The 144,179-nt window shown below is 38.0% G+C and overlaps 1 long non-coding RNA gene across 1 annotated transcript; it reads right to left on the bottom strand.

Moving 5' to 3' along the window:
• Positions 1-32,402: 32,402 nt before the first annotated feature.
• LOC111767959 (uncharacterized) lies at positions 32,403-80,940 on the bottom strand. The gene is made up of 5 exons (XR_011425757.1): positions 80,820-80,940; positions 58,802-58,875; positions 33,881-34,051; positions 32,791-33,126; positions 32,403-32,526 (listed from the first exon to the last, which is right to left on the bottom strand). It is a non-coding gene; the product is annotated as an uncharacterized lncRNA (long non-coding RNA).
• Between the last annotated feature and the right edge of the window lie 63,239 nt (positions 80,941-144,179).

Genomic DNA, 144,179 nt, shown 5'->3' with positions numbered 1-144,179 from the left:
ACAGACTATACTTTTTTTTAATTTTTGCTTTCCAGCTGTCTTCCCTTCTTCTAGGACAATATGAGTTCTATGAGAATCAGGATTTTTTTTTCTGTTTACTTCTCTCTGTCTAGCACCAGAAGCAGTGTCTGGTACCTACTAGGCATTCCATAAATGTCTGTTGAATAAATGACAATGTCTCAAGACCACGGGGTCCCACTGACCCAATCTGGCTGGAAGAGACACATGACTGAGCTAAGGCCCTCAGCATTATGGGAACACAGACTCTCAAAGCCAAAAAGCATCTTCAGAATGATCTAATTCTCCAAGTGGGACCAATGTGGAGACACTAAAGAGACACACAGAGATTTTCTCATAGTGGCTTCAAAAATGTAACAGAGCTATGTGAAGTGAAATGGATTCCACAACCACGTGGGGAAATTAATGTGGGGGTAGGGGAGGTGGTACATTCCTAAAGTTAAAAGACCTTCCCAAGCTTAGAATTCTGTGATTCTCAGACTTGTTCCACATTGGGCTGGGCTCAGGTCCTGAAACCATAGTGTCTTCTCGAGCTGGATGCTCTGAGCTGTGCTCTAGCAGATATAGTGTGCAGCACCATCCATTTATACATAAAAGACACTGAGCATATTCCCCTAGTGTCAGACTAAAGGTTGGAGAAGGAGAGAATAAATACCCCATTATACCCTAGTCCTAGGGAATAAGGAAAGTCAGGAGCTAGAGTGAGTCTTCGGGAGAGTCATAAGCCAGGCACCTGGGACAGTGAGATTGCCTTTTGTAGCAGACGTCATTGCATTGTCTTGTCTCTGCAGTAGGGTGAGCAGACCTTCCTAGGAGCGACTTAGGGCCTATGCAATCCCTGGAAGTCTCTGGAAGATTTTATAACTAATTCCTCCCCATATCTAGTACCTTGCAAATGATCTCAAGTTACCTGTACAAATATAATATAATCAGTAAAATGATGCTTTCATTTACAATATATTGTTTTTTAACCCAAGTTTAGAAAATATTGAAACTTCCACTTCTTTTAATGAAAGAACAGGAAACTAGGGAGATCACAACCTTTGCCCAAGACACCTCATACAACTTCAACTCTCAATTAAACTTTCTCATTTTTAACAGTCATGGCTATCTAAATCCAAAGACTTATGCCAATGCAGAGAATATTAAGTACAATTGCCTCTGGTTCTGAAATGAAACAGAATTAAAATTCTTAAAATTGCATTTCATCCCACACTACAGAAGTTTCTGTTTGAAGTCGAAATAACTCACACATCAAAACCTCCAACGAAAGACTTCATTGGCTGTAAGATACAGCTAATTGATTTCAGAAGGCTTATGAGGGATGGCATTTTTAGTTTTATATTTTCATAGACCAGAGAAAAATTGTTCCTAAAACAACTGCAGGGCTCTTGGAATTACCAATGTAATTGCAATGCTTATTGTAACCAAAGGATCCACAAAGGTGCAAAGTGTCTTCCATTTTCTTTTTCTTTTGTCTTTAAACAGAAGATAAATCATCTCAAAGACAAATTTAAACCTTGGATGAAAGATAATATACACATGGAACTTATCAAGGAACTACATGAATCCCTGGATTATTATGATGCAATTACTCAATATCATAAGCTCTTTGTTATAAATAAGCAAGCATTAAAGACTGAATGAAACAAACATTCAAAAAGCCTATATAACTGGTAATAGGCTGAGACTTAGAAGTATTTTGGATCCTGTGTGTCTTATTGTTTGAATGTGAGGAAGGTTGAATTGAAGACCCTACCTACAAGGACAAAAACATTTTTCCATTTTTAGTTCTACACTTAATCTGTGACTGAAATGATTAGTAGAAAATAGATACCGTATTTGATTGTTTAAGAGAGCTATTCCCTCATGATGTGTAGTAAATATGCAGTAAGTGTTTCTGAAATAATGTTATCTTTACTATTCTTCCACAAGGTACCATTTTCTGTTAACTTTGACACACTGACAACTTTCCACACAAGGTGTGTCCAGAAAGTTCAACTTGGAGAATTCTTAGGATGTTTCTTTTGCACATGTTTCTGGAAAACTAGTAACTCATGCCAGAACTAGAGAATCGATGTGAGACTATTAGCAGAGATGAAAGATGTCAGCTTGGCTTGGGTTTAATGTCAGTCCAGCAGGAGAAGTGCAGGGGCACAGGTTCTAGGAAAGGTGTGTATGATCCAAACTAATAGCATTTGCTGTTAAAAGCTCACCCAGTCCAGAGCTCTACATGGCTTTCCAGAGAACAGTGCCTGGCCCTCCAGCAAAAGGGGAAGGGGAAAGGGAGGATCCTATGTGTTACATCACCAAATCCACCATAGTAACTTTCTTCAAACAATCAGAGCACAGAAATCAAAGACATTTCAAATCCCTTTGGCTGACACTTGTACAAAAGGAAGTAGTGACAACATCCAAGAGAGATGATTCTAAAACGTCTGCCGGAAGTTCAACGACTTGGACCTACACAGTTAAAACCTTTGACTGTGACTATCACCAGCAACTTTACCAAAATAATTTGGCACTTACTTTTACTTCAACCCAAGGTAACAGGAAATGCTTTCTAATTCTGCAGTACTATGTTTTGGGGGTGGTTTTTTTTTAAAGTAAACTCCAAGATACAGAAAAAATGCTGAAGACTTCCATACAAATCACCCCCCTTATGTTTACGTTTAACTGCCTTGCTACATTCATCTAATGACTTTAGTCTGTTTTCCCTTTGCAAGCTCAGCATAGTTATAAATATTATAAAGAACAGCATTTCTCCCATCATCATCATTCCCTAAATAGGCTCAAACCAAACACATTGCAAAGATTACATTCCCCTTAAACCTTTCTTATTATCTTTTTCTTTTTTAGTTACTATTTCTATTATTTCCTATTTCTATTATTTCCCAATCCGCATTGGCTTTATTAAGCCATGTTGGAATGAATACCTCTCAAAGCAGATGGTGTGTGTCTTCTCTCTTGACCACACTTCACTGGTTGGGTGTGTCTTCCTTGAATGCTTTACCCAGAAATGGCTAACAAGAAAATCTGAGGCCTTGAGTTTTCTTGGCAGTGTGGTCACCTGTTTCCTGTCATAATGAGTTGTCCTTTTGGGCTTCAGCTCATTGCTTCTTGACAGCTTACTCCTGTCATGGGAACAAATTTTCAGAATAATAGTAGGTAACTGAACCACGTTTCATCTGTGAAAATCAATGTGTCCTTAGTGATACTTATACAGAGAAAGCTAGAATATTTGACTTGTTAAAATTTGAAACATCTAATTAAACCAATTACTTACTTTGAAAATTGCTAAGTTATGGTAAAGATTGAGTTTTTCAGTAGAAAATACATCTTAAGGTGATTAAATAGCCTCAGTTGTAAGCAAAAGCTCTAATTTTAAAAGGAGCACCAGCTAATATACATAGACATGATAGAATTAATAAACCATTACTTGATAAACTTTAATGAAATTATTGACTTGAGCAAGAATTATCAACTAGTATTAAAACCATAAGGTAAAAATGTGTGGAGGGATCAGATATTTGGGTAGCATCAAAGTAACAGCAAACAGATTACCTTCTGGTAGCAAGGAGAAAATGGGATCTCATGGATGATCAGGAAGTCATTAGCATATGCAGTCAAAACAATGCAAATGGTGGGAAATCCAGATATTATATGTCCCCTGATGTAATGCAGTATGGAGCACATGACATCAGCTACCAGGTACTCCTACCAAAGTACTTCGATATCTCTAATCAAGACTTTCCATGAGGATGTGAGACAAATCCAGAAAAATGAGATAGTCTACAGGATAAATGATCCTCTGTTTTTGGTAAATCAGTGTCATGAAACAACTATTCTAAACTAAAAGAAATTTAAATGATAGAAGACCCAAATGCAATATGTTATCCTGGATTAGATCCTGATAAGGACAGAACAGCTGAAAAGGACATTTTAGGGACAATTTTAAGAAATTTGAATACGGAATAAGTATTAGATGATGACAAGTAGTTACTGTTAATTTTCTTAGGTATTATAATACTATTTTGATTATAGAGGCAAATGTTCTCATTTTTTATAGATAGATACTAAACTATTTAGGAGGTAGAAGGTCACAATGTCTATAATATTCCTTAAAATACATCAGTGTAGTAAAAATGAGTTGAAAAGAAGAAAAAACTTAAAACATTTTCATCACAATGAGTAAACACAAGCAGCAGATGATATCTTCAAATGAAATAGTTCTGGCCTATGACTTCCCACCAAAGCTTCAGTGTCTCCTCTGCACTGTTAATACTGCCTTAAAAGAATGATAAATTCTTTTCACAAATTGGACATTTTGCCCTCTTCTTGATTCACTGCTTTTCAGAAAGAAGGCAGGAGAACACTCCAGCCTGGAAGCATTATTTCCAGTTTGTTCCTTCCTGTATTCTAAGACGGTAGTTCTCAAAGGGTGGTCCCTGGAGAAAAAGCATCTGCAACACCCGGACACTTGTTAGAAATGCAAATTATGGGCCCTGACTCTAAGCTGAGAGCATCAGAAACGCTGGAGGCAGGGCCCAGAGAACTGAGTATAAAGCCCCCAGGCGATGCTGACACACACTGAGGTTCAACAGCCCTTCTTCCTGAGCTCCCATTTCTCCCGTGTGAGTCACTTGGTCACTGCCAAGCTGACCTGCGTGCTAGATAAAGGAATGGATGTGTGGTTTTTATTCTCCTCTACTAATGCCTTTAGCCATGAAGTGAGAAACTGAGAAAACAGTACATGTCATATCGGAAGTTCCATTATGTTTACAACATGATATTTTGGAGCATTATTGAAAATAACGAACTTGTTCTGTGCAATCGTTAATATACTTTCCAGACTCCCAGAGAGCCCTCACCTGTAAGATAAAATAAGACCAATTTTATGGGTTAGACTTTGTGACAACGATGTAAATTATCCCTGCCCTCAAACCCTTCAGAGGATTCCAGCTAATGGGAACTTCCAGCATACCTGTTTGCAGTGTCCCAATTCTCTAGTGGTCTGCCTGTCTCCCCACTAAACGTTACACTTGGAAGACTAGAGACCATGTCTAAATACTGTAAAACCCATTGTATCCCATATGTGACTTCTGGGTACTCAGCAAATAGGAGATGCCCTGACACTGATGATTTCCTATTTTCGGTGGAAAGCTGGAGCAATTCCCCAACACCACCATTTACTAGTGCGCCAAGCTGGAGGCCTAGAGCAATGTGCCCAGTGTTCCATGCAGTGTTCTGGCCCCTGGACTTACCGCCTACTGGAGAGAATATGGAGTATAGAATTATAGTCCCATCCTTACATCAGAAGTTTAGGGTCACGTTTAGCTATTTGATGTTCATATAAGAGGCGTCTGAGACTAACTAAAGGCAGACACTATTCATGGTACCAAATGGTGTTGTACGAGGTTTGTGTTAAAGCATGACTGGGCTGATTTCCTATTCTGCCCTTTTAGGAATGGGAGTCTCTTAGGCTGCCCATAAACCACAGGCACCAGTCTTCAGTGCCTGGGAATTCTGTGATACTCTGCACAAACCCTTCTACGAGACCGTTTGTGAAACAACGTTCACTTTCCTGCACACATCCTTCTGTTTGATCACATCCATTGATAGCCAGTCACAGTAGTTAATGAGGACATTCAACACTGAAGGCAGATGTCAAAAGGGGCAAAAAGAGAAAGGAAATTAAATAATCCTGAAGCAAGAAAATTCAATTCAAGCATGAATCAATGAAAAGGAAAATAATACACTCACAGGAAACAATCAGATGAAACTGAGACAGAAGGCACCAGGGAAAGGACAGAGCAGGTAGCGATGAACTGTACACCTGCCAGCGTCCACTGTGAGGCTGACTCACCTTCACTCTTTAATCCTCCAGTCTCCAAACACACAGTTATGTGATCAGTTGTACTATGACCATCTATCCCATAACACAAACCCTTGAAGAACGCTGTCCCCACCTCCTAATCATCATCTCCCTATCTGAAATCACAAACTGCCTATGGAGGCAATTATCTTGTACATCTGTATGTGTGTAAACATGCATACATGGGTTATACACACATATTTATCAGAAAGTTTAAAGCACAGCGCTAGATTAGGTAGAGCTCTGCAATATACAAGCCGTGTGATAGACAATAGACAGTTATTTAATCCATATAAACCTCTGATCCTCCCTCTATAAATGGGGATAACAATACCTCTATCAGTATTGATCCAAGGGTTAAATTAGATAATGTAGGCTTAAAGCTTTTTGCAGTTTCTAGCAGAAAGTCAGTACTCAATAAATGGTAGCTATTATAGTTAATATTAATATTAATATTTTATAACCTTCTCTGCCCATCAAAATTTCTCCACTTGCTTTTCTTGTTTCCCACATTACAAACATTAAATCCTTAATTTACTTTACTAGCACCAAGCTTTTGTTTAGCACAAGAGTACAGAAACCAAATTCTTGATTATAATGAACATCTTTTTTTCAAGGCATCACTAAATATTAAACCATAAAAAATACATCATTATAAATCCCATATTTGCCCTTCTTGCCATATCTCTCAGTTTCATTTGTAATTTGACACTATTCTTCAGACAACAATGTGCCTATGAATGAAAGATTAGATCTGGCTGGGAGATCATTTGCCTGTGATCAACAGTGCAAAATGAATTGGGTGCATTGGTTAGCTTCAAATGTAAACCAGAGGAGAATTGTGTGTGTATGTGTGCGTGTGTGTGGGGTGTGTGTGTGTGTGTGTGTAGGGGGAGGGGAATAGGAGGAAAGGGGAGACAGACAGACAGAGAAACAGAAAGAGAGACTAAAAAAGAATCAATGTCATAAATAGCGTATACTTTGGTAGATTCAACAAATATGTCAATTATTAGGATAGGTAAATATAAATTCTATTTGCTTTATTTCTGCAAAGATACTTGAAATAATTTTGCCTTATACGTGTCTTCAAAGTATTTCAAATGTGCAGCACAAAACAAGAAAAGAAAGAATTAGTATTTGAATGTTCCTGGCCTTTCTTCCCTCCCGATCTCCAAGAGGGTCCTCATTTTGCCTGTACAGTTTCTTACCCTCTTTTGTCCTCTGAGAGCTGGAGGTGATGGAGATGATTGATAGCAATGTATAATCTACATGATGGGTATAAAGAGACAAAAAAATAGAGGTTACAGAGAAGGGGGAGGAAAAGGGGACATAAAGGGCCAGGGAGAAGGCTGAGAGGGGAGTTTTTATCGAGAGCAAACATCTGTAACAGGTTAAGTAAGCAGGGATAAGAAATAATGATTCTCGAAGAAATATCGCTAAGGAGTACATGTCCTCCTCATGGTACTTTGAGAAACAAATTCTTTTTAAGAATTGTTTTATTTTTAAATCTGCCTGTTGTTGCATTGTGTTTCTTTGACCAAAATTTCCCTCTAAACTAGGCTTCAGCGTGCTTCAATGTGGTTGCAAAGTTTTAATAACTTCTTTTATTTTCATTTGACTGACAGGCTTCTCTCCCTAATTAGCTATCCCTGTTCACTGAATTTCGTTGTATGTTCTCTGTATTTGTCGTCACGCCACATCCATCAAGTGAATGAACAATTCTTTTTTGCTGTTTTCCTAAAATCTAGGATATTATCAGATAATTTGTAATTAGTTTCTCACTAAAGTGAACAATAAGTTTGACACACACATGTGTGTGCCCACTTGTGCACTCATGCTTGTGAATGTGTATCCTTGGATGGAAAGTAATTGGCACATAGCCCAAAAAGAAGCCCAATCAAACAAGAAGAACTGGTAAGGATCATTCATAGTCCAGAGAAGTCTGAGCACTTTTCAAAGTAACACAATTGCAAATATGATTACTAGATGAGTAAAACAAGGAAAAACAATGAGCCCAGTAAAAGGTAGGTTTTGGGGTTCTGGGACTTCGTGAACCCAACCTTGACAAAAGGAGGAGAAAGGCAGCAGAATTAGTAAACAGCATTCCCTATTAAATGGGCTTCCTTATATAGATTTAGTTAGGCTCCTGGGAGAACATGTCCCTCAAAAACCATTCTCATCCTGGGAGATAACATGTTGATTAAAAGCATTGGGCTTGAATCTTGGCTTTATTCACTAGGCAAATTGAATAACCTTATTAAATACGTTAATAAAATTAACTTCAGATGACCATCATGAAGATTAAATGTGTTATTTGTAACAATCTTCACACATTAACCACACATAGAAAGCAAAGAAAAAAATAACAACAGGCTGTTATATAGCATAGATTATGTGTCACACACTGGTTGATGAACTTCGTACACATTTACATGTTAAATCCTTACAAGAAACACACGAGATGAGTACCATTACCAACTTATTTAACAGGTGGGGACAGAGGCATGGAGAGGTTAAGCAACTCCTCCAAAGCTATCCAGTTACAATATGCAAGAGCTAGGAGTAAAACCCAGATTCAGTGGTTCCAAAATCTGTGCACGAGATGATCTAGATTGACGAGCTGCATCTTGCACCAAATTGCCCATAAACAGCCTCACCTAGTTTTCTTTATGATGGACCCACAAACTACTAGTGTAGGGTGCTGAAGAAAATGCAGATTTGAAGCAGTAAAGTGCAAGGCAAACAAAAATGAAAGACCTGGCCAAAGTTTTAAAATTTTTCTTGAGACACATAGACAACTGTAGTTTTTTGGTTATCTCGAAAGCAATCTAAGTAGGTCTTATCATACACACACGAAACCGTCTCATTTTTAAGTTGTAGGTAATGGTATTTGAGCCACTGACACCCAAACTATCTTTTGTTAAAATAATGCCAGAGAGTGGGGTTGCTAGATTTCAAAGATAAAAATCTAATATTTAGGACATACTTATACTAAAAATTATTCATTATTTATCTAAAATTCAAATTTAACTGAATGTTCTGTATTTTAGCTGACAACTCTAGAGTCAGAATACAAGTAATTTAAGCTTTAGAGATTGGTATATACAGCATTTATGAACTCTAACTGTTATTAGAAGTTTGAGTTTATGAATCGACCTGTTCTAAAAAATTGCTTATATCAAATGTCTCTTAAAAGAGGACATACTCTCCATATGTTTAAGGTAGAAATCAAAAATTATGAGCAAAATTAGTATGATAAATAAAGCTTTACACTTTTTTAATGCTTCTTCAAAAAGGAGCTCAATGCACTGGATTACAAGATACGTTTTGAAACTCCTATCCATGAAATTGTCTCAACTTGACGAGGTCTTTCTGGACATTAAATTAAATCCTCTCAATTCCATGAGAGCAAATTTATCATCTCAAGATAGTCAAAATAAAACTTTGCATATGTAGAAAATATCTCTGTGAAGCAGTACTGTAGACCATGTAGCAATATAAATCACCGAGAAAGGAAACAAATTTATCCTTGGAAGGAAAAAGGGAGGAGAGAGAAGAACAGGATGGAAAATCTCAATTTGGTCAATAAAAACAGAACTGCCTTGAGTGTCATGTTTTCCATTGAAGCTGAAATGAGAACTTGGCAGGATATCAGCCTACATATCTCAAAAGCAGTTTTCTGAGTTTGTGATACAGAGCAGGTTGTGTAGATCCATTTTTCACGAGTGAAGATCTGTCATTCAGCCAGAGCAACTGCAAGCCAAAACTCCCATTATTACATGCCTGTCCTTTCAGTGGAGACACCCTCTTTTTCAAAACACAAGGCAGCCACATTTTGGGCTGCATGTCAGGCAGCTGTTCTGTGAAGAGAGGGTCTCCCGCGGATAAACAACACAAAGCTTTTGCCATGCCCTTGCAGGTGCTTCTTTGAAGGCAGAAAGAACTTTCTAATCTTTAATGTGTGTAATAATGGGCTTAATGTTCATCTGGTGAAGCACCACAAAGTTTTACACGTTGACTATAAAAGGAAAGAATCGTGTCTTCACAACTCAATTAGTTTTGCATTTTCACCATTATTAATGACATTCATAATATATAGTTTACTCTGAAATTGTTTCCAGGCTTTTTCCTTTTTGGAATCTTAATGGAACATGTCTAACAGCATAATCAAACATAAATTACGATAAGCATTTTGTGCAGTAATAGGTATTGGCCAAATATACATGATGCTGTACTGGAAAAACTCTCATTTATCCAAGTAATCGGAAAACTTATCAAGTTCTCTTCCACAAGGGCAAGTGTAATGAAGGAAACATTTGAAATTTAGCTTTTTCTTATTTCCCCACAATTAATGACACTAAAAGTAGCAGCAACAAAAGAATAAATAAGTGGGACTAATCAAGCTAAAAAACTTCTGTACAGCAAAAGAAGCCATCACCAAAATGAAAAGGCAGCCTCCCAAATAGGAGAAAATATTTGTAAATAATATATCTGATAAGGGCTTAATATCCAAAATATATAAAGAAATCATGCGACTCAATAGCAAAAACCAAACAATTTGATTAAAAAACAGGCAGGGAAACTGAATGGAAATTTTTCCACAGAAGACATGCACACGGCCAACAAGTATATGAAAAGGTGTTCAGTATCACTAATCAACAGGGAAATGCAAGTCAAAACCTCAGTGAGATAGCACCTCATGCCTGTTAGAATGGCTATCACCAAAAAGTCAAGAGATAACAAGTGTTGGAGAGCATACGGAGAAAAAGGAACACTTGTGATCTGTTGGTGGAAATGTAAATTGGTGCAGCCACTATGGAAAACAATATGGAGGCTTGTCAAAAAATTAAAATAGAGCTGCCATATGATCCAACAATTCCACTTCTGAGTATATTGCCAAAGGAAATAAAAACAGAATCTCAAAGAGTTTTCTGTAGTCCCATGTTCATTGCAGCATTTTTCAAAATAGCCAAGATGTGGAAATAACGTGTGTTCACCAACAAATGAATGGATAAAGAAGATGTGGTAGATATATTCTGTGGAATATTATTCAACCATGAGAAAGAAGAAAATTCTACCGTTTGTGACAAGTTAGATGAAACTTGAGAGAATTATGCTAAGTGAAATCAATCAGACAGAGAAAAACAAATACCGGATGATATCACTTATATGGGGAATCTAAAAAAGCCTAATTCATAGAAACAGAGTAGAGTAGTGGTTACCAAAGGCTTGGGGTGGGGGAAATGGGGGAGATGTTGGTCAAAGAGTACAAACTTCCAGGCATAAGATGAGTAAGTTCTGGGGATCCATTGTAGAGCTTAGTGATTATAGCTAATAATACTGTATTATATACTTGAAAGTTGTTAAGTGAGTATACCTTAAATGGTCTCACCACAAAAGGAAAATGGTAATTATGTGACATGATAGAGGTGTTAGCTAACACTATGGTGGTAATTATTTTGCACTATATAAGTGTAGCAAATCAACACATTGCTCACCTTACACTTACACCATGTTATTTGTCAGTTATATCTCTATAAAGCTCGAAAAAATTCTATAATATACAATATTACAGTATTGCAATGTTAGGCAAATGATATCACACTCCTGTAAAACCATAATATATATCATTTATGGAACATAGAGATATAGAGCAAAAATATAAAATTTGCAAGAGAATGATGAGCATAAAATACATGGTGGTGGTTAACTGCGGGCAGAGAGGGAGGAAAAGGGGTTTGGGGAGGGTTATACTGGAGCCTCAAATGTATCTGCAATTTTTAACCCGATAAACCAAGATAAGCAAATAAATTAAATTAAAAAAACAATAAACAGCTGAAATAATTTAACATGGTTGCCCAGGAATTGTGGGGTGGGAGAGGAAAGGGTAGGTGGGGGAATTTTTTGGTAATAAACTATATACAACTATTCATCTTTAAACTATGCGTATATAAAACTATGAGAAAACAAAACACAGTTTTTAAAAAGAGCAATTAGCTACTTAAAGGCTACTTAATTGCCAATGGCTCAAGTCCACCATTTACTAGGAATCCTTCCAGAAATCCTACTACACTGTTCATAGTAAAGGGCCTTTATTGCTTTGATTTTGTGAACTCACAAATATATTAACAGACAGCACAACAGTTCTCGCCCATAAGAGAGGACACAGAGCTGAGGGTTCAGGTATAACATCTGCTTGCTAAACAAAATTTCCATTTCTCAATGTATATTATAAATTGCTTGTGTCTCTGTCAGACTGGATTGTGACTTTTATGAGGATTAGGGCTGTGTCTACCTTATTCCTTATTGTATCTCCAGCGTCCAATACAGCAGGGCATATAAAAGGCATCTGAATTAATTAATTAATTGACACATATTTGTTTAACACAGGATAGAAGACAGGAAGTGAAATAGTCCTTTTTCCTAGACAAAGGGTGAAAACATGATTACAGCTGTATTAATGATTCAGGTCACTATTTGGCATTACCAAATAGATGTGGACATCATTATTCAGCCTAAGCAATGCTGTTTAAGAACATATGTTTAAGAATATGCTGCTGGGGCCAGCCCAGTGGTGCAGCAGTTAAGTGAGCACGTTCCACTTTGGTAGCCCGGGGTTCACTGGTTCAGATCCCGGGTGGGGACATGGCGCCACTTGTCAAGCCATGCTATGGTAGGCGTCCCACATATAAAGTAGAGGAAGATGGGCACAGATGTTAGCTCAGGGCCAGTCTTCCTCAGCAAAAAAGAGGAGGATTGGCAGCAGATGTTAGCTCAGGGCTAATCTTCCTCAGAAAAAAGAACATGTTGCTAATGTCAAATAAAAGTTAATTTTAAAATTTTAGTGGAATTATGAAACAGAAACAGGAGATAACGGAGTGACAACTTTAAGTTGCTGAAAGAAAAAACAAACAAAACTTCTAACGTAGGATTCTATCCCACGGAAAATACCACACAGATTTTATTCATTTTTCTCTTCATCCTTAGGTGTAGTTGAGCCAATCAATGGAAATAGATCTAATACACGTGGTTGATTTCCTACAGTTTGAAAAAAGGAGATTCCTAAACAGATTGGGAGGTAGTCTTTATGATCACCTCCAGCTTTACAATTCTATGACACACGCCAGCTCTGAAGGCCAGTGCAATTAACACCTTCTATGAGATGTGCTTTGCAGAAGGACTTTCTGTTCCAAATAGCTTTCTTCTACTCCAAAATTTCGTTCTCCCCAGACTTGGCCTACATTGTGCAAGCCTTCTAATATTTAGTAGTTCACAAAACCAAAGTTGAGAAGTAGAAGATTAAGAGAATTAAGATCCCTGTTAAATGAATGTCTGTGATTTAGAAAGATAATGCCCGTTACCAATTTAGCAGTCTCATTTATTAACCTTAACTCAAGTCACACCCTCAGAGAGCTCTATGAGATGTTTCCTGACTCCGCCGATTTCGGTACCTTCAATGAACCACTGACAAGCCCAAAGCAATAGATCGTAAGTACCCACTCATCACTTCTAACAAGTTGAAACATCTTAAAAATCTGATTAAACAATTCAATATAAACGAATATCTTGATGAAGCTATTAAAAATGTTTAGCATGCATTCCCATATGAATCTGCACCAAAGTTAGTAATAGCCTCAATACAATTTGACTCTTCATATCTGTGTCATATACTATATTCAATTTTGTGCATCACATTTTTTTTTTTTTAAAGATTTTATTTTTCTCCTTTTTCTCCCCAAAGCCCCCCACTACATAGTTGTGTAGCCTTCGTTGTGGGTCCTTCTAGTTGTGGCATGTGGGATGCCCACTACATAGTTGTGTAGCCTTCGTTGTGGGTCCTTCTAGTTGTGGCATGTGGGATGCTGCCTCAGCGTGGTTTGATGAGCAGTGCCATGTCCGCGCCCAGGATTCGAACCAACGAAACACTGGGCTGCCTGCAGCGGAGCGCGCGAACTTAACCACTCGGCCACGGGGCCAGCCCCGTGTGCATCACATTTTAATGGGGTTATCATAAACTAAAATGTAAACTGAGGAAAGTGATGAGGAGAGTGAGCAAACAAAAAAATGTGTCTAAAAATATGGAAAAGATTGGGAATGGCAAAGATGAAACATTTGCGAAAATAATTGCTGTCAGCAATAGTGAAAGGATGATCTTTTAGAAGAGGAAATTTATTTCTTCTCTGCAGTTCCACAAACAAATGAAAGAATGAAGATGAATAAGTAAAAATAAAAGACATATCCATTTCGTATCAATTTTTAAAACATTTTTTAACCATCTACAATATTCTAACAATAGAATGGGTTGCTTTATGAAGCTATGCCCTTTTTGTCATTGAAAGTATTCAAGCAGAGCCCGAATTATCATCCATTCCATGATTCAATCATTTAATAAATATTCATGGAGGACTTATTATGCTCAAGTCACTATGCTGAGACTGTGGGAGAGGCAAAGATGAATCAGACTGAATTTTTCCCAGAGAGTGGAGCTCACATTTGAATTGAATAATCAGAATACAAGGTAAGAAAGGAAAAATGCCCTAGGAGGTGTACAGACAACATTGTGTAAGAAGGCAAAGGAGGGAGGCATGACTCCCAGTCCGTGGATGTTGGAGGAGTGTTCTTTTCTTCTGCTCCACAATCCGTTCTCAACAGAGCAGCAGAATATCAGTGCATATTACACTTCTGATCAAAACCCTTCAACAGTTTTTCATTGCACATAGAATAAATCTGGAGTCATGATGTTGCATTCCAAGGTCACATGTGATCTGGCTCCTGCCTACATCCCCAGCCTCATGCTCCCAGTGCACCAGCCACAGTAATCTTTCTGTTTCTGGAACACACCAAGCTCACCCATCCTCAGGCCTTTCTATTTGTCCATTCATCTGCTGGCCAGACGTTAGTTTGGTTGACAATTTATTTATTTATCTGTTATTTTTTGAGGAAGATTAGCCCTGAGCTAACTGCTGCCAATCCTCCTCTTTTTTGCTGAGGAAGACTGGCCCTGAGCTAACATCTGTGCCCATCTTCCTCTACTTTATATGTGGGACGCCTACCAGAGCATGGCGTGCCAAGCGGTGCCGTGTCCGCACCCGGAATCCAAACCAGTGAACCCTGGGCCGCCGAAGCAGAACGTGCGAACTTAACCCCTGAGCCATCAGGCCGGCCCCGACAATTTAATTTTTAATTTTCACTCCTGTGTCATTTCCTCCATGAGGCCATCCTTGAGTACTCCATCTAAACTAGCTGAAGGCGCCTCCCTTTATTCTCCAGCTCTCTACACCTATTACCATTTTATTTTCTTCCTAGTACTATGGAAATCTGAAATTGTCCTTTCCCTTGTCCATTTATTTATAAATGGTCTATTATCTATCTCTCTTAACTAGAATGTCACAAGAGTAAGGATTGTCTGGCTTGTTTGCTGTGGTGTCTTTAGCATCTAGATTAGAACAATGCCCAACACACCATAGGCATGCAATAAATACTTATTGAAGGTTGACTGAATAAGAGCTTTTGCACAGGGTGCAGGTTTAGACAGGAATCTGTAACTCTCGCTGACTCTTATGTCTTATGATATCAATTCTCAATGCGAATTCCTCTCAGTGAGGTCTGCCTTTTTATCGTGCCCGAGATTTGGTCATTGCTTTTCTGCTCTCCACACTCCCTCTCCAACTCTCAGGCTCAAATGAAGACATGTCGTTAGGTGATTGTTTTCTCCTTTTGAATCATGATTAACTTTTCTTTTTATAAGTTCCTAAAATCTCTACCAACCAGTCACACCTTTTTTTTACATGTTATTTTGACACTTATTTGTACTTGCCTTTTATTTGATGTATGCAGGATTGCTTATTCCAGCACTAGCTGATTGAAATATAACGCAAGCATGTATGTAACTTTTTAGTAGCCACATCAAAAAGAGGTAAAAAGAAATAGGTGAAATTAATTTTACTAATATATTTTAATTTAACCTAATATATCTAAAATATTATCATTTCAACATGTAATCAATATGAAAAATTATTAATGAGATATTATACATACAATAAAATTGTGCTTAGTGGGAAATTATTTGACACTGCTTTTGTATTAAAATTTAAATTTAAAGTAGCAAAAATTAAGCAAATTTAAAAGTTCAGTTCCTCGGTGATACCAGCCACATTTCACGTGCTCACTTAACCACATATGACTAGTGGCTGCATTTAGGTCAGAGCAGAACCACACAACTAAATGGTAGAGGCACTGGGGCGGGAATTGTCCCTTCAATAAAGCTTTCAGTCCTTAGTTTGTTGAATAGGTAAATTAATGTATAGGGTACTTTAATTTTTAATAAACAGATGAGGAAATATAAATGAATTGTTTGCATTGATTTGCCAAATATGTGTTTAATTACTGGTGTTTCCCAGAAAAGGCATTAACAGCAAGACAGCACTAGAAAGTAAAAACACTAGTGTAATTAATGAATATCATGAGGCTAGGCTGCTGGGGTAAAAATAAGTGTTCTGTATGCATGAAGCAAATCTCAATACTGGGGAGCCTTAACTCAGGGCTTTCCTAAGCCCCTCAAGATTTTGCTTCCTTCCTTCCACGTGCTAAGAGCTCTGTTGAACATAGTCAGAGGAGCAGCTGGAGTAAAGGCTGCCGCCAACCCTTTATGATAAGAGCAAACCACAGCTCTCCTGCTGCCTTGCTTTCAGGCGAGACTGTTATACAAACCAAATCATAAAATCAATGAATTTGTGCACACATACACGTGTATGTAAATAGAAGAGGAAACACAAATGAAAGTAGAATAATAAATGGAAAACAAATTTTAGAGGAAATTAATCAAATATTTTAAAACGGGGGCTGGCCCGGTGGCACAGCGGTAAAGTTCACACGTTCCGCTTTGGCTGCCCAGGGTTCACAGGTTTGGATCCTGGGTGCGGACATGGCACTGCTTGGCAAGCCATACTGTAGCAGGTGTCCCACGTATAAAGTAGAGGAAGATGGGCACGGATGTTAGCTCAGGGCCAGTCTTCCTCAGCAAAAAGAGGAAGATTGACAGCAGATGTTAGCTCAGGGCTAGTCTTCCTCAAAAAAAAAAAACTAAAAACAATTAAATAACCACAAGAAGTAAACACAAAAAGAGCTTAAGTATGTTTGATTTTTTAAAAAAGACATAGGGGCCAGCCCCATGGCTGAGTGGTTAAATTCGAGCACACTACTTCAGTGGCCCAGGGTTCAGGTCCCAGGTGCAGACATGGCTCCACTCATCAGGCCATGCTGAGGCAGCATCCCACATAGCACAACCAGAGGCACTCACAACTAGAATATACAACTATGTACTCGGGGGGTGGGGCTTGGGGAGACGGAAAAAAAAAAGAAAGACACAAAGAAGTTGAATCACCAATATAAAAAGGTCGAAGCTTTCTAAAAACTTGAGAGAAATGTAGACTAAAACCTAAGACCATGGAAAAAACTGAAAAAGTTAACCAATGAAAATAGAATGTTTCTATCATCATAGTAATAGTTACTGATCAGGCTCCTGGCACCGTGCTGGATGGATAAGACTCCTTAACTCCTCCTTTCATAGCAAACCCTGGGTAACGTCGTCCTCATTTCAGAGATGAGGTAATTAGGACTCAGAAATTACCAGCAATTCACAGTGTGGGAGGTGGAAGAGCTAAAAGTGGAAGGTGAAAATATTCAGTATGATTTCTATTTTAAATGTTTTGTTGAAAGGTGGCTGGACTCTTAAAGAAGTAGAAACAACAATTTATCTTATGAGAAAATCAATTCCACCCTCACAGCCCCTTCCACAAAAAGGGAGTGTGCTGGGCTGGTAGCGTCCCTGGGGAAGAGGGAAGCCCTGGTCAGAAGGAGATTCTTGCTCTTCTCTGAGGCTCCCCAGGAACACAGAGATGTGTGAGTGCAGAATTCACGTGCGGTTGTTCATGGAGGAGAGAGGAGGTGAGACATCTACCTAAAGACATCAGTTCAGTGGCCCTGAATGCAGGTAACCCGAATTCGGTGGAGCGGCAATACCATGTTTCTGCCAAAATCATCCGGACAGAATATACCCAGTACCATTATGCAACACAAGCTGATTCTCTCTGAGGGAAATTTTTTGCTATTTCAAGTGAAAAAAAAAAAAAAGGCAGATTAATCAAGATGTGCAAGCCGCAGCTTGACAGGAAAGGAAGAGAGCAACATGTTAGCTATCCCTAGAGAAAAGGGGTTAAAATGACAAAATTTACCTCAGACGCAAAATGCACACCAAAAAATCTTTTCAAATGACCATGATAGTATTTACTCAAAGTAAAATTTGGCCACAAATGACCACTTATGGTAGATTTACTTTTTCAAGGAATGTTTTCCTCATTTTATAACCTGCTTAACAGTGGTCTCCAAGGCTCTTATTTTTAAAAAATCTTAGTTCTTTTCCATGTCATTTCATAGCATAACGTTTCTTTTTCCTCAGCGAGATTTTTTTTTTTCTGAATATTTTTTGGGGATCTTTTCCTCCAACTCACCCGCCCACATACACTTATTTAAGTTGTGTCACGTTTTCTAAACATCAAATTAATCTTGAAATCTCTGTTTCTAGAAACGGCAAGAGTAGAGATCCAGACTACTGTATCGGAGACGGGCCTGGCTTTCACCAGCTCAGATACCACCAGAAAAGGCTTCACACGTAAAGGCGGTTCTGACGCCCTGGTTGGGAATGTGCCTGCTTAGTCTCCCTCCAATGGTTCTACTATTCTTACAATTCTGTCAAAGCACACAGGAAATGTAGCATAAAATTTGCACCTTATTTTGCATTGCTTTCTCTGTCTCCCAAATAAATAAAAATCTGTGGCTTAGCGTAACGAACGCTGTGTTAGGGGAGGAGGGGTGAATTTTAGCCTCAATTCACTTAAGAATGTTGCCAATTAGACAGAAGTCCATCAAGTCATATCAGGGAAGCTTAGGGTTTTTTCCCTCAACCCTCACTAAAAAGACAATTTGAAATATAGCTCTTAAACTGTTTTTGGAAACAGGCAGGATATAATTACAAATGAATTCAAAATAAGTAACTCGTGAAAAGTAAGCTGAACTCTTAGAAATTGTCAAATGAGATTCTAGAGTACTGACAGAGCCTTTGTTGATGGGTAAGGAAAACTGAAAAAACAGTGGACTAGTCAACTTTCTACGCAATCTTTGGTTATATGCAGAAAAAAAAAAGCTTTAATGTGTCAATGTAAATATTCTGGGTCAGCTTGGAAGATAGACTTTGGTAGCTATGGTTACATTAGCCTATCACAGATTGATTAGACAGCTCCTCAGAATGATCCAGTTCCTTTTACTCAACCGAGGGGTTTCTCACACTTTCCTGATCACAGCGATTACATACATACTTTGGCTTCTCTGGAGATTCTGTTTGGGTGGGTCTGGCCTGAGACACAGAGATTCAGATTTTTCAGAAGCACTCCTGGAAAACACAGTATCAGGCTCATCTGAGGGCCCCTGCTTTATAGCAAGAACCGGGAAATCTTCTAATGTTGATCTGATTCCTGAGATTCTTTCCTACTAAAAAGAACAATGACTCTTTGGCTGTCACAAGAATTCTGGTCTGTTTGATAATCACATTTCAGTGGGAAAAAAAATCTTGGTAAATTATTTCTAGCCTCATTTTTAGCACCACCGCACACCCACCCCACCCTCCTCCAGCTAACTACCCCTGTGTACACTGAGAAAAGTGTGCCTAACACCAGAACTGCATCAGAGTAGAGGTGACTCTCCCAGGAGAATCACTTTTAAGGCTTTAACTGAAATTGCCTACTGGCTTCTACCTTTGCACTTAAACAGCTGAAATTTTTGATATAAAAAGTGAACAACAATTAGCAAGTACTTAGCTGTAAACACGTTCTCTATGAGCAGTCTCCATAGACCAGAAGGAAAAAAAGGTGGATAGTGTAGGAGGTCTCTGTGAGGTCCCTTTCTCACCCCCCTGCCTCATCCGCAAACACAGTAAGACAGCACTATCCTTCTCTGCATCCTCTGTTACCCTCTCTTCTAGTTTTCTGCAAAAGATTCTGTTGCTATTCTCCAGCTTCCTCTTCTCTCTAAGCTTCCTCCACCTATTTACAAGCAGGTATTTTTTCAGGGTGTTTTAGCCCTATGTCCTCCAGACAAGTCGTCCCTTGACAATGTTGTTCTGTTCCTTTCTGACATTGGCCCCACTCCATGCTCTGCCATATTAAAGTAACTCCTAACAAGTATTGTAAGCAGTCGATAAGAACCAAATATTATCAGAGGGAGTATTATCATACTTTGTATTTGAAATCATAAAATCTTATCTTTGCTTTCTCACAAGAGTGCCATTATCTCCATTTTCCACATGGGGAAACGGATCCAGAAAGATCAAGTGGCTGGCCTCCTTCAAATCAGTAGCAAGCCTGGAACTGGTGCTTACATGCTTCTACTGCACTGTTTGCCAGTTAGCCCATGTGCCTGTCATTAAAATATTATTTCATTCAAGAATTATTTACTCTTTCTTCCAGATCTTTAATAAAGACATTAAACAAAACCAGACCTCATGCTGACCCTATAGTCAACACATTGCCCTGAGACATTAGGACTTGTCCTCCAGCCAGTTCTCAGTCTATGTGACAGAGCACACAGCAAAGCCAATGCTAATTAGGTTGGCAAATAAGATTTATTGAGATACTGTATCAAATGCACTACAAAAATATAAATATCTGTGTGTTAAGGCACATTCATTGTGCTCACTAAGTTTCTAATTCTATTGAAAATGCTATCAAGACTGTCTGGCACTATTTGGTTGTATAAATCTATTCTTTTATAGCCGAGCTCTTTTAGCTCTTTTGGTTCCATTATCCTCTCAGTGTTTCAAACTTAGCAGTGGTTCTGTTAGTTTTTAAAAGGACTGATTTCACAATGGGAATTCAAGTACAGATTCCTTGTTCCAAGCTGATTATTAGTAAAATTAATGCGAATTAACCCCATGGAAGAACACTGGGCCAAAGAGAATTGTGGGCATCTTAGTAAAGTGTCTTGGGACCAGAATGAGGATTTCTCTTTTCCAGATCTCCTCCCTAGCACTAACGAGCATGGTTTCAGGGCCAATATTCTGATGCCTGAGAAAGAGCTCAGAGAACTGTTCTGGTAATTGTGTCCTCCAAATGGAGCAACTCCCATTCACACGTCTGATTTTTGGACTTGTTTTTCTGCGGCTTCCACTTCATTCTGTTTATTTTCTCGTCCTAGAATTCCAATACTTGACTGCTACATATGAACCTTTGTTGATATACTGTAAAACTTTACCTACACATTTTTCCACCTGTTAAGGCCATTTGTTTTATAGAATTCTTCTATCTCTTAGTGAAAATTTGAAATGTCATAAAAGGCAAGGAAATTCCATTTAAACCAAGTCAAAGTGGTCTCCTGATGACTGCCCCAAAGCATATTTTATATGAATGGAAATTGGGTCAGCTAGGAATTAAGTTAACAACCACCATATTTCCCTAACCACAATTGCATAACCTTATGTCCAAGATACTCGCAGCTGAGGATTTTACCATTGACTTGCCAAAAAAATGCTATGCACATACAGTTTTTGGCCTGCCTTAAAAAAAGGTCCCTTCTGGGAGGGATTTTTATTTTTACTATTGCTCTTAGCCATTTCACCAGGACCTTACACTCTACCTACGTTCCAAGTAACAAGAGCTTTAAAATTGCAATATCCACTAACGATGCAGTCATCCTGGAAAACAATAGCTAATTTAAAAGGTGGATATCACACATAAAGCTCTCTGCTAATTAATGGCACTTTTCATTGGAGTGAGTGCAATGATGTATATAGTATTTTGATTTTTTAAAAATATAATATATTTCAAAGGATTTGAAGTTTGCATGGGATGGAAACAAACTACACTTTAGCGTTGAGTGAGGAGACCTTACCTGTAAAGAGATTCCACAACTTTAACTTTATTTTTTGAAATATGTTACCCAGGGATCATTTTAAATGTGACATACTATGAGCTCATTTCTTTATACTTGCATTTCTAATTGCAAGTATAGTAGCAATTATGAGGGGATGTTTAATAGTATCAATTAATGTGAAATGATATTTACATGCAAGACAAATGCATGATTCAGATTTGAAAAGTTGCCTGTGGGGTCCTGTTCCATCTGTTAAGTTTGCTTTTATGCCTCAAGGACATTCTGCACAGGCAAGTTTACAGTTGTCTTCGACTGAAAAAGACCAGGGTGTTTTATTATTAGCAACAAACATGTGTGTGTGCTTTCCTTTAAGGATGTCAGCTGCTACAAGAACAAGCTTGCAAACTTTCTTCTGCGTTTATTACTGTGTGGCAATAGAATGGCTTTCTCGAAACGGATTCTTTTGAGTGGATATTATGTCATCATTTTTATTAACTGTTTAAATATGTAAATTCAATATCCATATAATTATTCTAAATGCAAACATGAAAGTAATTTCATAGAAATCGATAATATTAAGACCTGATTCAGAATATAATATGCATTCTTAAGGAACATGGTTTTGCTATTGATTAATATTTGTTTACAAGTTTCATAGGGTATGATATGGAGAGCGGCTCACATTTCCTGTGTTGTGAGTAGAACCATCTTATGAAAGAGTAAGTGTTAATAGTTTTGAGCATTTCTTAGGTTTTGCTCTGTGCTAAGCACGTCACGTACATATCTGTATCATTTCATCCCCATAACAAATCTCTGAGGCAAAGTCTATTATTATCCCCATTTCACAGATGGGGTCTATAAGGCACAGAGAGGTTAAGTAATTTATGCAAAGTACACAGCCAGAAAGCAGGGTCTGAACACAAGCAGTCCTACACAGAACTCTTGCCCTTGAATTCACGCTACCAGAAGATAATGTAGGTTAGTGGTTCTCAGACTTGTGGGGGAGTCAGAGTCACCTGGAGGGCTCATTAAAACATGGACTGCTGAGCCTCACCACCAGAGTTCCTGAGACAGTATGTCTGGTCTGAGACCTGAGAATTTACATTTCTAATAAGTTCCCACCTGATGTGATGCTGCTGACATGAGGACCACACTTTGTGAACCATGGATATAGATGACCCTGGAGGTGAGGACAGTTAAGATGAATACTGTGGAGATTTTAGGAACTAAAGGTGCTACCATGTGACTGGAGAGAGAATAGTGAGCAGTGGGACGCTAAGGCAGAAAGCAAAGCAAGAAGCTCCGGAAGAGGCAGTCTGAGGAAGAGGAAAGCAAGAGCTAGGAACTTGGGTGGATGTGCACATCTGTGGTCCAGAGGAGAGGGCAGCTGGGAAATCCTGCTAGGAAAATAAAGGTCAAACCAAGGAGGGAGTTTTAAAAAGGACCACTGAAAGCACCACAGTAATTTCTACATAAACCTCAACAGCAGAGAGTAGTGGCAGAGGTGACAATCTGCGAAACAGGAAATGACACTCAGTCCTAAGCTGCTGGATCCTAGGGTAGCCACTCTACCCCTCTGGGCCTCTGGGCCTCAGTCTCCGAAATCTTCATCTTACCTATTCTGGTTCGTCTCTAGAATCCTGTGTTGTTTTAGTGGTCGAAGTTTCAATGAGTGGGAATAGTGGGTTATGACTCTCCAGTATATTTGCTTTACAAATCTGCTTCTCTCTTTCATCTACATTGCTTACACACTGATCATCCCATTGCCCAGCCTGAGTTAGAATGGAGACATACGAACTTATTAATGAGTTTTTATTAGAACAGGTGACGTTTATATTTGTCTCTGGTTTTGGTTTGAGTCTTTAAGAAGCACTGCGGTTAATCATGATTTATTTTTAGTAACCGGAAAAGAGAGGATCACCTAATGTTTGCTGCTTCTTAGGGCTGCCTTCCATGTGGAAAGCCATCGAAGCAGTCAATGGGAGAAGTGAGGTATGCCAAGCTTGTTTTCTTGGTTCTAATGGATGGAGGCCACTCAGGGGCATGTTCCATTTACTATCAAATTAAGAGGACATGCAGTGTCTCCTGGTTTCCCAATTCTGTGTATTAAAGTGTAGAGGCGCTTTTTTAAATCAATAGGAGAGGGAGTTGGGTTTGTTTCCACATCTGAGTCTCAGGAGAATTTAAGAGGGGGGATGTGCCAGGCCAAGGGACCAGCAGAGGAGCATCAGGGCACTTGCGTTCCTCTTGACATCACTTCTGTAGATGTCCTCTTCTCACCCAGGGTGGGGCCAGTAAACTTTCAGTCTCCACTCTTGTGCTATTTTAATCATAACACAGAAAGGGTGTGACGGGGGGCTAGTGCCTGCCTTTGAGGTTCTCAACCGCGGCCTCCTGCTTCTAGCTGTGTGTTCAACTTCTAATAGAGTTAGGCAGACTGAGTAGAATCATGATGGTGACTTTGCAGTACTTTTTGTGGTACAAGGAGTTTGTAGTACTTTCAATATACTCATTTTTCAAATATGAAAACTGTGATCTAAGAGATAGAAGGTAGCTTGCTCTAGGTCACCCAGCGAGGTGGTGGCAAAAGCAGAGCTAGAACTTGGGTCACCTGTCTTTCAGCCAAGACATCCTCAGGTACACCACTTCTCTCTGACTGTGCTACTGGCAAAAATTTTTCTGTTGTATTTATTTCCCACTTGCACACACACTCATGCGCTCACACATGCATTCACACAATTTCACTCTTACACTCGTAGTCATTCACTCTTACACACTCTCACACTCAAATAACTTCAGGAGCATCAGAACATCAGCTTCCCAGTGTGGCCTCCTGCTGGAGGCCCAACTCATCTGCTCAGATTCGTTTTGTTGCATCAAAGTGACTCACGCAGGTCTTGAGACTGATGTCAACACCCAGCAAAGGGTTCACACCAGAGCTTGGCCTACATGGGAGTTCCTTGGGGAGGCTCTGACTCCAGTTTTTCTAGTGCTAGATTGAGTGGCAGGCAGTGAGGAATGGAACTTTCAAGAGAAAGTGATCAGAAAAGAATCCAATGGTAGGATTCTAAGATGAAATGGTCAGAAGGAAGTTGATGCCAGGGAATCAATGACTATAAGAGTGAATTTTAATGACAAGAATCCAGGAATTGAACAGGAGCAGATTCCAGAAGCAAACTCTGGGTACCTAAGAGTGAGGTGAGCAAGGGGAAGTGGATGGTATTGAGGTTTCTATGGTATCAGAGCATAACTGGGACAGGAGTGCTGTCCCACAGCTTGACACTAACCACGAGGGAAGATGGTTTGGTTGTTGCTAGGTTTTACCGGCCTTTTTACCAGATGAGCCTCTTTGCTCTATTCTGTGGCAGCTTCTGACATTTAAGGTTTTCACCTCTTCCTTAACAAAAGAGGCAAAGGTGACTATAAGTCACAGTGGCAAAATTTAAGGAACACTTAGATTTTATAATTAATTCCTTTGGGGCAGTAACTATAGATCTGTCCCCTTCGCCCCCAGTTGGTAGTCTGACAAATGTCACCCAGGCGAGATGGGGTTTTCTGAAGGTGCCCTGAATTCTGCCAGGCCAACAATGAAACCTGTCAGGAAATTACCTAACATCTGGTGTGAGAACAATCTAGAACTTGTTCTCACAACCTCCCAGAAGCTGAATATCAAGTTTACCCAGACTTGGATCACAACAATCACTGTACACAGTTTTTAATTAATCAGCAAATTAGTCAACAATATGCAGATAGGTAAGATAGTTACTTGGCATACCTATCACCCTCTTTCTTTATGTAGCCTGTTTTATGTCTAGGCAAAGTGGGTGGCCACAGGCCAGGTGAGATTTAAGCATGTAGGACGAGAAAGGACACTGCCTCAACTATAAACTCCCCCTCTTGCTGGGGCACAGACAAAATCTGCTATATCCGAGGATGCAACTACTCCTTTATGGATAATAAAGCCAGAAGTTTTTCACCCTACAAAGAACATATTTACATTTTATCTTGCAATATACTCTCCTAAAAAACGTTTTTACCAAGAGGCCCCATAAAGACAAACAGAACTACCAAGTTTCAGGCCGGCCCATAGGCAAACAGTGAGTTTGCAAATACAGAGGTGTCACATTTTTTCAAGAGAAGGTGTAGACCTCTTAAATATTAACAATAAGGACCATTCCCTAATGGAAGCTGGCTTTTATCTCAAGCCAATATCTAGACTAATTTGCCAATGAAAGCTCTATATTTTAAACCTTGAAAGGGAGAAATAGACTAAATAAATTGCATCTTAGAATTGACCTGATATTCGAATTTTTATCTCCACACAAACCTTCACTTAAGGTTAAATCATGCTGCAGCTCTTCTTTGATCTTTCCACATCAGTTGGATGGTGAGTCAGCTCTCAGTGTTTACTTTGTGGTATCATGATAATAAAAATATTGTAGCAGTTTTATTTTACTATTCAGACTTTCTCAAAGAAGTAATCCTAAAGCCAAATCAGTAATTAAAAACACCAAAGTGTTTTATCAGTTGTTAACATATCAATCACAAAAAAAAAATCTATCCAAAGAGAATCACCTCTCTACAAGGGAATAAAACAGCAATCCATTGTGGAATGGTTTCTTGAAATTGCCATGTTAAATCTGTATATCAAAAATATAAATATCATGCTTCTACATAGTGTTCACTGAATATAATTCTTTTCTACAGCTCCTGATAAGTTTTTGTTGCAACTCATATTCGCTGTCTTTGTTTTGTTTTTTTATATTGCCAAGACATATGCTATTGACCAAATAAGGCAAAATGGCCCTATGTGTAGATACCACATGGTGAATGCTTGCTTTTCAATTAAAACCAGATCTCTTGACATCTTTATGCATCTGAGCCCCAGCCACATGAGGGTGACTCTGTCAGCCTCCCACACTCTTGATCAGTGTAAGCACATCTATTCTTAGACTATGAAATATGTGCCTTAGGTGTCGAGGGAAGAATTGCTGGCTTGTCAGAGCTGCAGCCTGGTGGGGAGTACTTTGTGTGGTCTGTAAGCAGAACTTTTCTGCCCTCCCTCCCAGCTGTGCATCTCTGAGTGGGAGAAGGTGTACCCCAGGCTCATCACTCCTCTTTGTGCTCTCACCCTAAACTGAGAGGGCTAAAAAGAGGCAGGCTGGGCTGAGAGGTGCAGAGGCCACTTTGTTCCCAGTGAGCAAAAGAATAGCATAGAAAAGAGACCAAACAATTGTTCCTCTTAGGTTGCCTGGAAAGAAGACAGAGGCCGTTAAATGAATGAATCTCTTTGGGAGCTTCTGTACTAGGCTGATAACTGCATTTCAGTTAAAACTGAATAACTTTAGGGGGGAAAAGAATCTGAAAAATGTTAGGTAGAAGATATCAGGGGGAAAAGCTCAAAATGGCAGTTCATTTTTATTCACTGGTGATTAACGTGGAATATAGTCATTTGATGACTTCCTGTGTTGTTTAAATGGTGCAAAGACATTTTTCCAGTATTTTCAAACCAACAAAACATAGGTTTTATATTTCTACACTAGATTGTGGTTTAATGTAAATGTTTTAACTAAAAAAAATATTTTTTATTAAAGTCCATTGCTGCCAGAATCAATCAGAAGTAATAAAAGAATAGATGTAAAGTGAAACATGAGAATTTTCATTTGGGTTAAAAGTAAAAGAATAAACTGAATTCTTTGCTGTAGGACCCACTGCTAACATGTTCTGTAGCATCTGAAGCCTGAAATTACACTGCTACTTACCCTAACTCGGGCTCCCAGTACCTCTTAAAGATCATCATGAAAAACCCCAGAGGCTCCTGTTTCTAGTTTCTTCGAGGATACAGCCATTATAATTTTGTTCATTAAAGAGCCTAAAATACAGTTTCTGCAAAATCGAAAAAGGCAAAAATGCCTTCGGATTTTTCTTACTTTTTCCTACAGTTTATGTTTGGGTAAACATTATTCAAACCAGTTTACCTGCCACTAGTACAGAGGAATCAAAATATAACACAGAACACTGCATTGATAATAAAAGTGTCCTTAGACTTAGATAACAATATTTGAAGAAAAATTATTCTAACTCAATTAGTTGGTTGAGTTTTCCCCAGAAGCTGTAAGCTAAGTTTGTTTTTGTTGGAATATACACAACTTTTAGAAATAGAAAGTTTCATTTGCTTTTATGATTAGATGGAATAACATAGTGTAGTTCCAGCTGTTCATTTGACCACTTTTGTCTTCCTTTCAGGGTAAAGTTTTTTCCAAATACCCCACACCTGTTTTCATAACCATGACATAGTCAGAAAATTTTCTTCTGCTTAACATCCGTTGCTAAGCAGAATACATTTCAGTATGCCAGCTGTAAAATAGTCAATCAAGTAAACATTGCAAGTGTTTGGTAATCTAACAACTTAAATTAACAGCCTTTCTCTGATATCCAGCATTCGATGCTAGGATATTTAACCTGAACAGAATCGTGCTTTTTATTGCGTGAGATCAGAGCTGTGATGAAAAAGGTCTGAAATCTCAATATTTCCCACTGTTTCACTGGGGGATTTTTTGACTCTCTTAATCTCTTTATTGGAAGCACTCTGTCATGATGGGCCATGCTCACAAAAGTAGAAAAGATTTTATTAACAGTAGCAAAGGATTCCTCTCAAGTACCAATAGAATAGAAATTGTTTTGTGAAAACCCATTTTCACTTCATTTTACACAAGAAAATGTGAGGTCCAACCCAAGACTCTTAACGTTATCTGATGACTTTTGTTATTCAGTGAGTTGATTTAATTGATTATTCTTGCCAAATCTCAGGCAACATGCTGAGGATGCCTGCCATCTGTAAACTCTGGTTTCAAGGGCTGCCTGGTAAGTGTGGGAGATGGAGACTTGTCAGACATCATTCGTCCTCCCAGCCAGAATGGGAGACATGCAAGGCTTTTGTGTGCAAGTGTTTCTTTGGATACTTACTTCAAATGTGTCTTAAGCCATTTCTGTGCCATAAAACACAAAGTGGACGGTAAGAAGCTGTTCTTCTTACACTGAATCTAAAGAGATACCAACATAGGGATTATTCACTGGGGCAATGCTTATAATAGTGCAGTTTGGGGCTGTGTTTGTTATTGCCTCTATATTTTCCAATGGATTTCACGTGACTGTGATAAAGAAACAGTCTATGATAGCTAAACAAAGGGGTAGTCATTTCAGTTTATATTTGAACTTCCACTCTTCTGGACAAATCAAACAAAGTGGTATCCAGCTGCTTACTTACTCCAACCATAAAACACTGTTTTATGATAGACTTCTGTGCGTATCTATAAATAAATTATATAAACTATTGTAATGTGAGAAAGATGAGGTTTCAGTTGCGTCAGAATCAGGAAATACAGGGTTAGGATTGCCAAAGCAGTTTAAACTTAGCCCCCTCCCCCCCATTATCAGCAATATAATAGTGCCTTTCATTTCATGAACTCATAGTTGGTTAACGTTTGTGTAATAGTAAGAGCATCTGGTTATGGGTGACAGACAAAATGGCAAACCTGGGGAGAAGCATGCTTCCTTAGGATTGTAGCACATTTTAATTCATCATTTTCCACTCACAGTCCCCAAATAGTGCAAGCCTGAGACAGCTGTGAGGGTCCTTCCTTTGAAAGACCTGTCCTGGGACCCACAGTATATCATGCGGGGACAGCCTCTCAGTTTAACCAAATCACTGGACTCAGAGAAAGAAAGCCCTTTGAATAGTAACAAGCCTTTTTTTTAGTAGCATTTATGGGATTATATTTAATCATATAAGAAAAAAACTTGGAAAATAGAAAAAAAAGCATGAAAAGAAAAATAATGTGTTGCATTTTGCTGAATGTCACTCCTACCCTTATGGATGCTTCTGCATTTCTAGTTTACAAAATAGACATGCTATTCAAACAGCTTGTAGGCCGCTTCTTTCAGCTGTTAATATTTTATGACCATTTTTTTTACCACAATAAATATTTTTTTACAATGATGGTTTAAGGCTACATATTTCATTGTATGGATGTAAAATCACTTGCTTAACTACTCTCTTATTTTTGGACTTTTTAAAAGACATGCACTATTATAATAAATAAGGCTACATTGTACCAACTTCAATTTTTTTTAGAATAATTTTTTAGAAATAAACTCTTGTGCCTGGGACAAGCAAATTTTTACGGTTTTTGATAGCTATTGTCATATTGTCTTTCAGAAAGTCTATCCTGTACCAATTGAAATTCCCAGCACAATATTCCTTTAAATGGAACTGTTTATGGAAATATGTATGCTCAAATTGTACCAAGAAACTTTTTCAATAAATTGAACAGTTGTGCCTAGTCTTACATTACAAATATAGACAATAAAAATGATGAAAACAACATCTAGATGTAGCCTTTTATTCTTATACTGAACGAGGGCAAACTGTTAAAGTTACAGTTTAAGAAGGCACTTAGTTCCTCCACGTTGATGTGATTTTACTCTTCGCCTTAATACCCTGATTCTTACGCACTGATAAAAAGGCCCATAACTTGTAAATGTTTCATTGCTGCTGTCAGTGTCATTTCTCGTTTTCTGCACCGAAGGTAGCATATGAAGGAGGTCTCTTCCTTCTTCAAGCTTCCTAAGGCAGTAGAATTGAGGCAAAAGTATGCAATTTGACAAAACTATCCAATGCTCAGTTGGCACGTGGTTGCAGACACAGATGTGAGGCAGGCAGGTGAGTTCTGGCTTCCGTTGTAGAGGGTGCCTTCTCCACCTCATGTAAGTGCTGGTGTGAGGTGGCTGTGGTCTTAATGATGGCCCTCTTTCCCACCCCCCCTTTTCCTCTCTCATTACTTTTCTTCTTCTCTCTTTCTCTTTTATGAGGAAAGAGTGAAAAAACAAAAAAAGGAATGCAATCAATGAGAAAACACTCCAGTGAAGGTAGATGACAAGCAGCTGCTGCCTGGTACCCAAAAATGCACGGATCAGGCCCAGCCTTGTTTTGCTTGTGAGCTCAGATGGAGCACAGCCTTTGGCATAATCACTTTGGGATAATGTTTCTTTTTTTAAACCTTTGAATTTCTGACAAGTGAACAGATAAGGAGGGAAATTCGGTCATATAGTGGCTCAGGGAGGCTGAGTGTGTGTACTCACCAACACGTGCATGCCTCTGTGCATGTTTGTGGAGCTATCTTAAACCTATCAAACATGAAATACAATGATAGGTAGCTAAAATTTCAAAAATATAGAACATAGAAAAAAAGCGCAAAATCTGAGAGATTTTTATGACTGTGATCTCATTATCCCGTTGAAGGTACACGCTGTATTTGCTTCATCTCTTTGGTGGAGAGTACCCGAGACACACAGATTTATAAAATCTAAATCTTTTGATTTTTTAAACCAATGATTCATATTCTGGTTGAGCGCCTGAAGTGACGTCACTATACATTTCTTTCTGAAAAATAGCATTTTATTTCCCTTTGTCTTACATTTCAGCCAAGTCCCCACATCCTTCCCTTTTTATTTACTGTGGTCGGATTCCAACCTATTCACCTGGTAAATGAGGCAAATTTTTCAAGCTTGTAGCAACTGTTTATCTAACTACATTTTAATGGGGTGCACATTGTTGTTGGGTTTTTTGTTGTTGTTTCGGTTTTTTTTTTTTTGCTGCAGCAGCAATTTAACCCTTACAGTCAGTTGGTCGTGAATTGGTATGCTGCTGTGATTGGTGAACTCCAAAGGTCTAGGCACACACACTCCACACACAAAACCGACAACTCCTTTTGAAAGGAAAGGCTAGGTTTGGGCAGGGAATATCCTGACTCAAGAAAGCCAAATCAATCAAAAGCCAGCAGTTTTCTCAGACTCCATTTCTCTTCATGAAAATTCAGTCTCAGGAAAACACACACACACACACACACACTCATCCCTGCACCTGGGAATCCAAAGCACTCAATAGCCTGAAGCATCATTCCCCAGTGTATGAAATGAAAAGGGCTCCCTCCCGTAAGAACCCGGCACACTCACACCCTGTGTTTTCGTTTCATTGTTGTTTTGGTGGTGGTGCTGGTTGGTTTCTGTTGGACCCCAGGTGCAGAAAGTCAAGTTAATCATATTCAATGCAGAGCTCTCAATCGCCAGTGATCTGCACAAGGCCCCTCGAATTTATGTACCTATTCCTTTTCAGCCCCATTTTCCCCTCCCCAGGTATATAGCCATTCTAGCGTATTTAATGCATATCTTTCATTTGTAAGGGTACTCTACGAGACTTTTGATAAGTCTGTGCTATCCTTCTGTTAAATTTTAAAAGAACCAAAACATCTATTTCTTTTACCTTTTAAATGTTTCAAAGTGCATCTTGTGCTCCCATTTTTATTTTAAAAAGCCTCTTCCTCCAATGCTATCACTGTTAGAAATTGATTCATCACTCTGGGTGATTTCTCTGTCCAGTCCTAGTCAGCCTGCTACTCTCCCGGAAGGAATCCTGCAGGTCTTTGTTCCTTTGCTCTTCCAGGACTTTACTAAAAATACGTTGAAAACTGCACAAATTATTTGCAAGGATACTAATACATGGATGGAGCCAGGAAGTTTCAAACAGACGTTTCTTAATAAACCAGATCTTTCATGAATTTTTTATTTGCATGTTCTTCCATATCCACTCCCTACCAGGTGTGGTTTGTAGAAGGCACACAGACCGAGGTTGACGTGTAATCTGTGCTAGGTACCTGGGAAAACAGAGAAAATGCATGCTCTTGAATCCCTTCATTCTGTATTAAGATTTAGGACAAAACCTAATTGAGAACAAGTAAAGCAGGATTTAATTAAGAGCCAAATTTCCTAGAACTTAATTGTTTTTTAACTTTAGCAAAATCATTGAGGTTGCTGTGGTCAGAGAAGTCTTCACTATAGGCCTCTCCCCTCTTCTCTGCGAATCCATTATTAACTTTAGTTTACCGATGAGGAAACTGGGACTTAACAGGGGTACTTACCCATGGCCATACAAGTTGTCAGGACTGGAATCTAGATTTTTTTTTAACTCCAAAGCCCATGCACTTAAATGGGTTCTTCAAGAGTTTACTACTATGGTCAAAACTTGGTTTGACACTCTGGTCTGCCTCCATTACTGTGTAATGTGCGTTTACTCAGTACTCTTGGCCCATTCTGTGTGCCGGGTGCTGTGCTGAGCGTTGGAGATGGAGGGATTAGACAGCATAGAGTCTTCTCCAGTGAGCTGATGTTCTGAGCAAAGCAAGCAGGGTACGTACCCATCCAAGTCCAGACATTCTTATTCTGCTGAAGTCTAATAAAGTGCACATCAAGGTTATCTTTAAAGGGGAAAAATATAATAAAGAAGTCTGAAGAACAGTGAACCCAAAATTGAACCCCCTGTTGGTTTATTGCAGCTCCAACTGCTTTTGCTGCAGAATGAGTCTCCCGTTCCTGACTGCAGACTTACCCCTGACTGGTATCTCACGTATTGGACTCAATCTCATAACTTCAGATCAAACATGATATACTAGTACGTATTTGTTATCATGATTACCCAAAGTGATTATTTGGATTTAGCGTCCAGTTCCTAATTTTATAGACATAAAAACCGTGATACTAGAATCTACTTCTGATTAAAAGAGAAAGACTTCCTAAGATCCATGTAATCATCTATTTGTTCCACTCTTGGAGAAGCTATTCATTGAAATCCATAAAGAAGCAATGGATTAAAATCAAGAAAGTGCCATTTTTGAAAGTCATTCCCTAGACTTTTGTAGTGGTAGACACTCTAGAACTTATTGCCATAGCCTGTATTCTTTGCCTGTCTCATACCACAAACCAGATCATCCAACATTGTAAGCGGCATCCTAACAAAATAGACATGATATGGAAACAAATACCAGTCAAGAGGCTAACATGGGTCACCTCCAGGTCACTCATCCACATGAGCAGCATTTTATGATTTGGTTCAGTGCTGCCCTGAGGTACATATTAACTTTGACTGAAGCGAATTACTGAAGATTTCCTCAGGAATGAGTCCAAGCAATTTCCTTCTTTTTTCATTTGTAATGTGTTGACATTAATTAGTACCTAATTCCTGGAGTGTGTTCAAGCTTCAGTGATAGACAGAAAGGAATGATTTCTGAGCAGATTAGGCACACAGCCTCCTGGCACGGTTCCAGAGATGGAGGTACAGCCTGGCTGCTCTCAGGAGTGGGTCCTCATCAGACTGGTTTACATTCCTCATTAGGACCCAAAGATCTGAAAAAGAGAACAGGAAATGGTGCTACTTCATAGTAGTAATCACTTTTCCTTAAGAAACTCAAGCTACTCTGGATTATTGTCTAAGATCTATGAAGAGAAAAAAGGTAGAGTGACTTAATGACCGTGCATGATGACTGAGCAAGCCAGTGTCAAAGGACATCTGATTCCAGGACCCTCTGGGTTTATGTTATTTCAAATTTACATATTTCTTCATGCATCCCTGATCCCATATCTGCACAAGCAGCTTCTATGTTTCAGTGAAAACAAGCATTCTCAAGGATAGCTTCATAACATCAGTTGGACCATATTTAGAATTAAAGTATAAGAAAGCCTGAAAGAGTAGTATGAGATATTTCATGCATATTATGTCTTCAGCTAATAAGGGGAGTCTTCTCCTAGGTCAGAGAGCTGTGATATTACTGTGGCATTACAGACTTTTACGGGAAAATATTATTAAAGGCTGCTGTTTGCCCTCATCCTCGTATGTTAGCATCTTCATTTATAAAACATATTTCATTATTAGAAAGATGGAGATGGAGAATGAACAAACTAATAAATAGCAAACATCAGGGAAGACAACCAAAACTGTCCTTTTAAAAATCAAGTGTGAATACTATACAGATCTTAATAAATAGCACAGTGGTGAGCAGCCTGGAGTAGTAGAAATATACACAGCAACATAAATAGAACAGGGAAACAAGAAAAAATCAACTGACATTTATAATCTGGCTCCATCTGTGAAAATTAAAAATGTAAGCACACAAACCAACAATACACATTTCACAAGAACAAGTACAAAGATACATAGCAAACACATTAGGTTATTTTTTAGAGAAAAGAAGGAAATAGGCATAGAAAATGAGGAAGAAATGGGATAAAGCAATAGAAGGGCTTTCCCAGGACCAGTAATTATAATGAGGTGTGAGCTGAGGAATATGATTAGCTCAACTCTACACCTAAATTAAAAAAATTAAGTCCACATGAATGTTCCAAGCAGGATAGACAGCTTAGAACTGTTGGGTCCCAATTTTCATATCATTCTGTTCTCTGTGATGATATTGCGTGGCCTGTTAACCAGCACAGTACAAACAATCTCCTGGCTATATGTGCTCATGACTATTATTGTTCATAGTATATTCTAAACAGACAAAGCCATTTGATTACAAGAACACTGCAGAGAAATCTATGGGAGACCACAACTCCGCTGTACACATTGCTTCTCAGACGCGATCCAGGAAAAGCATAAACCTTCCTGCAGTAACAGAAGGAAGCAAGTCTTTGAGGACATGTGATTTTCTTGCGTGCTTTGAGCCTTTCGGTTTGTTATTGTCTATTAGAGAAGTATCAGCTAAACTTGATCCACATTCAGGCAAAGGCAAAATTACCTATGCACTTCCCAGCCAAGACACCTAGATTCACTGGTCAGAACACAAATGTTAAAGCAACACACTGACATTTTCAGCAAGACAGTAACCGAACAAATATTCCCTTGCTGCCTTCCTTTTAGCCCACGCTCCGTGAGTGCCCACATTCATACATAGCCTGTAAGAATAGTCTAACATTATGAATAACTTGACCAGAGAAGGGACAAATAGTCATGTTATTAAAGCAAGACTTCACGGCAATTATGAGAATAGAATCTCCTACAAATTAATTTTTAAAACAACTAATGGATATTTTAAGCACCAGTTTTTTGTCATGGTTTTTGTTTTACACAGTTTGCACGAAAGTTTTGATAACTTTAGAAGCCTTCAGATTTTATGAACAAAACGTAATGCTTGTGAATACATACCCAGGGAGACCTCCAGCATGAAGATTCCTTTCAGAGAAAAGCCTGAATATTGAAAATTTAGCAGACCTGGGTTTTAAATAGTTGAGCTTTTCAAGGGGATGGATAATCTATCATAATGGAGCATTAACTTAAAAAGCATACATTTATGGTTCTGTTTTTATGACACCATTATGATCTTTACTCCTAGGATAGTTAGTCTGTGATCAGAGTGTGAAAATACAGCAGAGATCAATGACAAAGAGTTTAGTTGCCAGTTACTTGGGGTTTTCGAGTTATTTGCCATTAGATTTTTAATATAATGAAAAAAGGAGGCTATTATCTATCATCGTCAAAGAAATGTGGGCTGTAGTTCACATAGCTAAAGTAACTTCTAATTACACGAGATTGGATTTGCTTTCTCCATAGTCCATTTCAAATGGAACGAGTCAAAGAATTCATCCATTTCTTTTTTTTCATATCCGTATACTTGTGCCTTCTTCCTGAACAAGATATATGACATGGCTGGGATGCTGTGTGGATCAACCCAGGAACCTGTACAAAGTGAGAGGAAGATAGTCCCAGCATTACCTCCTCTCAGAAGTTGGAAGGTATTTTAGGGTGAGTGGATAAAACTCTGGGCCTTTCTCTTCCTCCTAATAAAATTTGGCATATACAAATTCTTCTCATTTAAATTATTGATTTGTTCCTTTAAATCCTTATCCAAAAAAGGAGCTCTAATTGTACAGTCAATCCAAAAATATTTATTAAGCACTTACAATAGACTAACCATTGTTCTGCTCTCTAGAGGTGTGTTTCAAAAAGTGGGCTTTCCAAATCAACTGTAACTGAGTTACTAAATGTAATGCAAATAAACTGATAACCCCTCCCCAGCCCAGACCAACTAAATTAGAATCTTGGACAGTGGGACCCTAATCTAAATTGTCTAATAGTCTAAATTAGACCCAAGAATCTAAATTGTTAAAAGTATTTCAAATTATTTTGAAAAGCCCAATAAAAAAATTTGTTTGCTGCCATCAAGGCCTTCCTAATAAAAAGATGGGAATGCAGACAGGAAACAGCAGATCTAGACTCATAGTCAATAAAATCTGAGCACTGATTTATGTCACTTCTTGGATAAACCCTTTAATTGATAATGCTCCATTATCTATTCTTCCTTCTTCTGACATGGCAAACCCTGAAACCTTATGTTGAGTTGGGGTGTCATAAAATGTTAGCATCTCTACAATGAATAGAACGTTCTTGCCAGTCCACACTGGACGGGTAGCATGAACAAAAAATACATGTTTGCTGTTTTAAGCCACTAAGATTTGGAAGACAGTTCATCGCTGGAGCAAAATCAGTTTATTCTAACTGACGCAGACACATCTTCCATCTTTTTCCCTATAGGGAAAGTTGTCACCATACATCCTTTACTTCAAAAAAGTGAAAGAGGAAAACCCAGAACAATCAGGCATTCTAAGGACAGAAAACTTCTAAAGAACACTATTATAACTAACAACATTTAGTGACTCTTTCCATATGTTAGACACAGCAGTAAGAGTTCTCCGTGTGAAGATAACTGATAGAGCTTGCCGAACAGAGGGAACAGCAAGAGCAAAGACCCTAAGACGGCAATGCGCTCGGCATGTTTGCGGAACAGAAAAAAAGGCCAATGTAGCTAAAGAATATGGAGGGTAGGCGAGACTGGTGAAGGACGAGGGACAGAGGTGGAATCAGAAAATGTGTTAGGGGTCAGATTGCTTAGGCCTTGTGAGCCATGGGAAACGCTTTGGATTTTACTCTAGGTGCAAAGTTTTAAGCAAGAAACTATATGATCTCATTTACATTTCTAAACGATTGCCCTGCCTACCTGGGGGACAGTGGAGAAGAGCTCAAATCATCAAATACAGAAAGAAAAAATTCCCCGTTGAATACCCTTGTGCTTTTTTTACAGTCTTATTTCTTAATAATAGCAGTAAGATCGAAAACTAACTCTCAAAAATGAGGAGATTAAGGAAATAACGTTTTATTTCTGCAGTGCATTGGTTTACATCTATTTAAAAGGATCGTGTAAAAGAACATTAAAATGATGTGAAAGATTTTTAGCAATATCTCACCAAGTGGGAAAAGCTGGTGACAAGACATTGTGCAATGCGATTCCATTTTTGTAAAATACACATATATATGTATGTGTGCATATATATGCACATGTGTCCGTATACGTGTACAGAAATAATCATAATAAAGCATATAATCAAAATGTTAAGGGTGGTTATCTTTGGGTGAAAGGACAATGAGAAATTTTTTTTCTGTTCTCTGAGTTTTCTGATTTGCCTACAACGGGTGTGTAACACTTTTATAGAAAGGCTATTTCCAAAAAATTCTGCTTTCTTGCCTTTATACTTACTTAATATTCTAGTATTAAAAATGAGTAGTGAAGCAGGCATTAAATTATGTTTTTTAACTTTCTCAACCTCTTCCACTTGCTTTCCTTTCCCTAATGAGTCTGGCAGTCCTGATGTGCTGACTCTAAAAAAATATATGTTTGGAAAGATCAGCTTTTCCAGTATCAGAGCAGAGGCACACAAGAGTTTAGAAGCACTCCAGGAGCCTCAAAATCCAAAAGCTCAGATTTCCTTGACTTTAAGTTTTAATGTGTCCAGTCTTAGGTGATGCTGCTCCCAGACATTGTTGATGGATTGAAGAAAGCATCTGTGCAGTGTAGATGGCATTGCCTGTATCTGAAAATAGTTGACAAAATTCACGTGGTTAAATAAATCAGAGAAATGGTAACCAAGGCACAGATGTTTACAATCTTCCTGCACAGTCGTATAAACATAATCTGTCAGGAAAACAATGCCTGCTGGACTGTCTCTCACATTCACACACTTAAATAATTTTTTTAAAAAACTATTTATTGAGCATTTAATATGCACCAAGTCTAATGCTTAACGATTAAATTCAGTTTCTCATTGAATCCTCAAAGGAATCCTATAAACAAGATACTATTATTTTCTCTTGTTAGATTTTGTAGGAAATTGCAGCTCAGAGCTGTTGAGTAACTGATCCAGGGTCAGACACGAAGCCCATAATAATAAGCACTTCATGAACAAGAATGTATGGTTATATTTCAGGCTCATAAGTCTACTTATTTAAAATTATACTTGGTTAAAAAAAAAAAAAACACTTTCATCTGCAAACAACCAACAGAACACGACATGATAACTAGTTATAAAACAAACAAGTGACCATGAGTGAAAATATATTCTAGAAAACCTCACTTAAGTATATTTATTTCAATAACTTCTTACATAATTGCCAATTGCTTACAAGAAAGAAACAGAGTTTATTTAAAGCATGAAATTTAGCACTGCTCTTAAAAGCAGCTTTGAATAAAATTTGACAAAAATAATGAAAAACACTAAGGGGGAATTAAAATAACTTTTTAGTTTTACTAAGTAAGGAAAATTGTTTTGATGAGCCAAAAATACTATTTTAACTAGAAATCATATGAGAAGAGCAAAATTAACAAACCGCATTTCTTTTAGACAATTGTGTATTTCCCACCTCCAATAGACAAGATTCTGTCATGGTGGATGATTCTTCCTGAAGACATTACTCCTACACTTCCCTAGCTGTCATTCTTGCTCAGATTGTTGGTTCTTGCTGCAGAAGCTGAAAGCCCTTTTTTTCCACCTTGGCCTTCCATCTCTGACCTTTCAAGTCTTCCTGAAATCAAATTGCCAAATCCTGTTTTCTCTTTGCAGAGCATCTCCTAAGCCTCTTAATGTAATTTAGACTGACAGGGCTGAGCTCAATTGTCAATAATATATCTGCGAATGAAAAGAACGTTGGCCAAGGGGCACTCCAAGCAAGTTTCCAATTGGACACACCAGACTAGAGGAGACGCATGCCCATTCCTGGGTGTTGGTGCCACAAGTGCTACCCATGAGCAACTACAACTTGTCCCTGACCTCCAGTGCTGGGTGCTCAGGCTTCTGACTATATGGAGGCAGGTTATTTTTATTAATGATAATAGCTGGTATTTATCAGTTTCTTATTACATGCCAGGCACCTTGCCAAGTGATTTCATGTGACTGTATTGGACTTGTCTAATTAAATTACATATCTATATGCTTTCTGCATTCGGGGAGATTAGTGGGCTTATTCAGTGGCCTAAATGATGATTAAAAACAAAAATGATACTTTGTTCTCATTTCTCTCTAGTTCTCTCACCAATAAGCTTTTACTGAACACCTAGTATATGTTAGGAATTGCACTAAATACAGATCTCACCTTTGTGGAATAACAATTTCTTGGGAGCAGAAACATATAAATAAATATTGTAATGTAAATATACTAAGAAATATGTATGATTCACATACCATAAATTCACCTTTGTAAGATGTACAACTTAGTGATTTTTTGTATATTCACAATGTGCCACCGTCTAACTCTAGAATATTTTCATCATCCCCAAAAAGAAACCCTGTACCATTAGCAGTCATTCCCCATTCCGCTCCCCCTGCCCCAGCCCCTGAAAACCACTAATCTTCTTTCTGTCTCTATGTATTTGCTTATTCTTGACATTTTACATAAATGGAATCATTAAAATAGAAAAGAAATATGTAGAAAGTAATCACATTTAAGGAATGGGGGGTTATTTTAATCTGCTTAAGCAAATTAGTTAAAAGAATCTTCTACCCTACCACTTAATTACTAGAGTTCTGTAACGGGATGGGCTGGAGAAGAATTTCTATCATCTTCAGTCTCTTTGCTACAGAGTCATCTAGAAAGATCCAAATCACATATAGGTGTTAATCACTCTCACTTTCAGTCTAGTATTTGACATCCTGCTCCCAGGCTTGCTCTTTGTCCAAGGTCACCTGCCACTCACACAAATTATGTTTTTGAAGAATATTTATGAATATGTATAAATGATTGCATATACATGAAACATCAAGCAAAAAATTGTATATGAGTTGTAATCCCATACTGGACCAAAAAAAACCCCACTAGATAAACACGTATGTGCAAAGAAAAATATTAGAAGGAAATGTGACACAGTTTTAGAATATTGGAGATTTTATTTTCCTCTATATATCTTTCTATATTGTGTAGTTCTATAAATATAACTATTTAGGAGTTTTGTAATCAGAAAAAGTAAATATTTTATACAAATTAAAATCAAAAGAAGAGTGACTGTAAAAAGTCTGCTTGGTATAATTTATCTCTAATTATTATTCTCCTGAGTTTAGCAATGTAACAGCTTATGAGGTTAAGCAGTATGGCTATATTATTTTCAAGTAATTTCTTTTTGTTGAAAATCCAAAAGAAAACTAAGGGGAGCAGGTTTTATTTAAGTAGAAGTGCCTAAATCTAAGCAGATCCTATTCAGTATCTTGTCATCAGACTTGAGGTCACTCAACAGTGGTCTCTTACTAACTACCTACTAAAGAAAGAAGGAAGAGATAGGTGACAGACAGCTCAGATTGATAGCTTCACATACTCCCCTTATGAAGACTATCATTGTCTTCAAAGTTTTTCTTCTTCTCAACTTCCTTAAAGAGAAGTTTAGAATCTTGCCCCCACACACACATACTGTAAGAAGTCATATTTTTAAAAACACATTTAAAATATAAAAAGTACTGGAGCTGGTGATGGGAACAAGGAACGACTTCAAATGGTCACATGAAATCTTTTTGCAGCAATGGAAGTGTTCTAGAACTCAATTGTAGTGATAGTTGCATAACTCTGTAAGCCTACTAAAAATCATTGAACTATACACTCGAAACAAATAAATTTGATACCTCAATAAAGCTTACAAAATAAAAAGTGTAATTGCATTGGTTACAGGCAAGCATTACTATAGCTTAAGAAAATGTTTGAAGAATTCTGAAAGCTATTAAGCAATCAAGATTATATTGAAAAAGACATCAGACCAGCAGGCCCAGCTTCATGGTTTGGAAGGCCCAGTGCAAAATGAAAATCTAGCACCATTGTTCAAAAATGATTAAGGATTTCAAAATGGGAAAATGGCAACAGAAGAGCATCAAACCAAGCAAAGGGCCTTCCTGAGTGCCAGGCCCTGGGGTTCTGCACAGGTCACATGCCCCTGAAACCAACCATCAAGATTGGAGAAATTCTAGTCTAAAATAGGGAAAGAAGAAGTCTAAAAAGTTTGAGAGATGCTCCAGACAAAGGGTAAATATATCCAAAGAGTGCATAGGGCTTGGTGGTGACCGTGAGGGGAATTGAAGAAGACACATGTAGCAACACAGTTGATCAGCACTTTCTTCTGCTTCTGCTGAACAGTAGTTGAGAGGTAAGAACAGCATTTACTTCTGGACTAAGGTAATGAGTGCAGGAAACAGGGTTGCAGAGGCAGCGGACTGCTTTCGGTCCAGGTTGGTAGCATTTTCCAAGAGCAAGAGGAACCCACAAACTAAATTGACATACCACTTGCCCTCCCCACCTCAGTGGCACAAACTAACCCTCCCTCACAATAACTGGAGAAAGTTGCTCTAACCGGAATCTTCATTCACAAATGGGCAAACAGGAAGTTTAAATACCAATGAGAAATGAACTCACAGGAATAATCATAACATCTGAAAAAAAGAGATAATGAAAGGCAGAAACTCTGCGAATAGAAAAAGGAAAATCTAAGGGAAAATAGAAACCTTTTTTTAAATTAGTTTAATAACATTTGCAAATAAACATAAGGAAAGATCTCATCTAAAAATATAGACAAAATAGCTGTTTATGGAATAAAAGCATCTACAGATTTTGTGTTTTTCAAACACTACGACTTTCATTTTCAGTCTATTAAGAGAATGTTTTGATAGATAGTTTTAGTTTTAATGTATTTTGATTTATCAATCTTTCCCATTATGGTTAGTAGTTTTTACATCATGTTTAAGAAATCTTTGATTATCCTGAGGTCGTAAAGATACTGCTGTATGTTATCTTGCAGATACCTTGTTTTTCCACCTTTCACATTCATAATTACAATCCACCTGGAATTACTTTGTGTGCTGAGCAGGGTGGGGAGGAGGGGAAGTTGTCAAGTTCCTGCCCTCTCCCAATACAATTACTAAATATACTCAGCACCATTAATTGAAAGGATTGTTCTTTTCCCATTGCTCTTCAGTGCCACCTGTGTCACATATCAACCATATATGAGTCTGTTTCTGGGTTTTCTGTTTATTTCCATTGGGCTTTTGGACAATATCAGTGTCTTAATTGTTCTAACTTCATATTAAGCCTTGCTAGTCAGTAGAGCATATCTCTCAACTTTGTTCTTAAGGATTTCCTTGCCTACTTTTGGCCCTCTGAATCTCCATATAAATTTTAGAATCAGCTTTTTAATTTCCACAGAGTAAAAATGCTGAGATTTTAAGTGGAAATGCATTGAATCTATAGATTAATTTGGGGAAAATTGACATCTTTAAAATGTGAACTCTTTTCATCAGTGAATGTGTACATCTCTCCATTTATTTAAATCTTCTATAATTACCTCAACAATGTTTTATAGTTTTCTTTCTTGAGGATTTGCCTAAGTACATGATACTTTTGATGCTATTTACAACTGGCATTTTTTAATCTTTTTTAATATTTAAATTTTATAGTCCTTGTTGATATATAGAAATAAAATTAATTTTTATATTGACCATATCTGTAGTCTCTTGGGGTTTTCTACATGCAGAAATTTGTCATCTGCTAATAGTGACAGTTTTATTTATTCTTTTCCAATCATACTTTTTTTCCTACTTCATTGCTCTGGCTAGAGCTACAGTCAGTATAATGTTGAATAAAAGTGGTGAGTGCAAGAATTCTTGTCTCATTCCTGATCCCAAACATTTTATAGAATATGCCTCAGTCAACTTTAGCAAATTATATTATATGGCTTTCCAAAGTGGTTTTATGATTTTATACTTCCAACAGCAGTGCAATAGTTCCAGTGGGAATATTAAGCATCTATATGTATTAAGACTTCTAATAGCCTGTTTTAAGAATTTCTCCATTCTCCCTTCCATCGCAAAATTCAACCACTGGAAGAAAGAAAACAAAGCCATTGTGGAGATTTGCTTATGAGAATGAAGTGAGAATGGAGAGGTTTGAAGAGAGGGGTGGGGTTGTGCAGAAAGAGAGATCCAGGAGGTATTTGGGTTACTCCATATTCTTCTGTAGTGTTATACTCTTTATATCATTGGTATATTTTTGTGTGTTATTTGTGTATTGTTTTTGACTTCCTAGGAAAACATAGAAAGGTAAGATAAAAATAGTATTTCAGAAGAGTGATGCTAGCATCATGGCAGAGTGAGCTGTTCCCTTAATCTCTTTGCTCTAACTTACAACTAAATGGACATCCATTAACCAGCAGAGGATTCCCTGCATAGCACAACAGTACATCTGAGAGATCCACACAGCATTCAGCTGAAGGTGGGTGGACTGGATCTCTGGGAGGCAGCAGAATGAGGTGAGTGCACCCCCTCTCTCCCTGGCAATAGCGAGCCAGGTCACAGATCCTCACACAGTGGCCAGCATGACTGTAAGAGGAGGCAGGGACAGACTGGCCTGTGCAAACACTTTCAGAGTTGCAGCCCAGCCCACAGGAGTGCCCACCATGTTGCAGTAGTCCTGCCAGTGAGAATGCTCTACATTGAGTGATGTTGGCTCAGACCCTGTGAAGGTACCCGCCTGCAAGTGCAGCACAGGAGAGAAAGCACACCACCCACTCAGAAGACACCACAGCCCACAGAGCACAGCAGCCCACAGGATCCACCAAGTAGCATCTCAGCACATGGGCACCCCTCCCTGCTAGCACAGCACAGGTAAGAAGTACCCTGCCTGCTCAGAAGGCACCCCACTCATGGAGCACAGCAGCCCATAGGACCCCCCATGTGGCAGTTCAGTTCCCGTGTAGGTGCCCCTCCCGCCAGGAGTGCAGCAGCTAAGCTGGTCCCCTGTTGAGCACAGACACCTCATCTATGGTACTTGACCTGCCACCCACTGCAGAGGCCCTGCCCATGTGAGCACAACTTGCAGAGCAGCTGGGGCCAGCCCTCATGAATGCAGAGTAGCCCCAACCACACAACTTCCAGAAGATGAGGCAGGATCAGAAAACAGCTCCTGCTCCCCCCTAGCAGTGGCAGGTGGAATCTGTGACCTGATACTACCAGAAATGCACTGGCAAAGAATCAATTCATTAAATACCATGAAGAACTACAGTAACAATTCAGGGCAGAAAGAAAATGACACATCTCCATTAATCAATGCTGAAGTCACAGGAATTTACAATCTAAATGACAGAGATTTCAAAATAGTTGTCATAAACAAACTCAACGAGTTATAAGAAAACTCAGAAAGACAGTTCAATGAGCTCAGGAATAAAATTAATGAGCAGAAGGAATACTTCACCAAGGAGTTGAAACTCTAAAAAAAACCCACACAGAAATTCTGGATATGAAGAACACAGTGATTGAGATAAAAAATAATCTAGAAACCATAAAAAATAGAGCTTATGTTATGGAGGACAGAATTGATGAATTAGAGGACAGAAATATAGAAATGCTTTAGGTAGAAGAGGAGAGAGAACTAAGATTTTTTAAAAATGAAGAAATTCTTTGAGAAATATCTGACTCAATTAGGAAAAGTAATATAAGGATTATAGGTATTACAGAGGGATAAAGGAGCAGAGAGCTTGTTCAAAGAAATAATAGCTGAGAACTTCCCAAACCTGGGGAAGGAACTGGACTTACATGTACATGAAGCCAATAGAACTCTTAATTACATCAGTACTAAAAGACCTTCTGCAAAGCAAATAATAGTACAACTGGCAAAAATAAATGACAAAGAAAAAATATTAAGGGCAGCAAAGCAGAAGAAAATAACTACAAAGGAAACCCTATCAGGCTTTCAGTAGATTCCACATCAGAAACCTTACAGGCTAGGAGGAGAGAGTGGAATAATATACTCAAAATACTGAAAGACAAAAGCTTTCAGCCAAGAATAATCTATCCAATGAAACTATCCTTCAGACACGATGGAGAAATCAAATCTTTCTCAGATAAACAAAATTTGAGGGAATTGATCACCACTAGACCTCCCTTACAAGAAATGATGAAGGAAGACCTCCTACCTGAAACAAAAAGGCAAAGGTTTACAAAGCTTTGAGCAAGGAGATAAAGAGACAAAATCAGAAAATTGCAGTTGTCTATCAGAACAGTTTGACAAATGCTTAATTATAACATAAAAGGTAAAGGGAAGGAAAGCATAAAAAATAACTATGAACACTTCAATCTATATCACAACACAAAACAGAATAATTTGTGACAACAATAATTCAGAGGGGGAACAGGAAATGGAGGGAACCTGCTTAGGCTAATGTATGAGATCTTTTATACAAACCTCATGGTAACCACTAAACAAAGAATCAGAATAGAGCCACAAATCATAAATAAAGAGAAAATGGAGACAACCATCACGGAAAACTACCAAACTGAAATGGCAGTCAGAAATACAAGGAAAGAAAAATATTGGAAATATAGAACAACAAAAAAACAAGAGATAAAATGGCAATGTTAAGCCATCATATATGCTAATAATTACTCTATATGTAAATGGATTGAATTCTCCAATAAAAAGACAGAGTGGATGGATGGATTGAAAAAACAAGACCCAACAATATGCTGCCTCGAGGAAACACACCTCAGCTCTAAAGACAAACATAGACTCAGAGTGAAGGGATGTAAGATGATACTACAAGCAAATGACAAACAAAAGAAAGCAGATGTTGCCATACTTATATCACACAAAGCAGACTTCAAGATAAAAAAGAGAACGAGAGAAAAAGAGAGGCAGTATGTCACGATAAAAGGAACATTTCACCAAAAGGAAATAACACTTATGAATATATATGCACCTAACACAGGAGCATCAAAGTATGTAAAACAACTACTAACAGACCTAAACGGAGAAAGTGACAGCAACACAATAATAGTAGGGGATCTCGACATCCCACTTACATCAATGGACAGATCACCCAGAAAGAAAGTCAACAAGGAACAGTGGCCTTAAACGAAGCAATAGATGAGATAAACTTAATAGGTATATAGAGAAAATTCCATCCAAAAACAGCAGAATACACATTCTTCTGAAGTGCACATGGAACATTCTCAAAGATAGACCATATGTTGGTAAAAAAGGCAAGCCTCGATAAATTTAAGAAGATTGAAATCATATCAAGCATCTTTTCCAATGACAATGCTATGAAACTAGAAATCGACTACAAGAAAAAAGCTAGGAAATCCACAAATACGTGGAGACAAAACAAAATGCTACTGAACAACCATTGGATCAATGGAGAAATCAAAAAATGCCTGGAGGCAAATGAAAATGAAAGTACAACATACCAATTCTTATCAGATACAGCAAAAGGAGTTCTAACCGGGAAATTTATAGCAATATGGGCCCACCTCAACAAACAAGAAAAATTTGAAATAAGTAATCTTAAACCACACCTAACAGAACTAGGAAAAGAAGAATAAACAAAGTCCAAAGTCAGCAGAAGGAGGGAAATAGTAAAAATTAGAGCAGAAATAAATGAAATAGAGACTTAAAAACAACAATAGAAAGAATCACTGAAACTAAGAACTGTTTCTTTGAGAAGATAAACAAAATTGAAAAGCCCTTAGCCAGACTTACTAAGAGAAAAAGAGAAAAGGCTCAAATAAATAAAATTAGACATTAAAGAGGAGAAATTACAACAGATACCACAGAAATACAAAGGATTGTAAGAGAATACTATGAAAAACTATATGCCCACAAATTGGATAACCTAGAAGAAACGTTTAAATTCTTAGATTCATACGACCTCCCAAAATTGAATCAAGAAGAAATATAGAATCTGAATAGACCAATCACAAGTAGAGAGATTGAAACAGTAATCAAAACCTCCCAAAAAACAAAAGTCTGGGACCAAATGTCTTCTCTGGAGAATTCTACCAAACATTCAAAGAAGATTTAACACCTATCTTTCTCAAACTGTTCCAAAACATTGAAGAAGATGGAACGCTTCCTACTCATTCTGTGAGGCCAACACTACCCTGATACCAAAACCAGACAAGGACACACAAAGAAGGAAAATTACAGGCCAATATCACTGATGAACATCAATGCAAAAATCCTCAACAAAATATTGGCAAACTGAATACAGCAATACACTAAAAGGATCATACACCATGATCGAGTGGGATTTATTCCAGGGATGTAGGGATGGTTCAACAAGCACAAATCAATCAATATGATATACTACAATAACAAAATGAGGAATAAAAATCGCAAGAGCATCTCGATAGATGCGGAGAAAGCATGTGACAAGATCCAACATCCATTTATGATAAAAAACATTCTCAATAAAATGGGTATAGAAGGAAAGTACCTCAACATAATAAAGGCCATATATGACAAACCCACAGCCAAAATCATACTTAATGGTGAAAATCTGAAATCATCCCTCTGAGAACAGGCACAAGACAAAGGTGCCCACTCTTTGCCACTCCTGTCCTACTTAGTACTGGAGATTTTGACCAGAGCAATTAGGAGAGAAAAAAAAATAAAAGCTATCCAAATTGGAAAGAAGAAGTGAAACTCTCACTGTTTGCACATGATAGGATCCTATATATAGAAAACTGTAAAAAATATACCGGAAAACTACTAGAAATAATCAACAACTACAGCAAAGTTGCAGGGTACAAAATCAACTTACAAAAATCAATTGCATTTCTGTACACTGAGAATGAACTCACAGAAAGAGAAGTCAAGAATACAATCCCATTTACAATCACACCAAAATGAATAAGATATCTAGGAAAAAATTTAACCGAGGAAGTTAAAGACTTATACCCTGAAAACTATAAGACGTGATTGATATAAACTGAAGAAGACATAAAGACATGGAAAGATATTCTATGCTCATGGATTGGAAGAATAAATAATGAATGGATAAGGAAGATGTGGTATATATATATGTATGTATGTATATATAGTGGAATACTACTCAGGCATAAGAAAGGACAAAATCCCTCCATTTGCAACAACATGGATGGAACTTGAGGATATTATGTTAAGTGAAATAAGCCAGACAGAGAAAGACAAACACAGTATGATTTTACTCATATGTGGAAGATAAACAAACGTATGGATAAAGAGAACAGATTACCAGGTTACCAGAGGGGAAAGAGGTGGGTAGGTGGGTGAAAGGGGGTAAAAGGGCACATATGTACTGTGACAGATAAAACCCAGAGTATTGGTGGTGAGCACGATGCAGTCTATACAGAAACTGAGAAATAATAATGCACACCTGAAATTATGCAATGTTATAAATCAATATGATCTCAATAAAATAATTGGGAAAAAACATAGTAATTCAAATGAACAAATGAGAAGACATTAAAATTACTTAACTGTACACGTTAAAAATGCATTTTTATTTTTACTTCACAGGATCTTGGCTAATGATACACAAAGAAAACCAAAGTGCAGGTATGTTCCCCACAAATCTGGGTAGGATTGCATCCTCCACCAGACCTCGTAGTCAGGGGCTTTCCCTCATACTCCAGAGAGGCTTGTGTCAGGACAATATATGAAGAGGAACAGATCTTCACAAACTTACAACTCATTTGAAGTTTTTATTTTAGCTTTTTTCCAAAATATTTGGTTATCCAAATATGGGTTTTATAACGTTAAATAATTATCTGGATCTGAATGTTTGTTCAAAAAAACCTGATTTTCTTTCCAACTAAAATTTTATAGTCATCTTTCATTGATGAAAACCATATTCTGTATTTCTTTTCCTACATATTTTGAAAAATGAAACTAACGAGAATATGGAAGGCAAAAAGTATTTAATCTTCAAAACTGCACTTAAGGGGCTGGCCTGGTGGTGTAGTGGTTAAGTTCATGCGTTCTGCTTCAGCAGCCCCAGGGGTTTGCGGGTTTGGATCCCAGGCACAGACCTATACACCACTTATCAAGCCATGCTGTGGCAGCATCCCACATACAAAATAGAGGAAGATTGGCACAGATGTTAGCTCAGGGACAATCTTCCTCAAACAAAAAGGGGAAGATAGGCAATGGATGTTAGCTCAGGGACAATCTTCCTCTCCAAAAACAAAACAAAACAAAAAAAACCCTGCATTTAAACATAATTATATTCAGGTCTCCTCCACATTTTCACTCCCTTCCCACGCTGGTGAGCTATTGTTCTATTTTAAAACGACTCCACCTTGTATAGAAATAGAGCATGGCATTTCATGCCCATACTGAAGAGAGAACTCAGCTGGGCTACAGAAGATCTGGTTTCAATTCTGGTTAGTGTCTACTAACCAGCTAGGTGACTTAGGGAGAGACACAACTTTTTGAGGCCTCAGTTCTCCTACCTGGAAATGAAGTATTTGTATTAGATGATGACTAAGGCCATTTCCAGGTCTAATAATCTCTATGAAGCTTAGAAAGGGAACTGTTCTGTTAATTTCTTAATCATGCAGCTGTAAATTGTATTGGAAAAATAAAGTGGTTTTAAATTTTTTATTTATATTTGGAACTGAATAAAACAGATAGGCGAGAACATTAGTATGCAGCAGTGATATATTTTGTGATATCTTTTGCTCAAATGATGCCAAAAGTTTGTTTTTTCCCTCTTCACTCCTCAGCTTCCTACACAACCCTCAACTGCCAGAAATACGGGCAAGAACAAAGTCTTTAGCAACTGGTTTCAAACTGGGCTTGTAAAAGCCTAGAGTTCTACAAAACCCTTCAGAAGGTTTGTAAATATTTCATGTGAATTCCACTTTTTAAAATATATATTGTATATTTTATATATAAAATATGTATATCTCAAGAATATTGTTTGCTTATTCAACAAGTATTCATGGCATGCATATTACATGTTGAGAACAATTCTAAGGTCTCAGGATTCAGGAATGAACAGAAACAGACAAAACTCCTTGCCCTCCATTAAATTTACATTCTAGTAGTGGTAGCAAAAAATAAACCAAAGAAGTCAATTATATAGTATATTAAAATTTTATAAGGGCAATCAAGGAGAATTAAGCAGAGGCTGCAAAGTGAATCAAGAGGTTAGATTATATCTGTCTGAGAAGGGGGCAGTCTAGTAAAGACTTGAAGGAAGTGGGGAGGGAGCCTGTGCAAAGGCCCTAAGGCAGAAGCATGCCTGAGGAGGGGGAGGAGTGGCCAGGCTGCCAGCAGCACTGGAACAACAGGGAGATAGACAGAGAAGAGGCCAAAGAAGGACTAGAGGCCTGGGGATCATCATAAGTCTCTGGCTTTTAACACATTGGAAGCTTCCGATGCCTTGATGCGGGCTGCCTGGTACAGTACTTGTATGTGGAGCTTTTCTGTATACTCTACATATACGTTTGAATATGGCACAGAACAAGGAGATTTTATTTCTGTACGAGTCTTGTTCAAAGTCAGGCCAATACCTGTCCATTCAAGCAAAAACTATACATTTTTATAACAACAAACGTGAGTTAAGTTAAATTACACGCCAGGCCAGGCTTAGGTATATCTGCTAATGTCACTTTTCAATAACAAGTAATGCATAACGTATTGGTAATGTTATATTATAATTAGTTCTAATCATCATTTTAGGTTTAGATTACTTCTAATCTGACTTATATTTATTGATAAAGAAAGTAAGCTATTTTTGAAGTATTATTATTCCACGCAACTCAAAATAAAGTGTCATTTACATCCCTTTCAAGTTTCCAGAGCAGTTTATTAAAAGCATCCTTAGATTGCACAATAAGCTAGTATCTTTCATAATTACTTATCTAAGCCTGTATTTTTTTTTTACTAAACAACCAAACAAAATTCAACTATAAGTTGAATGTTGAGACTGATATGACAGCAAATACAATCTAGTGATGTTGAGACCCCAATAACAAGTCGTTATGTTCATTAAAACAGGCTCATGGATCTCTCAAATTGAATTAATAATAAGCAGATGCTATAAATTTGAAATTATAAAATAAATTTATATTAATAAGATTGTCCCTTTATCTGATTAATCTATGTCACTTTTGCAGCATCAATGCCTCATAAGCAATGGATGGAATATGATTCTGGAGAAATATAAACGCAAGGAGGTAAGGGAGCATATTCTCTCCATTTAAGTCTTCATTTATTCATTCCTCGTGTAAGTAGGAGAATGAGCTTTTCATATGGAGATGTATACATCTCCATCCTTATCCTGATTTGAGGTCCCATTCTTGATGAAGCCGTTGATGCTAAAAATCACTGGGTGAAATATTGTTGGGAAACAGAATATTCGCATTACTTACATAATAACAGAGAATCAGCTCATAGATTACTTATTAATTTACAAAGGAGAAAGAGTGCCTTTATTAAAGAGAGCTCTTTCATAAACTACCTTAGCCAAGTAACTAAGTTTAGCATTCTGTGCCTCCAGAGACAATGAAATGAAAAGTATACAACACCATCTATGGAGTATTCTTGTCAACAAAATTTCTAGACTCTAAGCAGGAGGAAACAATCAGTAAAATCCAAACTGTGAAACCTTCAAAGACAACCAGACTGGACTCTTCAAAATGTTCCTGTCATAAAAGACAAAAAAATAGTTCCAAATTAAGGAAGACTGAAAAATATAGCACAACTGACTGTGACACATAGGCCTTGATCGGATTGAAAAAACAAAAGCTATAGAGGACACTTGAGGGACAATAGAAAAAATTTTAATATGCACTCTCTATTAGATATTATTGCACATTGTATCACTTTTTAAATTCTTGGGAGTCAAAATAGCATTGTGGTAATGTTGGAAAATGTCTTTATTCGTAAGTCGGAAGTCTTTAGAGGAGGAGTGACATGATGTTACAGTTTACTTTCAAATAGCCCTGGGGAAAAAAAGGAAATTGGAGAGGATATATATTACGTATGTAGGTAGATGATAGACCGAAAGATGATAGATGGATAGATAGACAGACAGACGGACATATAGATGATGGATAGATAGTCGATAGAGAACACACAAATGTTATAAAATATTAACAATTTGTGCATTTAGGTGAAGGGTATGTGGGTATTCATTATGGTATTCTTTCAACATTTCCACAAGCTTGGAATTTTTCAAAACAAAAGGTAGGGGGAAACAAAAGAGAGAGACTGGTGTCACTGAACAGAATAGTCCGAATGATTCTGACCTCAGAGTCACTTCCCTCCTCAGGGGAGGTTTGCCCCCGCTGTTCACCAATGAGGCTGATTAGCAGTGTTAGAGAGTCAAGAAACTCTAAGTTGGACTGTGGAATGGCTGCAGACTAATTACTTAGCCTCATCAAACCTCAGTCTAGTGAATTTTATTGTCTTAATTCACTAAAAAAAGAATGCCTGAAGAAAAATGTTAACCTCTCCACCCACAGACAAGGAAGAGCACTTGGAATTTAGTACCGAAGGAATTATGAACTGATATTTGCTCAGATTTGTTATGTTTATTTACTCACCCTAAGAAAATTATTTGCCTTTTGTAACAAGATTCTTTGAATTCACAAGAGAGCATAGCTGATCCTGCACATTTGGTTTGGGGAATTTAGGGGTGAAACAAACATAGGTTTTGGAATCCTAAATCATGGTCTCCAGGAAACACAGGCCCTTGGCTTTCTACCCTCAAGGTCGAAGGAAAAGGTTTCGAATATTGTACACGTCTCCACTGCCCAGAGTTCAGCATAAAGCGAGCATTTGTGTTTACCATAGGAGTCTGGCTCTCATTCCAGCCTGCCCTGCGGTGCCACATCTCTCCTAAGTGCCCCTGGCTCACTGGCAGCATTTTCACCAGCCTGTTAGTGTTTGAAGGGTCATGAACTGGAGCCATACCAGAAACCAAATGGGACAGGCATTCACCTCAACTGTCATTTGTAAGACTGAGATAAACAGTGAAACTTACCAAACAATAGAAAAAGGCCTTTCTTCCTCTCACCAGTGAAACAAATCTTAAAATATGAAGATCAAGAACCACCAGAGATAAGACACACCAAAGAACTGAACCCTCTTAACAGCAGGTGGTATCAATGGGGCTTGTCTTTTGAAAAATGTGTCAGATCCTTTCAGGACTATGTAAAACCCTTCTGGTTTCTATGGTGACGCTGATAATACTTTGTCAATCATTGTGATATCTAGGATCTACATTAAGTAGTTTAAAAAGCACCTTGAAAGGCTTGAAGGTTAAATTAGTTTCTCCTCTAAATTGCTTGACGTCAATTGTAGTTGTGATGATTAGAGGAGATATACTCACTTTGTGAGAAATACTGACCAACATTGCTTGACTCTTATGAGGCTCAGAGAAAGGGAAGAAGCCATAAACTGTGAGTCCCTTCACAACAGCTCCAGACACTAATCCAAGCACCGCCTTCAGAGTGGAAGAGACTAAGTAATTCATTAGTCTTCAGGCTGTGCCCAGACCTTCACTTGGGGAACGCCATTCACTGCAGTATTTCTCAGTCTCAAGGATGATCGTTTATTTGTCTGGTCCTTCCTTAATTAATTTGTTTCTTAAGAAAGGGCATTTTCTGATAAAATTTTGTGGAAACATTTCCACCAGTTCAAGGCAAACATAAATTCTGCCACTGAGCCATATCAAAAGCTGTTTTTTGTGGTGTTAGATTAACCAGCAACCACAAATTTTGTGATTGGGAGAATGGAAAAGATAGGCTTTCTATTCTTTCTCTTCCCCTGGCTTTTGCACTTCTTACTTCTACTTACAATAAATAGAATTTTGTCAAGTCATGAAATAAAAAATTGAATTTCCAGGGGCCAGCCCGGTGGCATGGCAGTTAAGTTCATTCACTCTGCTTCGGCGACCCGGGGTTCACTGGTGTGGACCCCAGGTGAGGACCAGTGCACCATGTATCAAGCCATGCTGTGGCAGGTGTCCCACATATACAGTAGAGGAAGATGGGCACGGATGTTAGCTCAGGACCAGTCTTCCTCAGCAAAAAGAGGAGAATTGGCAGGAGATGTTAGCTCAGAGCTGATCCTCAAACAGAATTCCAGATGTTTTGTTAGACCCATTCCTTCAAAAGTCTAGATTGCTCACTGTAAGACTTCCATGTACCATTCTCTGAAGCTTTGTGGGGTTGTCTTTTTTTTTTTTTTTAAGATTTTATTTTTCCTTCTTTTCCCCAAAGCCCCCCGGTACATAGTTGTGCATTTTTAGTTGTGGGTCCTTCTAGTTGCAGCATGTGGGATGCCACCTCAGCATGGCTTGATGAGCAGCGCCATGTCTGCACCCAGGATTTGAACTGGCGAAACCCTGGGCCACAGAAGCAGAGCACGTGACCTTAACCACTCAGACACAGGGCCCCGTGGGGTTGTCGTTTGCAGCAGGGTTGACACATTGCTGCCCTGCCTGGAGGGATCCATCCTCCTCAGTTCTAATCCCACTGCTCTTTAAGGCACCTTGACTGTCCCAATGGCTTTGATGGCAAACGAGGTGTTCTCCACATGCTTCACTGTTTACAGACTCACTGAATGACTTCAGTGCCACTCTTGAGAAGTTACTTTCAGTAAGTTTTTGAATATCCTGCGAACAGAACGGGTGATTATTCTTCAGAATAAGGAATACATTACTAAGTATTTACCACACTGTACAACCTACGTGGAAAAAATCATTTTAGTATACTATGAAAAAATTTCAGAAAAATGAAGTATTTGGACCACCGATATAATTCTAAAATAAAAAGAAAAACTAGCTTTTGCTTGCAGCACCAAATCCGAACAATACCAAATCTTTTATGAGTGTCACATTTGTGGTTTTAGTTTCTAAAACATCATAAACACAATTGTTCATTTTCATTACATGAAGTTGACACCCTGTTTTACCTATTTTCAGGTCATCATACTAGTAATAACTAATATTAACTGATCACTTAAGGCCTGCCATGCCTCTATTAACTCCTATGATCCTTGCATCAACTTCATTAAGTAGAATTCATTACTGTTTCAATTTTGCATGTTAACAAACTAAAGTCTGGTGAGGTGACAAAACAAGGATAACAGGAAAGTTGTTCTGACTGACTCCAGCTCCTGAGATCTTAATTACCACACTGATCATATGCCATAGCTGCCCTTGTCCCCAAATTTCATATTTTCTCACATTTCATACAAGTTTACAGGTGTGTTAGTCTGCTCAGGGTGCCATAATGAAATACCATAGAATGGGTGGCTTAAAAGCCAGAAATTTATTTCTCATGGTTCTGGAGGCTACAGACTCCAAGACCAAAGTGCCAACAAGGTAAGTTTTATTCCCAGACCTCTTCTCCTGGACTGTAGGCAGCTGCCACCTTGCTGTACAGCTCACGTGACCTCTTCTTTGTGCACTTGCAGAGAGAGACTGCGTGCACACACTCTGGTGTCTCTCCTTATGAAGACACTGATCTTGTCTAATGCTATCCTATCAGATCAGGACTCCACCTTTATGACCTCAGTTAACCTTAATTACTTCCTTAGAGGTTCCATATCCAAATACAGTCACACTAGAGGTTAGGGCTTCAAAATATGTATCTGGGGACAAATATTTGGTCCATAACAACAGGGAACTTAGTGTATTTCCAAAAGAAACATACTCCAAATTCATTAAAATGCTAACAAATAGGTACTTCTCAATTCCAAAATTTTCCTTTTTAAAAAAACTGCAATATCACATGTACTACAGACCTCTATGAGCGAAAAGATTAAAGAAGTGAGATTCTTCATTGCTTGTATCAGATTAGCTAATTAGGTGAACAATGGGTGACCTCTGAGAGGAACTGTATCAGAGAACTAAAGCAAAAATTCAAGCAAAACTATGAGGCCTTGTCTTAGTCATTGGGAGCACAACTCTGATCGGACTCTAGATAAATTCCTCCGCCAGCAGTGTTAAGTGGATACTTCCGCTCTGCCTGAGGTATGCTCTGCTTTCACTTACTATGACAGAAAAAATTCATTCATCACGTGTTATAATCTAAGCATATGTATATTTATGCACTTAGAGCTTAGCACACAAGTTTCAAATAACAGAGATAGGAAATGATCAGTTGTCACATTTTCCAGAAATGTAGTTTGCATCTTTTTAACTAAGCCTAATCATTGAATAATTTATGTGGAAAAACAAGGGACTGGGAGAAAGCATGTATATTATGTTCAATGCTTGATTCAATAGAAAGGAAAATATCTAGAAACCAAGCTCTGAGGCCTCCATAAAAAAACATGTGCTCTGTTAGAATTTCAACTGTCTGACAGGGTTCAGGTCCTAGTCAACTCATTATAATGTTTACTGTTGATATTTTCACCAGCACAATGAAGCATACCACGGTATTGGAAACCATACCCTATAAACATTACTGTTACACAGAATTCTGCTCCCACAACAGTGAATCAAGATAAATGGAATGAATTTTCTCAGATTTATTCTTTCCACTTTATACAGTAGCAGCCTGGCCAGGCAGAGACACCTCTAAATATCAGTGAAATAATTTAGGACTTTCCAGGCAGTCACAATATCTATTAACAGGTGCCAAATTAGAGTACTCCATGAGAAATATCTTGCCCAGATGAATATTGTGGCAGCTTCCTGGTCTGGTAGAATTCGAGTGTGAGGGACGGCAAGTTGGCTGAAAGTGCAAGTCGTTTACCAAGTGTATAATGAAGTGGATAGATGATTGGTTGTTAGCTAGATAGACAGGTAGATAGATCTTCTTACTAGTCTATCAGACTTCCAATTCAAAGGAAATTGGAAAAGATAACATTTTTTTTGTGCCAGAGGAAAAATGAGCTTAGCTCTGAATTTATTTCCTTCTGGTAGATGGGTTCACACATTTTTTTTTCTTTCTCTCTACTTTGTCTCAGTACCATGTTACTTGTGAACTAGAGCAAAGCATCAAGGAATACCGCCTTTAAGGGAGGAATATCGTTCCTCCACCTCTGGCCTGCCAATCCTCTCCCGGTCAGACGGCAAAAGCACTTTTCCCTTTGGAATAAATATGTTGGAATCAAATGAATTGCCAGAGCAGGTTTCTGTGCTTTGTTCTGTTTTAATCCCATTCCACATGACTAGACTTTTGTTTGTCTTCCTGTCAGCCTTCTACTCTTACCCTGGCGTTTCCCCTATTCAGCAAGCAGGGCTACCTCAGAATGTCGGCCTGCAAGGCAGTGAAGGTAAACCTGGCCACCTGCCTCCCCGTGAGGACTTCCTCAGTGACCATCAGCTCACCTCATCCCATGCGAACCAGACAGGAAGAACCGCAGGGTTCCAACCTGCTCTTCCTGTGGGAGGATCACTATCCCTCCTCCCACTCCTTTCCCTTGGCCCTTCGGAATCATATGTCTGGCTTCTTCAGCCCCTATAGTATGTTGTTCCTTTGGCACAGGAACGTTTTCCTTCACTCAACCACTGATACTGAATTAGACACTGAGAATGGTATTATTTTTACATCTTCTAAAAACTACATTTCTAATAAAATTGAGATTTCCAAATTCCACAGGTATTTACTATGCAGCCTGTTAATGGCTATAAGACACAGCCCCCGCCATAAAGTAAACTGTGCATAAGTAATAACAATGAAACACATGGCAAGTAGAATATGAAAGGTATAAAAGTTCCAGGTGTAATGGAGTACAGAATGAAAGGAAAGATTAATTAAGAATGGGAGAATTACAATTATGGGGAGAAAGACAGCATGTGAGTTAGTTCTAAATAAGGGTGGGTTGAGAATTGAGGGGGAGAGGCTGCGGAGTAATCAAGAAGCTTACAATTTAGACAGAAGGGAATAAGCAAGGCATGGAAGAGGGAATTTTCAAAACGCATTTGTGAAACAATAAAGAATTACATTTTTCCTGCACAAACTAAAGTTTCCTGTAAGCCAGATGGATTGCCTCTCAAATGCTATGCTCATAATTTTCACCTTATTCTGCAGGCCATTGGTCCCCAAAAGCTTGCCATGGGCCAGTGATGGTTTAAGTCCAAGTTTTCACTACACTGGAGAGAAATAAGAAACATAAAGACAATTAGTAAGTTTTTTTATGAAACAAAATACGTTGAATTTAAAGGTCTCTCCTTTATTCTGGGTTTATGCCTTTCCTGTATTTGGAATCAAAGGCAATTGCTTTTATCAAGTGATGGTAAAAGTAGAAGGCAGTTTGGTGAGAGGTTCTAATGTTCTTACTTGACAAAATAAAAATTGACAACACTGTTTTGGACTCCCTGATTTATTTTTATTTCAGTGGTCCATGAGATCTAAAATTTGGAGGCCACTTCTAAAGATAATATGGACCCTCGGAAGGGGGTTAATGAGACGGGAATTGTTCTTTAGGAGATATAACTCTGGAAGTACTAACATTGAAAGGAAAAAGGAAGAGAAGGAGAGAAGGTAATAAATGAGAGATAATGACAGAATACAGGAAAGATAGTTAGAAATCTACAGCAAGAAGCAATCAGGACCTAATCCAGGATACTGACATAGAGAATTGAAAGAAAGCAATGGATGCAGGACATAGAATCTACAGAAATGGCAATTGAGTTAATGAAGAAGCTCAGGCTATAGTCTGAGCCCAGAATCTGAGCCACTGGGCTATCCATACAAAAAGATGAGAAAGAACCAGCAAAGGTTTGGAGGAGGCCTGGAGCTGTGGCAGACTGGGCCTTGGGAAATTGGTAAAGACTAGAGACATACCCCTGGGAGTCATCTGCATAAAGGTAACAGCTGAAGAGAGGGTGAGAGAGAACTCTGAGTAGAGAACACCTCCACCACTTGATTCTCCTTGATTGAGATGGGCCAAGATTAAAACTTATCTCTTCTGGATGTACCCTGATCAATGAACTTTGATTTTTGCTATTATCATTTCCTTATTGGTCAACCTCCAATACTATTATTTTTAAAAATCTCATAGTTTCTCAAGATCTTCTCTGTTAGTGCATTTCTCTATGACCCCATACTTCAGTTACGTCCAGCATCACATCAAATTGGGGTGAGCTGAGAAGTTATGAAATGGCAGTTATTGAGCCTAAGGAATTTAAGTCTCTCCATCAAATATAGGAAGAGGGAAAGAATGAAATTTGAACTAGAATGACACTTCAGCCTTAGAAGAAATTGTGTAATATTTACAAAAGAAGGACACTCAGATTTTAAAGTTCTTTAGAGATATTTTTTGTACTGGATATTAGAGTTGTGGTACAATTTATTTTTTGTATGGTAATAAAAACTAATATTTATTGAGCATTTATTATAGTCAAGTATTTGACAATCACAACCTCAATCTTCACAAAAAAACCTATCAGGTAGATAATTTTAATACAGCTTTTATTCAAGTAATAAAAAAAAATTGAGAGAAGATAAATTACTTGTTTAAAGTTACCAAGTAGAAGTGACTGAGCTGGGATTAGAACTCAATTACATTGCTTAGTTTTCATTTTTTGGCAAATGACAGAAGACTCAGACAAAACCAGTTTAAGGGAAAAGAGAAGTTATGAATTCCCATAGCTAAAACACCCAAGAGTGGAACTAGGGCTAGCTCCAGAAGGCATTTAATAATTCACAGAGCGTCAGCAGCATACAATCATGCATCACTGGGGCTCAGTGGTTAAGTGCGCGCATTCTGCTTGGCAGCCTGGGGTTCGCCGGTTCAGATCCCTGGTGCGGACATGGCACCACTTGGCAAGCCATGCTGTGGTAGGTGTCTCACATATAAAATGCAGGAAGATGGGCACGGATGTTAGCTCAGGGTCAGTCTTCCTCAGCAAAAAAGAGGAGGATTGGCAGGAGATGTTAGCTCAGGGCTAATCTTCCTCAAAAAAAAAAAAAAATCCTGCGTCACTTAATGATGGGAATACTTTCCAAGAAATGCGTTGTTAGGCGATTTTGTTGTTACCAACATCAGGGAGTGTACTTACACAAACCTAGATGGTATAACCTTACTATACATCTAGGCTATATGGTGCTGATCTTATCGGACCACTGTTTGATATGTGGTCTGTCGCCCACCAAAATGTCGTTATGCAGCACACGACTGTACAGTGACCCTCTCTTCATCCTTACCCAGATGTCTCTGTGGTAGTTCCAGTCTCACGTAGCCTCTCTTGTTGTGATGTTAGAATGTCTCCAGCAGATCCACCCTCCTAGCCAGACTCAGTCGAGACCAGCAGGGAAACACAGCTGTCTCTTGCCCAGCAGTGCCAGGCAAACCTCCTTGAATGTTTTCATTGTGATTTGGTCTCAAGCCTGCTCCTGATGGAGTCACTCCCATCTGAGCAATATTATGCAGCACTAAATAGGCAAGCCTGGAGTCAAGGGTACAGTAATCCAGCATGCTATTAACAGAATGAGGGTGCAGAGATGCTAGGTGGCGTGATCAGTAAATATCTCTGACAATTGAACTTTCTTGCAGAAGAACCTGAGGTTTAACCACTATGTTTTTCCAGCTAAACAATGAAGATCCATAAAGAACAGAGATGAGGCTTTGTACATTAAAAGTAGGAGCACACTGCTCTTGGAGCATCCTTCATGGTTATGTAAAGGTTTGCTGTTCAAAACTACTAACACCGTGATTAGGGAAAACGGCATATGAGAAGAAGCAGACCTGTTTCTGCTGGGGTAACAACAGAAATGAGCACACCTCTGCAAAGACACTTCTTTGGGGGACCAGGAAGGAGAGGGGTACACAGTGTACATTTGTCCTGGATTACTCTTGAGCTGACTGAGAGAGCGAGGCTGGCCTCATTGTCTCCTTTCTAAGCCAAGTGTTTATGCCAGAGTCTGACTCCAAATTCCTGGCCATCTAGAAGATTTTCTTCCATTTTCCCCCTAATACGCTGGATTTCAATTGAGGTAGTGAGGTATTAGTGCCCCTTGCTCCATTTATCCTTTTACAGGCTGTTGAAGATCCCACAAAAGAACCAATCTCACTTCTGTAACAGGTTCCTCCCGACGAGAAAAGGACGAAAGGCAGAAAGCCCTGATCCTCTTTATGATTGTTTCTTTCTATTTCTCTAGGAATATTAACTTGCTGGTTCCCTCTTCATCTCAAAACCAGTTTTTCTTTAATTTCCACTGACTGCCTGACATAGTAAGAAGAGAACAAAGTATGTGGATGCTTATTATTTCATGGATATGTTGATGAAATGGTTTATAATGCAATTAAATCCCAGCCCTTTGTGCTTAAAAGAAAGAGGAAGCACTCTGTTGGGCCATCCCCTAGCAGTAAAAATTCAGCCGAAAGTCTATTACTTCCTTTGTTTAAAAAACTCCAACTTCCTAGCCAATATCGCCAGACAAACGAAATAGTTCATTTCAGCCCTTTATGTTGTAGTGAATGTAGAAAAGAAGAGTCTGTACTTCAATGGGGTGGGGTTTAAATGAGAATTGAAAAGCCTGTGTTCTTTTATAGTTTCAACACCTCATTTAACACTTTACTTAGACTCAAAATTCCTGTAGGAGTAGTGAATGTATATCTTTGCACTTAAAGAGCAAAAAAATGTTCCTATTGAAATTTAAGCATAGGACAAAATGGTGAGCTGTACCCAAAAAGAGAACTGGGTTACCATTTTTCTTTTCTCCAGAAGGCTGTCAAATACAATTGAAACAGTTTTATAAAACATTCCTTTTGTGGTGGCCTTTTATTCTCCCAGTCTTCACTTTTCTCTTCGCAATTGCTTTCTGATATTGAAAAATTGAACTAAAATTTCTCAGAGGAAAAGAAAAAGAGAAGAGGGGTAATGCAGACTCCTATTCTTCCCTTTTACTGTTTTTCTCTTAGATAAAAGTGGTACAATAGGGAGCTTGAGTCCCCAGACTGGCTTCATCCGGTTCCCGTCCCAGACTTCACCCCAGTGAGACTGACCAGCACTTTTCTAGGGCACACCCTCCAACTTTCCCTGCTCTGTGACCCCCTGTGACACTGACGCATACGCCACAACATCTGTACTTATTGAATGAATTGACAGAGCACCAGAACAAATGGGGCTGCCATTCAGGGGAGAGCTAGATAAATGTGTAGGCAGAGTGAGCATGCTTTAAGGACTCTATCCACCTGGAGCACCGGGCCCAGACAGAGACAGAGACAAGGAAAGTAAACACTTCTGCCTTGATGAATTTACTCACAATTCTAATTTTTGCCAACAGCATATGTTTAAGAAACTATTTTAATGTCAGCTCACATATGGTGTTTGATGGCATTTGGAAAAATGAACACTTTTATGAGATACAGGAGGATATCATAATCTTTTTAGAGCTTAGGTCCTGGAAGTCAGACTCTTCGGTTAGCTCTGCAATGCCAATTGACAGCTACTACGTCGACAATACACAGGAAACTGCAGACTTGCTTTATCCTAGACATCTTCACGGGACGGAGGGTAGGGTATCTGAAACAAAGTCACAATTGGACCCACAGAATTCTCTGAAAGCAGCTTTTCCAACTTCCTGGGTCCAACTCCCAGAGACCCCTTATTGTACCATCAAAGGTTTGGGATCCCTTTCCTTGCTTCCAAAACTAACACCTTCAGCAGGATTTCTCAAACTGGATGGTAACGCTGGCCTCAGAATCGCCTGGGGTGCTTATTTTCAGAAGCTTGCCCTCCAACTATTCCATTTGATTCTGAAGTTTAGGGCTGGAACTTTGCAATTTTACAAAGTACCACCAGCACCTCACTGAATTTTGAAAACCACCAGGCAGGCAGGTATGTTCATTCATATGTATACATGTTTGGTATAATCATTTAATGTATAAGGAAAATATTAAAGGCTTGAGTTCAAAGAAGTCTGTGACACAACTGTTTAACACTTGCAGAAGCATCTCTCATTTGGATAAAACTTAAAGCAGAGATCATTATAACTAATCTCAAAAAAGCTACATAAACCTATCAACAACTTTCCTTCCACTCAACTAGGTATCTCCCACTGTTTAGTTTCTATCATCATAAATAAATAAATCTTACGTAACATTGACATTGTTGTTTTAAGAAGCCACATTTTATTTAAATATATTGGGAGTGAATTGGATGACATTTAAAAAATTGTTAATAGAAGAACACGGAAGACGGATGATTATATTAAAATGAAATAGAATTCTCCTATAGAATGTCTAAATTATAGTGATGATTATTTGTTGTAATAAACTATAGAGTGCCAGTCAGTCTGGAAGTAAAAATTTTTTTACTTAATAATTTTTAAATTTCTGGCTGTCTTTATACTGACCATAAAATTTTAAAAAGTCATTCCCTCCCTAGGCACAGACATTTTCTATGTTTCCTTCAGAATCCAACCAGCTAGGAATATGGATATATTTCAAAAAGCTGTATTTTAGATGCAGTTCAAAGGGAGGGCAAAGTTAACAGCAGAATCCTTTATGGTAGTTAACCTTATATGAGAGAATCTAATAAAGGATGCCATGTATTTGTAAGGAAGAGATGCAACCTGAAGCATTTTCAATGGCTCTGCACAAAAAGAGCAAAAAACTAGCATGACACAAACGATCTGCATTGATTAGATTTCATTGTGGAAATGTTGAGATGTTGAGGATAAAAAGGATTTGAGCATGATGACCCTGCTGTCCTGTGGATTTCAGATATCTACATATCTGTAGCCAGTAACATGCCTACTTCTGCCCTTTTGAACAAGTCCGACTCTCACGGATCCTTGCTGCTTTGTTTTCTTATTAGCAAATTCACTTCTTCCCACCAAATAGAAAGATCCCAGGGAGTGAATAGACTTTTGAAAGTTTTTTAAAACCACAATCTAACAGATACACTATAGATAAACTCACGCTCAGATGAAAATATTGGTGCGTTACCTGAAACTTATCAAAATGGGACGTGCATATTTCTTTCTACTATAAAATAAACAAAGCATTTTATCTTGATAATCTAAGTTCTTTATGTATATGAGATTTACCTCATGTTAAAAAGCTTACCGGATGACAGTGCCCGGCGCTCCAGTTTCTGGAACAGCAACTCTGATCAGACGCATTTGGCTCCTTTCAGTCATTCTCCCCTTACCTATTGGTTGGTGTAAGTCCATGTGACAAACACTGTGTGGTGAACAAGAAGGACCCTGACTTCACAACCATAATTTCTATTGCAGTAGATTAATGAACCAAAAAACAAATAGTAAACAGAAAAAGTAAAGAAAACAATTACAAGTTACAAAAGATATGATGGAATAAACAAGAATAGAATACAATAGAAAATAAAGCTTCGAGGGGCCGGGGAGGGCCTACTTTGCACAGTAAGATTAGGAAAGGCCTCCCAGAGCATGTGATATTTAGCTGAAACCTGAAGGATGATAAGAAGGCAGCCATGTGAAGAAAGGGAGGAAGAGATTTCAGACTGGAAACACAGCATGTGCAAAGAGCCTGAAGCAGGAAAGAACATGTCATCACTGGGGAAGTATAAGATGCCTAATGTTTCTGAAGTATAGCAAGTAAGAAAGAGACGTGAGAGAAGATTAAAGAAATAGTTAGGGGCCTGATTCAGAGCCCAGAAAGCCGTAGTAAAGAACTTGGAACGTTCTAGTGGCATAGAAAGCTATAGGGGAGTTTTAAGTAACAGAAGCCATTTGTACATTTGTAAACCTTCAGGTAGAGTAAGAACCACTTCATCCAAGGCTCTTGCACTCTTCCATCAAAACACAAAGAGGACAAAGCTTATCTCCACTGCCACAGCCCCCGCTCCTGTTTGCAACCCCTGTTCCCTGACGATGAACCTGCTCCCTTCTGCCTGTCTGTATGCCCAAGGAAACTCCCAGACTCAATCCCATTGCCTCACAGCATTCTTAAAAAGTTACTCTCTCTGCTTGTTATTTCTACCTGGGTCACAGCCACCTCTTCTCTTTATTTCTGTCACTTTTTGTAGCGTTATCACAATGAATACCACCTGCTTGCTTGGTTTTCTCTTATTTACCCTTTATTTCCACTACTAGACTATAAGCCCCATGAGGGCAGGAGTCACATCTGACTTGAGCACCAGTATATCCTCATTCCCCTCTAAAATGCCTGACAGTGTTGAGTAAACAAAAGAATTTATGAATCTTCACTTCAGCTGTGAGAATGTTAACATCAACTTGGGTTATGTTGAAAACTTTGGCAGCTGTCACTGCTCAGCCTTGACATAAGGACAGATTTTTCATTTGCCCTCGTACCACCAAACTCCTATAGAGACATAGAAACTACACATGGCTTCAGCAGTAGCCCGGTCTTCCTTTCCCTGATGAAAGTTTCTGGACGCTTTGTCTTTCCTGTTGTGAGTAGAATAGACTCTACTAATCAACAGTCCCCAAATCTCTAAGAATCCTGCGCTAACGCGACCACAGTTGCTATTTCAAAGACTATGGACAGGAATGTGAGAAAGGCATTAGAAAAAGGAACATAAATTTCCTTATCAAAACATGGAAGACAGATGGTGGAGAAGATACAACAAAATATATACAAATTTAAATTCCTATTTGATTCAAATAAAGCAACCACCCTCCCCTAGTTCAGTATTTTCTTGTCTTCCTCAGAACTAACACAACCAAGAAGGAAATGTAAGGGGACACTGCTCTCCAAAGCAGCTGACTCCTCATGCCCTGAAGATAGGATAAGAAAAATAGACACAGTTAATGCCCAACAATCACTTCACAATTTTCAGTCAATCATTTATTATCACTGATCTTTGCCAATGAGAATAATGAAAATTTCACAGATTTAGCTATTTCACCAAACTAATTTATATTTTAATTAATTTTTTAATGAATGGGTAAAATGCACGTGCATTTCTTCCACGTAAACTGGATAAAATATTCCCAACAAGCATTAAAAATACACTCTGTCTCATCATATACTGTCTCATACACAATCGGTATTCAACAAATACAATGTAATAAATAAGGAAATGGTTTAACATTTCGCAATATAAAACTAAGGATCTAAGTATTTTCAGGTAAGCCAGAATATTTAATTTATATATAAATTAACATACATGTTGTTAACATAGTCTGCAAATAAGTGGGACTGGTTCTACACGTATGTCATCACAAACTAGAGTATATGGACATACTTACTCCCTCAAATATCTTTGGAAATTTTTTTGTTAATTTCCATAACAACTCTATACCACGCTGATGAAAAATGTGAAAACAACTTACACACGCAAATAAATTAAGTTTATCTACATGTAATGAAGCAGCATTTTCCATAGTATGGTCTAAAGAAAGCGAGCCACTGCAAATGCAGATAGATCTGTTCAGAAGGCATGATGAGCCAAAGCTTGCCAAAATGACTTCAAGTTATCTTCTTTCTAGGGAACTTCACTAATTTAAACACATTTGTCTTTACAGCTTGCGATCTTCTTCTGCCTTGGAACTTTCACTCATGGAAGATTTTCAAATAATGTTTATTTCAAAATCATCACTACTATGAATTAAAATATTACGGAGAAACAAAACAAGTCAAGGTGCATAGATGTTAACAAGTTCTTGCTCAGGTTCAGCACCAAATCCTAGATGACTGGGAGTAATTAGTGACAGTTCAAGAATTCTGAGATATCAAAAGTACCTTAAAGGATTAGTTGAAGCTTGACATGGAAAGACTTCTTAAAATTACATGAAGCGTAAGACCTGAGAAAAAGCTTTCCTTTGTAATTTAATAGGCAAAAATCTGAAAGTAAAATGTCCATATGCCCTTCGCAAGCCTTTTAGAAGTATTTTAGCTAGTTTGTGATAATTTGATTTGGACAATATTAAGTACTAATAAGGTATGGGAAAAAAATCTCCTAAGGATGCTGTTTTACGTGATAAAATAACATATGAAAAGCCACCTTGAAGTTCAAGGGGAAAAGAGAAAAAAGTGAACTTCAGAATGTTGATGTCTTTTCTTCTGAAATAACTGGTCATACCCAATAATGAACTGTGAACAATGCTGTGATTAGAGTTACTTTTTTTAAAGGATATTTATCTTGCAATACTCTCAAACTTACATAAAAGTTGCAAATAATTACAGAGAACTTTTTTCCAGAACCATTGAAGAGTAACTTGTTGATCTGGTGCCCATTCACTCTCAAATACCTTTGAGGCTAGATCCTATAAACAAGGACATTCTTCTACTGGATAATCACAATACAGGCATCAAACTCAAGAAACTGACAGTGGCATATTACTGCCATGTCATCTTCATATCCTATTCATGTTTTGCCAATTGTCTCAATAATATCTTTTATATTAAAAGAATCACACGTTACATTTACTTATCATGTCTTTTTAATGTCCTTCACTCTGGAACTCTTCCTCAGTCTCACTTTGACTTTCATAATCTCAAGATTTTTGAAGATTACAGGCCAGTTATTTTATAAAAGATCTCTCTACTGGGATTTTTAGAAGTTTCCTCCTCATGATTAGATTCTAATTATGCAACTTTGGCAGAAATATCAGAGAAATGATGCTATAACTCTTTTTCTCTCTGTAATTAGTAATTAATTTTGAAAGAAGTTTATTTTAAACTATGTAAAAATCCCAGTTCTCATCATATTTTCAATGTATTCATTTATTTAATTACATCAAAATAGACTGATGCATTCTAATTTTATTCAATGGCTTACAACCCATTATTATAATTACTTATATTGCTACTCAATTCATCCCAAATTTAATTAGTGGCAACCCCTTTCGGCTGGATCTTACATCCTTCTGATATATCCCTATCATTCTTTGAGCACTTCCTTACTTTATGGCACAAGATGTTCCAGCATCATCTTGTAATCCCTACCATTCAAGCCGTGGAATCAGCCATTCCTTTCTTTGAGTGGAAAATGGTATTTAGAAATCAAGATCTGAACATTTGATATGCCACTGTCTGTTGCTCCCAAACCCGCTTAGGGGACAAAATTAGGGAATACGTGTGTGTATGTGTGTGTGTGTGCATTCATTTATGTTTATGTTCATTTCTGTATCTGTATTTACACCAATCCATGGTTTTTACACCAATTCCAATGCAACACCGTAAGGTTCATTCCAGCTTTCTCCCTTTTCGTGTTTGTAACTCCCTCCTCTGACAGTGAGAAATTTGGTTCATATTATCCTTAATATACTTACATATTTGATCAATCCCCCCATAATTAACCAATTGCTCTTCACCTCCGCCTCCTCCTCCCTTGCATGGGCACTGTCCTCACCCCTTTGGGCTTCTGCTAGCTACTCTGAGCTGCCCCCTTGTACAGATGTCCTCATTGTGGTTAGCCTCAAACATGGCACTGAGATGACCCCATGCATACATGCCCCCCCCCTCCAAACTCAGGCTCTGCCCCCACACTGCGCAGATGTCCTCAGCCTCCTCGGACCCTCACCTTGCTCCCGGCCACCAGGACACCCCTCCCAACGCTCTCTTGTCTCCTCCCAAACCCCCTCCTCTCCCCTCCCTCCAACCAGACACCTACCTTACTCTCCCCTAAAGGGCTTTTTGACCAAATTGTTTCAGAGGAAAAAGAAGAGAACAGGAAAGGAAAGGGGAAGAGGAAGAGCCACTGTTGCTTTTTAAAAATTACTTCCCAACTTCCCTTGTGGGAATGGAGGTCAATTGTGTGGTGAGAGTATTTGCGGCAGATTTGACAACAGAAAATCTAAGTTGTATTTACAGAATGAACAGTTCTTTTACCCTAACTCAGAAAATTGTATGTAGGAGTTACACAATTTATTAGAGGTAATTCACTTTTTAACAAATTACATGTTAAATTAAGTACTTCCTAAGAGGATAGCTTTAATAATGCAAGGAGGACTCCTTTTATCTACTTACACTAGGATCATTAAAATAGCATATTCACACACATCAAGTGCAGTGGAAGAGTGAAGCAATTATTTGGAGACTTTAAGACAAAAAAAAAAACATTTTAAATTAGCCATATTGACAAAAGAAAGAATTATTTTGCCTAGAGTAGCCAGATAATTGCTTTAATTCTCGAAGTATGAAGTGTTCTTTACCACTAGAATGTCTTCCCTGCTTTATTAAAAGCAATTATCCCTTAATACAGGCTCTGACAATTTGTAGTACAAAGATTTTTTATCAGTCCAAAATTAGGGGCACTTAAGTATTCTAAAAGCTAGTTATTAGAGAAAGAGAAAGCAGGATTGCAGATGCATTGCCTGGAACGGTAGTCCATGCATTTAATTCCAGGATAGAAAATACAAATAATTTTGATAGCTTCTTCTGACTGGGAGTGAACAGTGCAAGAATTATGGAAATTTGTTGGCCAGCTGTGTAGAGATGTTTTCACAGTTAGCTATAATGTGGCCTATAAGCATCTGATTTTTAACCAGAGCAAATCAAATGCATCCCTCTCCAAAAAAAAAAAAGCAACAAACACAAATATTTCACATCATATAGAGTCTTCTTTTCAAGAAAATAGCATCACCTTATCAGGATAATTCAGTCTCTAAGAGAATCTTTATGGTACTGAGCAGGTCTTTTGTGGGCAATTCACTCCAATTTTTTCTGTCTTTGAGGCATTTATTAAGACACCTAGTTCAATTTGTCTCTATAGACTTCAGTTGTCAAAAGACAATGGGGCAGGGGAAGAGAGTAAAGAGAGGGATAGGAGATGAAAACAGTAGTGTACATTAGTGTTGTCTGTGATGTGAAACTGTGCTGTAACAGTGGAAGAAATAGTAATTCATAACTTCTCAGTGGTCATTCACTAAGAGATCCAAAGAACGATGATGCTTTCTCAACTCTTTTTTTTTTTTTTTTTTTTTTGACAAGTAATAAAATCTTTTCTGATTTTGGAAAACATAGTTTTCATCAATCACTTTTAAATATTTAAATGAGAGTGTGAGAGGAGATTGGTTTTGTGGTTTTTTCCACTAAGCAGAGTCAAATGTTCTGCATAATCTCTTTCAGTACATACTACAGTCCTGCCGGTTTCGTAGTCTCCTCATAACTCTTCCTACCTTCCAGCTGACTGTATTTCTCCCTGGATAAGCCTTCCACCAACGCCCTAACATAAAGAGATACAGCAAAGCTCAGACAGAGCCCTTTGATTTGCTGAGTCTGTAATTTGGTTCTTCATTATTCATACCATTGAGGTTCTTTCCCTCATGTTAACATGTGAAAATGGAGTCATTTGCTTTCTAACTTGAATAATTAAACAGCCTCTGCAAATGAATTAACTTTTTTCAAATAATAGGAAATAACTTCCTGTTTATAATCTCAGAGTTTTTCCCCAGAATCATCCATATCTCCTCTTCTCTCTCATCTACCAAATAAACTAAAGGTTAATACCAGCTCCATATGTACTATATATACATATATATGTAGTACATATGTGTCATATTCACATATATAATTGGACTTTATAGTAAACTGCATATAGTTCTCATTCCATAGTATCTTCAATTACTTTTAATTAATCCTCTTATGCTCATAAATTATACATAATAAGGTCATTTCATTTGTTTTGGATAGATGATTAGACTAGGTAGACCCCATCTGGAAATTATGTAGAAAATTCAGGGGTCCAGAGTAAACATATCAGATACGCTGATTCCCTGTGTAAATACAGAGTTCACAGAAAATGTTTCTAAGAGAAATTAAAGCCTAAATAAATACAGAATTATGCTAATTCATGGATTGGAAGACTCAATATTATGAAGATATCAATTCTCCCCTAAATTGATTTATAGATTCCATGCCATCTCAATAAAAAATCCCAGCAGGTTTTTTGTAGAAATTGTCAAGCTGTTTTTAAAATTTACAAGAAATACAAAGGACCTAAAATAGCCAGTCATTTTTTAGAAACAATAAAGTTGGAGGATTCACTCTACCTGATTTAAAGCTTTCTTTAAAACAAGAATAATCAAAATAGAGTGGTATCGGTGAAAGAGTAGACATATAAATCAATGGAACAGAGTAGAGCTCAGAAACAGACTCATGTGGTCAATTGATTTTTTTCAACAAAGATGCCAGGGCAATTCAAGGGCAAAAGGAAACTCTTTTCAGCAAAACGGTGCTGAAACAACTGGATATCTATGTGGGAAAAAATAAACATCAATCCTTACCTCACACCATACCAAAAATTAACCAGAAATGAATCATAGATCTAAATGTCAAACCAAAACTATAAAAGTCCTGCAAGAAACCTTAAGAGAAAACCTTTGCAACCTTGAAGTAGGCAAAGATATCTTAAATAAGACACACAAACAATTGATAGAAGAAAATATTGGTAAACTGGACTTCATCAAAATTAAAAATTTTGCTCTTTGAAAACTGATATTAAAAGAATGAAAATTCAAAGACTGAAAGAAAATATGTGCAATACATTTGTATGACAAAGGATATGTATCCAGAACATATAAAGATTCTCTCTTACAACTCCATAAGAAGACAAAAGACCCAGTAAAAATTGAACAAAAGCCAAATACTGGGAAAAAAAACAAGACCATCGACAGGTGAATGGACAGACAAAATATGACATACCCATACATATAATTAATTAATTAATTAATTAGCTCCTGATACACACAACTGTATGTATAAAACTCAAAATCATTACCTTGAGTGAAAGAAGCCAGACCCATACAGCATGATTCCATTTATATAAAAATTACATAAAATTCTAGAAAATGCAAACCAATCTACAGTGAGAGAGAAGAGCAGTGGTGGTTGTGGGCTCAGGGCAGAGGGAAGAATGACCTGCAAAGGGGCGCAAAGATCCTTTCACAGGTGATGGAATTGTTCCATGACTTGATTACGGTTGTAGCTTCACAAGAATATATGTCTCTCAAAACTCACCAAATATGTGCAATTTATTGCACTTAAATTATACCTCACAATAATTGATTTTTAAAAATAAAATTGGGATAAACGGTACCTACTTCATGGGGTTTTCGTGAGTAATACCCAAGATAATGCACTCAATGCACTATGAGTTGCAAATAATAATTTAATGTATTTGCTATTTTTAATACCATCATTATTACTGCTATGACTAAGATTAATCAATATCTTTTGTATGTAATGAAAAGCTGAAATGTTTCCCATCTTTCTTTGATTGTGGTACTGATTTGCATATTAGTTGAGCCTCCTTAAAATTTTCTACTTAGGGGCCTGCCCAGTGGCGTAATGACTAAGTTCACATGCTCCACTTCAGTGGCCGGGGGTTCACAGGTCTGGATCCCGGGCACAGACCTACACACTGCTCATCAAGCCATGCTGTGGTAGCATCCCACAAATAAAATAGAGGAAGATTGACACAGATGTTAGCTTAGGAACAATGTTCCTCAAGCAAAAAGAGGAAGATTTGCAACAGATGTTAGCTTAGGGCCAATCTTCCTCACCACCCCCCCCAAAAAAAATTCTACTTAGTTTCAAAAATGAGGTCTTGAACTAAATTGACATCAGAAAATTGGCTGCCCTGCTTTAGGCTGTATTCACAGAGCCCATGTGTGGTCAGATGCAGAAAGGTGAATGACTAGAAGCTCCATTCTGCCCCCCACTTTTTTTTCCGTTTTACAGACAGGTAACTTATTGGTGGTAGTCTTTTTGCCTTCAAAGAAAAGTACACGTAGATCTTTTTCTGGCATTTTTAGAATCTTTTTACTTGCTGAAAAAGAAGGCAAAACAGTGCCAGGGATTTTCCCACCAGATCTTAATCAAGAACAAAAGTAAAAAGTGTTCCCAATTTTACATTCTATCATCTCTAAGCCTTCTTATAACCCACTATTAGACCAAGAACACAGACACTGCATGTCAGAACTCTCCATACACTTCTTTCACTCCACAGCTTCAGTAGAGACAGGATAGAGATGACACCAGAGCCATACAACCATACCTGGATTTAGAAACTCTTGAACATTACAGCTAGGCCCTGGAAAATTAAAGATTAAGAGGATGAAGAAGTAGTTAATTAACCTAATTAAGAAAAATGCATTCTATAGATGTTTATTCAAGACAGAAGTGTTACTTCTTGGGGTTTTTTTCTTCTTTTTTGGCTTCAAGTGGGTTTTAAGTCTGTTTACTTGCTTATATGCTTGAATTAATTAAAATTTTACAGGCTTTAGGAATTATGGCTCCTTGAATGTTTCTGAAAAAAGAAAATCTTAAATAAAGAGTCAAAAGGAACCATAGCCAGTGTCTGTCCTAACAGATCTGAAAATCCACAAGAATTCTCAAGACAGCTTCTGGACAGTTTTCCTAGCCCTGTTTACAAAGCATCAGAAACAAACTATAGGATCAGAGATGCTTTGAACAGAGACAAAAGCCTTGATCACAGGACTTTTAGGAACAACGTTTAAAAACTGAGTGCAAAAGCACAGTGTGCATGAGCAAGCATTTGTTTCAAATATATTTGTGTAGGTAAACATTTATTACAAGGATACCTGTGGCTGACTGAATTGAGGAAGAATGGTTGGAGAGGGGAAAGAAGACCATCTAGAATTCGCAGAAAATAGAAAGAAACTTTTGGACTGCCTGCAGTCTTCGCTGATTTTCCTCTTGCTCGGGCATTGCTTTCAGAGTGAGATATTGCTCAGGGATGTCCTGTTTATCTGCTAAGAGTACAAGTGGGTCCTGTGCCTTCCTTTAGTGCGTGATTAATCTGTTTGGTTTTTGAAGACGTTCAGTCTGGGATCCATCCAAGGTATTTTACAGAATTATCAGGTATTTCATCTGATGTATGAGGACCCATAAAAACAAAGAAATACTGCAGGCCTGGGTTAGCATTACCAGAGCTGCGAGTGTCTTCCAGAGTTTTGTCTGTGCTGAAAGTCGAGAAAACATTCCTGGATGTGATAGTCATTAGGCTGTGGGCTCTCTTGAAAGGGAGGCCTAAGAAACTTTGCCAACTGAGTCATGTAAAACCAGACTGGACCCGGCCCTGGGGGACACTGGGCATAGTCAGAAAAGAGGCTGGACAACCCCAGCCAAATGGGCCTTGCTAAAAAACAAAATTCGATTGAGTCAATTTGAAGATCTAATTGGCTTTATTCAAGGATTCATGAATTAGGCAGCATCCAATCTAGCAAATAGAAAGGAGCTCCAAAGAGCTGCAGAAAAGGAAAGCTTTTAAAGGCAGAAAGAGGATAGGAAAAGGAAGTTTATTAGCAAAGGGTGGATTGTTTCAGGCAAGGTCACATTCCTAGGGGGGATGGAAGTGGCCTATTTGTAGGATTATCTCACTCAGTGCTGACCAGGTAATTCCAGATTGACTAATTAAAGGTTGCATCCCTGGGAGAGGCTGACACTGTAATTTGATTAGATTTACGTCTTGGTTTGCTGACATTCGGCTTAGCACAAGTGACTCCATTTTGGGCCTGTTGTCTCTTTCTTTTAACAATCTTTTCTTCTCTAATTCTTATATTTGTTTTCAAAATGTGTTCTTCTTATTAATAAACTGAAGACTACAAGTAACTACAGAATAAAACCTTATGATTTACAATCCAGAGGCCTGATTTTCTTGTTGTTATAATGGAATTCAGTCATGTTTCTCTTCTCTGGAAGTCCCTTATTTGTACGGGAACAAACACTTTTAACCAAAATTGGAACATATGGGACTGAAATTATTTCTAACTATGGGACCAACTGTTTGAAATGCAGGCAATATGGTCACCATAGATAGCTGCTAACTCTGGCTGCACAGAACAAAGTCACAGGAAAACAGCAAAATAAATCTGGATGTCATCAAGTCCTTGTAAGAATTCTTCAGTGCTTCACTCATAAGATACTCCTCAACTTCTTCCACGATCAGTTTAATTATTTTATATCTAATTCTAACAGTCTACTGTGATTTAGTGCTATAATAAAAAATATGTATTTGGTCTTGATATACCCCCCATTCCTGGCCCAGACCTCCTAAAACCTTTGCAATTTCCTGAGTGATAGGACCATCTTTTGTTATAGTATTTGGTCTTTGTTCCTGGTTCCTGACACAAGAGCTTCTAAAACACTTGGAATTTCCTGAGTGATAAGGGTGATAGGAGCATTTTTGTTACTCATAAGCCCCTTTCAACCAGACCTAAGTTTATGCTAATGATGTGACTCCTGGTGGGCCCCTAGATAACCAGGGGCTGCCCCAGATGACTTCAGATAGCTTCCTCTGGCTGTTAGAGGAACCAACCACATGATTAGAAGGTTGGAACTTTAGTCCCCACTCCCCAACCTCCTGGGAGGGAAGAGGGGCTGGAGATTGAGTTAATCACCAATAGCCAATGATTTAATCAGTCATGCCTACATAATGGAACCTCCATAAAACTTTTAAAGAACAGGGTTCAGAGAGCTTCCAGATCAGTGAACACACTGAGGTGCTGGAAAGGTGGTGCCTGGAGAGCGTCTGGAAGCTCCATGTCCCGTCCCACACACCTTACCCCGACTCCTTACCCCGACACCTTACTTATTGAATTGTAAGACACACAGTTGGTGTCCAGAGAGTTAGAGAACTGGTAGATGTGGGGGAAAAAACCCACACATTTGGTGTCAGAAGTGTTTTGTCTAAGAGACAGATTATAGTTTCTACCTAAACTGAGTTTCGGAGCCCTCCAGAATTATTAGAAGCAACAAAAATGGGGACAGGAAGAAGGAGATATACAGAGGAAGTCATACACACAAGAGAGAGAAGTGACCCATCAGAGATTGATATGGGAAGGATATTAAATTATCAAGAACTCCAAAAGCTTGTGGTCTCCTCATTGTACTTAAATGATGTCTAATATAGTTAGGGGCAAAAAAGTCCACAGGACACTAGAAGCCTGAAGCGTCTCCTGGAATGCAGCATAGCATTGTGATTAAGCGTGTAGACTGTGAGACCACAGCCCGGGTTTGAATTCTGGTAGCTGCCTCCTGGCACCTACCTGTGCCTCAGGTCTCAGTTTTCTCAACTGTCAAAGGGGTAGAATAGTATCTACCTCACAAGATTATTGTGATAGTTATATGACTTAATACACGTAACATGCTTTCAACAGTGCTTAGCCCATTATGAGCACTATGTAAAGGTCAGCGATGATAATTGTGTATGCACATATAAGTTGAAGAGTCTGGATCATAATAATAATTATCCTTTGCAGACTGGTAGGCAGGACAAAAATCATTATCAATCATGCCCTACCTCTGATTTTACAGATTAAAGAAAGCAAAGCTCACATCTTAATTAGCATCTTGTCTAAATCATGAAAACAAAGTAATGTGGTGAAGATTTAAAAATGGTGACATTAGATGATTCCTAATTTATTTTTGAGAAGAGTCCATTTTTAAAAAGTAATTGAACTAAAATATGTTTTTGCTACTGTTGCCTAGAGAAATAAGGTAGACATGTCTGGAAAAAGTCGTATAGGTAAATCTTATCTCCTAATGATACCAGGGAAAAGAAGTGGCTCATGAAGAACCTATATATACTATATGCTTTATTCTTGATTATGTTGTTTTGTTTTCGGGAGTTTAAAAAAAATTCCCACTTTTCTATCACCTCTCTTACACAAAGATCCTTACCCAAAACTTCAAACAGAATTCTGAACTCAAAGATACCTCACAGTGGGAGCAATTAATAAGTGATCAATGGCTTGATTATTTAAATAAAACACTCAAAGGAAATTGAGAAAAGCCAAGTATCTGTGCTAGGACTTACCTTCGAGTCTTCATTCAAATTAGTGGTTCTAAATTATATGATATGTATAGATTTGTAACAGGTTTGTCATAACTGCTTAAAATAAAGTCTAGTGAATAGCAACCAATAACATTCTAAGTAACTGTCATTAGCTGCCACACAGGAATCCTAAACACAAATTTCCGGGGACAAGGCTTTAGACAAGTTGGCTTCTAACCTAGTGGTTAAGTACACATACTAGGAGCTGAATTCAAGTCCTAAATACGTCATTTTTTAGCTGAGTGACTTTCAGTTAAATCCTTAAGCCTCAGTTGCTCTGTTTTATTAATAAGGAGGCTATGAAGCCCACAGAGATTAAGTGACATATTCAAAGTGACATAGCTAGGAATGTAGTGAAACGTGGCTAATAGTAGTTACTAACATTTGCTGAGAGCTATCCATATTGCCAGCTTGTGCCAAACACTTTACCGCATCATATCATTTAACCTTCAGAATAACCTACAAGGTATCATTTACTATTATCCCTATTCTTAGGTAAGGAACGTAAAACTTGGAGAGGTTGAATTTCCTAAGGCTCATTGCCAGCAATTGCAAAGCTGTGATAATAGAACAGTGCCTGGCAATTTAGTAAGATTTCAAATAATGTTAGTTATTATTAGGATTATTAGCATTATTGAGTCACCATTTAACACCCAGTTTACTCTGGATGAGTAACATAATATTTCCGGGCCTTATCAATAAAATTTGAATAATAATAATGTCTGACCTACCTATCTCTCAGGTTTACTGTCATGATCAAATTAGAAACGTGAAAATGCTTTGTAAAGTTTAAGAACATGTAGTTGCCAACTTACTTGAATTATTTTAGACAGCTAATTTTCGACAAGGGAGCCAAGAGCATACAAGGGAGAAGGGAGGGTCTCTTCAATAAATGGTGTTGGGAAAACTGGACAGCCACATGCAAAAGAATGAAAGTAGACCATTCCCTTACACCATGCACAAAAATCAACTCAAAATGGATTAAATACTTGAATGTAAGACCCGAAACCATGAGACTTCTAGAAGAAAACATAGGCAGTACGCTCTATGACATTGGTCTGAGCAGCATATTGTCAAGTCCCATGTCTGACCGGGCAAGGGAAACAAAAGAAAAAATGAACAAATGGGACTACATCAAACTAAAAAGCTTCTGCATAGCAAAAGAAACCATCAACAAAACGAAAAGACAACCTAACAATTGGGAGAAGATATTTACAAACCACATATCAGATAAGGGGCTAATATCCAAAATATACAAAGAACTCACACAGCTCAACAACAAAAAAAACAACAATCCAATTAGAAAATGGGCAAAAGATCTGAACAGAGATTTCTCCAAAGAAGATATACGGATGGCCAACAGGCATATGAAAAGATGCTCAATGTCATTAGCTATCAGGGAAATGCAAATCAAAACTACAATGAGGTGTCACCTCACTCCAGTCAGAATGGCTGTAATTAACAAGACAGGAAACAGCAAATGTTGGAGAGGGTGTGGAGAGAAGGGAACCCTTGTTCACTGCTGGTGGCAGTGCAAACTGGTGCAGCCACTATGGAAAGCAGTATGGACTATCCTCAGAAAATTAAGATAAATCTACCATATGATCCAGCTATCCCACTGCTGGGTATTTATCCAAAGAACTTGAAAACACAAAGGCACAAAGATACTTGCACCCCTATGTTCATTGCGGCATTATACACAATAGCCAAGACTTGGAAGCAACCTAGGTGCCCATCAAGGGAGGAATGGATAAAGAAGATGTGGTATTTATACATGATGGACTACTACTCAGCCATGAGAAATTATGAAATCGGCCATTTGTGACAACATGGATGGACCTTGAGGGTATTATGCTGAGTGAAATAAGTCAGAGGGAGAAAGTCAAATACCATATGATCTCCCTCATAAATAGAAGATAAAAACAATGACAAACCAACACATAGCATTGGAGATTGGGGTTGGTGGTTACCATAGGGGAAGCGGGGAGGAGGGAGGGCAAAGGGGTGACTAAGCTCACATGTGAGGGGTTGGACTATAATTAGTTTTGAGGTGGTAAAGATGATGTACTCTACACAGAATTCGAAATATACTATGATATACATCTGAAAATAAACAAATAAATGGAAAAAATTGTTTTAGAAGCAATTATTAATATTTTCAGATCAAAAGCATTCAGTACTCAAAATGGAGGTAAAGAAAAGATGAAAAATAAAGACATAGATCTCTTATCACAAGGAAACAGACATGGAATATGGATAATAAAGTCATGGATTTAAAGAAGGCATTGAGCTGTTCAGATGAAGCTAGAAATTAGATCACGCTTTTTAGAACACCCGGGACTTATTATCTGTTTTGATGGCTTTACCAATACGATCACATCTGCTGACTCTCTTCCCACAGCTTCTTAGAATGTCTGGCCATTGATGGTACCTTCTTGATTTCTAAGGCTATTGTAGGCTTATTATTTAAAGCTACATAGATAAATAGATACATGGTAGATAGACGAGAGAGAGAGAGATTGAGGAGAGAGCGATCTTTTCTATCATTTAAATTGGAACTTTCTAGGGTAACACACATGTGGCTCTGTGTACAATTTTCTATCAAAAATTTACAACATTAATTTCCCCATTTCCATAATAAAGAGTCAATAAGTATGCTATATAACTGAACTATGATTATTTAAGTATTCTACTTAGAATCATAAATGCAACCATGAAAAATAAAATGAAAAACAAACATCTAACACAATCCCTGAGGTGGAAGCAGAAGAGGAGGCAGTAAACAGTGTAGTTATGTCAGATTCTTCATCTTTTGTGACAAGAAATCAAATGATCTGGTCCAAAGTCAAAAATCAAGAAATAGAGCATATCGTGCACATTTTTAATGCTGCTACCAAAAGAAACCAAAACAGAAACTGATAGTAGCTGTAGCCTCTAGGAAATAAAAGCTTGGGTTGAGGGGTGAGTAGTGGCGTTTGAAGAGAATTTTCCTTCTTATGTGTATTTGTCTATAATATTTGAATTTTTCAAATTTCTTTAGTGCAAAAAAATTGGTTTATTTAAGCCATGAATCCTTTTAGTGGCTCCTTTTATCTTCAGGATCAAGTTCAAACTTCTTGGAGTGTCTATTAGGCCCTTCATGATCCGCCATCTCTATTTCTCCAGGCTCCTCTCCCTGCAATCTCCCACATGGAGTTCTTCCTCCCTACTTTAACAATCTACATGTCGTACCCCTCTGTGCCTTATCGATTGGCTATGATGCACAGTGAGAAATATATTTGATAATATGACATAAATGTATATACATTTATATAACAGAATTGCCCAAAAGAGCGTCTTACCAGATTCAATGCCTTCTGATATTTTCTGTTCCATTCTATTTTACTTTTAAATGTCAGTCCTGATTTTGTTTGGATTTCACATTTATTTCATGAACCACTAACTGTCACCAACTTCAGTTTGAAAAAACTGCCTTTGCACATTCTGATCCCTTGACCTACATTCTGATCACTTGCTCACTCCCCTGGGTAAATCACTTTCAGCCTTCAAATCTCAGCTCAAGAATCAGCTCCTCCTAGATGCCTCCTGTGACCAATGAGCAGATGGAATAAGCTGCTTTGCCCCTAGGGTCTGCCTCTGTGTTCCTATAACATTACTGCTGTGGCACTTTCTGTTCTGTTTGGTTCTTGACTCTCTCCTCCACTAAATTACTTTCTTTAATACTGCCTCATTCAGTATTAAACATCCTTTCCCTGGCATATAGTATGTGTTCATTAAATGTATTATTTTAATGTTGAATGAATGAATCTGTCAGTTTGAAACCAGGCCAATTTACTAAAGGATCAATTTGCCAAAACACTCAAATTCACCAAATTCACTAATTTACCAAATATGTTCTAAAGAACATTTTAAAATTGTATTCAGTGGCTATGAACATATTATTCGTATTATATTTAAATTAGCTGTCATTGAATTGGTCATTTAGTGAATTGACTTATAAAAAATTAGTTGTTAGTAAATTGGTTTTAGGAAAATTGTGTTACTTGTGAATTGATTAAGAGCCCATAACTTTTCCTATTTAACAAATAACAACAATTATATTTTTTTCTTCTCAAGAATATTGTACATGGTAATATAATTTGTGTGAAAAGTGGATGGGGGTACTTTGGAAGTTTCTATATATTCCTAAGAAAATGTTATTACTTCTTTTTATTTACATGGCTAGTATGACCAAAACTGATTCTCCCTGAATTGGCTGCTATGTGCTACTTAGAAAAATAGTTTTGCTCGTCTCAATCTCAGACTTCTTATGCTTAGTTGATACAAAAGCATTTATATCAACTTGTCTGGTAGCTACTCCATGTGAAATCCAACTATAAAAAGAGACCTTATCTTTGTCTGTGCTGCTATAACAAAGTACCATAGACTGGGTGGCTTAGAAAACAACAGGCATTTAATTCTCACAGTTCTGGAGGCTGGGAAGTTCAAGATCAAGGTGCCAGCAGATTCAGTGTCTGGTGAGGATGTACTTCCTGGCTTATAGACAGCCATTTTCCTGCTATGACCTCACATGGCCAAAGGGACAAGGGCGCTCTCTCGGTCTGTTTTATAAGGATTCTGATCCCATTCATGAGGGCTCTGCCGTCATGACATAATCACCTGCCAAAACCCTCACCTTTCAATACCATCACATTGAGGGTTAGGTTTTTAACATATGAATTTGGAGGGAACATAAGCATTCTGTCTATAGCAAACCCCAAAGTAGGACTACATTGAGTGTTGGGCACTGAATATGCCATCTTACTGACCAACTGAAATGAGCACTCTCCTTCAGTGCTATCTTCTAGTATTATTCATGGCTTGTTCACAGAAGATGGCTTTAGAAATAATGAATAAAATCCAAAATAAATCTATGGAATTTAGCATAGGCTTAATAAAAGCTAATTATTATTATTATCATTATTATTATTACTCAGTTGTTACTTGTGGTTTAATCTAATATCTTGAAATGATATACAATTAAAGTTTAAAGCAGCCATATCCCCTGTAACATTTCACAATAAAATATGATACAAAGAAGTGACTCTGCACTTCACAAATCCATGGCAGCTTAAAGAAATGTATTAGCCTTCAGGACCCTTGGATTTTTTTTTCTTCCCTGTGATCTTCAATTATATCCTTGTGATATTTATTTAACTACGCTTTATGCCATAAAGAAAAAGGAAATGTTAGGAGTTGGATGTTGTCTTTAGTTAGTAGAATACATGTAATACCTCCACCAAGGTAACTGGAAAATTCTCTCTCAACCAACTTTCTTTACTCTCTGCTGACAGCAGACATTTATGCAACAATCTGTGTGTAGTACCTCCGTCTACAATTCAGCTATACCACTTTGGCACATTGCCTGAATAAGCTATGATCTAGTAGTAAGAGGAAAAAAAGAAGGGGTACTGCTCCTCTCCCCCCACTTTTTCCCACAAAATGCTGCAAAGATTTAGTCCTGACAAAGCAAACGGGACAGACTGGGGAAGGATATTTTCTCCTATAATAAAACGATGAGTTTCTCCAGCGTGTCTCACACAGACAAAATATAAGGTAGTTATGCAGGTGTCAGTTCTGTGTTGGGTGTAGTTCAGAGATGGATAAATTCTGACTATTCATAACCCTTTCCTGTCATATTTAAACTAATTAATATTCACTCATTAGCAATAAACCTATTTGGAAGCTTTTCCTTACTAACAGGGACCCTCTGTTTTAACAGTAAACGTCCTGCCTGCTTCATAGTTGTTTTTTTCACATGCACATATTTCCATCGGGTGTTTATGATGATGATCACCCATTGTTTGTTTATTGTTGGCAGAGGCCATGTCCAATCTTCCAGATGTTCATTCACCAATAGTTACCTGTGGGTGCTAAGACAATGCCCATTAAAATTTCAAGTATCTTAATATGTTTACAAGAAAGAGCTATGTTCCAAAAGTTCAGGCTGAGCAGTGAAAAAATAATAGACATTTTCCAACTGGAAGTGTACCCTGTGAAAGGATGCATCTGAAACCTCCTAGTCTACGGTTCCCATGAAAAGAAGTGCGAGAGTCAGATGACTCAGCAGATTTTAAGTGCTCATTTCCTTAGGAGGAGGTTAAACTTAATGTCAAGTGTTGAGTGAGATTTGACTGCTTTTCCAGGTGCCCAGGACATCTTTGTAAACACAGGAGTTAGAGATGAATACAACTCATTTATTCATGATGTTTGCATGACTTAAACCTTTTCACATGTGCCTGGACCAGAGAAGCTCAGAAACATCTGAGTAAATGCCAACATGATTTATGGAGAGGCTTCTTCTCTCACACCAAGACCACAAACATTTAAGGTGGATGCAGTCCAACGTGGAGGGAGAAGCAGCTTCCTGGACCAAGCTGGAGAAACGAGTGCAAGACATTCTGGGAGGGTCTAGGAAAGCTATGTACCACTGAAAAGATCATCCACTCAATAAATGATAAAAAGCCTCCTTTTGGAAGAAGATTTTTTTTTTTCCTGCTAATGCAATTGCCTTTAACAACTGGGTCTATAACAATAAGAAATTTTATATTTGTCTTTAACATAAGACAGAAGAAACAACATACCACAGACTTGAGGAAAGGCAAATAGAGGGAACAGAGAAATGGGTTAGGAAGAGAAATAGGCCTTTTTTTGCCTCTAGTGGAATATTTTCAAAACTAAAGATTTCTCTTCTAAGGACTATTTGACCATTCTTTTCTCTTGAGACTGGCCCTTAGATGAGCTAGCTCTCTTTAATCTATAACAGTTCTCCACTCTCCCAAGCTCTGCTGAAGAGTAAAAGTTGAATGTATTTCCTCATAACTTTACTTGTGAATAAGACAGTATCTGCTTTTCAAAAACTTTTGGGAGACAGATCCTCTTTTTATCATAAATGACTCTGACAACCATCAATTCACTTTACAAACTAGACATCCAAAGGAAATAACTTTTCTTTATATATATATATATATATATATATACATTTTGTATATATATGTATTTTTGTGGGGGGTGGCAAAGATTTGCTCTAAGCTAACATCCGTTGCCAATCTTCCTCCTTTTTTTTATACTTGAGGAAGATTAGTGCTGAGCTAACATCTGTGCCAGTCTTTCTCTATTTTGCATGTGGGATGCCTCCACAGCATGGCTCATGAGTGGAGTAGGTCTGCACCCAGGATCCAAATCCACGAACCCAAGCTGCCAAGGTAGAGGGCATGGACCTTTAACCCCTTTACCCACTCAGCTATGGGGCCAGCCCCTTTATATTTTTTTTTTTACTGTGGTAAAATATACATAATATAAAATTTACCATTATATGCACTTTTAAGTGTGCAGTTGTTAATGCATCAAATACATTCACATTGTTGTGTAACCATCACTATCATCCATCTCCAGAATTTTTTCTTTTTTTTCCCCAGGTTTACTGAGATATAGTTGATATATAATGTTGTGTAGGTTTAAATTGTACAATGTGTTGATTTGATACACATATATTGCAAAATGATTGCCACCATAGCATTAGCTAACACCCCATCACATCACATAATTACCATTTCTTTTTTTGTGGTGAGAACATTTAACTCTTTACTCTTTTAACACCTTTCAAGTAAATGATACAGTATTAACTATAATCTCCAAGTTGCACATTAAATCCCCAGAACTTATTCATCTTATAACTGGAGGTTTGCACCCTTTGACCAACATCTTTCCATTTCCCTCACCCCTCAGCCTCTGGCAACCACCGCTCTGCTCTCTGTTTCTAAGAGTTTGGGTCTTTTAGCTTCTACATATAAGTGATATCATAGAGTATTTGTCTTTCTCTGTCTGACTTATTTCACTTAGCAGAATGCCCTCAAGTTTCACCTATGTTGTTGCAAATGGCAGAATTCAAAGGAAATAACTTTTGATTGGCATAAATTGATATGTAAATAACTTTAGCAATTTAATTGTGAACAATGACCATGATATTCTAAACAATTTATTTTCATAGTTTTGATGAAGAAAATATTTAAAATATATAAAAATATAAAATATGAAATATTTTATAAATTATTAAAAATCTGAAGAGTATTATAAGTAATTCAATTCCCAAGATTTGTTGTACTGCCCAAGGAAAATTAAATAAATACAAACTCCAATGGAAATTTTAAGTATGTTGCTCTCCTAAAGCATTAAAAACTTTTTCTTGGGGGGGCTGGCCCCGTGGCTGAGTGGTTAAGTTCGCGTGCTCCGCTGCAGGCAGCCCAGTGTTTCGTTGGTTCGAATCCTGGGCGCGGACATGGCACTGCTCATCAAACCACGCTGAGGCAGCAGCCCACATGCCACAATTAGAAGGACCCACAACAAAGAATATACAACTATGTACTGGGGGGCTATGGGGAGAAAAAGAAAAAAAATTAAAAAATCTTTAAAAAAAAAAAACAAAACTTTTTCTTGGGCCAGCCCTGGTGGCCGAGTGGTTAAGTTCATCATGCTCTGCTTCAGGGGCCTGGGTTCAGTTCCCGGGCATGGACCTACACCACTCTGTTAGCCGCCATGCTGTGCTGCTGGCCCATATACTGAAAAATAGAGGAAGATTGGCACGGATGTTAGCTCAGGGCAAATCTTGCTCAGCAAAAAAATGCATTTCTTCTTAAAATGTATAAGATAAACTTAAATTTTAAGGATCATAAACTCCATGAACCTTTCTCCAAAGTCCACATGAAAATGAGTAGGAAGAGCCACTCATCTGTGTGTAATGAAGACTATGCAAATTGTCATGAGGCAATTTAATTTTGCTCACTCACTATTCCAATTCCAAAGCCAGTACGATGGAACCATGTCCCCATCTCCACCTGCCTTGCCAGAAGGGCACCTTCTGCAGAGGGAGAACAATGAGTTAATGAGGGGTGGGAGAAGACATCAAGGACCAGCTGGGTCCCAGAGCCATAGCTGAAAAACCAGCCCCGGAGCTTGCCAGGCCTTAATAGCCTCATCTCAGGTACTATAAAGCAACAAATCATAATTCAGTTGGTTCTTGATCATTTTTAAAGAATTTTTTAGGGGACTAAAGTATTTTTTAGAGGACTAGAAGATCGTTTCAAAATCTAAGGGGGAGTCTAGTATCACAACCTGCTCCCAAGTTACTTTCAAACAAACAACATTAGGTGAATTGTTCTTCTTTATCAACCAGCTTTTGACAACAAACGGATTCAAGCTGGTGAAGACTAATCAAACCTTGATGGGCTTGGGGCTGTCTTGAAATAAACTCCTCCCCTGGGTTTTGAAGGCATCAGCTCTGGCAGATGAGACCCGCAGTCCATCAGATGTGCGAGTGCATCATGTAAACGACACCCTCTGGACTGGCCTTATTTGTTCTTATGAAATTCCTGTCAGTTTCGAGACATAAATAATTTAAGCAAATGGCTTTGGACACCAGAGACCACCAATTATTATTGTGTCACCAACTCACCACCGCTTGTTTTGGTCACCAGAGTATTTCTTTTAAAAAACCCAGCCTTCTAGACCCAGAATAAGCAATTTTCTTCCCCTCCAATTTCTTTCAAATTCGTTTTATTTGTATTTTGAAAGAAGAAGCGGAAATTTATCATTTAGAACAACTTTTGTGTCTCTTTGATTCCTCTACAAAAGTTCAAATATAACAGAGTTGGGAATTAAATAGTACAAGCAATTACATCAGAAAAATGGAGTAAAGCACTCTCAGTATTTTCAAAAGAACCATAAAATTCCCAGAATACAATCAACACGTTTAAGAATTCAAGAGAGAGAATTACAGTGCTTGCATCAGCCTAATAACTGAAATGAATCCAGCATTTCCATTTTAAAGCCACTAATCCAAGAATAAAGGGGAGATGAAACAAACTCAGACACACAAAGGAGCTATGTCTGAGACAGGGCCCTGTGACGCTGCCTCAAGTTTAGGGTTACCTCTGATAGAGCCAGAAGTTGCTAGGTGGGCTGCAAAGTCACGTCGCTTTCCTGATCTTGCCTGCTTTGTCATGAGCAGGGCGATGACCAATGGCATTGATGTCTATATCATTGACTCCATTTAATAAGAATTTTATTATGTCACATTCTCTTCTCTTTTTTCAGTTCTACACTGTGCACTATAAATAATTATCAGAATATTTTTCTTTTTATACTTTAAGTGTAACGCCACAAGTTCCGTAGCCTCAGCTAGCAGCAAAAACGAATCTACTGAAAATTATTAACAGTACCATGACTTATCCTTGAAGACAAGCACTTTCCAGAACTGAAGCTACTTCATTTTGGTTCTGCTCTTCATATCTCCATAGGAGAGGAAAAAAAGAGAGTTCCAGATGCTGAATTGACTTTCTGCAGTTTAAGTTGCTGTTCTATGGTGATTAAATGAAGCTCCAGGAGGCACTTAGCCAGACCAGTCAATAAGTTATTAGTGCCATCAACACTGTTTTGTCATAGCTAAGACCCAAATTCAGTGATTATTCCCATTGTCAAAGTCTTAGTCACTCTGAGAAAAGCACATTTGGTATTTCTGAAAGATGAACCACACTGTTCAAATGACTTGTGATATCTTCCCACAAATGTTCAGTTGCATCAGCTTTTTCTTCACTATTAAGATTTGAAAAGAATGCTCCTAGTGTAGGAGTCCCAGATGTAGCAAGTAAATATACAGGTGCCCAGTTAAATTTGAATTTCAGGAAAACAAAGGATCCTTTTTTAGTATAAGTATGTCTCATGCAAAATTTCGGACATACTTGTACTAAAAAAGGATCCTTTGTTTACCTGAAATTCAAGTTTAACAGGCATCCTGCACTTTCGTTGGCAATCCTACCTGATGACATCACTATTAAGTGGACAGGAGTAGAGAAGAAGAGATCGATGGCTGCAGGTGATTCAACTACAAGCTGAAAGTCAGGTGGTAGCCAGCACAGGAGCCTTTAAAAATATTTTTGCTGAAAGCAAAGGATGATTTGGCTGACAAGGTAAATGAAGCTGGGCTCTGGAGAGAGGCCAAGCCCTGGGGAGAGCAATGGCCAACAACAAAGACCTCAGTGGTGTCATGGGCTCTCCATAAAGGACACACACCTGCTCCCGATGGGTTGTCACCATAAGGTGGTTTCCCTGTGAGCATTCTATTCAAGACTGATGACGTGCGACAAAAATAGTCAAGCAAGACCAAGAAAAGACCTTAAACAGAGAAATTAGCCATCCAGCTTGTTTTAATAATCACCCCTCTTTTAAAGGTGTCTCTGACTGTTCCACCCAATCATTCAAAGGAATCAAAGGTCAAAGGACAACCACTTATTACTTGAAGCAGACTTTGTTTTGAAGAAATTTCCCAAGAGCTCTTTCAGCACAAATCTCAGTTACGTCCTCTGTCAAAAATGTATTAAAACAGTAGAAAACAAATTGCTTTTATATTATACATATAATACGTAAAACTGTGAATGAATGTAGACAGACGGTGGAAGGAGAGAGGCAGTAACTAAGGCTAATTGATATTGAGGAGATAATATTTTCAACACTTTCCTAAAAACCGTGATGCTCATGTTGGTCTTCATCTTGATGACTCTAAGGCCTACTGTGTCCAGCGCCTATGGGCATGCCTAAATATGTGTTTCATGGTCCCCAAAGTAATCTACTTTGTAACCCTCTTTGAACCCTTAGAAACATTATTAGGTAAAACAAGCAGGGAAGATTGGGAGCGTCCTTTCCCCTGGTGTGGTTTCTCTCGCCTTACTTTCTCTCCTTCACATCTGTCACATTGGAGCTGGTTGACAGTTATACTTCTAACTAATAAAGCAATTAGCATAATTTTCATAATAAATTTTAAATGTCCTTAATCAGTGAATGGGTTCAAGACCTGCACTGTTCAATATAGTAGCTACTGCCCCCAAGCAGCTACTTAAATTAAAATTCAATAAAATGTAAAATTCAACTCTTCAGTCGTACTAGCTACTTTTCAAGTACTCAATAGCCACACATGGTTAGTGACTACTGTACTGGACGGAGCAGATGTAGGACAATTCCATCCTCACGGGAAGTTCTATTGGGCAGTGTTGTTCTACAGGCTACTACATTTTCATACTGGACCGGAAAGGATATGCATCTTTTTAGCCACTCTGTCCATTATAGGCAAATAAATAAAATAAAAGAGACATAGTTAAGCAATTTAGTTGGAGAAAATTTACAAGGTTAGGCAGCATAAGTGCAACAATTTCAGGACAGTTTGAGCAAGTAAAGACAGAAAGACAGCTGATATGTAAATATGCATTTCATATTTGATTGTTATTAAGAACAGTCCTAATAGGGGCTCTCAAACAAGACTTCCAGGGTAAACTCCCCATTTACCGCCTCCTAGCTATTCCATCATAGGCAAGTTATTTGATCTCTCTGTGCTTCTGTTTTCTCATCTATAAAATGGGAATAATAACAGTATCTACCTTTTTCAGCAAAGCCACCTCATCTATGTCATCGGTGCCCCCTGGAGTCTACAGCACGCATCCTGTGCAACTGTGTAAGTCAACCAACTCTCTTCATTGAGATTTAAAGAGAACTAAAAAGTAAATTCATTTAAAGGACTTAGACAGTACTTGACATATATTAAAGCACTCAGTAAATGTTAGCTATACTTAAACTGCTTCTCCAAAGGAAATTTCCCAAAGGGAAGAATAAACTAGTAGAATTTGAAAGTCATTCATAACTGGGGATACCAACTGACTTGGTTTACCCTGGACCAAACAGGCTCTCCTCGGCGTGCAGAAGTTTCAGTTTTAAAACCAGGAAAACTCCAGAGATGAGTTAATTAGCCATAAAAAAAGAAAGAATATATTTAACCCAAAAAACAATCCAGAAGTGGATAAAATTTATTCACTCTATCCAGTGATTGCCAATATTAGTAACAGCATCTGGCTAAACATTATGAATTCTTCAAACTAAATATAAGGGCCAGTGGGTGAATAGGATTAACATGATTCTTCTTGGCATTAATGTGGAAATCTGCATGTAAGTCAAAATCATCCAGCTGGAGCAGAAAATAGCACAGTCCCTGTGGCTTGTGGCTTTGAAATAACAGCACTGGATACCTCAGCACATGATCAGATGGCTGAGCTAGGACTGTGTGTGTTTTTTTTTTTCTTTTCTTCTTTGACTGAAGTGAAAAGGTTTGAAAGTATCCCCCAAGCCTCTAGCCCTGGAAGCCTCAACTCCAAAGGAAACTGCTGACCAGGAAATGTTCAATGGCTACAGGGCATCTTATTGTGTTGCTCTATTTTTACAAACCATAAAAGAGGAATTGCATCTTAGCCCCATGTTTTTTATTGCATCACCATTGTTCAAATGTAATCTATATCTTGGCACTCAGAGAAATGAGGCGAGAAGTGGTGTAGGTAATGGTCTTAATTAAATCAAGCATTTATGATTTCCTCTAAAGGTCCTTATTGGCACAGCCTAGAGCAAGAACACAGCAGGGCAGCAGCAGTCAAATCAGCAGAGGAGCAGACAGAATTAGCGTGGCAGTCCTAAAATGCAAGCTGCATCTTACTCTGCTCCCTTCAACTGAGCACTAAATTGGATTTTATTGGGAGAGTGCCACCGCTCAATGCTTTTGTGAGTTCCACGGACCACAGCCTTCTTGCTCATCCACATTTGTTTGGAATGTGAGAGATAATACGAGAGGATAACAGACAGGTCATTCCAAATAGAGAACTTCTTACTGTGAGGAAGTTAAACATGTCGCTTTTCAATGGGAATCTTTCCTGCCTGATAGCTCTCCTTCTTACATGGTGTTCGGATGTCTTCCCCACCAGGAGAGCGGTCAACGTGAGATCCTGGGCTTAAAGAAAGGGAACATTATCCGTTTTTTCCTTATAGCTTTGAAGTGAGCATCTTGGATCTCTGTCCTTATAAACAGGTGTGTAAAATTTTATACCAGCCCATTCTTTTATCAGTTCATGCTTATTAAATGTCACTAATGGGGTTGATTCCAAGATGGCGCCGTGAGTAGTCCTCTTTGTCTCTCGCCCTTCGAGTCTACAATTATTTGGACACTTATCGCTTGACAAAGGATATCCAGACAGCATCTCAGGACGTCTGAGACACCCACGCGACTATACATCGGAAGGCGGACGGACTTTCCTCCGGGAGGATGTGGAAATAGGTGAAAACTCTCCGACCCCGACGGGCAGCCTAGTACCCGCAAGCGGCTTTCTTCCAACGGACGCCCCCAGAGGATCCACACACATCTAGGGCAGGAGCGAGAACACAACAGAGGAGCGACGGTGGAAACAGGTGACCAGAACCCTACTTAAACCCCCTGCAATTACTCCTAAACGCAGAGGGAAACTTTGGAGTTGCACACCTGAGCCCGCGGGGAGAGTCTCTCCCCGCCATTGGCGGGGAGACACAGCCTGGTGCTCGGGGCGCCCGGAGGGTCCCAGAGAGACGCCCGCCCCGGGGGACTAGGGATTGCCGGAGATCTCGGAGAGGACCGGGGCGGGGGAACTTTCAAAGGCGGGTCCGGCGACCCGGAGGGGAAGCGCCGGAGCTCCGCCAGGCAGCAGACAAAACTCTCTGTCTGCCGGTAGCAGAGGGGCCACGCTGAGCACTCAGGGCTCCCGGCAGAGGCCCGGAGAGAAGCCCAGAGGGCGGGGCGACCCCCAGCTGCCGTTGCCCGCCCCGTGGGACTAGGGATTGCCGGAGATCTCGGAGAGGACCGGGGCGGGGGAACTTTCAAAGGCGGGTCCGGCGACCCGGAGGGGAAGCGCCGGAGCTCCCCCAGGCAGCAGACAAAACTCTCTGTCTGCCATTAGCAGAGGGGCCACGCCCAGCACTCAGGGCTCCCGGCAGAGGCCCGGAGAGAAGCCCAGAGGGCGGGGCGACCCCCAGCTGCCGTTGCCCACCCGGTGAGGCTAGGGATTGCCGGAGATCTCGGAGAGGACTGGGGCTGGAGAGAGTTCCAGAGACCCAGCTTAGTAGCCTAGGGGGAAACCCTACAGGCTCACAGAAGCCTTAGGGAAAGCCTCTGCACAGCACCAGTAGAAGGCACCCAGCCGCCAGCCACAAGGCTGGAAGACCCCAGGGCAAAAGCAGCATAGCTAGGTGTACTAACCACAGACTGTAGAAGATGCCAATAGCTCTCCTGCGACCCATAGAGGACAAGTGAGATTTGGTGGGTGCCGACAGCAACGGAGCGACAAATATAAGTGATCCCACCCCTGGCCGCTGGAAAAGCCCATAACACCGTTGCAGACCCCAAGGAGAGAGCGCATCTAGGTGGGCAACAACAGTAGGCCCCTGCAGCCTGAAGCCCCCCGTGACGGCCCCCACGGCAGAGGAGGGAATCCAAAGGGCCACTGTGGCTACGAAGAGGGGCCCAGGCCCAGTTAGCAACTACGGACAGGGTTCCTGGTTGGTGAAGTATAAACAGCTGCTCCCCCCACCGCAGCAGCTGAAACAAGTGAAAGGAGCAACTAAACTCTATCTCCATGCGGAGGCACAAATCAACATCATCAAGCAATATGAAAAAATACATTAAATCTCCAGAACAGAAAGAAAGTAACAAATACACAGAAAACAATCCCAAAGAAAATGAGATATATAACCTAAATGATGATGACTTCAAAACAGCCATCATTAAAATACTCACTGAGTTAAGAGAGAATTCTGACCGACAACTCAACGAGTTCAGGAGCTATGTCACAAAAGAGTTTGATACGATAAAGAAGAACCAAACAGAAATATTGGAAATGAAGAACACAATAGAGGAGATTAAGAAAAATCTAGATGCTCTGAACAGTAGGGCCGATAATATGGAGGAAAGAATTAGCAATTTGGAAGATGGCAATATAGAATTGTTGCAGGCAGAGGAGGAGAGAGAAGCAAGACTTAAAAGAAATGAAGAAACTCTCCGAGAATTATCAGACACAATTAGGAGATGCAACGTAAGGATTATAGGTATACCAGAGGGAGAAGAGAAGGAGAAAGGGGCAGAAAACCTATTCAAAGAAATAATGGCTGAGAACTTCCCAAATCTGGTGAGGGAGATGGATCTTCAGGTGACAGAAGCCAATAGATCTCCAAACTTTATCAATGCAAGAAGACCAACTCCACGGCATATAGTAGTGAAGCTAGCAAAAGTCAACGACAAGGAGAAAATATTAAGGACAGCCAGGCAAAAGAAACTAACCTACAAAGGAACCCCCATCAGGCTATCAGCAGATTTCTCAGCAGAAACTTTACAGGCTAGAAGAGAGTGGAATGATATATTCAAAAATCTGAAGGACAAAAACCTACAGCCGAGAATTCTCTACCCAGCGAAAATATCCTTCAAATACGATGGAGAAATAAAAACTTTCCCAGATAAACAAAAATTAAGGGAGTTCATTGCCACAAAACCTCCTCTTCAGGAAATCCTCAGGAAAACCCTCATTCCTGAAAAATCCAAAAAAGGAAAGGGGCTACAAAACCAAGAGCAGAGGAGATAAGTAGAAGGACAACAACAGAGAGTAGCAGCTCTACATCAGAACAGATTAAACCATGGGACGAGAAACAAAGGAAACTGAAGAAAACCGGAAAACAAGACACAAAATGGTAGTGGTAGGCCCCCACGTCTCAATAATCACTCTAAATGTAAATGGATTGAACTCCCCAATCAAAAGACACAGAGTGGCAGGATGGATCAAAGAACAAGATCCAACAATATGCTGCCTCCAGGAAACACACCTCAGCCCCAAAGACAAACACAGACTCAGAGTGAAGGGATGGAGAACAATACTCCAAGCTAATAATGAACAAAAGAAAGCAGGTGTCGCTATACTAATATCAGACAAGGTAGATTTCAAAGCAAAACAGATAAAGAAAGACAAAGAGGGACAGTATATAATGATAAAAGGGACTCTCCACCAAGAAGACATAACACTTATAAATATATACGCACCCAACACAGGAGCACCAAAATTTGTAAAGCAACTCTTAATAGAACTAAAAGAAGACATCAACAACAATACAATAATAGTAGGGGACCTCAACACACCATTAACACCAATGGACAGAACATCCAGACAGAAAATCAACAAGGAAATAATAGAATTAAATGAAAAATTAGACCAGATGGACTTAATAGATATATATAGAACACTTCATCCAAAAACAGCAGGTTACACATTCTTCTCAAGTGCACATGGAACATTCTCAAGGATTGACCATATTTTGGGAACCAAAGCAAACATCAATAAATACAAGAGAGTTGAAATAATATCAAGCATCTTTTCTGATCATAACGCTATTAAACTAGAAATCAACTACAAGAAAAAAGCAGAGAAAGGTGCAAAAATGTGGAGACTAAACAACACGCTTCTCAACAAACAATGGATCATTGAAGAAATTAAAGAAGAAATCAAATATTATCTGGAGACAAATGAAAATGAGAACACGACATACCAAATCATTTGGGATGCAGCAAAAGCAGTCCTAAGAGGGAAATTCATCGCAATACAGGCTCACCTCACTAAACAAGAAAAAGCTCACGTAAGCAACCTCAAACGACACCTAACAGAACTAGAAAAAGAAGAACAAACAAGGCCCAGAGTCAGTAGAAGGAGGGAAATAATAAAAATAAGAGCAGAAATAAACGATATTGAAACAAAAAAGACAATAGAAAGGATCAATGAAACAAAGAGTTGGTTCTTCGAAAGAATTAACAAAATTGACAAACCCCTAGCCAGACTCACCAAGAAAAGAAGAGAGAAATCGCAAATTAATAAAATCAGGAATGACAGAGGAGAAATCACAACAGATACCAATGAAATACAAGAGATCATAAGAGAATACTATGAAAAACTATATGCCAACAAATTGAACAACCTGGAAGAAATGGACAAATTCCTAGACTCCTACAATCTCCCCAAACTGAATCAGGAAGAAATGGAGAATCTGAATAGACCAATCACAAGTAAGGAAATAGAAACGGTAATCAAAAACCTCCCTAAAAATAAGAGTCCAGGACCAGACGGCTTCTCTGGAGAATTCTACCAAACATTCAAAGAAGACTTAATACCTATTCTCCTCAAACTGTTCCAGAAAATTGAGAAAGATGGAGAACTCCCTAACACATTCTATGAAGCCAACATCACTCTGATCCCCAAACCTGACAAGGACAACACAAAGAAGGAGAACTACAGGCCGATATCACTGATGAACATAGATGCAAAAATCCTCAACAAAATTTTGGCTAACTGATTACAGCAATACATCAAAAAGATTATACACCATGATCAAGTGGGATTTATACCAGGGACACAGGGATGGTTCAACATCCGCAAGTCAATCAACGTGATACACTACATCAACAAAATGAAAACCAAAAACCACATGATCATCTCAATAGATGCAGAGAAAGCATTCGACAAGATCCAACACCCATTTATGATAAAAACCCTCAGTAAAATGGGTATAGAAGGAAAGTACCTCAACATAATAAAGGCCATATATGATAGACCCACAGCCAACATCATACTCAATGGACAAAAGCTGAAAGCCATCCCTCTGAGGACAGGAACAAGACAAGGGTGCCCACTTTCACCACTCCTATTCAACATAGTTCTGGAGGTGCTGGCCAGAGCAATTCGGCAGGAAAAAGAAATAAAAGGAATCCAAATAGGTAATGAAGAAGTAAAACTCTCGTTGTTTGCAGACGACATGATCTTATACATAGAAAACCCCAAAGAATCCACAGAAAAACTATTAGAAATAATCAACAACTACAGCAAAGTAGCAGGGTATAAAATTAACGTGCATAAATCAGTAGCATTTCTATACACTAACAATAAACTAACAGAAAAAGAACTCAAGAACTCTATCCCATTCACAATCGCAACGAAAAGAATAAAATACCTTGGGATAAACTTAACCAAGGAAGTGAAGGATCTATACAATGAAAACTACAAGACTTTCTTGAAAGAAATAGGCGATGACATAAAGAGATGGAAAAACATTCCTTGCACATGGATTGGAAGAATAAACATAGTTAAAATGTCCATACTACCTAAAGCAATATACAGGTTCAATGCTATCCCAATCAGAATCCCAAGAACATTCTTCACAGAAATTGAACAAACAATCCTAAAATTCATATGGGGCAACAAAAGACCGCGAATTGCTAAAGCAATCCTGAGCAAGAAAAACAAAGCCGGCGGAATCACAATCCCCGATTTCAAAACATACTACAAAGCTACAGTGATCAAAACAGCATGGTACTGGTACAAAAACAGGTCCACAGATCAATGGAACAGAATTGAAAGCCCAGAGATAAAACCACACATCTATGGACAGCTAATCTTCGACAAAGGAGCAGAGGACCTACAATGGAGAAAAGAAAGTCTCTTCAACAAATGGTGCTGGGAAAACTGGACAGCCACATGCAAAAGATTGAAAATTGACCATTCTTTTTCACCACACACCAAAATAAACTCAAAATGGATCAAAGACCTAAAGATTAGGCCTGAGACAATAAGTCTTTTGGAAGAGAATATAGGCAGTACACTCTTTGACATCAGTTTCAAAAGAATCTTTTCGGACACTGTAACTCCTCAGTTGAGGGAAACAATAGAAAGAATAAACAAATGGGACTTCATCAGACTAAAGAGCTTCTTCAAGGCAAGGGAAAACAGGATTGAAACAAAAAAACAGCTCACTAATTGGGAAAAAATATTTACAAGCCACTTATCCGACAAAGGGTTAATCTCCATAATATACAAAGAACTCACACTGCTTAACAACAAAAAAACAAACAACCCGATCAAAAAATGGGCAGAGGACATGAACAGACATTTCTCAAAAGAAGATATGAATATGGCCAATAGACACATGAAAAGATGTTCATCATCGCTAATCATCAGGGAAATGCAAATCAAAACTACACTAAGATATCACCTTACCCCCGTTAGATTGGCAAAAACATCCAAAACCAAGAACGACAAATGTTGGAGAGGTTGTGGAGAAAGAGGAACCCTCATACACTGTTGGTGGGAATGCAAACTGGTACAGCCACTATGGAAAACAGTATGGAGATTTCTCAAAAAGTTAAAAATAGAAATACCCTATGACCCAGCCATCCCATTACTGGGTATCTATCCTAAGAACCTGATATCAGATATCTCAAGAGTCCGTTGCACCCCTATGTTCATCGCAGCATTATTTACAATAGCCAAGACGTGGAACCAGCCTACATGCCCAGAAACTGATGATTGGATAAAGAAGATGTGGTATATATACACAATGGAATACTACTCAGCCATAAAAAAAGACGAAATTGGCCCATTCACAACAATGTGGATGGACCTCGAGGGCATTATGTTAAGCGAAATAAGTCAGTCAGAGAAAGACGAACTCTATATGACTCCACTCATAGGTGGAAATTAGCATATTGATAAGGAGATCTGATCGGTGGTTACCAGGGAAAAGGGGGGGTGGGGGGAGGGTACGGAGGGGGAAGTGGTGTACCCACAACATGACTAACAAAAATGTACAACTGAAATCTCACAAGGTTGTAATCTATCATAACATTAATAAAAAAAAAAAAAAAAAATGTCACTAATGGGGGGGGGGTGTCGGTGTTACTGAATTGTTACATGAATAATACAGAGAAACCCAAAATTAACCTCCAGTTTGGGGTGATCATCAAGGATAGAGGGCAGCAGGGATAGCAATAAATTTCTGAAAGTAAAAATGATATCACTTTTTTTTCACTTTAAAATATTTGAGATAGTCTGAGGAGGCAGTGAGGAGGAACGGCAGTTTTATCTTTTGGATCATATTTCACCAGGATCAACATCACAATCGGTTTTCGCCTCTGCATATTCACGAATTGGTCGGCATCTCAGGCGGAGTAGGAGAATAATCAGGGAGAAGTGGAGATATTAGAAACAGATGGCCGATATCCTTAAACATAAAGTGTCAAGTCAGTAGTGGGAGATTACCATGCAAAATTGTTTGGCTTTAAAGGCCATCAGATGGACCCTTGTGGCTAATAGCTTTAATCATCAAGTTTGTATCACGTAGCTATATAGTTTTAAATAACAGGCCAAGGATTGAGTTTTCTTTGTGGAGTCCAGATCATTAACCAGGCTCACAGTACTAGTCTTCAATAAACATCCTTACAAATCTCAAGGCAGAATACCAGAAAGGCCAGGCGCTCCCTCTTTCTCCTCTGTGTGGGAACGCCTTTGAAGAAAATGAAGATTTGTGCGTGGAATAGATGAAGAGACCCATGTCTTGGGATGGAAATCACACTGAAAACGAAATTAAGAAGGGAGAGATTTTCTAACTTGATGGTGAACTGAGTGATTGAGGTCTAATTTAGCTTTTCTGCCGTCTTGTGGTGCAATCTTTCTCTTTCTTATGTCTCTTGGTTTTCTGTCTGCAAAATTAGAAGCAGTAATCCTACACTGACGTGGAAAATTTCAGGTTATCTCACCAAGTTTTGCAAATTATCACAGACACTTGGGCCTAAGGCTCGAAAGAAATTAGGCCATGCCTGAAATAAATCACATCCCAGGAAGATAAGTTGTTTCATAAAAATTAAAACTGTTGAGTCCGGCCCTGTGGCTGAGTGGTTAATTTTGTGCACTCCGCTTCGGCGCCCTGGGGTTTCTCCAGTTCAGATCCTGGGCGTGAACCTAGCACCGCTCATCAGGCCGTGCTGAGGCAGCATCCCACACAGCAGAACTAGAAGGACCTACAACTGGAATATACAACTATGTATTGGGGAGCTTTGGGGAGAAGAAGGGAAAGAAAAATATTGGCAATAGATGTTAGCTCAGGGCAAATCTTTAAAAAGATTTTTCTTTTAATTAAAAGTATTGCCCCTGGCAACTTTACTAGACTTCTCAAAGCCTCTAATATTCACTAGAATCAGACCCTGACACTAATAATTGAGAGAAAGACTGCGGACAATTTTGTAAGTTAACAAATCTTCTTAACAACCAATTTTTTTTTTAATCTGTCTGGATTCAAGATAGGAAAGTCAAATCCTTCCCAAAGTGGGAGGGAGATGCTTTTTCTAAAGATTTCCTACAAAGGAAATTCAATATTATCCTTCATTAACTGATCCAAGTCTCCTACATACTTTATGCGGTTGTTCAAATAAATCGTTAAGAATACTGAAGATATGCCACAACTAGAAGGACCCGCAACTAAAATATGCAACTATGTACTGGGGGGATTTGGGGAGAAAAAGTAGAAAAAAAAAAAAGGACTAACTCTTTATGTAAAAAAAAAAAAAAGCAAACTGAAGATGAAGCAATTTGCTAGTAGAAAGTACCATGTAAATGCCAACGGCCCCTTCACATTGCAGGAGTGGCTCTACCAATGGTGTCAATGGGTCACCAATCCTGGTTTCTAGGGATTCTGTCTACCTTTGACCCTCTTTTCAAAAACTGGATGAAAGTAGGAGACTTCTCTTTCAAAAGGAGGTTTTGAGGAAATGTTTTGAAATTGAAAATTTTTTCATAGTCTACATTTTATTATTTTTTATTGAAGTATAGTTGACATACAATATTGTATTAGTTTCATGTGTACAACATAGTGTTTTGACATTTATTTACATTACAAAATGATCACCCTGATAAGACTAGTTACCATCTGTCATTGTACAAACTTATTACAATATTGTTGACTATCTTCCCTATGCTGTATATTACATCCCCATGGCTTATTTATTTTATGACTGGAAGTTTGTACCTCTTTTCCCCTTCACCTATTTGGCCCTTCCCCCCTACCTCCTGCTTTCTGGCAACCACCAATTTGCTCTTCATGTGTATGGGTCTGTTTCTGTTTTATTCTTTTCTTGTAGCTACCCAAATTTTAAAAGCAAAAACTAAAACAGTATTTAAAAAAAGAAAAGGCAAACAGAGAGGTGAATAGCCAAGCTGGTAAGAGTTCAGCATTCTGATGCTAGGCATGTACGATCAGGAGTTGGTTGGATAAGGAAGAGTTATTCTCAAATGGTCAGAAATGTGAACAGTTGCGGGAATGTGAGTAAAGGGTGCGCTGGAACTCTGTGTATTTTACTACAACTTTTAGTAAAGTCGACATTATTTCAAGATAAACATTTTTTAAAAAATAGAAATAGTTTTTAAAATAAAGGCAAAAAAGAGTCAAATGTTTTTCTAGATCAGTAATTCCCAAAGGGTGATATCTGGACCAGCATTATCACCTGAGAACTTCTTAGAAAATCCAAGTGTCACATTTAGTGAAGAGTCTGATATTGGTTGTGAGAGAAACTCTGCCAGACTCAAAAGCCAAAGGATAAATGAGACAATAAAGGGCAGGATTAATACGCAAATATGTCTCTTGGTTAGTGGGGAGACAGCTCAGCTGCAGGAGAGAGACAGGAATTCAAGAAGAAGAAGGGAGTAGGGACGTAGGCAAAGTAATGTTCTGGGCTCTCTTTGTCTGAATCTTCATTATGGGGATGATGACCTGGCCTATCTGAATATAGAAATCTCACTACTCAGTGGAGCTGAAAACCGAGAACCTGCCTTTGGACAAGTGGGCAGGGAGAAGGCCATATGCTAAGACTGGAATAAACCCTGGAGGGTACATGCTCCTTGAAAAACATCTACATTTGTACATATGGCATTCATTCCCCCCCAAAATAGCACTTTTAATACTGTAACATCTATGATGACTTATAATGAGCTTTCACTTTAAATCTCACTGTCCTCATATAACTCACAATCAAATAGTGAGCATAAGAGAAGTACACAGCAGCAATTATTCCACAAGGGAGGTACAAATCCCCAGGGTGTTTTAGTGGAGGGACAGATATCATTCAGTTGCAGCAGAGGGTCAGGAAAGGTAGGGTTGAGGGGTGTTTGAGGTGGAATTGGAAAGCACGGCCTTCAAAGACAACTGCATGTTTCTCTCTTTGGAATTTCTAATTAGGAAAAAAGCTTGTGGTGAAGGGAGGGCCAGGACGGAGACTTTAAGAATGCGCCTTGCACAGCAATGGTTCAAGGAATCAGAATTACAAACCAGGATTGAGAGCCAAGATAGAACCTGAGATGAGATTTTAGGAACTCATATAGAAAAAATATTTCAGATCCAGAAGATCTGTGGAAAATAGTGATTGCAACAGAGCAAAGAGACAGAATTGGGCAAGCTGTCTGAGGACCAGCGTGACACAGTGCAAAGAGCCCTGGACCAGGAGCCAGAACGTGGGGCCTCCGTCTCAGCAATTAGGTAACTCTGTGGTCTGGACAACTCGTTCATCCTTTCAAGGACTCATTTCCTTCATTTATAAAATAGGAGGTGGGAGGGGGTCAGAATAACATTCTCTAAAGTCTTTTCCTTCTCTGAAAGCAATATGGTAATTGAGCTGAGGAGTAAGCAGTGAAGATAAAGTACACAAAACCCCTCCAGAACACAGAAGCTCAGGAGAGATGACTGAAAAGCCTGCCTTGCCCAGGTGCCTTTGAAGCCATCTTGCAGAAGCAGGAGCAGGGATCAACTTACCTGGTTAGCCTGGACCTGCTGTGGTCAGCACCTCCTCATACCTGGACTATCTTCACAGAGGTTGCTGGAGGCTGCCATTTTGTGGAAAAGTAACTGTAAGATTCAAATCCTAACACTACCAACAGTGGCCTCCAGAAAGGAGCTCTTCCTTCCATCCACTAAATCAAATTGTTTTATTTTCAATTAAAAAGTAAACATTTTCAAGCAGTCTGCTTGAATATTAAGACCCAGCCAAATAAATAAATTAGTTGTGGAGAGAAATCCATGGAAGAAACTGTTTCCTAAGCAGTTGCAGCCTAAAGTCCCCAGTTTTGACTGACAGGACAAAGCTGAGGTGAACTCATCGCATCGCTCTTCATCACCTCCAAACCAGGGTTCTACCTGGGACACCTGGGCCCAATTAGGCCCTTTGTTTTCCTTGCGTGGTAAGTTTTATTGCCAGAGTTACTGTTCCAATCGTCCAATGTACTTTGACTGGCTCTGGACAACCAAAGAGACTTAAGTTGGAAATTACCTGTGAAATGCCAATAGTATGGACACATAAAAGATCCAGCTGCTTCTTGTGACAAGCAGAGCCAAAGCCTGCTTTATCTTGATTGGTTGCCTAAATTTACCAAGAAAATCTAGGCAGAGCAAATTCATTTGAAATCTATATATGAATGAGCACTGGAAACTGTAAAGAGAAAATTCATACTGGAAAGAATATCATTTACTTTTATTCATTTTCCTCCATTAGTGATATGACCTTTAAATCTAGAAATCAGATTCCTATAGGCAAACTATCTATTGGCTAAAATAATAGGTATAACCTTTTGTGCATTATCGCCAACAGCTAATATCTTAGATCTAGTAATCTTAATAAGTAGTTTTCTTAATAGTATCTGTCACTAAATACAAGAAGGAAAATAGGCCTCATATGTGTTGTTAGTACCCTCAAGTCAATTCCAACTCCTAGTGACCCCATGTACAGCCAAGCAGAACCCTGCCTGGACTTCTTGACCATCCTCTCACCTTCTGGTGCTCTATCAGACAAATCGCTGTGGCTATTCACAGAGTTTTCGTGGCCAAATTTTCGGAAGTGGGTGGCCAGGTCCTTCTTCCCAATCTATTTTAGTCTGAAAGCTCTGCTAAACTCCGTCACCATGGGTGACCCTGCTAGTATTTGAAATACCGGTGGCATAGCATTCAGCATCACAGCAACATGCAGCCACCACAGTATGACACCTGACAGACGGGTGGTGTGGTTCCCTGACCAGGAAATGAACCGGGGCAGTGGCAGTAAGAGTGCCGGATCTTAACCACTAGACCACCAGGGCTGGCTAGACCTCATATACTGAGTGCTTAATAAACACTAATTACTGGAGACAATTTTCCAATTTTAATGGCTACCTTTCTATTCTAAGAATATAAAAACAGGGAACTACAAGGCTTTTATGAAAGTGCTAGTAATAAAATTTGGCTTGAATCTAACCATTCTCCCTTCCCAAACGGGGAGAAATCCTTGAACGTTAGACTTTCATAACAACCCCCACCAAAAAATAATATCACGAAAATTTCTAAGTAACTATTATTTAAATTCCTGTTTGTCGAATTTATTTTAATTTTTATTATCAATTGAAAAAGTTAATTTGCAATACAGTTTCCAGACTCTTGTGTGGGCTGAGACAGATACAAGTGGATGCTGTTGTCCATCCTAACTAGTCCTCAGGGACAACTTGCTAGTGGCCCTTTGAATAGCAAGAAGATCTGAGAACATGTTTGCCCTGATCTATGATGTGAAAATACAAAGAGAGGAGGCTATTTAGGAAGAAATTTGCTTAAAGAGTTGATCTAATCAAATAGAGGATTACATGTGATGAAATATATATACTCTCTGTGGAGTGAAGAAGCCCTGGTTCTGGAAGCCAACTAAGCATCAGATAGAGTAAAGGCTCCATTTTGCATGTAAGTCTAAGCTTCTTTGTTAGCACTGGAAACATATTCACAGGATAAAGGAAGGTATCGCTCAGCCTTTGCTTTCTGTGTACAAGATGCAGATTATTTTTGCAGACACAGATAATGGGCTACAATCTTTCATAATATAAAACAAACACAAATTCAAAACATCTTTTCTTTTGCAAAACTGTTACTGACTCCATATTTCCAATGTTAAAAAAATGTTGGTAGGTTTTATTCTTGTGAAATAAATACAGCCAAAAATACAAAAGCCTTCTCCAGTCTGCGCCGGAACAGAGAAACTAAGCCGTAAGTATGTCATAGAAATTTTAATCATCGACAACTGTCTTAAAGGATGGCAAAGCCTCGTACATGAAGGCACAAGAGAATGAGTATATGAGGAGTTGAAAATCTGGCAAGATAGGGGACGGGGAAGTTTGCAGACATGATTCCAGATGAAGGTAGGGGTACTATTCAACACACACTGCAGACTGAAGTTCAGAAAAAAACTTGGAGCTTTGAAAAAATAGTTTAATCCAATTTTAAAGCTACTTGAAGGAAAAGACAGAAAAAGAATGGAAGTAAGAGAACAGTCAACCTGGGATCGTGGAGTCAGATGCTGCATTCCCAAAATATGGTAGGCGATGGGAGAGAATATTTGTGGGAATATTGGCAGATCAGAATTCAGTGACACCTAACAATACTGGCTATTGTGCCTAGACAAAAAAGATTCTGACTACTGCAGGGTATAAAGAAATTATAAGAAAACTCCATAGTGACCTGCAGGGAGTGAGAGATGGTTAAGAAGTTAGAGACCTAGGAAAACACACTATAGATATGTCCAGAGGAAGCCAGTCAATTTAAAGGGATGTAACGTGAAGATTTAGGGCACACATGTCATCTGTGGAGAGAAATTATCCCTCCCTCAGCACACGTGTACTCATGCACACTCACACACTTACACACTCATACACACACACACACACTGACTCACTCACAAATGCAGATTGAAATTTAGCTAAAATTTAACACAGGGAATGGTGACCAAAATCCTTTTCGGACACTTCTCTTTAGTGGAAGACTTTGAGATGCCTCTTCCACCAAAAAGAGATCAAATGTGACATGGGCAGAGTATTGGACAACATTTGAAAAAACTAATATTAAATTGTTTGAATCAGTTATTCTCAAAAAAAATTCATCTCTTCAATAAAGTTAATCTCAATTGAAACTAAAAAACTAAAAAGAAATAATTTCTTCATTATTTCTCTTGTCTCTATTTTCCCCATTGAATTTTTCAATCTCCTAAATTGGGTCAGCTTTGTGGGAAAACTGAATGAGAACTTTTACAGCAGCCATGCATCTTGTTAATAAATGTCTGCTATAACATCTGACTTAATTATGTGTAGATAGAGCCATCATCATGACAATGATTTGTTATACTTCAAAGTCAAATAATGCTTTTCAGGAATGAACATTTCATGACATATACAGACTTTGGACTCTATTGCATCTCAGTCTTTCTTTTAAAAAATAAGAAACAATTTTTTGAAGGAGAAAAGGAGAGGGGTACCCATACTTCATTTGATGACACTTTCTATTTTGAACTCTCTTTTTGGAAACTATTATCTTACTCTGACTAAATTGTCTAAGAATTTGTTCCAATGTCATTAACGCCTATATGTCTTAACTACTCTATAATCAAGACATTCCATCTAAGACATGAGAAGGAAGGTTAACAGCTGACATGCATCTGGGGAATTAGTGGAAAGCAAGGGGAACAAGAAAGCTAGATCCAAAAGGGTCCTGTATCTGAGTAATTCCATTCCTTCATTCAACCAGCATTTACTGGGCACCCACTTTATGCCAGGCATTGCGATAGGCACAGAAAATATAAAGACAGATAAACCATTCCATCTATCTTCCTAAAGTTCAGAGTCTATTGGGGAAAACAGACAAGTAAAACAATAATTAAAAGTAATATGATCATTGCTGGGACTCAAGAAAGATATCCTGTGTGCTTCGATACTTGAAGGGTAAGTATTAGGCAGCCAGATGGAAAAGAGAAGTGAGTGCTCTCCAGGCAGTGGGATCAACATACACAACAGTGGGGAGATATGAAACTGTTGGTGTGTGTGAGAAACTACACTGAGGAGAGAGAGAAGGAGAGCAGAGAGTGAGGAGCTGAGATTAGGAAGTAGAAAGGTCAGTCTTTTGTGATAAACTAAGGAGTTCGAACTGAACTCCACTCCCAGAAAGTTGAGGGAATTGTTGGAGGATTAAACAAGGAGTAACTTGAACAGATTTTCATTTTGGACTGCTCACTCTGTAAGCAACGCAGAGAACAAATTAATGCGTAAAACCATAAGGAGAGGGGGCCGGCCTGGTGGCACAGCAGTTAAGTGCACATGTTCCGCTTCGGGGCCCCGGGGTTCGCCGGTTCGGATCTCAGATGTGGACACGGCACTGCTTGGCAAGCCATGCTGTGGTAGGCGTCCCACATATAAAGCAGAGGAAGACGGGCATGGATGTCAGCTCAGCACCAGCCTTCCTCTGCAAAAAAGAGGATTGGCAACAGATGTTAGCTCAGGGCTGATCTTCCTCAGAAAAAACAAAAACAAAAAACCATAAGGAGAGTTATGCCAGGGTAGGGTATGTAGGCATTGCCAAGGGTAGGGCAAGAAAATAAGTTCATTACTGGATGCTTTATTTTACAATTGAACAAACTCAGCCCATTTTAAACCAAAATAAAAAACATCTAATTTATTGATAGTTGTAACTGGAAAGGACAAGGATGAAACTGGATTTACTCTATAAGTGAATAAATAGCCTCAAACTTGTCATCAGGACTCACTCGATCTCCTCTGACATCTGCCTGTATGTTGGACTCACCTTGTCAGGATCTTCTGCCTGGTGAGGAACTTGGTACTCTCAGGATGGTGTCTTTTGAGCTTGCAAAACATGAGTAAAAACAGAGATTCAGAAAACTCCAGAGGCAACGTCTCATGGCCTGACTGGATCCTGTGCTCCTTCCACCAAGCATTGTGGCCAGGAGGATGGAACTTTCTAATTGGCCAAGCCTGGGTGCTTATTTCCATCGCCATGGGAGCAGGGGACTGGGATAGGCAAGGCCAAAACACCTGGAAAGGTAGTGCTTGAGGATCTGTACCTAAAGGAAGGTGGAAGTACTATAAACAGAAAGTGGGAAGAGATTTTGGACAGACAGAAACAATAAATATCCACTATGGTTTAGCAGCTAGGTGGAAACTGACAAGTACATGAACCAACTTGGGGAATTGTTGATTAAAGAAAAGAACAAAAATAGGAGATATTTAGGAGGCAAAATTGACAGGACTTGGCAGTGGCTGATAGGATTATGGGTACCCAGTTTTGAACCAGATGGTATGGCATACAAATTTTCTGTCAGGAATAGAAATTGTGTAGAGACCAGAAACCTAAATGTAATACACCCATCACAAAAACATAAGTGTGCCTGGCATTTGTGTAACAGATACAGCCACTAAAAGAAAGATTAGGGAGGAGGTAAGAAAGAGGGAGAAGTTAGAGATAACCCCTGACTAGACCTGCTGAATGGAGAGTGGTGTCATTTAGCTGAGTGGGAATAAACAGTTGTTAGAAAGATTGTCTATCCTGTTTTGGCTGTGTCTTGAACATTTATTAGAAATCTGACACATCATCACAAAGGGGGATAACAAGGAACTGGTGCCAAACTGTCATCCCATGAGGTACAGCAGTTTGAGAGCCAGACAAACCTGAATTTGCACCCAGAGGCCCTACTGAAGAGTTGTGTAACTCTAAGCAAGTTTACTGTCAACTAGTTTGTCAAATATAAAATGGGAAGAATTGCAACACCTGCATCACAGATAATGTACACGAATTGTCTGGCATATGGAAAGAGTTCAATAAATACAAGTTCCCTTCTGACTGACGCTCAAAGGAAGTAAATTACCAAAGATTAAGTATCAATTCAGAGTGCAAAGTGGAATATTTATCCAGTCCATACAGATGATATACCAGGCCTCCTGAGTATATAATGCTGTATGAGAAAGACAACACTTCTAACTCCAAGGAGTTTGCATTCTTATTGGGGTTAACAAACAAATGAGGTAAATTCAGAATGTAAAAAGCGTTTTGAAGGAAATAAACAGGGTGACATGAAAAATAGAAACTGCAGTGGGCCCTACTGATTAACAGGTTGATTGCCTTGGACTTTTCCATCCTAGAGAGGGCAGAGATTTATCCTTAACGGAAATGACATCTACTCCAAATATGGTTTTACCTTCCCTGTATCAGGACCTCCCCACTGGCACCAACATCTAAGGACTTACAGAATGCCTGACTGCTCTGTATGGAATCTTCTCTAGGTCTATGACGTAGAATCTATGATGTAGGACCACTAGCAATCATACATGTGCAACCTGTATGCAAAGCAATTGACACTCCACAGGACATCTCTTTTCCAATGAGGGAAGAGCTTGTCAATATATCTGCTAATTTCTGTCCCTGGTAGCAGGAAGAGCAGAGAAGCAAGGGGAAAATTCTGTGATGGAGTCCATACAGCTCCTTGGAAGATCCCCAGAGGATCCAGCCAACAGCACTGATCAACAGAAGGACAAATCATTCTGAATTGGCTTTCTCTCTTTCCTGTTCGTTCTCCCCTGTCCTACGCTGCTATTTCCCTGGATCACCTCCCCAAACAAACAAGCTTGTTTATCTATCTCCAGCTCTTCTTTCTAATGACTCAAGCTAAGATCCTGTCTTCCCTCTAATTGCCCTCCTACCGCTTCCTGATAGATTATTTTTGCCAGTCAGAACTGCATTACTATCCAGAATACTGCTTGTCCGATACTTTGAAATGTAGCATAAGGCAGTGTGTGACTTGTAGTGATTATATAACAAACTTGACCCTCATGCCTTCCAGTACTCACCAAACATGACATAAAGAGTTCTCTATTTTGGATGACCGATTTTGTGAAATTTAATATGTTTTCTTCGTTCAAGCTGAGCAACTTAAGTAGAACTTTTTCCTTTAAAGGATGTTTTCGGATTGCAGATTTTCGAGTTGCTGTGAAGTGTACAGTGATTGAACATTGTCTCTGATCATTCAGCTGAAAATTGGGACTGTAACATGAATTCCTGATCCTCCATAGTAGTTCACATGCTACTGAGAGGCTCCCTTTAAAGTCTCTGAAGTATTATCTCCAGATTATTAATGTTCAAGAGAGCTTACTGTTTGCCAGTCTGTGGGTTTAACCTTACACAAATATTATTTTAATATCTGTTAATCCTTTAAGTTGAATGATTTTTTTCATTTCAACAGCAAAAATAAATTTACTCTTGTTCCTGTGATAACGGATAACTGTTTCCCTAGACGAGGATTTTGGAAAATGCCGATATGGTGGTGCCGGGCTACCTGCATTGTTCATGCAAAAGCTTGAGGAGTACACAAGATGTTGCCTTTGTAGAAAGATAGAGGCTTAGGAACTGCAAGGTGTGAAATGTCTTTCCTCGGTGTTGTTTGCTTACATCCTTGAGAGACCCACAAGGCTGATAAAGGTGAGCAATGGTTCATTGGAGGGTTTGTTCAGGTTTCTGTGTAGGAATGCTGTAAACTCGGCAGGGAAATGGAAGGGTGTTAAAAGATTACCTGAGAGACATCTCAAAGCTCTTTCTGAGAACGTGCCAAAGGGAGCCCCTGAAGGAAAGAACTGTGGATAGCACATCAGTGGCTGAAAATTCAAGGCACTTGAGTCAAGTCCCATTGAGTACACTTTCCCTTCTCTTGTTCTGTAGCCCCCTGTGGGCATCAATTATTTGCGCCCCAGGCTAGAAGATTTCCCACTTTCCTGAACAAGAAGTCTTTTGCAGAGCTTAATACAAATTTTTTCTTTCATTTCTATGGCTTGAACTCTTCTTGAGTTGTACTGTCTTCATTTCTATTATTTTGAAAATGGTAAAATAAAAGAATAAACGGCAATAAGACCTACCAAAGTACCAAATAAATTCAAAATAACTTGCAACTGAAGATTCTTCAGCTAAAAAGGCTCCATACCTTGAAATTAGGGAGCCTTTATTCTTTCCAAGCACAGCTGTGGTTGGAGAAATGTGTGTAATCCCTCTTGACGATATGAGAAGTGGGTAATTGAAAAGACTACCACAGAGAGGTCAGAGCTCCAAATTCAGTAACAGCCCAATCTGACTGTCATTAGTGATGAAAAAGTACTGACTCAAATCCTTTACTAACAGTGATGCTGGCTTTTTACAATCTACGTATTCTTAAACTAGTTATTATTTTGGAAGAAAAATAGTCACCATTGTGATGTTTAAGAAGATTCTCAGTATGCTTCACAGAAAGTGTACCCCTTGTAAGATGACTTGGGACAATAGATTTTTCAAATTGCTATGAAATCTAGAGAACTTTTGAACATGGACATTTGCATTTTAATATTAAAATCTATTTCACAAATTGTTGAAACAGCGTTACAAGATTATGATTTCCTGATGTTTACTTCCCCCCAAAAAAAGTCTCAAGAATATACATGTAAGTCTAACAAACCAGTTTACATGTATATATTCTTAGGAAACCTATTTTATTATTACTTTTACAGATTGTTGTGCACTTATTATTATTATTTATCTCTGCACCTAAAACAACTTACCAATAGGCATGCTAAGGGCCAACTTATGCCCAGTAAAAAAAGGGGAAAATGTTGATTGCACAGTTTATTGTCTGTTTAGTTTTAGAAAACCAGAAGCCTGATGGAAATTATTTAGGGCAACTGAGTTTTGAACACATTGTCATATGTCTATAGTAGGATCTGTCGTGCATGTATGGCAACCACAGGCTCACCGTTAGTCTGAATCTTTTCCTCTAGCTCCCTGCTCAACTCCTGAAGGACCACAGCTCCCATGACAGCAGCAGGTACACAGCTGCTGGTACCATACCAGGCCAGCAAGAAATAGAATCACTTCCCACAGTTCACACGGAGACGACAGCAGGTTTTGCTGGTTTGTGTTGTATTCTTTTATTGCTCAAATATTTCACGTTCATAAATATGAACCCAAGTACTGCGTGGGCATAAAGAAAAAGAAGAAAAAATAGTCACTCCAAATCTATTAGCTATTACCCAGAGATAACCACTGATTAACATTTTGAGCTATAAAATTCCAACACGTTCAAGAATATTTTCTGTAAATATACGTTTGTGTGTATGTGTGTATACATATATATGTTTTTTATATATTTCACAACTTGTTTTATTCAACACATATTGTACTGTTTCTTTTTACTACTCAGCTTTATGCCTTAAACACATGTCAATGTTAACAAATAAATATGCAGTTACTTTATTGTTCACATTTGAGAAGTTGTGGTTTATCATATTTAAGCTCTGGAATCAGACTACCCAGGTTCAAACCCTAGTCTTATTGACCAGCTGTATGATCTTGTGCATGATAATTAAACTCTTTGACACTCAATTTCCTCATTTATACAATGGTTATCATAATAGTACCTACTATCTCACAGATTCGGTGTAAGGATTAATGAGTCAGTATATATATAAAAGTCTCAAGAACACCTGGCATATAATAAGCGTTCAATAAATGTCAAATATCATTTTTAAAGTTCCCTAATATTTCATCGTATACATGTTCTACAACTTATTTGACAAATCCACTATTATTTAGTTATTTATAAATTTTTGCTATTGAAAAGACCTTAATTAATATCCATGTACATACATCTTTTCATATATTTCTGACTATTTTGGAGGGGAATAAATTTACATAAGTAGAATTTCTCAGTCAAATACTGTACATATTCATGGACCTTTTGAAAGTGACTGCCAATTTGACCTCAGAAATTTTTAACCATTTTTTATCCATTAAGCAGGGTGTAAGAATACTCACTTCAAAAACATTGAACATACGTTGTGTCTTTTAAACTTCTGTAAATCTGATAGGCCAAACAAAAAAGACTTTTTCATTATTATTATCTGTTTAAATGTTTCCAACTAGTTATTGGCCATTTGTATTTCTTTTTGAATTTTCTGTTCAAGTTCTTTACCCATTTTTAAAGTTTGTATTCAAGTACATCTCTTTCCAATCGACTTATAAGAATTGTTTAACCATAAGGGGAAACAACCTTTTGTCACGTATGCTGCCAATATTTTTCCTGTAACTGAGGATTTTAAATAACTCTCCTACAAGTAGGGGAAAACAAAGCAAGGACACAGACTTCCCAGAAGAACTCAGGCATGTGCTCCAAGAGGTCAACATTTGCATTGCCAATCCACAGTAGGAGTGGCAACAACCCAGGAAGGCGAGTCCATTTGTACATAAGTTGCCCCTGCCATCACTTCTATTAAGTTCAACCCCAGACAGAATAGGACCTGGAAGAGAGAGGGGAGGGGAAGTAAAACGAATGGCTTCACTCCTACTCTGAGGTGTGAAATGGGAAGAGGGTGTGAAACTCCCTGTAGGACCATGAAAGGTGGGTCCTACTTGAGCAGGAAGGAAGGGAAGAAAAAGAAATGCAGGTTTAAACTAACTAGACTCGGGCATCGTAATTATTAAGTTACTGGAAAGCTATGAGATCTGCCCAAGGTGAGAGAGAAACTCAACAGAGCACAATGGAAGGAAATGATTGGGGCAAATATTACCGCGTGTTACATTTGTACCTCCTTGAGTTCAAGCATTTTAAAGAACAACATGCATTCCTAATGGAGATTTATAAAACAGAAGTCTTTAAAACATATCTAAAAACCCTATTCAGTTAATTCCCACCATAAGAAAGACATGTTTGATCAGATCTCTAAACCCAAAGTGAATTTTAAAGCTGCTTCTACTTAATAATATTCTTATAGAACACTTTTCAAATTATATAATATGAATTCATCTATTAACAATTTATTGAGCACCGACTGTGCACCAGCAACTGTTCCAGGTGCAGGAGATGGAGAAAGACAAAATCTCCTTGCCTTTCTGGAGTTTATATTTTATTGAGATAGGTAGACTATATTTTATTGATATAGGCAGACTATGAACAACAAACAAATACATTTATAATATCCATATAAAGTCAGTTTTTACAAATGTTTATGAAGAAAAATAAATCATAATGAGGTGTTGGGGGCATCAGCGGAGGCAGGGTAAAGGGCTGTTTTTATATGAGGTGATCAGAGAATCTTCTCTGAGGAATTAACATCATAGCAGAAACTTAAATAATGTGGACAGGTGAGACAGGAATATAAAAGAATGCTGAATATCATGGCCACGGACATATGTAAAATACTCTATGAGTAGGTCTAACTCTATTGGTTGGTAAGTCCGATTAGTTTTAAGGCAAAACTGATCTTGAAAGAATACAAAAATCCCTCGACGTTTAGAAAAAAAAATCAATGTCTTTTATGATTCATCCAGTGCATGGACCAATAAAGGTAAAATATAACACATTATGTCAGACTAGTCATTGTTTTTTTTCCTATTTGGTCCTTTCCTGGATATCTGGGAAGGCAAATAGATGGAGAAATAAAATCAAGTTGTAAGAGTAAGATTAATTAGATAGAGAAAATCTTGAAAATTCAGTCATTCATTCAACTAATATTTCTTGAACACCTACTATGAGCAAGAGCACGATTTAACATTGGTGTTACCAAAACATTTGCAATTCCTCCTGGCACTTTTTAAAGCACTTGGCATAATATCTTGCACAATGTAGACCCCCCAATTAGAAATGAATGAATGAATGGGGCACAGAAAACAGTGGATCTTTTTATATCTTGTAGGGAGTAAAACCAATAAATTTAGCCCTGTATCCTAAAGGATATTGTCATTTACCTAATTTTTAAGTTTTTATTTAATTTCGCTATAATATATCACATACATAATACACTTTACCCTATATATTACCTAATCTCTATTTTATTTAATGATTTAGATTTTATTTTAAAATCAGGTAGACAGAGGGACCCAAGGGGGGTGCCAGGAGACTGAGGCCCCCTCCTCAGGAAAGGGGGCAGGGCAGGACATTGAACCTGTACAAAATAAATGAATAAAATAAAATAAAATTATTTTATTCATACTGAAAGTATATGGGGGTAAATAATAGAATTAACATGCCTAGAATAGGCTAAAGATGTGATAACAGGCTTTGATTATAAGTTGTTGTGTTTAGGAGACATGTGGACTCGTGACATATTTGAACCCACATAAATTAAAAGGAGAGATCTACAAGACTCTTGTGAAAACCAATTTTATGCAGATTTATCCCTCATGTATGAGATAAGAGATGAACTTTGTTGTCATCTTTTAAATATTAATTAAAGTTAAGTTCAGCAAAAATAATTGAATTAACCAACATTCCAACAAATTTTGAGAAACAAAGTATTGGAAAAATGTACCATATGTTCTGTGAAAAGGGAGACAGAGTTCTGGTCTGGTGGGGCTTGAACTCACTCTGAGAATCATAATAATCCAATCTTAATCATGCAGCCTTGCCTGCATTTCAATTCTAATTTGGTAACTTTTCATTCAATTTGTGTGACATCTGATACAAACACTGCAATCTTTAGTTTCGTTCTAAACATAAGGTTCCTGGATTCTACCATTAGGACTCCCCCTATCATCTGCTACTTCACACCCTTTCCTGGTTCATCTTTCCCTCTCCCCCCACCCCACCATGATAATCCATTGGTCCTACTCCATCATAAAATGGTTTTTAGAAACTTCAGGGCCCTAGTCCTGCTCCTGGAACCTTCTGTTCCAATCTCCACTGTCAACTTTTTAAAGCAGATTAAGAATGGCCAAATTCTTTCTCAGGATAGGACAACTCAGAACTATGGTCCTTGAAGCCAAGATTTCTTTACTCTTCACGATTCCCTTTTTTGTGAGAGAAGAGTTAGTGTTATTGAGAGAAGGTTCAACAGAAAAGACAATACTACATCCTGTTGCTTAAAATGCCACATCTGTTATTCCCTTATCTTGCACTTCGCCCTTCCTCTCCTGACTACTTCCATATCTAACTCAACTAATGCCCAGAAACAAGGTCTAAGCAACTTCTGCTACAAGAATAATGTGGCTAAGGATCAAGGTGGGAGAATAGTGGGATCTTTGGAAACCACTCTGCTCCAGTCACAGCAGCATGACAACTAATGATTAATGAGCTGTCCTTTTATTCATGAGGATGATACCACTGGCCCAAGACTGGACATTCCCTTTGAATTATTTTTTGGAAGTGAGGAATGACTATACAAAATCTTCCACAGACCATTGCTTATGCCCTTTTTATCAGCAAGTTGCAGGTAGCCTGCCCAGGATAAGTGAAGTCTGTGACCATATACCAGCACATCAAGAATCTCTCTCTCTCTTTTTTCTTTTTTTAATGTATAGGTGATACTGAGGAAGAGCGAATAAGCAAAGAAAGCTGTGAGGAAGCAGTTAAACAAGATTAAGGTAGATTTGCTGCCAGAAGGAGGCCAAATAGAAGACTATTGAAAGGAATGCTAACAATTAAGGCATAAGAATTACATGCAGGACTTGAAAATAAATGGCCACAACCTAGGTATTAAGATTTGCAGAGTTCTAAGGGCCCTGAGACTCTGAATTTTACAAATTCAAATAAAGGCAGGTTCTCTGAAAACATTTTAAGAAACAGGGATTAAAGGATGAGGAAAGAAAGAAGGAAGGCATCAATGCTCAATTTTGCTGTTTTTGTTTGTCTACACGCACTTCTTGGCCACTGATAGTTACTTTTTATTATTAAGCATTGAGATAGTAAATTTAAAAACTTGGAATATATATTTCTACCTAAATATTACGTTGCTTTGGTTTATAAATTCAAGCAAACAAAAAATATACTAAAATTGTTTAATTTTTCTGTCTTTTCTTTGAAATACCAGGTTGTGGTTATAATTATATACTTTAAGAGTTCAAAATATGGTATCTTTAAGTATGTGAGTGTCTGGGGGGAAACTGAATTATTTAATAATATGATCATTTCTATACATCATCCTTACTTGTACTGCTTCCTCATCCGTAATTTCACCGTCTGCCAGAGTGACTGTTTGGTAAAGAGCTTCATATGCTGTCAAACAAAATATCTTGTTCTTTAGGGGAGAATAAATCATAAGCATTTTGCTGATATTTTGCTATTCATGTATGGAGAAGTAAATACTGATGAATCTTGGAGGGAAGGAAAAAAATCTTTTTCCTCTACCCATCTTACATTCTCCAGCTGAGGTTTTATAAATTAAACTGCAAAAGACAGATTAACAAGAGAAAAACAAACAGACGTTTGTTAATTTGAACATCATCAGAGGAGCACCCACTGATGAGTAACTCAAAGGGCTGGTTAGAACCTGAGCTTATATACTATCTTAGGCTAAACAAAGGAAAAGGGTTTTGAGCTTCTGGACAGGGAAGACAAGCGATGGGAAGATGACCTGGAACAGTATGGTAATGAGGGATGTTTAATAAGGTTTGTTATGCAGATTTAAGTCAGTGTCTTCTCCATTGATGAGGGTTGCTAAGAGTCCTCCTGGTACAGGAGAGGGAGACACTTTTACAAATGGAAATTTCCTTTACAAAAAGGAAATGTGTTTTAAGCTTTTCCTGCAACTGCTGGTTCTCAGTAGCCTTTAGTTCAAAATAATCCATATGCCAAAGAGGCAGATTTTAGGGTGGCATATTCTGGTACCCTTCAATCTCACAGGCTAAGTAATGGGGCTTCCACGCTTTCTCGAACTTTGGAAGATTGTCGATTCATGAGGTAATGGAATGAATACTATGTGGGCAAATCCTTCTAGCATAGAGGATATCAAAGGATCCCTCTCCTCCCAAACCTTGTGATTCTATCTCCATGAACAGGGGATATAAACAAAGAAACTCCTACTCTTAGAATATAACTTCTGAGAGTAATTCACTGCTAGAGTCAGTCCAAATCCATGAGACAGAATGTCATGATGTTTGCAAGTGAGGGTATTTCTAGCTCTTATTTTTGTTCTGCTAAGATGCAAACAAGTGTATGGTTTAAAAGTTATTTTGAGTTTTAGCAAAAATACTTTTTTGGACAATGGAATAGAGTCAAGTCACCCCCAAACCAGCCATCCTGTTTGTCTCCAAAACTCCAACTTGCCTGATGCTTGAAGAGCTGACAAGTTTTAGGTGGTAGGCAAAGGATTGAGAGAGGAGGTCAGTGTCTCCATAGGAGCTATATATGCTATGTATGAGATATATAGATATCCTAGGTAGCACTGGGTAACATTATCTGCTTTTCCGTTCTCCAAAGGATTGATTAAAATGAAAAAAATGCCTAGAGCCTATTTCCAAAACTCTCTCTTAAAAAGTCAGTTCTTTGTAGGCAAGAAAATACAAATTGTTATATTACCACTTTCTTGGAGCAGTGGCCTTCAGATTTCTTGCTGTTTTCCTTCTTTTTTTATTTCATCCTTGGAGAATCTCAACCACTATATTTTCTTTCTTCCTTGCTTTGATTTATTTTTCTTTCTCTCATTTTTTGAACTAATTTTTTCATTCTCCATATCTTGACACCATCTTGTCATATATTTTTCTTCACTTCATCCAAGACAAATTAACGATTTCATAGTGTCTTTATGATAAAGTGTTGTTGCATCAAATATTCCTTATTTGTATACATAGAATTTTCTCTTGGTAATTTGATCAGACAAGGTGGTCTTTAAAACTCTATATTATGTTTCACAATCAAGTCTTGAATTTTTCAGTTAATCTTGACAGACAGAAATCCCATTCCTATCTTAATACTCAATGTGAAAGTATTATATTACTAATAATTTTGCACCTGAGCATACTGTATTAGTATTAAATCACACCACTGAAGTATGAAATCTTATTAAAGCTTGTTTTCCCTTCATTACACAAAAGGCAGCATTCACAGCATATTTTGTCAACATTGAATACTGTGGACAAAGGGTGCTAAATTGTATTTTTAATCCATGACACCACCTTGAATAACATGGTGCTCAGAATTTATCCACATATTATGGGGAAATAGTAGAATGCTATGAACAAAATATGTTGGTGAGTAACTAGTGGCTGAAGTTTCAGGTGACAGCTGTAGCTAGAAAAGCTTTTCTCCTGCTGTCCATAATATAGTGATTGAAACCCCCTCTTTCAACTGCAGACCTCCCACTTTCACTTTAGCAGTCTGTGAAATTTCCCTTGCATCATTGAAATACACTCTAAATGGGGTTTTCTTTGAAGACCACCCAGAAGTTACAGCTGGTGTAAAATGCAGCCAATTGGCCCAATTTGCATTCATATGAAGTCCAGAGAGGAACTAGGCCTATGTGGCTTTGAATGGTTTGCTTAAAATTTCCTTATTTCCTGTGGGTCAAAGAGACAAATAAGAAGAGCTGATCCCTCAGCTTTCTCTCTCCAAATCCTATCCAAAGTTACGATGATTGTATAATTGATCATCCAAGCTGGAACACTCTCCAGAATTAAAAAGGATGCTACTAATAATTATACTCCAAGTAAACTGAGTCTGTCAGGGCAAGGAACAAGGCAAAACGGAGATACCCATGAAAGATCTACAATTTTAGAATTCCTTGCCCACAATGAATCAGTATGCATCTACTGGCCATCAAGAAGTCATTGACATTCCACTACTAACATACACTGATTCATGCTGCTCTGGTTTGCAGATGCTGATTAATTGTTATTACTATGTGATTGCAATCTATGTTAAACCTTATCCCCCATGTCATAATTTAGTTGAACAAATATGTAATATAAAGATTTTTTTCATGCATCTTAATTTTCTACTTTTTTTTTTTTTGTAGCAGAGCATTTTTGCCTATATTTAAATTCTACAAGATTAATTAAGAAAAAATTATTTCTCACTTTTTTTTTCTTTCTGCTAGCATATGAAGTTGTGGCTAGGAAATATCATAAATTAACCAAAGGATTTTTTTTAATCTCTTTACTCTCCTCTCTGTGTCCTTTGCATTCTTTTACATTCTATCTTCAAACACCTCATCTGTTTTTCTTTTATAAGCCAGGGAGAATTAAATTCTTAAATGAGTCAGTTTAAAATGTCAACAGAAAATCCTTCTCCTTCCTCTTCATTGATCCTGAGCCTTTTCCAACCCCTTCATCCAGAGTATATTTGCATGCTTAATTTCTATTGTCTGGAATGAAATAACTGGACTTGAATTTGACACTAACATAATGTAATTTTAACACAAAAGTAAAGCCTAAAATTGCTAGCATTACAGGAGGCTGCTGTTCTTGTGACAATATGCTGCTCTGTGAAAACCACAAATATTGTGCTATTGAAATACACTAATCAATTAAATATTTATTGAGTAACCCACATATCAGCTGCCCCAGTGATGCAGGGTGTTGTGGCGTGACCAGGATAAGTAGGGCATCACGTGGTAGGTGGCTCGTCACAGACTGTCTGAGCACGGGTGGGATGAAGACAGGGAGGAACTGGAGCTGCAAAGGGAGATTGGTGATATGAAGGAGAGACAGATCTAATAAGGCGAATGATAGGGAGAGACAGGTTTCTCAGTGTTAGAGAAGGAAGTTACAACGGGGAAAGGAAGCAATGTAGAATGAAGCTTACGGTTTGAATTGGAATTGGAAGTACCAGTATAAACTTATGATTTTAAATATCCATACATGGATTTAAAAATAGAGATGCAGGGGCTGGCCCCATGGCCGAGTGGTTAAGTTGGCGTGCTCCGCTGCAGGCAGCCCAGTGTTTCGTTGGTTCGAATCCTGGGCGCGGACATGGCACTGCTCATCAAACCATGCTGAGGTAGCATCCCACATGCCACAACTAGAAGGACCCACAATGAAGAATATACACCTATGTACCAGGGGGCTTTGGGGAGAAAAAGGAAAAAAATTTTTTAAAAAAATCTGAAAAAAAAAAGAGATGCAAATGTGTTTATGTGTATATGTATTTATATTTATATTCATACATATATTCCCTAACTCTGTCCACTGAAAGGAACAAGCAACAGTTCCCCAGGTCAGATCTTGGTTTCTAAATACCATGGTCCATCAAAAGGAATAAGGACTCCTTAGAGAAATGACTGATTCCTGCTCACTACAGTTGGAAAGAATCCCTCTAACCTGAATACTCACAGCACTTCATGCTACTTCAGGGGAAATAATGATGGCCTGCTTTATGCCCCAGGTATTTACATGAGCATTCTCCCTCAAGATATGAACCACATCTTTTAGATCTTTCTGCATGCTTGAGAATTCAGTGTTTCTTGGACAGAACAGGTTCTCAATAAATGATAGTAGAAGGAAGAAAGGAATTAAGGAAGGGAGGGAAGACGGAAGGAAGAAAAGAAGGTGAGTTTTCTAGATTTATATTTTTTAAAAATATATATTTAATAAGATGTGTTCAACAAAGTTCTTCTCACACATAGAATGTCATATTAGAAAAAAAATATTATTGCCCAAAATATGCCATAACCCTGGCATGGGACAAGAGTTTCCAAGTAAATCAGGCTGTGCTGATAGATCTTGAGGACTTACCTGGTTGGTGTCCAGCCAGGTGCCATGCTTGGTGTCATTGACCAGTAGACAGAGAGAGAACCGGCAGGCCACCTCTTACACTGTTTTATTCAAGAATTTCACCACCTGCTTTCCCATCTGCCCAACTACTTAGCACCTCTCTTCTCATTCCCTTGGAAGAGATTTCAGATCTTCATAGAAATAAAAATTCGCACTTCTCAAAATCTTGGAGAACTTCCGACGTAGATTACATCTTAGATACACCCATCCCATGATAACTCCTTTGATTAAAAAAAACAGTCAAGATGAGTAGCACCAGGACTAATCGTAAATAGCACAATTCCGCCTTCTACTTGCTACTTTACACTTATACTGCTTAATCATGACTTTATACAACACAATGTCCACCGAGCATTCAAACAAAATTACGGAATATCAGATATAATTTTTACTTATGGATTACTAAGAATGAGTATAGACGTTATATGCATGTGCAGACCTTTTAATAAATGTCTGTATTTCCTAGTGAAGTCTAACAAGATAATCTATTTTGCCCAGGTTGCTGTAAAAGTGTATGTGGAAAATATTGGACAAGAAGTTTAATCCATCATTTATAAGTTAAGAACAAATAAAGGAAAATTTGGTAGACCTTGTGATATTACAGTTATATTTCTGGCTTCATGTTATATTTATAAAACAGTATTTAAGAAAGAGACATTGGGTATTGCAAACTCCTTATTTTACAATGGAGAAACTGACAGAGGGCACGTTTGATCATCACAAAAATCATTTAGTACAAAGTTTAAATGAGCCCATTGTTCTTTCCACTACATCACATATTTGGTTTCATATTGATTTTGCACGTGCTGATTTCAAATTCAGTACATGTGAATCTTCCTATTTTAATGGTAGCTACACCTCAGAGATAAAAAGCAAAGAGAAAGCATCATAACACAACAAAAGCGTATTGATTTTAGATCCATGGCCACTTGAAAGCCCTTCATCAACATAAATAATCAGGAGTGACTTTTTACTTAATACATATGGGTTCTTTTATGCATAAAAGGTCTTCAATAAATATGCATTAATTTGATTTGCCTGTTTAATTTGAAGCTATCACTATATCTTCATGGTTAATATTATATTCATTCATGCTGGCAAAATAAAAATTACTTGAAGCTTTCAACTTTTAAATATTTTGTGAAATGATCAATGTACTCTTTATGGTAAAAATACAAAAAGCAATGACAACTTGACCTACCAGTAAACAATTTTACATTTTACTTTAATTATGACTCATAAGTCTTTAATTATGAGTATAAGGAAGATCTACAAAAATAATTACCACCACTTTCCTTTTGATATTAATGTATCATATTGTCTTGTGTAACTTAAAATCAATGTTAATAACTAAGTTACATTTCAGAAATGTAAAGCATCTTGGAAAAGACAGTCATCAACTATTATCTAGCAAGAATTCTGCTTTTTTAGGCATTTTGAGATGTCATTGATACTGTTTTCCCTGCTTATACGCCCTTATCTCTGTTTCCTCATGGAATGTTTAATAAAATTACAGAGACAGCCAATTTATGCAGAATTTCCTATGTATCTACTCAACTGCCAGAATTTGGCTTGATTGAGGCCACAAACACAACATCTAAATCATGAAGTTGTTCTGTGGATTTCTCTTCAACTGCCTAACATGGAACAATTTATCCTTTTATTTAATTAATAGAAAAAAAATACAGATATTTGGATTAATTATTTATGTCATGGACATCTGCAGCTAATCTGTTGCATCAGATTCCTGTTACCACGTTCTCAAAAATGAATTTGATGTTTTTTGCCTTGTAATTGTCCGTTTTTGTGTGGTTCTTATTATATACTTAATTCTAAGCTCAGTGCCTAGTACAGAGTAAGCATAAAATAGAATTGGTAAAAGAATATTGAATGTTTATCACAGCATCATAATCCTCTTGAAATTAGAATATATGTATCAATATTAGAGTTTACACAAAGTAAACTCTCAGTGCTGGATAGATGGTAAAATGGTGGATGGTTAGATGGAGTATATGTATCATTCATCTTTGAAAATATATGAGCCATTTAGCTTCTATTCATGAGTAATTAGATGCTGTCGTTATAATGTGAGTTCAACAATAATTTCTGCATCATCAGCAAATATTTTTAAGCTCCAGCCTTCTTATTTCAAGCAATAGTAAAATTCCAGGGTAATAAATAATGTATAGCATTTTATTTTGACTCCCAAATAGTGGCTCATGATTTTTAGCATATATTTAGATATTAAAACGGAAGCAGTCTCCATGGCTCTTGGGAAAAAGTTCTAATTAGGAAGATAGATTTTGCACACTAATTCCCACTCTGTTAGTAATCTAACAGATGACCGTGAATGAATTGATTAATTTTTTTCTTGCTGTTGGCTGGGACCATTTTGGACCACTTGTATGACACTGTGAGAAACAGACAAACCTGTTTTATGGATTTGTCATAACTACATGTATATTAAGTTAGAGAGTTAAAAAAATAGTTCTGGCAGATGCTGAACCCCAGTTTTTCCTACTGTGGTCTTAACCTAAGCTCTTTTTTTTCATTTCCACCATTTTTACTTAAAGTCTTTTAAAATGATATTAATGTTTCTGTTGCCTTAGTCAATAGAAAGTAAGTGAATATCATATAATCTTTCTTTTGATTTTGTCTGTTCTAGGCTATCAAGGTTAATCTTCAACATCAATGATTTTAGAGAGAATGAGAGCTATAGAAGATGTAGAAGACAAGTACTGGGCATGTACTGATCAAGACAAACATTCTACATTGATTTTTAAAATTTAACTCCCTAATAGCAGCTTTGTTGATTTGATTTTTTTCTCAGGAAAGACAGTCAACATTTTTAACCTCCCATTCATTAAGAATTTTGAGTAGGTAAAGTCAATGCTTTATTAGAAAACTCTAAGCATGATTACACCTATTTTAGTTCCATTTTACTGAAATAATTGTGTAATAAGTTAAAACAAGTATAATTAATTAGGCAGTGTCTATAGAGATTTCTAAACTTAAATAGAATTTAACTATATATATTTTCAGGCTATAAAGTAAAACACTATTCTATGAAAAAAACATTAATAAGGAACCACCCAATTTCTTCAAAGAGAATATATCTAATAGAAAATATTATCCAGCAAAGTATATGTGGCATCTAGACCACTTCTAGCTAGAATTTTTAGAATTCAGGGCATTGCATAATTTTTGCCCATGTGAAGATGTAACTGGTAAATTTATTTCTTATTCTGTAGAATAATAATGGGAAAGCATTGGTTAACACCTGGAATAAAAGTTCAAATACATCTTCCAATATCACTCTCTGGATCTTGCTCTTTTCTCTCTTTAAATGTGCAGAGCTCACCTTGATCTCAAATTGTCTTGAAGTCAACAACTCCTGCACACGAAGGAAGCAAAATTGGGCCTTTGATCATAGGTATTCACTCTCACAACAGGGAGAGACTAGAAAGGTCACACAGCTGTCAGAGGGAACAGATTTTTAAAATTCCAAAAATATGTTTAAAAGATTGAAATAAAATAGCCAGATTCCATTTTTTTAGTCTCATCGTTATCAATCTAAGATCATTGCTGAAAAATGATGGAACCTAAAGCATTTTTAATGCATTTTTATTGTTAATTCATGTTGAACCACCCAGGAGAAAATCCTCAGAATGATCTCCTTTCCTGCTTGCCCAGGAAATACCTGGGCTGAAGAAAAATCAACTTCATCAATAAACATATGTATGCATGTGCCAACATAAAGGTGGCAAACTATTAGATTCTCTCAAATCTGTACAAAAACAACAAAGTGAGCAGGTCACTGAACCTCTGAGCAGTCTGAGTTTCCCACACTGGTTCTTTTACTGACAAGAAGCTATGATTTGTGTTACCAAAAAATGTCAGCTCCCAATTTGGATGAAGCTGAGATGAATTATACATAGGTCGTTAGAAGCCGTGTGGTCTACAGTGAACGAGAGATCACAACAAAATTCAACCACTGATGTGCTGAGTGCTTCGAATAACTGAATCATTATCCATCTGCCTCAATTTAAGCATTCAAAAAATGGGGCTGTGCAGAGAACTAATTATTAATGTATGCCTGTAAATTATTTTGAACTTCTCTTAGTAAAAACATCAAACAGAGAAAACACTGTTGTTTGTCTATACCGACCATTACTGGGTTTTCTTTTGGGCCAAAATATGTTTCTATTCCTATATTTTTCCTGGCCCCCGAGTCACTGTTGCCCAGCTGTTCTTGCCTGATCTATTTTCTAAATGATCATTTCTAACGACTTTCTGATCATCTCTTACAGGATATTTTGTATCAGTCCCTATCTAGAGAACTATAAAAAGAAGTCGGGGGTTGGGCACGGGGTGGGGGGCGTCTGCATCATTATAGCATTTATGTCAAGCAGTAGGGAAGTTCCAGTTAATGAAAGCAGAGTTACTTCGCTTTTCAGGAGTACAGATAGGAAAGAACCGCGCTAGTTCCCTGATCCTAACTGGGAGCTATATGACTACCATTGAAATTAAATTCTGACAAGTTTCTCAATGTGTGAAGTCTTGTGCTCTTACAGAGAAATCTAGGCACAGGCTAGAACTAGACTAGGAATAGAAAAAAGTGACACAGAACAACGTAAACCCATGAGACAGACAATGATAGATAGTTCCTCTCAGAATCCAAATAGCCAAGTACTACAGAGTTCTTAAGTTCTAAGTGGAGAAACTGCTGAGCTAGAATGGCAGCTAGATGAAATCCAAAATCCTAAAACTAGTAATGCCAAAAGGTATTAAAGTCACCTGTCAAAAGGAATGGTACTGAGAATAATGCCAGGAGTTCTAGACTTACGTGGACCCAGCTATCTCACGAACACGTTCTACTGGGAACAGAGAAAGGCAGCTAGAGAATATATGTGATCTGTTCTCTAAAAATGCATCATCTTCCCTGGGAAAGCAACTCAAAAGGCATACTTCATCTTTATATTGTTTAAATCTATGATACCCAAAAGCTCCACCTTGCGTGTGCCATGAAGCAAAATAAACAGGTTTTTGTATGATACAACTTTTATATGAAGAAATATAGCTAGGCCTGGCAGTAATATGAGCCCACTATACATGAAAGGTGAGCTTATATCTGCACTCTGAACTCATCTTCCTTGGGGAGCTTTGAGCTAGCATTTTATGGGGGGAGAGAAACCATCAGAACAGACATTACTGAAGAGATTCCAGTAGCAAAATTTTAAAAACTAAACCATAAGCAGGAAAACTTAGTCTGAGCCGCAGAAGAAAAATAAGACAAATAAAATTTTCATAAACCAAAGTCTGCTTATCTTGGACATTTTGCAAATGGAAAACATTACATTATATGAGATCTTAAGTTGTTTATTTAAGGTTGATATTTCATATCTTGAATTTACACTACCATCATTTCATAGACATCAAAGTAAGTCTGTTTAAACTTTTCTTCCCTCATCTTCATACCGACATGAAAGCTGAATAGGAAAAACCAATCTGGCCAACTACAGGTAACTTAATTTATTCTTGTCCATGTTTCAACATGAAATGTCAGGATTGTAGGGGGGCGGGGTGGCAAGAAGAGTAGATCTAAAAATAATAGTGAATGATATATATATCTGTTGAGGACCTGATCAAGAATGAGCAGCAACTGACCATTAAAGCTGCCACCCATAATTGAAAATATCGAAGTTGCCCAATTTTGAGTACTCTCATCCATAGCAAAAACCCACGGAATACCAGCTGTCATTGTTTTGGCACAGGTAGTATTGTTTCTTCTCCCGCCAGGCCCACACATCTCCGTTGCCTCCCCCAGTTATTTTTACAAGCCGTCCAGCCTCCTGACAGCTCTCCCCACGTCTCTGAGGTGAAGCCCTTTTGAGATTTCCTACCTAACTTGTTTATACTTCAGTGAAAATAAGCCAAAATTTACTGGACATGAGAAGAATTATGCTTTTACTATCATTATTACTCTAAAGGTAATATAAAAGAGATTTTAGGGTAGGGTTTCCACATAGAGCCATGTGGCTTAGACTGCACACCACACAATACCATCCAACACCATAGGATGACACTCACATGGACTATAATGTGAATGGTGCCTGCAGAAGTTGTAGAATGCAGTGGCTCTTCTATGTGTCCACAAGAGTATAGAGAGTTTAACCATCAGATGAAACTGGTTTGTTCTTCCCAAACAGCTTCCTAATATTCTTCTTAAAAAGATGTGTAAATCACTTTTCTATTTTCAAGTTGAACAGAGAACTTCTGTAGAATATAGTTTCCATATTCTTTCATGATACATTATTAAGCAAACTAAAAAGGGAGAAAACCTTAAATGTCTAATTTCCCTTACCAAAGAGAACGTTTCAAAAAGAAGGAAAGGTGTTTAGTTAGTTTGTTTTGTTTCTTAGCTGGTGTATTCACCAGAGCTCTACAAGAGTCTTCTTTATTTTTAACGTGCAAAGGTACAAACTGCATTTTCTGAAAAGAATATTTTAATTTCTTGAATAGTCTTCACTATGTTATTATGTAGAGTGGCAATTTTAATTCATCAGGTTAAATCATTTCAGAGTTAAATGATTTTATTCACATCTATTAATCTTAAAAAGACAAGCAAATGATGGAGTTTTTTTATTGGATTTAGTTTGCCTTTTTCCCAATCAAATTGAATGTGGGTCAATTGTTTATAGGTGCTATTGTTAATCAAAAAATGTCCATCTTAATGATGATCCCCTATTATATTTAAGAAAGTAAAAGACCTTGGGAATAATGTATCTCCTTTTCCCGTTTCCTTAAGCAGTACTGAGAAGAAAAAGGAAGTCACAAATATAGAAAAAAATCTCACCAATACCTCCCAAATCTGAAGGATGCAGCCTGGTGAAGAGGAAAGCATGACAATAAAGCAGAGAAGGTAGAATGTCCTTCTAGATTTGAAACCTCTTCCCCCACAATAGACTGATCATAACACATCAGAAGCTGAAAGAACTCCCTACATCACCAATTTGTTTATCTCTCACTTAAAAGGAAGCAGGAGACACCCATGTAGTGGCTTCCAAAAAATAATTGTACCTACTGCAAATGCTCAACAAAATTGAATAAGAAAAGGGGAAAAACAAAAACACATTAAAAGGTTAATTGGGGGCCGGCCCATTAGGGTGTAGTCGTTAAGTTCGAGGACTCTGCTTTGGCTGGTGGTCAGGGTTGGCAGGTTTGGATCCCAGACACAGACCTAGCACCGCTTGTCAAGCCATGGCACAAGCGTGCCACATAAAATAGAGGCAGCATCCCACATAAAATAGAGGAAGATTGGCACAGATATTAGCTCAGCAACAATCTTCCTCACAAAAAGAAATAATAAAATGAAAAAAGATTAATCAACCTGGTGAAAGAAAATTAGAAAACCTGTGTGATGATCATTTGCTTTGTTGCTATTAAGTAGCACCAGAATTACCTGGAAGAATTCCTAAATTTTACTTCTATTTTCACCTCCATAGACAAAGGTAGAAAGGCAGAGAGACAACTGGAAAGAGGGAGATGAGTGAGGGCTGCCCAAAATGAAGGCTTCGCAGAACAGAATTGGGAACCGAAGGCCATCTTCCAAGAGATAGGGATAAGCATCTGGTGCCAACAATCTCCATGAGATACACTGAAGCGTTCTTCAGATATATCCCATGGCCTGGGTCACTGCCCCAACCCAAGACCTTCTGCTGGGTTTATCTGGCTGCAACACACAGCCTCATTGTGCTAGGTCCTGAGAAAACTCGCCCCTAGCCATTTTATCCATGTGCCCATTTGGCCTGCAAGAAGATTCTAGAATGTTTGACTCCCACCAAATTATGGAGTACAGCTTAACCAACTGCTGGCTCCTCAATCCTTGCCTCACCAACAGAGGGAACACACCAGCCTGATTCCTGCCTTCAGAGTTTTCCAGATAAGAGGTAAGCTCAGGTCTCCTCATTTTGCAATCAGCTTTAATTTTCTGGATGGTTCTTTTGAGTCCTCCCTCATTTTGCTTGAGGAAAAGGGAATGAACTACCCTCTCTTAGCCTCCCTTTTCTTTCCCACGAGTGAGAGGATGCCATAGTATTCTCTACTCCTAAAAATTCTCTTCGAAGAATTCACTTGATAAATCTCTAGCTCCCTCTAATGTAGACCAGAGCTGAATGATGGTTGCAGATCTATATGGTCACTTGTTGAGTGCATGCTGCAAAGATGTACCTAGCACATCTGTTCAGATTATGAAGTACTTATCATCCATTGGCCTCAGCTTTGAGGTTTAACCAATGTTCTGAACTAGCAGGATAAATTCCATTTGCTTTATGTTAGGTAATATTTGAAATATTTTGTTTATAACATTGTTCAGGGCCATCTATTTTTGGTTGGTCTAACTCATATTTAAACTAGAATGCCTTGTTTTTTTTCAAAGATTGGGAAAAGTAAAGCATCTACCTACCATCTTTATTCTCACAGAGGGGCCGTGATTTGAGTCTTGTTGGTTTAATGGTTCACTGAAAGGTCAAACAAGTTCTCTTTTTTGTTAGTTAAAAGAACCAATTGTTGCTAGCTTCAATTTTAATGTCACGTAAATCGAATCTTGTCCCATAATTCCAGATTTTCTTTTAAAATACCAAAAGAGGTATGATGTGATTAAGTCCATTAAATGTATCTTCTAAATGTCATGCTCTCCTTTCAAAACGAAACAAAAGTGTCAGCCCTTATGTCTGGAACAGCGTATGGATGCTCATCCACAGATGTGAGCTGGCTTTGGAGGCACATGATTGTAGGGAGAATTTGGACTCTAAGTTATATGACATTTTTGCTAGGCACTCAATTTCTCTAGACCTCACTTGTTTAAATATACAGCAGATATGCCAGATGCCCCTCAAAACCCATGTTTTTCTCTTCTTTCAAGGTACATAGCTAGTCTAGGTACATTTCCCAGCCTCCCTTCCAATCAAATGTGGCCATGTGGCTGAGTTGTAGTCAATGGAACTTGAGCAGAAGTGATGTGTGCCTTGGAGGCTCATCCCATTAAAACCTCCCAGATGTACTCTTCTGTGTTCTCTCTTCTTCTGGCTGGTTAAAAAGGAGATGACTCTCAGGGAGACTTTGACCAACATGTTTATTAGATGCAAAACTGCCTGCCTTCTCAGAATGTCTCATTGCCTCATTCTTTCCAAATATACCAATCACTGCCTGGACCATTCTGCAGCTGCCTTTACTGGTACCATTAATGAGTTCTCCAGGCTAGCTGGAGCCCCAGGGGAAACCCCATGCCTGCATGGCCTCATGGCCCACTCATGCCCATACTGCTCCGTGATCCTCTCTACTTTTGCAGGAAATGCCACACTGTATCCATAGTGGCTGGCTTCCTGAGAGAACACTGCAGGGCAGACCATACAACCTAGCAGTGCTACAGAGTTACAGCCCTATAGTGTGAAACTTGACCACTGAGAAACGCGAAATAAAACCAACCTTGGGTGGAGAAATGGCTCCACATTTAGAGGAGCCCTCTCTGCCGGGCTCCTTTTCTTCTAGCATGTCTTGAAGAAAATGTCCAAAGGGGGATTTTCTACTTCTTTCCACCCCTTTCCCTCCCCTGAATCCAGCTGCCTTGTGCCTTTCCTACTTACCCCTTGGATTTAATGTTCTTCTTTTTTTTTATGTTTTTAGACTCCCATCTTCTCATGTGGGCTACTTCCATTCCAGAATGGAGATACTCCAACCCATGTATATTTTAAAGGGAGAGTTTCTGTCATGGAGGCAAGTATATCACAATGTGTTATATATTAGTTTTTATGAGTTAAGTTCTTTCCCTTTGTTTGAAGAGTCAAACTTGTTAGCAGTAAAATGATGAAGAATATATTCATCTTACTACTCAGACTATTTGAAGTAGGAAGAATGCAATGACAACTCTGGGTCAATAGCTTTAAAAACATGACCTTTAAATGAACAAAAACATCCCCTGTTGTGAGAGGAGAATGAATTTAGCAAAAAGAACAAAGACAGATAATTGTGCTACACATCCAATTCTGCAAAAGAAGTGACTGAACTTCCCAAAAGGACTCCAAGCAGGTTTAATTCCTTGCAGGTGTTGTACCCTCTGCTTCCTTCCTAGGCCCTCTTTATGCCATGCTTCTGTTTTTGTTTTGAGCCCAGATTTAGCAATCATCTCCACTTACTAACTATATCATTTTTGGCAAATAATTTAAATTTTTTGAGTTTCAACCTTTCATTATAAAATGTGAGTATATTTACTTTCACAGGTTGTGGGAGGATCAAATATGATAGTGTGCTAAGAATATTCTAACATATGATCTGTCACATGGTAAGTACTCAATATTACAGTATGTTGGGTCCCTCCCTTTCCTTGATCTTCATCTCTCTGTAGGTAATTGAAACTATGAGTCAATGCTGAGCATGATCGGGAAGGTAGATCATATCTGATTGCAAGTAAGAAAGTTAAACTATTCTTGCCATTCGTGTGTGAGGATCCTGAGGCAGGAGAGACGCCTACTACATGAGTAAATGGACCTCTTACAAACGTCTGCTCTGATAAGTCTGGTGCTTCTGTTAGGAAATCAAATCTTGCATTAATGGGTTTGCCTTCTTTCTAGGTCACATAGGAAAGCATCGAATCTGGCCTGGAAGTTTCTCTACTCCTTAAAATCATTGCAAATTTCTGCATTTATCTTTCTAAGACAAAACTGAATGCATTAAGAGAAGTCACACAAGTAGAAAATAAACTGTACGGCAAGATACTTTCTCTTTATTGACAACTGAATGGAGATTGAAATAAAACAGGGAGGTAGACAATATAGTCAAGTGATATGAGTGTGATTAATGTTCTAAGCAATTTCTAACCAAGTCAAAGCATCTATTTTACTATTTATTAACAGACCCAAGGGCCTTTTGGCCAGTTAGTTTTGATAGGCTCCAACTGGAAACCTTAAAAATATACAAAGAACCATTTCCTGGCCTAGAAACCAAGGAGTTAGATAAATAGTAAGTAAAGGAGTTAATCATTTGTGTCCTTGAATACTTTATGTCGATTTCTACCTCTGATTAAGCTGACTTCTCATAGATATGTTACATAGATTACGTTACAAGATACGTTATGAGATATGTTTTCTCTCTCTCTCTCTCTCTGTCTCCATCTACAAAATGGGATCATGGAATCATATTACTGAAAGGAGCCTCAAAAGACTCTGTAGTCTGTGGTCTTGTCTCCCAAGAGGCCTCAAGTCCTAAATCAATTAGTATCTAACCTGCTCATACAGCTAATGCCCTTCATTGGTCACCTACTCTGGTAACTAATAATCCAAAAGTAGTAAACAAACAAACAAAAAAACAAATAGACTGGGGTTTTTTGGTCCACTTCAATTCAATTAATATCAACAAATATTTACTGCTTCCTTTCTTTACCATGTGTAGACAAGAGTACTTTGATCCAGTCAATGTATTCTGAATTGTTGAGTGAGATAACTGTTTGACTTACTTTCAAATTGAGGGTGTGAAGGGGAAATCTTTAGTAACTGCAAATTTTTCTATTCTCTCTTAGTAATTACTGTAGTTTCATAAATGTTTCTAAGTGCTCAAATTCGAAAAGCAGTTGGGAATCTGGGGAATATAGAGTAAAATTGATTTTAGTGTATCAAATTACTCAAAATTTTTCTATAATTTTCACTCAGAAAGAACTCATAAGGCTGAAAACTTCTGAGCTTTGGAATGTTAGAAATGGAATTGAAGATTTTATTGCAGCTGCCAAGTCCTAAGCACGTATTGATATCTGTCAAAATGAAGATGCAATCAATCCTCATTATTTATGGACTCTGTACTTGCGAATTCACCTACTCCCTAAAATTTGTTTGTAACCCCAAAATGAATACTTACTGCGCTCTTTAGGTCATTCATAGACACGTGCAGAGCAGCAAAAAACTTGAGTCATCCGATGGACACATTCCCAGCTGAGGCTGAACAAGGCGACACTGCCTTCTTGTTTCAGCTCTCATACTATAAACAAGTGTCCTTTTTGTGGTCTATTTAGTGCCATGTTTTTCACATTGTTGTGCCTTTTGTTGGTCATTTCACTGTGTAAAATAGCCCCCAAGGAAAGTAACAGTTCTGTCTAGTGTTCCTAAGCACAGGAAGCCCTGATGTGTCTTACAGAGAAAACACATGTGTTAGATAAGCTTCTTTCAGGCATGAGCTACAGTGCTGGTGGCCGTGAGTTCAAAGTTAGTGAATCAACCAAGCTTATTAAATAAAGTGTCTTCAAACCAGAAACACACGTAAAAGATGGTTATGTGATGATCAATCACAACACTGATAAGAGTTGTGACCAGAAGTTCACAGGGACCTTGTTTTCCCCTCGTTCACTATTCATCAATTCAGTGTTTGTAGCAACTTTAGAGAACATCACTACTGCAAGCAATGAGAAACTTCCACAAAAACTTGTGGCCAGAATTAGTCTATAGATGATCAGACGATGGGTATACTCTTGAGTTGCACTTCAATATGATCCCACAGCTGCTATAAGTTGATCTTTAACCTCCTCCAACTCGACCAAAGGCTCTGCTCACTTTACCTTCCATCCCTACCTCATTATTATAAACACTTGTTAACTTGGGGTCTCCTAGTTAACATAGTAGGCTCAAATTCCTATAGAAATCTGAAGCCTTCCTTGAGATTTCTACAGATACCTAAGGATTGTATGTTTTCTTGCTCAACTCTGGCTCATGCTACTGGTTCTGATGATTTCATTCAGTCTATGGACTGCCTCACCATCTCATTTCCATTAAAAAATTATAAATACACAAAACATTTCATATAAGTGACGGGAAAGTTTAGTGATATCACTTGAAGTTTGGGGGCTGTGGAAACAGGACAGGATCACAATTCAGGAAAACAAGCAACTTTATAGTGAACATTATTCTTATTCTTAAAATATACTTCAGCCACACCATCACCGGAGAACTCTCAGTGCTCTTCCTCCTCCATCACGTCTTGACCTCACACCATGATGCTCCATTCCCATTCCCTCCCAGAAGCTAAAAAATGTATCTTATTTTTTCCTACAAGGAAGTTTACTATTCCATTATTTTGCCCTGAAGCAATATGATTATTCATACCTTAAAGATTTCATCATCTATACCAAGGGGCCTATCAAGGTCTTTTTCTGAACCAAAATTAAGTCTCCTCCCTAATAGAAATTCTATTGCCAGCTGTTAGTGAAGAACATGAGACTTAGAGGGGTTTAGTACCTTTTCAGCATCACAAAGCTAGCCCATGGTGGAGCAAGGATTGTAGCCCACAGTCTATTATCTTATTGTCTCCTCCTCACAAATACCATCCCTTCCTCCCCTGATATCTCAGCTCACACATAAATGCCCACTAACTCCATCTTTCTCACCTTAATTCTAAATGTCAGGAGGCCTGGATTCACACAAGTAAGACTGCATCTACTGGCTTAAGCAAAAAATGGAAAGGAAAACTAAAAAGGCAACAAGCAAAAGAATGTATAGAAGCACTGCTGTGTGTAGTAGAGATGATAGGCTTGAGTGTAGGGTCAAATTTGTGCAGTGAGATCATGCTTTATAAACACCATCTACTCCAAACATATAGCAATGATAGGTGAAATATTAAGAGAAACCAAAAAAGACATACTCAGATTCCTATAAAAGATAATATCCAGACTATCCGAAGAGTAGATGGGAGGTGAAACATCAAGTATGCTGCCAATCCAGGTCAGAAGGGAGCAATGGCCACTGGGAATTTGACTTCTGTGGAAAAAGGGGAGCTGAAGGCGTATTATGCAAGATGGGGACAGTAATGTCACTGCGTGAAACCAGGGACTGCTATGAGTCCCCTCACATGTGAAAGGAAGCTGAGAAAAAGGGTGATAGATCTGCTGATGGGGACTTCAGCTTTATCAGTCGCTGTGAGCCCAAGGAAAAATATAACCTTGGTACTAGAAGCTAAGCTACACTGCTTACTGGGTCTTCCATACTCCATATATCAGTGGAGCTTGATTACAAACCCTAGTTTTTGACTGGGGGCCCAGAGAACTAAGTGGAGACAACCATAAAACAGCTCAATAGTACATGGGGATGAAGAAAACAAAAACAAAAGTACTCAAAATAAGCCTGCAGGGGCAAGCCTTGGTGGCCTAGTGGTTAAGTTCAAGGTGCTCAGCTTCAGCAGCCCAGGTTCAGTTCCTGGGTACAGACCTACACCACTCATTAGTGGCCATACTGTGGCGGTAACGCACATACAAAAAATAGAGGAAGATTGGCAACAGTTCTTACCTCAGGAGGAATCTTCCTCAGTGAAAAAAAGCCTGCAAATTCTAAAACAAATATTTAAAAACATAATAAGCTGGGGCCAGCCCCATGGCAGAGTGGTTAAGTTCATGCGCTCTGCTTCAGTGGCCCAGGGTTTCACTGGTTCAGATCCTGGGCATGGACATGGCACTGCTCACCAAGCCATGCTGAGGCAGAGTCCCACACAGCACAACCAGAAGGACCTGCAACTAGAATATACAACTATCTACTGAGGGGCTTCTGGTAGAAGAAGAAGAAAAAAAACAAACAAAAAAAAAGAAGATTAGAAACAGATGTTAGCTCAGGTGCCAATCTTTAAAAAAATAAAATAATAAACTAAATAAAGTGAGAAAAATAGATTGTACTTGGTGTGGAATTTATTTCATAAAACTTAAAAAGGAATCTGAAATAATGTAGGGAGGATTTCAAAGAGAAATGAAGATGCAACATCCCTTTAGAAATAACAAGACATCATGAAACCAAAATAAGTAGAAAGAATACAGGATTAAGTTCATATTAAAAAGAACCAATCAGGGTTCCACTTACAATCTGGATGTTTAAGCTTCTACCATAAGTGACTCTCCTGCAGATAACTATAAACTTTGGACAAAATACCAAAATCAACAACCTGGAAAGCGAACCAGAGCAAGGGTTGAGATTCCCATTTTTTATAGCTTTTAGCCTGAAGGCAAGTAGAAGTTGATGCTGCACGAGGTGGCTAAAACTCCAATAGGAAAATCACAGTGTTCCTCACCTGAAGAACCAGAGGACAGAGTTCAGAGCAACCACAGACACTGGAAAATGAGGAGGAGAGGAATTCTGGAAAAAAGAAACCAGAGAAAGAAAGCCCTAAATTCTGTGTGTAGACTGTGCACAAACCTCGGGCAAATCCATGAACCATGAATGCATTGGACAGACTCTACTACAGGTAAAGAACCCAACTAAGATTCGAGTTGCTTCCCAAGAATCAGAGTTTGCAATTTGTGTCCAACCAAGTCAGCATCTGCTAAAATACAAAAGTCAACACTCTTTGGTGGAATATAGCAGAGTTTCCACAACATAACATTTCACAATATCTAGGATAAAATCCAAAATTACTCAACCAGGAAAATATGACCGATTTTCAAGAGAAAATATAATAAACAGAGACCAATCCTTGATGATCATAAATTGGAAGTAGCAGACAAGGATATTAAAGCAGCTATTATAACTATGCTCAAGTACATAAAGGAAAATATAAGCACAATAAATAAATTTCAGCAGAGAAGCATATTAAGAGATAAGAATTCTAGAACTGAAAAATATATCTGAAATAAAAGAATATATATTTGGATGGGTTTAACAGCAGAATGAAGGTGACGGAAGCAAGCCAATGAACTTGAAGTTAGGTGAACAGAAATAATCCAATCTAAAGAATAGAAGATAAAAAACTGAAAAAAAAGACTAGAGCTTCAAGGACCTGCTGGACAATATGAAAAAATCTTTATATATATGATATATATATAAAGAGAGAGGGAGAGTCGCAGCAGCAGAAAAGAGAATGAAATAGAAAAAAATATTTGAATAAAAGCTTTCCTGTTTGATAAAAATATGAACTTGCAGATTCAGAGATCTCAAGGATCCCCAAGCAGGACTACTATGAAGAAAACTACAAATGGGCACATGATAGTCAAACTACAGGAAACTAAAGATGACAAGTAAATCTTGAAGTCAACCAGAGGGAAATGTTTAGAGGGCAACAAGAATCTGAACCACCATCAACTTCTTATTAAAGCTTCGGGGGCCAGAAGATAGTGGAACAACATCTTTAAAAAGCTGGGGGTGGGGGGAAACCATAAACTCAGTATTGTATATCCAGTGAAAATATTCCCAAGTATGAAGGCAAAATAAGGACATTTTAAAAGAAAAGAAAAAATGCATACTGCCAGCAAGCCTGTACTCTAAGAAACACTAAAGGAAGTTCTTCAGGCAGAAGGGAAATGATACCAGATAGAAACTTGAATCATCAGATAAGAAGAAAGAACATAAAAAATGGTAAATATCTAGGTAAATCTAAGACTAGTATTTCCTTTTAATTTCTTTAAAACACATAGGACTATTTAAATAAAAAATTATAGCACTCTCTTGTGAGTTTAAAAAGTATGATGGAATATATATGACAACTATAACATAAAGGACATGGGGTAAATAGACTTATATTATTGAAAGTCTTTATTTCATGTGAAGTGGTACAATATTAACTCTAAGGAGAATGTGAAAAATTAAGGATGTATATTATAGAGAACCCATTAGAAGAAGTAACGCAAAGTTACAAATTTAAAAAAATAGATAAATTAAAATAGAATTCTAAAATATTCAGATGATCCCATATAAGGCAGGAAAAGAAGACAAAGAGACCCAAAAAACCAGAAGAAACAAAGAACAAACAGATAATAAAATGGTAGATGTAAATCTAACCATAACAATAATTTCATTAATTATTAATGTACTAAACACTCCAATTAAAAGGCAGATTTCAGAACAGATTTAAAAAGATATGCAATCTAAAGAGATGCATGTTATATTAAAAAATAAAGATAAAGAGAAAGATGTAAAAGTCTAAAGAAAGTAAATGAATGGAAAAAATGTATGCAAACATTAGGCCTTAGAAGGCTGAAGTGTCTATATCATCAGATAAAAGAGAAATCAAGAAAGAGACTATTACAAGAGCTAAAGAGGAAAGGAAATTTCATGATGATACAGGACTTAATTCATCAGGAAGACATAACAGCCCTTCAAAATATATAATGCAAAAATTGACAGAAAAGAAAGGAAAAATAGAAAATTCCACCACCTTAATTGGAGATTTTAATACCCCTCTTTGTAATTTATATACCAATTAGACAAAAATAAAATAAAATAATTCTCAATTTAGAATTTTGTAGATAGTTAAAACCAACATTTATCAGTGAAAGTAACAAAAAGATATTTTCAGACTTTCAAAGACTGTGAGAGTTTGCCATCCACAGACCTGCGATAAAGGACTATTAAAAGATGTACATAACCAAAAGAAATACAAACCAAAGATGTGATAAAATGTCAGCTATTTTAATAATATTTTTTAAAAATAACAAATTTGTGGGTTTAAAATGATAAAATAAAATTCTAAATAATAATAAGATTGCAGAAGGATATTCAATGCATACTCAAAGCATCCCAATACCTTTGTCATGTTTAGGAAAAGAACAGAAATACTGAATAATGGAAGCCCTGTTTAGAAAAAAATACAATTAAAAATATATCTTAACATTTTAAGAGTAACACTAAAACAATAAAATACAAGTTACAGCTTTCAAATAGCATAATCAAAAAATTGCATCAATCTAACCGAAAGCAAGGAAGGTAAAAAGAAAAAGAACAATAACCACAAAATACAAAAAGATAGTAGAAATAAGCCCAAATACATGAACTGCCACCAAAAAAATGCAATAGTTCTAATTAATATATCAGTTATCAATTGATTTTTCTTTAATTCCAACCTATACTATGCTTTCAAAAACCTAACTAAAAAAAGACTTCAAAAAGCCTAACTCAAACGAGGCCAAAATGAAAAATTGAAAAATAAGGGAAAGGAATAGCACTTTTATCAAAATACTAGTCTTGTAAAAAGCTTGAGTAACAATATTAATATCAGGCAAAATAAGGTCAAAAGTCATTAACCAATACAGAGAAGAAATTTGTATAACAATCAAAGGAACAATCCACCAAGAATAAATGTTATTCATGAACTTGTATGTACCTAATAGTATAGGCATAAACATCAAAAGCAAAAACTTTTAATTACCTTCATTAGAAACATACATCCAGAAGAACTTGTTTCCACTGCCACCTGGGAAGTGACTAATTAACAGACCTCAGATCAATCAGTTAAACTCTGCTCTCTCTTTATGAAATTGTGATATTCATGCTTGTCTTACTAAATGTAATGATTTGTTTTAACTAGATAAAGCTAATCGACAAATACAGACTGACATACATATATACGTATATGAGCATACATGCATGTATGTGTGTATATTATACATAGAGATACTGACAGACACAAGACGAGACGAAAAGAAGGAAAAACAAAATATCCACCAGGAAAATTCAGGTAACATCAGGTGCAGAGGCCTACTCAGAAGGAAATGGATAAATAAGCAGGGAGGACAGGGAAAAACAAAAGTCAAGAGGGACATTGGAAAGAAGGAAAGAAAGAACTAATCACAAAGATCTAAATCCAGGGAGTTACAAAGAATAATTAAGATAAATAAAAAATAATGTTTCAGCAAAGAAAAGTGAACCATAGGATTTTTTCTCCATATCATACAATCCATATCACATTACTTAAGTCATACAGTAAAATAATAAGTAACATTTTTTATCATTTCATAAATGAACAGTTTATCAACATTAAAACAGACATAATCCTTGGTTCTAAAGTGTCTCCTGAAATCTCTTTTTTAAAAAAATAAGTTTTGGTTGGATTATGTCAAGAAGTCATGCCACAAGGCACTTGCTTTGGTGGAAGCTTTTTAAAATTTCAAGTACAAAATGAGCTGCATCACAAAAGTATGTAAAATCTGACAGTTTATGTGACAGATTAAAGAGAAATTAGGTACTTGGTGCTTTAAGAATAGAAGTAGTATGATTTCACTCATATGTGGAAGATAAACAAACAAACACACAGATAAGGAGAACAGATTGGTGGTTACCAGAGGAGAAGGCGGTGGGGAGGGCAAAAGAAGTAGCGAGCCACACGTGTATGGCGACAGATAGAAACTAGACTTCTGGTGGTGAACACCATGCAGTCTATACAGAAGCCAAAACATAATGATGTACACCTGAAATTTACACGATGGTATAAACCAATGTCATCTCAATAAAATAATAATTTTAAAAAAAGGACAGAAGTAGTTAAATAATAATGCAGTTCACAAAGACAGTTGCTGAGTTCCTTTCCCTTACTTTGATCTGTCACCAATGTGTGAAGTTAAACAGATAAACTTCAAGAGTTCTCAATATCCTTTTAGCCCTTGGATAAGTAATGTCCATTGGCAGACTCTTCACTGAAAAGCTGAGAACTAGTACAGAACAGCTAAAAAGAGCACATTCTTGTCTTCCCTAAACCTACTTTCTAAGGCAGAAAATACTGATGATGCCAAAAGATTAAATCATGTCAATGAAATATAAGAAAATATGTTAGTTATTTAGAGATAAGAGAGATTAAATGTTTTCCTGCCTATCAGCTTCTTCAAAGTAGGATCCATACGTCTTTTTCAGCTCTGTTTCTGCAGGGACTAACACAGGGCCAGGCATAAAACAGGTACTCAGTGCTTGATTGCTGAATGGAATTGAATTAAGAAGGTGTTGGTTCATTTAACTGGGTCTAAAATGAAAAGGGAACACTAGAAAAACCAGCATGCGTGGAGAATGATAACATCCGTGAATGGCTGTTTTTACCACCCAGCACTCACTCATGTTTCTCCTGGTAACAGTGCCCTGACGCTAGTTCCCCCTCTCTCTCAGCACGTGGATTCCAGGTGACCCTCCAGAGATAGCTTAAGGATGATGTGTGACACAGACCTAAGCCAACCAGCATGGCACACTAACCTAGGCCGTAGTGACTGGTTCACTGATGGGCACCGGCCCACTTATAGACAAAGAGACACTTCTAGGAATCCAGGGACAAAGGTTCTCACTCTTTTGCATGAGATTTGAAAACAAGACCACTAAAGATTAACAGCTGCTGCTGACCATGAGGACAGAGCCCTCCTGGGGTCAAAGTCAACCAAAACAATGTAGAGATGAGATAGAAAGAGAAATCCCAGCTCCAGTTGTAATTCGTTGAGCCCCTTCATCCAGCCAGACCATATGTCTGCAGGTCAATGTTATTTTGCAACACAGCTTTCAGCAAAGGACAGGGAACCATAGGACTTTCCTCCATATCGCGTAATCTTCATTTTTTTCTGCTCTTGCCCGATCTTACCGATACACCCCTGCTTCTTTCCTTCACTTATTCATGAATGATTCTTGGTCCTCACAACCATCCTCCTTATTTTCTGTGACTCTGCTCATTCCACCCTTTCTAAATGTACTTGTGTTCCAGAATTGTCTTATTTGTGTGTCGGCCTCTTTCCCCTCCGAAATACGAGCTCTGCCAGGAAACAGGTTGTGGCTTATTCATTTCATTTCCACAGAGCCTACACAATTTAATCTCTGGAACACAGTAGGTACTCTCATTGTAGAGGTAGTGTGGTGCTGTTGAGAGAGCTGTAAAGCAAGTACAACCAGGTTCAAACTAGCTACGTGTCTACAGTATAGAACATCTTGGCACCTCAGTTTCCCCATATGTAAAATAGGAATAGTAATACAACTTTAACGATTGCAGTGAAAGTTAAATAATGTTTGAAACACGTCTACATGATACCTAGTTTACAGAAAGTTCTCAATAATTATCAGTTTTTTCAACTTCATTCCCAATAAACATTGTATAAGTTGATCATTTAAGCAAGACGTAAGGAGAATGTGATAGAGTATAGTCATATAGGAAAAAAGAAGACAAAATTTAGGAGATAATGTAAAGTAAAAACAACAAATTTTGGTAAAGGACGAAACAGAGCGAAGAGTACAGATAATTAAATATAACCTAGAAAATTTGAGGACTCAAAGAGGCTACTGACGATTTCATTATAACCCAGACAAAAGGAACAGACCATGTTATCAGTTGGTTAAGAAATCCTCCTCTGAAGTTCTCACAATGTAACTGGCAGTAGCAATGGTAAACTATAATTTAACTGCTGCGACCATGTTGATTAGTCAGACTTTAATTCTCTGTTAGGGCCTCCATCTGCCATCCCAGTAATTAATTACCCAAATTAGCTGTAAGCATTGAGCTCATTGATAAACAATTTAACAATAAAACCAAAACAATTTAATGATAACACACAGCATACAGCAACAATAAAAAAGAAACAGCTGAATATCCAAAGTGAGGTAGAGCTACCTTCTAGAAATTACCTTAGTATTCAGTTGGTTACATTCTCTCACTAGTAACTTAAGGTCCCAGGCCTTCCTGTGGAATTTCCACTGAACCCTTCTCATGAAATTTGCTGACTGGAAGCATCAGGAATAAGTCTAAATATCAAAATGAAGTGGAGATTGAAACATCTATTCAATATGTGGATACTGTGCAGATCAATGAATGAAATATCTCAGCCCACTAGTCTTTTTCATTACTAGAAAGGAGTTAAGCTTAATTATGACAATGCATTTCCACTGACAGAGTAGACAGTGCCTATAAGGCCAATGAGATTATATGTGGATTATCTATAGTATTAACCACATTTCTATTCAAGGAATATAAATTCATGTACATAAATTTAGACAAAGAGTCTAGCATCGTGGCTACAGGACCCTTGGTGAATGGTTATTTCTGGATAGCTGACTTTTTTTGAAAGTTGATTTCATAATTTTACATACCGAAACACTTTTAATTATCTTGGGTAGAATTCTTTCCAAAGTAAATCACTTACTTTCTTAACTCTTTAAACAAAGAATGTTAATGACTCAAGTTTATCATTATCAAGTTTATAAATAACAACTATTAAAGCCTTAAATACTTGAATACCCTTTAAACTAATATTTTCATTACTAAGAATTTATCTTTATAGCATAATCATAAAGGTTCACAAAGATTTTACTACAAGGATATTCATATGAGATTGGTTTCATAAATGATTATTTATACAATGTACATTCAAAAGCCATTAAAATACTATAGATAAATGATGAATAAAATATGCAGCAATTACAATATTTTTACAAAATGAAAAATGACAACAAACATGTCACTTTTAAAAAAGAAAATATAAATGTTACTGTGAAAATATTAATTGTGATATTGTGCAATGATACAGTAGTGACCTTAAAACCTACCAATGAGCGTAGAGCTGTTTGCTCTAACACACACACTCAAATCAGGCTCTATTATAGTCCTTTTCAGGTCTTGAGCCTGACTTTTGAAATGTTTCTGCCTGTCTCCACTGCTGTGAGGCTGTCTGCTCTATCTTCTCAATACTGACAGTGCACCTGTCCTTGGCAGCCTTCTTCCATTTTCATTCTTTCAGAGTCATGAGATTGAATAGGATGGCAGTGATGATTGAAACCCATCACCTTCCGATTGCTCAAGGCACCTCATTGACAACTCTGCCAAATGCCATCCAGCTGAAACTTGTACCCATCCACTTACAACAAGTTACTTCTCCCACTGGCTGCCTATTGCTCCCTTTAGTTTAGTGAATTTCTTATTTATAATCCCCGCACAATGTTTACCTTTTGGTTTTAGTGATAGCCCTTGAGGTCATTCAAATCTAAACTCCTTTCCAGTTATAGTTCTTTAAATATTTGAAAATAAGTATTACGGTACCCAAAGTCTTTTCTTTTCCTTCATTTTTCATTCATTTAATGGATTATTATTTACACTCTACTTTGTGCTGGTTGCTGCTCTAGACACTGGGAACATATTAAAGAATAAGACCAGTAAGTTTCCTGTCCTCATCAAACTCTCATTCTAGTGGGGAAGAAAATAAAAAAGTAAACAAGATAATTACAGATCACAGTAGGTATCAGGAAGACCTCAGTAGGCTTTTGTTCCAGAAAGGCACTGGGAGAGACTGAGTACATAGGGAAGACACCATGTCTGAGTGGAGACATGACAGTTGAAGCTCCACCCATGGGAAAAGCCAATGGAAAAGCAGTTAGGCAGAAGGAGCGGAATGTGAATTCACTGAGATAGGAAAACTCAAAGTGATCAAGGAACATAAAGGGGCGAGGTAGCTGGAGAGGTTGAGAGCTGAGAGGAGCAAGGGCCAGGGATGACGTGGGAGAGCTCGCAGCACAGTCCACGTAGGAAGGTGGTAAAAGGCTTAGATTTCTTTCCAAATGCAATGGCAAGTGACAGGCATGAGAGCGATAAAATCTGATTTATGTTTAAAAAAGACCATTCTGGAGGCCTAAACATGACACATCCCCATAACCATTTCTCACAGGAATAATTTGTGTTGCTTCTCTTGTTCCCACCCCTCTAAACGTGCCTTAGTTTTTCTGCGTTCTTCTTAAGAAGGGAGCCCAGAGCTGAAGGCAGTGCTTTGGGTGTGATGCGATTGTTTAGAATAAGGTGAAATAATCATCTCTCTCAGTTGGAATGTTCTTCTATTAATGTAGCTGAAGAGCAAGATTTCCTACAAGGTTGGAAATCATATCAAGAAGTTTATGAGAAACAAA

Source organism: Equus caballus, chromosome 14 (assembly GCF_041296265.1).
Source record: "Equus caballus isolate H_3958 breed thoroughbred chromosome 14, TB-T2T, whole genome shotgun sequence".
In the NCBI taxonomy this organism is placed as follows: Eukaryota; Metazoa; Chordata; class Mammalia; order Perissodactyla; family Equidae; genus Equus; species Equus caballus.
The sequence above is the reverse complement of the archived record's forward strand: the minus strand, read 5'-3'. Positions and strand labels throughout refer to the sequence as shown.